This window comes from Seriola dumerili, unplaced genomic scaffold, assembly GCF_002260705.1.
Source record: "Seriola dumerili isolate Sdu_G_001 unplaced genomic scaffold, Sdu_1.0 BDQW01000044.1, whole genome shotgun sequence".
NCBI classification, from domain to species: Eukaryota; Metazoa; Chordata; class Actinopteri; order Carangiformes; family Carangidae; genus Seriola; species Seriola dumerili.
In genome coordinates, this window is record NW_019174299.1 from 2,559,532 (window position 1) to 2,701,932 (window position 142,401).

The window sequence follows — 142,401 nt, forward strand, 5'->3', positions numbered from 1 at the left end:
CCACACATCCATTAAAAACTGCTCATCCAACCTGCCAGCATTTTACAGAAAGTAAGAAGTTGTCTCCTGAGACGGCAGGTTGAAAGATTTTGGCATTTCCAACAGAAGTATTGCAAATTCAAGGAGTTGTTCTTCTTTTTCAGTGAGTAATTTCTACATAGCAGTCACTGCGGGGGCGGCAGGGATGAGTGTGGTTAGAGTGGAATTGCACAATCTCGATCCTTTCTCCCCCCAGTAAACCATCAGCAGACACGACATGAGTCAAAGTTGCTGAAACTGTTTGGTAGAGACCAGACAAACACAAGACTGATTTCATGTTCAGCAGTGAGGTGCCTTCCCTGCGTAGACTAAATGCTCTGATGTCATTCACCCAGGTAGGACTCACATCAAAAGCTTTGATGTCTGAGTCTGGAGTAACTTCCTCTTTCTAAATTGTTTACTGTGGACATTTGAAGTGAAAAAACACCTAAAGGCTAATATCTGAATCATCACTCAACAAAATGTTCTCATTTCCCTTAACCAAGTTCTTTCATTTTCCATTTTTCTTTGCATCATTTCATAATCTCAGGCAGTCAGGTTTTTGAAAAGACAAAACCTGGGCTTGGTACATTTCAGAAATCTTAATGCTACACCCACAGTTTCTGATTCGATCCCAAATTTCTTTAACAGAAGCCGAGGAGGCTCCAGATGTTTTGTATGATAACTCATTTAACAACACAATGCAGCGCCTTCTTCTTATCACAGACACATGACATCATAGCCACTTGGGATGACTTTGGCTTTCAGTGTAATGACTGTGGAGAGATTATTACCTCCTCTTGGGTTGGACAGAGGCTCTTTCACTGCAGCCAGCACCTGCCCCTCTGTATGTTTATGCGCAGCAGTGGTGACTAACAAGCCCTGACTTACCTTCACCTCATCTTTATGACACCTGTACTCACGCAGACCTGGGGGATACACATGAAGATGACAACAATAACTCATGAGAAACAACAAATATAAAAAATAATGTGATGTGATAATGTGAAACACCAGTGATTATTTGCCATGCTCCTTTAACACTAGCCTATATGAATTCCATTGCATTGTAATAGAGCTACATTCATTTGCAGCCACTGATCCCAAGGGAGAATGAGCCAGGGTGAGTTGAAAAGTGTGGACTCTGGTTCATGCTGGGATTCGTTAGGAAAGAGGAAGTGAGGAGGTGGAACATCTGGACTTCATTTGTGTGCTCCGGAGTGGGGGAAAAGCTCCAGAAATAGGCCTAACAACTATTTTCCATATTAATTGCTGTCCGAATCATATTAATAAGTCCACACACTCCTTTAAGAGCATATGACGTTTTCATACCGCCTGTCTCTCTGTCTCTCTCTCGCTCTCCCTTGCGCGCGCGTGCCTGTGTGTGTGTGTGTGTCTGTGTGTGAGAGTGTGTGTGTGTGTGTGTGTCAGACCGCGTATTGTGTCAGTACGCGTATTGTGCTCCCACTGCTGTGTGCTCCCAGAGAGCAGAGGGACGATCAGACGGACTGGTGGATTAGAGCGACAAAGGGGAAAGTGTGGTCTCTGCTCTCATTCATTTCTCGTCATATACATTTTTGTTTTGTTTTGTTTTTTTTGGGGGGGGGGGTCGCCGCGCGCTCGGGGATCTTCCGTTGTGGCGCACAGACCGGGTATGGATTTACCACTGACTAGACAAGACACGCCGCCGCCGCCGCCGCCGCCGCCGAGCCCTGTACGAAAGTTTTGATTGTCATCGTTGCTTCTCGACCCGGGAGCAGCAGAGGAGGAGAGCGCTGAACTTTTGTCGCCAGCTTTTGTAGAGACTGGTGACCACATGTGAGGACGTTTGGAGACAAATATTTTCTGTCGGAGCGTCTTTTCGCTGCTCTCTACTACTACTGCTGCTGCTACTACTACTACTACTGTATCTCTCATGGGGTGAGTAGCCGTCTTAAAGTGTGGTTGGTGTGACAGTCTGCGCTGCAGCAGCCTAACAAAAGGATCCGATGTGTCTCTCGCGCTGCAGAGTTCAGTCTCAACAGTAAATGGGAGTTGGGTTATTGGGAAAGAGAATCTTTACTGGCATACTATACGAGGTTCCCCCTCCTGACCATCAACATCATCAACGACCAGATAGGCGTGTTGGAAAAGATATGAAAGTTGGGACTGACGCACAAAGTCTCGAAATGTGTCTTTGACTCACTCAACACCTTTTGACAGCAGCAGCGTGGCCAGTACAGGATGAAGCAACACGCCACTGCACTTTTACTAACCACCGAGCAGAGACACCGCTGCTGCACCCACGGAGAGGGTTTGGATGTTCCGTGTGACAGCTGCGTTTGTTATAACAATGCGTGGGTGTGTGTGTTTTAATGAATAATATTGTGCGGTGTTAAATATTAACACGTGGGCTCCACGGCTGTCGATCATACAGGGAGGGTGAATTATAGTCTGTGTAGCTGTTATTGTTGTTGTTGTTGTTGATGTTTGGGGCTGAGGTGAGTAGCGTGTGCTCCAGGCGCGTCCTCGCACACACACACACACACACACACGCACACACGCACACACGCACACACGCACACACACACACACACACACACACACACACACACACACAGGTCCTTGGAGCCGTTGCGCAGCCTGCTGTGCCCGCCCCCCCCCCTTCCCTCTTCGCGCTGTGACCCCTACGATGTTGTTGAGGCTTGTTCATCCGTCACTCTAAAGAAGCCATTGTATTGAAAGGATGTATTAATAAGACAAAAGCCCCCATTATCCCCAATGTACCGGAGTTAAGCTCATGTGGTTGGAGATGTGCTCTCTATAGGAAGGCAGCACAGAGCTTCAGCAACGACTTAACACAGTGTATTGTTGTCAGAGATTTAAAATGAGTGAAAGATAACAATATACATTTGAATACACTGTCACAGTGACATACATTAGTATTACAGGCTGGTGGATTTTAGTTGTGGCTACGTTGGTGTACAATTCCAAGTTGTTTTAAACATTTGCAGACTTGTGTCTGTGCCATCTCTTGGAAACCTAGTAGTTACATTTCCTTATCAGCACTCTAAGGCCATGCTATCTAAACAGCAGATTGATTGTGTCCAGTAGAGTTAACCCTGCAGAGAGGGATGCATAAGTGTCAGCAGCCCAGTCATGAGGCATCCTGTTGCGAGAGAATCCTCAAATCACAGTGAGATAAGATGATAAGGTGGAGGAACTAATGTTTATTGCCCAGATAAAAGCTCCCGTCCATCATCCTCTCTCTCCTGTGGTGGGTCATGCTCAGTCTGCACGGTGTGTTGCTCATTAGCTTGCACCACACCATGACAAGCTACGGCTTGCGAAGGGGAAATGCAAAGGCTTGGTGACATTATCTCGAAGCCCAGTTGAGGTTACCAAGCAGAAGCAAAACTCTCAAACGCACATGGATGCAAGCTTGTTGAATTAAGACTGGTAAACATCTTACTGTGATAACATCAGTAGTGGAGGGTGAAGAGGAAGCACGGGCAGTGGTTTTAAGACTATCGAGTGTCGAAGGCTCTGTCAGCAGGTTCATTGATGCTAGGTTTGTGTTAGAGCAGCTTGGTTTGTTTGGGGCATGCACGGTCCCTCACGCACTCAGGTGCTTCTCCCAGCATGCCTTGAACTGGGCAGGAGACAGGGCATGATACGGCCTGCCAACCGTCCGCGTTTAACACATGTGACCACATGGCTCATTACACCAGAACAACACTCACAACCCCACCAGGCCCGACCACTGCCAGGCTTCTTCACACAAGCATTCACATATTCACGATCCTTGGCTTTGGCGAGTGTAACCTCAGGGTGCTGTGAACAGCGACAGCTTATTGGCCAGACACTCCACAGATCAAGGCACACGCAGCCTTTCACAGACAAGGAGCACACATGGTGTTAGTCTTACCAGTCTATATAGAGGAACTTTATAATCTTTTATGGTAGAGAGCAGGGAGACTGGCTCAGTCCAGCAGCCCATGACATCATGAGTTGAGGATCTGTGTGTTGCTGACCCAGCTCACTGTGCACAGTGGCCCTGTTTTCCTCTACACCATGACTGCTGTAATCGGACCCTTCTCAATGGGGACTGCCCAGGATAGCGTGAGAAATGAAGACAAATAGATGAGTTGAATAAATAAATAGATGTATAAATGCATGGATGGATAAATAAATTAATGGTAATTCAGTGGTGGGAACTGGATTTGCAGGGCTTTTTTTTTTTGATGGAGCAGGTCACTAGGGGGTTGAAGGCGGAGATGGGTGGTGGGTGGGTGGTGTCGATCTCTGAAGGATGCTCAGGTTTCAGCTCAGGCCTGGGAGCGATCTGCTAATAGGAAGCAGCGAGAAGGCTTTTCCTTGGGGAGACTGGCTCCTCTTTTGTTGTGTATACTCACCACTTTATTCAGCCGCACTGGAAGGTGAACAACACAGAGAGATCAGAGGAGCGACCTGCCAGAGGCACCCTGGCCTCTACCTGGTTAATAAATGAAACCAGTCAGAGTTTGCATACATAACTTTCATAACTTCTGGGCTTTTCTCTGGGATATTAATAGTGTTCTGCGGACGGCCATCTGGGTTCTACAGGCTCGGAGTTCGAGCTGGTACTCCCCCTTTTGCCTGAAAAACACTTTCCTTGGGTGTGGCAGCTGGAGCAAAATAAACGCCTTCTGTTCGCAAGCTGCCCGAGCGCAAGTCACAACACACAGCTGACAGCATGTAGCTCTCTGATTCACAGCCAAGAGCTGGGAGTGTCTCAGATCAGAGAAATGAATATGGCGTCCTCTGCTTTTTACCCCATTTGTAAACACATTTGAAAAGAAGATGTCACAAGAGGCTGTGTTTGCTCTTTGCTGGCAGGTAGAGAAATATGCATGCACACTTATTCGTCCTATCTGTCTCTCCTTCTCAAAACAACCTCCCTGAGTTTCAAGAAGATGCTGTCAGTGCTGCTCTGATTATTATATAAACATTTACATAAGCTGATATTTGGTGGAGAAGAAAAAAGTGAGTGACTATTTTAGGAAGATGTTTTACCCAGTGAAAGAATCCATTAGCTTTAAAGTCTCCTGTTACATTCCTGTTCCACTTGAGGGACAAACTATAAGACCCCCCATGACCAGGCGCTAATGCTTGTAGCAGCATGCCAGGATTTCCTGATGCTTTCTATAGGGCGGGGATAAGGCTGTTCTCCTGTCACACTTCAAGCTCCGACCAGCCTTTGCTCCGAAATGCTGTCAGTTGGAAGTAATGCAGAAAATGGTTTTCAGAGCTCTGACTGGCATTTTTCATTATGCAACACTGCTCCACAGACATGAACATTACACATCCTTCAGGGACAAAGACAAGCAGATTGAGTACGGGGTTTCTGGTAACTGCCTCCCTCTAGGTTACACCGTTGTGATTTATGTACTGGATGGGAACAACCTCATACTGTCTGTATTTGCGGCAGCCTTAATCAGTGTGGTCATGTCGTGGTTTCCTGATTCCTGATCATTCTCAGCACTCGCTCTGGAGCGACGTTGGAGCAGGTACACATGAAGATGCTGTGGTTTTGGAGTTGGAGACCTCCACCTCCTCCTCCCCCTCTCCTTCCCTCTTGGAAGCCTTTGTTATCCAGTCAGCTTTATTTGTGCAGCTGGAAAACTCAACAGGATTACTTCAACACCCCACCTCCCCAGATCCAGAAGTAAGCTGGAGACAGTTTTCTTGGATTTTGGATTGCCCCCGTGCAGCCAGTGAGAGCCTGTCGAAGAAATTCATTTAGTTTGGAGCTGAAAGTTGGTCTCTCCTCCCGTAAAGCTCTTTCAGTTTTTCTAATGACTGAAAAACTGTGGCCTGTTTTGTTAGAAAGAGCTATTAAGATTGTTTATCTTGTAAAGGCCTCAGCTTCAGTCTCTCCAGGCTTAAAGACACGATGGAATTAACCTCCAGCCAAACACAAGCCGGGTCATGATAGAGGCCAGACTGCTCCATTGCAACAGACAGATTGAGTGGAAGTGGATGTTGTTTACTTTAAACTAATATGACGACTGTTCCAGCATGTCCATTTCAGATGAGCCTCACTTAGGTCAAAGTCAAGTAGCTGTTGTCTCGTGCTACAGCAATGCTCGCTTTCTGACCTGTTTGATATTTTTGCAGAAGATCCCCTGACAATCCACTCTACCCAAACCTTGCATAAGGTTCGGTAAAACTGAGTTATTTACTATAGGGCCATTTCTTTTTTTTCTTTTTTTTTTAAATGTACTTGTGTAATGTTGCCAGGAAAAAAAACAGACATAGTATCCTTCCAAAACTGTGTAACTTTAAATACCCTCGAGTCTCTTTCCAGGCACACATTCACTGGTCTTTAAATGCAGGTTGTAACTGTAAAATATATTTATATATTTTCAGTGTAAGATACAATGTCCTCATGTCAGAGAGGCTGATTGATGTTGACATTACAAGAGTTTTTCAAGAAATAAATTTGCTCCTCAACGCAAGAAATTCTTAAATTATATTAAATACTGAGGAGAAACTGTGGGCTGTGTGGACACAACAATATTCTCTCTCCAGGCAACCGTGTTTTTCTCCAATAACAGAGCTGTGTTTAATGGATCTGTGTTTGCCAGTGGAGTCTGGGGTTGTTTTGCTATGCTGGACCATGAGGAGAGATGGAGGGCCTCCATCAATTCATCATCTTATCAGTGGGCAATCAGGGCGGCTTTGTGCCCCTGTGTGTTAGCCTGTGTAGATGGTATCATTTTTCCCTCGTGCAGCGCTTTGCTTTGTTGTCAGCACCTTCTCCTTTGCTTTGTCTCTGATTCTGGCATGCTGACTTCCTGACTGTCTACGGGTAACGTTCGGTGCACTGAAAATCACTGCAACATCACCGTCACAGCAACCCTCCACGCTACCTATACAGCCAGCACAATGGATATATGTTGTCATGTCTCATGTTGCCATTGGCACGCCACGCAACAATCATAAACTCTCTCACGGCAAACGCGCAGTTTCCCAACGAGGCAATAGAACATGAGAAGGGGTGGAGTTCAAGGTCTAGCAACAGAGGAGAATAGGAGCAGGGATCCAGGACAAAGGAGGTCTAAAAGGAGGTTCAAAGCCATTCATTAGAGGAGACCTCATTGTAAAGACAAGAACATGGGAAGGTGTGAGAAGGGCCAGAGTGGCTGAAACCTGAATCAAGCACACTCAGCCTTCAGACCTGAGGCTTCTAATGCGGATCGGCCAGAGCTGACTCTTCTTGTGTCACTCCAGCTAGCATGTGCATCAGGAGTCTGCACCAAAGGCGCCATGTGGTTAACATTAACTTACCTTTGTACATGCAAATCAGAAAAATAAACGGCTGAGCATTTTTGTCTGTGGTTTACCGCAGTTCCATGTCAAGCTTGAACTTCACTTTCTCATGTTGAACGAATCTTAGGAAGCTTCGCACATCCTGTAGAAAAGCATGCATGTGTCTTCAACGGTTAATGATAAGGATGGTAATGGTGCTATCTTCTGTTTTCTGTTCTGAGCAAAACTACATGAAACATCACACACACATTTTTATCAGTGACGAGAGGATGTAGGACACATTCGCAGCTCTATGAGGGTGGTTTAGGGTAGTTTCTCAGCGAAGCGTTTCTTGGAGTCAGATCTGATTGCACAGTGTGTGCTGTAATGAAGTCTTTAATAGGGGGCTATAAGAACATGTCTGCTCCAGATGTGTGCTAAATAAATCCTGCTTGATGTGCATTTAAGCACCTCTTTGTGGCCTTGTCTTTTGATCTCTGTGGTGAAGTTTAAAATATATGAGGGGAGGAGGGGTGCGGAGGGTGGGTGGTTGGGGGTGTTATAGTGAGGATGATGTGGCTCTGCAAATCAGGGACCAGCATGAAAGGGAAATATGCAAAGTAGAGTGATATTAAAACATGAATAATTTGGAAGCCAGTTACTAAACTTGACAGGCACGGTACGAGGGTGAAGGTATTACAGTAATTGCCTCTCAGGCGCCACCCTTTGAGCGCCTGAGAGGCTGGTGGGGGGTGGGGGGGGTGGGGGTTGCCGGTCATTGGGTTATGGCTCCTGAGGCTGTATGATGCCCTTCTTTACGCAGCTCTTTGTCTCCAGCTCCAACTCGCTGCCACCCTAAAGAGCCCCAGAGCACGTGAACAGCACATGAACAGCACATGAACAGCTGCCATAAATAAAGCACTGCGATGTTGCAGAGACTAACTCACTGAGGGGAGGAAGAGAAAACAAGACGAGCCACCATGAAACACACAGTAAAGATTTAAAAAAATAATAATAATAAAAACCTTCCAGTTTTGGTCACTGACTGAACTGTGTTGACAGACTGAACCCCTCAGAAGAGGCTGTACCCAAACTGTCAAACTGTTTGACGAGCGAAAGGGTAATCCCTAATTATATGATGAAAGCCGGTGTATTGGGGACACCCCCCACTTCCCTAATATCTAGCAGCTTATACATGGTTTTAATGAAGCATAAATGTGTTAGCATAATAACAGACAAAGAGAGAGGACGGTTTGCTCTTGGAGCTAAAATTAAACCTCAAACACAGGTTGAAATCACAAAAAGGAACAGTTTAATCTGTTGGTAAAAAGGAACTGTTTTGTATTTTACCTTTCATCTAATGCCATGATGTATCATGACAACGATACTATATTTGAATAAATACTTCTGTATTTCTGTATTTTTAGTCACAAAAAAAGGATGTGATTTGTATACATCATATGTGGCATGGTTTGGCGGGCTACATACATTCCTTTGCCAATTGATTTTCTCTGTTAAACTTGTTGTTCCTCAAAATGAGTTCCTCTCCAAGCAAGAAACAGTGAGATACTCCAGGCCCCCTGTTTCGTATCTCTCAGTCTGTTCTGCCTCTCGACTGTGCATGTCACGGCGCGACACTGAAACAGGCTCTCTTCTCTCTCTCGTTTGCATTTCCCCCTGAAAACCTCTTATTTTTCATTTGTCTGGTGATTTCACGAGCCGCTGGTGTTTCAAAAACAACAGCTCCAGCCGACGCGTTGGTCCCAACCCACATGTCTGTCCCTTGAGCACAAGGCTACAATGTGTGAAATCACTGCCAGAAACGAATCAGCCTGTCTGTCTCAGAGCAATTTTAATGCTTTGACTGCGTTTCAGTAAACATCTGTAGATATCTGTGGATATCAGTAGATAAGAAAGAACTAAAGTGGCTGCATGTTTAGCACTTTTAGCTTCACTACTGACTGTTGATTGCTGAATAAAACGTGCAGTGGAATCTAGTCGTGTGAATAGTGACAGGAGGTTGCGTCATGAGGACTTGGAGGTGAATGCATTTTCTCTTTGGGTGACAGAACTATTACTTTGTACCGCAGTATAAAGGTGAGGTTGCTGGTGCTTAGTTTGACCTCAGAAGTGTATGTTTTTCATGTCAGCTGTGGAGTGTAGCAGAGATAAGAGCAATGGCTTAAGATAAGCTTGTGACAGACCATGTAAGACCTGTTGTGCTTTTATTCTCACCTTATAGAACAGACGCTGCTAAGTAAGAGAGTAAACTGGCTTTTCGGTGTCTGTGCAGTGACCAAGGTCATTTGAAGGACCAGGCTTAGTTTGGTCACAGCAGCAACATGAATCCTCCTCATCCCAGTTACAGTGATACTGGAAACATGAAAGCTTTTTTTTTTCGTGGAAACTGAGAGTGGTCAATCAATAGTGTTGCTATGCTCATGTGAAAAGATCTCACACACACACACACACACACACACACACACACACACACACACACACACACACACACACACGCAGAGAGAGAGAGCCCCGGGGCTCAGTGATGGATAGAGCAGCAGGGGGACACTGCAGCCACCTGCCAGCAGACACAGTCCATCCCTGTGTTTTCTGTGGTTACACAGCGGTATTGCATGGAGCTGCTTGATACAAAAAACAAAAAACAAAAAAAACAGGCAACTTTAACGGGCCCATATGTGCATGCATTGGCTTAGAGGGGCACTGAGCTCTCACTTTAAATGCACACACATATAGTGTGCCATGCTGCTGCAGATGAATTGAAACGGAAAAGAGATGCGAATGGCTGTGGGTGTTCTGTAGGCATCTTTCATTTTAGTAATTTCCGGCTGTGGTAGCAGCTCCTGTGGCAGCAGTGGTGAAATTTTGTGGTGGTAATAGCTGTGTTTTCTCCTGTGTGTCTGACATGTCAACACTTGACTGGGGAAACTTTGAGACTACACCGCTGCACTTTGCATATGGAATTTTCCTCCCAGCAGCGTCACAGCATGTCTGCTGTACCTCCCCTCTAACGCAGTGCATCATACCTTTTGGTTTATGCCATTTCAAATACGCAAGAAAAAAAAAAGCCCCTTGGTTAACATGAGATCCTGTTTTCGTGCAAAGACTCTGATGTTTTCCCTTGAAACATGACTTCTGCTGTTCAGCTGAAATCTCAATCGCAGCAGTTGCTCAGGCACGGTCATTATTTCCCTGAAATGCATGTATTTCTCTCTCAAACGAGGACTGATCATTTGGTGGCCAGGTCAGTTAGAAGATGCCGGACGCTGAGAGGAGAAGAGGGGTGTGGAGTCTCGGAGATCAGTTACTCCCTGATGCGAAACTGAACAGGAAAGAACAAATCACAGCAGCAGATGATTTTTGTGTATCCATGATGAATCTCCTTGTGACTGTTAGAGAGATTAAGTCTTTATTACAGAAGAAAAGCCCAGCGTCTTTTAGAGGGAGCAGGAAGCCATTAAATTTCCTTAAAATGGAAAATATACATGATTAATGTTTTTAATATTTTAGTCCCAGACCTTTCTGTTTTAGTGTCATAGGTGATTTTAGAGCTCATTCTGTGAAGAAACACTTGGTCATGCTGTGAAAAAAAAAAGATGCTGAATCTCTTGCTGTGTTGCCATTACAGTGACTTATAAGCAGGGAGTGTGAAGGGCAAATGGAGAAAGATGTGTTACAGGATGTTTCAGACCACAAACAGCTCAACAGAGGTGATTCTACGTAAGCAAACAGCAGACACACTTCACTGTAAAGAAGATAAGCTAAAAACATAGACGACCCAAGCACGAGGCCAGCCACTGCCCTTTATCTAGACCAAAAATATCTGTGCATCATTGTTCGTGTGAGTGAGACCGTGTGCGTGTGTGTGTGTGTACATTAAAAATCTGGGCGTGCATGCTTCGTCAGGGTTTTATTTTAGGAGTTATCTTTTTGCACAGAGAAAGTGCAGCGGATGTACGTAGTGTGTGACAGGTAGCAGGTGGTGTAATGGGCCAGCGTTGCCTTGGTTTCTTGGTGAGCAGACGGTTTGCTAATTAGGGCTTATCAGGTGTTTCTGGGAAAAACACCAGAGGCTTTTGTGCAGCCGTCAGCCCCGTGATGGAAAGGGAAACTTCTGTCTTGTTAGGATTAGGAGGAAACAAGGGTCGTCTTTCAGCAATAAAGCATCAGTCCCTTCTGAATCATATTTTGGATGTCAAGAAAAATCTATTCTATGCTCTAGACTATGTGCAGCTTTTCGCAACTGTCAGTGGTTTACTGAAACACTGTATGCGTGGTTGCAGAAAGCTGTGAAAGTCCTAGTGTAATACACTGTGTCAACATTTAGTTACGTGACAATGCACTACAAGAGCATCTCTGAATCATTTCTCAAATGATGAGAAAGATGTAACATTTTTGGTGACGAAAAGGATCGTTTGAGATCTCTTAAGGGATATCCTGTCTCTTGTTTGGTTTCCTTTGTCTCTTCAACTTGTTTCTGTCTACAGTAATTTCTTTCATTATCTTGTCTAAGCTTCATGGTGAAATCCAGACAGGATATTGTGTTATTTGTCTTTCTGTAGCGTTGCTACACCTTCGCCCACATCACAGCACTTTGACATTTGCTTATGAATCCAGGAGAAATCAGGAAATGAGTGTACTATTTAAAATGATGTGTGTTCTCCAACATCCACATACTTATGTATATGCACAACTCAGTACAGTTTAAATGTAGTGAAGCTCAGACATGTTTAAATCATAAACAACCTGAGAACAAGTTATACATTTTACCTTGGAACTGTTTAATTTGCCGTTACATGTCGTCCCAGATGTCAAACAAAGGGCACGACTTTGACGATGGGTCCGGAGGGAGGGAGGCGTTAGATAGGAGGAAGTCTCCACTCCTGTCGAGCAACCGCCTTGGAAGCACCTGAATGGCGCACGGCAGGTGGAGGGGCAGGGCAGGGCTGCGACGAGACAGTGCTGTAGGCAAACCAGCCTGTCAGGTTTCCCACACACAGTGAAATCCCCTGATGACAGACACCAAGGACTCCGCGTTGTCAGGAGGACCTCGAGCTGTCTGCACAACAGATGGGAAAGAGAACTGTCCTAGGAAAACTGGGCAGAGCTGAGAGAGGGAGAAAAAGCGAGATTGAAACAAAGGAAAAGCAGCAACATTTTTTTTTTTTTTTCCTCCTAGCAGGCTGGAGGCGGTGGAGATACAGAGCTGGTCTATGTCTGCTGACTTTTCCATTAATAAAATCATTATAGGCTGCAATAATTTAACTAATTTAATTGCGCTGTTGCAGCTGGCACATGTGCTGAGCCTCAAGCCTCCTATTTGTGTCTATTAATGGAGCTAAAAGGGATGGGGGAGAGACTGCTGTCCTGATACAGCCACTCTGAATTGTAAATAAATTCCTGCTATGATACAGTTGCAGCAGCCAAATGGAAGTGTGCTGTCCCATTATTGAGGCTGAAGGGCAATGCTCTTCACATTGAAGGAGACTATTGTTCTTTGTTCCTGCTTGAGGAAACGGTGTGCTGGTTATTACTGGCAACCAATAGCAGCTGTGTGCAGAAAATGCCTCTTTGCAGGCAATGCTTTGCCACACCGCTCTGTGTCTGTCACACCTAGTCATGTGAGTGGAGAAAGCTTTCTGTGCACGTGTAGAGTAAGGCTCTGTGGTGCAACACAACACACGGATGAGTTTCGTGCATCTGTCTATGTGCTCATCATCAGTGACGTCTCAGATTCCTGCCTTTGTGTCCAGATGCCGTTCCACATGCATGCTCTCTGTCTGGCTTTGTCTCATTCCCTCTCCATCGTTCAGTCTCTCAGGTTCTGAGTTAAAGCCCAGCAGAACAGAGGAGAGGTTCAGGCCCTAGTTTCCACTAAAGCGTCCCAGTTGAGAGCTGCTGCAGCCATCCTGGCTAGTTGTGAAGACAAGCATCAGTGTTGAATTACCTCTGGAGCTGGCCTGCAGAGGGATCCTGTTACTTTTGACAGGTTTAAGACACCAGCACCACCTCTAATTAGATTTCCAGAGCCTCCAACTTTCCTTTGTTTTCAGCCCTGTAGCTGCATCCACTTTTATTTTGTTTTTGTCTGTGTTGAGGTTTTTCCTCTATGATAATTATTCTATTATATTTTAATTTAATTTCTTTTGGCTCATCATTATAAAACTTTACACCTCATTACGTTGAAGGTTTTCCTCATCGGTTTCACACTAGTAAATTTGTTTATGCATTGTCTTAGTAGCAACATATTCCCACAAAGCGCCATAATTATTATAGTAATTATGGCGCTTTATTCCTCATTATAACACACACAACTGTGCAGAATCTTTAGTTTATTGAATAATTAAAATGGCAATATGTCAAATCAAGCACCCACCTTTTCCTCTCAGGTATCTATTTGATTAGCGTTTCACAACTGGTTGGAAGGGGTGGGTCAGGATGAAGAGGCCTGGCTGATCCACAAGCTATGCTGAAGTTTCAAGAGGTAGCTCACTGGAGTGGAATGGTTCGCTCCCCACAACAATACCGTGTGTTGACAGCCGAGTGCGCGGACAGGGTTGGTGGAATGTCCCCTTCAGACTGCGAGCGCAGCCTTTTGTCTGAGCGCCAGCACCCACAGAGCCTCACAGAGCATTTATTCTTCCACCTGAAGATGAACTCTTCCTGCACAGGTTCACCGTCGGAAAAAAAAAAAAAAAAAGGGGGGGTGGGTGGGAGGGGGAAGATCTTTGAATGTTAATATTCCCCCACAGAGTCATTTTTTATGATAACGTACGACTCCCTTATGAGCCACTGGATTATGACTCTCCATCTGTTTTAGTCTGCAACAAGCTGCAACTGTTGCCTGCAAGGGAGTTCAGTTTGGGATGTACCAAATGGACACAGTGAGTGCAGTGTGTTCACTGTGTGATCAGTCGTTTGTGACATGTGGTTGTCGTTCTTTACCCTCATGTTGAATGTTTATCTGTTAGATCCCAGGTTCTTATTTTAAAGCTCTGACCTGTTGCTGCTCCTTCTTCAAGTGAATTTAAGAAAATGTTTAGTTTCCGCTCTGCAGACTGGACTACAGACAGGTTGTTGCCTAGATACTTTGTTTTGCTTTTGTTGGACTTTGACTCGGGCGAGTGCATTGCTTTTTTTAAAATGTGTGTTTGCATTGTCACAGTTTATTTCATTAGTGCAACAAAATTTCCCCTGTGAGTAATGCAGGCTTCTCTTTCTTTGTGTGTCTGCAGGTGACCCGCACAGGACTCCTGAGACGTGACTGTGGGACAGGCAGTCTCCCTCCCCAGCCCTCTTCCTGTCCTTAAAGGCAATGATTATCTCAGTCGACACTCTGCACGGCTCCACTGTGTGAATGAATCTTTGCCGTAAAGCCGCTGTGCTCTGCCACCCTGTCACCATGAAGAGCAAGTATTCCCAGTACTACAATAACAGTCTGATCCACTCCTACTATGCCTTTGCTAAGAACATGACCACCCAGGAGCTGGAGAAGCTCATTGAGAATAAAAAACACCTCACCACCCTGAACATTGTCATCGTGGTCCTCTGCACCATCATCATCCTGGAGAATCTGCTGGTCCTCATCGCTGTCTGCCGCAACAAGAAGTTCCACTCTGCCATGTTTTTCTTCATCGGCAACCTGGCGTTTTCTGACTTGCTGGCAGGTTCGGCCTACATAGCCAACATTTTTCTATCAGGGTCAAGGACTTTTGAGCTGGTGCCTGTGCAGTGGTTTATCCGGGAGGGCACGGCGTTTATCGCTCTGGCAGCTTCAGTCTTCAGTCTGCTGGCCATAGCTATAGAGCGCTATATTGCTATCACCAAAGTTAAAGTGTACGGCTCCAACAAAACGTGCCGCATGTTCCTCCTGATAGGAGCTTGTTGGGTCACCTCCATCCTGCTCGGAGGACTTCCCATCATCGGCTGGAACTGCATCAACAACCTCCCTGAATGCTCAGCCGTGTTGCCACTCTACTCTAAGATATACATCGTCTTTGTTGTAACCATTTTCAGCATCATACTACTCTCTATTGTCATCCTCTATGTGAGGATCTATTTGATTGTACGCTCCAGCCACCAGGAAGCAACCAACTCACCGGCCTATGCCCTTTTGAAAACAGTCACTATAGTGCTGGGTGTCTTCATCATGTGCTGGCTGCCTGCTTTTATCATCCTCCTCCTAGACTCATCCTGCGGCATACAATTCTGCCATATCCTCTCCAAAGCAGACATCTTTTTTGGCTTTGCCACTCTGAACTCAGCTCTTAACCCAGTGATCTACATGCTGCGCAGCAAGGACATGAGAAAGGAGTTCATGCGTGTGCTGTGCTGCTGGGGGGTGCTGCAAAGCGGGCGGCCCGCTGACCGTTGTCTGGTCCTTCTAAAGAGCTCCAGCTCCATGGAGCACTGCACGAACAAACTCGAACACCAGACCACACCCATCATGCAAGATTGTACCACCTGTGTCTAATGTGGTGCAAAACACATCAGAGTGCTTGTGAGTGAGTGTGTGTGTGTGTGTGTGTGTGTGTGTGTGTGTGTGTGTGTGTGTGTGTGTGTGCGTGCGTGCGTGCGTGTGTGTGAGTGTGTGTGTGTGTGTGAGTGTGAGTGTATATGAGATCAAGTATGAGAGGCTGTGATGAGACAGAGAGAAGCAAGCACACACCCTGGACTGAGATGCCTGGCGAGGCTGGGACACAGCTGTCTGCAGAGACATATTCTACGATGCAGACTTCTTTGTATTACAATCAAATTTGTGTGAAGAATCAAAATCAGCATTCAATCAATTCGCCCAAGCAGTGGGTGTAAGTCACAATGTTTCAAGAGGGAACCAATTTAAAGGGTGAGAACTTTCAGAAATGTGAAAATAGCTTTTTTTATGGGTACTCCCATCACTTAATATGGAGTTGCAAACCATTTTAATGTATAAATGTATACGCTTGTCATCTTGATTTTGTTTTTCTTTCTAAACATGTAAAACCCTATTAAAAGCCAAAAAATGGAAACATAGCATGCATAATATCATAGTTATGGTGAGTTGTTTTGGGCCTTTCAAGAACTGTGTCAATGCAAAGCTTGCAGAGTTGCACTTTGTAGATTACTTCAGTGATTGTTGTCCTTTGTAAGGTTGAACCACATTACTCTCCTTCACTGATATATGTATACATCAGGCCTACAGATTCATCGCTCGTTCCTTACTGAACCGAAGGCAGTGATCAGCTTCACTCCACACTGCACTCCACAGAAGCCATACTACCACGAGTTCTCCCTCAACAAAACCAGGGCTATATATTCCCTATATAACCTTGCTTAAACCATCTGATAAACTACAACAAATTTGCATAATCTGCTTACATTTACTGCATGAAATTCTAACTCGTTTGTAAGCACTAATGTGTATGATATATTCCAGCTCCAGCTTCCATCACTAACACCCCTTCCCTCATTCGCCGTCATAATCTGTCCCTCTTGCTTTTACTGTTGTCTTTTGTATCTTAACAGTTTCTGTGGAGGAAGGCCTAATCAGAAAGCACATTTCCTGAAGTGAGTTGGCACTGATGAATTTTACTCATTGACAGCTGTCCAGCAGCTTTGACTAATGGGACCAATGTCCTGACAGTGTTGTAGCAACATAGCAGCAATGTGCTGTCTCTGTTTGTGCCTTCCTCTTGGGGAATTAGGCTGAATGTATGTATGAAGTGTTTGGGGCAGGCGCTCCATTGTTGACAGTATTATTGATCATTATTTTGAATTACCAAGTCACTGACGATCGGAGAGTGGGATACACAGGGTAGGTCACCCTCACTGTGAAGTCTTAAATAGCACCATGAACAAGAACTTGTTGTGAACATCCTGGTTTAATTTGCGAGCCATAATGCCATATGCAATTTAAGATATAATCTCATTTTTCAAAGACCCCACGCCTCCCCTACAAAATAAGAGAAATTCTTTTTTTCAAATGCACAGGGGGAATCTGCCTCCCAGGGAGGTTAGCTTCATCCTCATTCTATGACATCCTACGACACGCAACTTCCTTCAGCCATAGGAAGTCCTGTTTTTCATTGTCCGGTTCCTGTTGTTCAAACTTACACTAATGTTCATCCTGTAGACACACATTTAAGAATTCTTCTCTCCCTCTGTGTTTTTTCTTGACCTTTACATTTAGATGGCCAAGTAGAAATGGTGAAAAGCACTTTGGCAGCTTCAGTGATGTTTGCTTTCCCCCAGTTTGTTTCAGATGGAGAGGTGTTTAAATCTATGTACCTATCACTTTGTCGTGTTGCCTGATTCTATGATTTTTTTATGATAAATATATGAAAAACTATGTATGTTTGTAAGTATGTATGTATGTATCTTTGTACAGTATGTATGATTTGTGTTGTATGAAATGTCTCGTGTGCAATAGCCTTGTGTGTCCAGTAGCACGCTGCCTGTGTTAAACCGGTACAATCTGAAACACTAATGTAGGTACATAAACATTTTGTAATTGCATTCCCTTTTTATAAAATAAATGAAATAATGAAAGAATCCATTTTGTGGGCTTGAGTTTGATTCTGATTTAATTGCAGCTGTGGCTTGTCTGCAGGTCCTGAGATGTCGCCCTATTGTGCCTACAAGAAGCACTCAAACTGCAGCATTTAATCCAAACATGCTCTGACAAGGTCAGAAAAACACTAGCCTCATCATGAAAGTACAAAATTGTACATGCAGATGCTGCTCAGCCATTAATCATTGCTCTCTTACCTAATAAAATTGTTCAATAGCTTAAAGGCTAAAGCAAGACCGGGCTATGATGGGAAGCTGAGCAGAGGGTAGGGAGGGTGAAAATGGGGTTTGGTGAAAAAGAATGTCTGTTTGTAAGATAGTTTGTCTGAGAGAAGCATAAAGAATGGCCCTGGGAGAGGTTTTCGGGTGAGGGGGAGACTTGGGGTGAGGGGAGAGGGGAGAGGCTGACTTATAGCGTCCTTGAGAGTTGGGCCTGTTTCCTGTCAGACATCCAGGATTCCTGGGTGGGAACATTGGCTGAATCAGCCCCAGGAGGCTGTGCTGCTGGGAAGTCTGCCAAGTCTTTCCAGTGCCCTGCAGGATATGACATCAGATTCAGAAACCTGAAGGTGAAGTTGTATACACAATAATATTTAAGTCAGCACAAGACCGATGTGTGTTTATCCCTGTCACATAGGACAGTCTGTAATACTTCATAAATAAAAAACTACTACACACGGCCAAAAAAAAAAGAACACACTTTATCATCACCAATAAATTATGTAAATATACTACATGCACACACACCCCTCTTAAACTGCCGTGGAATGGAAAACTGATCACTGTTCAATTAAATAAAAGGTAAAAAAGAAAAAAGAAAAAAAGAAAAAAAATTAAAAAGGTATTATTATTACTCATGAGGAAACTTACAGTAAATGTGGCCAGGCTGGTACATGTACAATATGACAGGGAGATGATTTGCCAACTTGAAAAAGCCTTTGCCTGTTTTCAGACTATCAATGCCACCTTGTGGTAAAATAGGCATATAGCAGCCATTTAGCCATTGAGATGTTTTCTCCATATACTTTTTTTTTTTACTTTAACTACATAGAAGTTTATATAGTATTATTATATCTGACTTCATTATGTTATTAATACTGAAGCATTAGTGTGTAAACAGCATGGTTACTGTTGTAGTTTCTGTAAGTGGAGCTACTTTGAAAAACTTAATACACAGTTTTATTTACAGGGACACCAGATAAATCCAGCCAAAAAAGTTGGAAACCATTGGTTTAATGTTTAACAATGTTTTGTGTTTTGAAATAGTTGTATTATCCATTATGTAAAATCTTCATTACAAAAGTAACTAGTAACTAAAGCTGTGAAATAAATATGCTGTAGTAGAAAGTACAATATTTCCCTCTGAAATGTAGTTGAGTGGAAGTTAAAAAGGAAATACTCAAGTAAAGTACAAATATCCCAAAAAGTACAGTACTTAAGTAAATGTACTTAGTGTTTTCACCACTGATCTATATTAGGGCTTTAACTAAATGATTATTTTCATTATCCATTGACTAAGTGCAAAAGTGTGTGCACCTGCATTTATTTACTTCCTCTATTTCTATATTTTCTATGAGTTATACTTGTTTACAAACAGGGAGAATGTCCAAATCCACAATGTAAAATGTTATCTTTATTGTTTTTTTAGTTACATGGATTATGCAGTAGAACGTGTTTATTTATTTATGTATCAATTTACGTATTCATTAATTCCTTCATGTTTTCATCTATCATTCATTCATTTTTGCTTTAAGGGGATACATGTGTTGGTCGGTTGTGAAATATTTTCCTGAATTTGACCAGCAGAGGTCTCCATCGAGCTTTGATTTGAAAAGCTTCAAGTGATGAGCCATTTTTCAATACAATTGTGTTGAAAGCTTCACTGATTCATAAAGCTTCACTTCGCCATCACTACAATAACACAACAACTCTTGTTGTACTGTTATTCAATGCAAGCGCATCTATTTAATGATGCCATTCAAAAGTACAGATAAATATCATCTCAAATGTGGAAATGTATTGTTAATATTGCACATTAGTAAACAACATTCAGATCGCTTCCGCTTGGTCAGTTGTCTACAACATCTGGTTTACAGCAGGGGTGGGTCAAGTTAATTGTTCATTTCAGGAAAATTATACTTAAAAAACATAACTACGTGACAATCCCGGTCCAGTCTTATAAATGACATGATATAGTAAATTTATTTCGTATGACAAATCATCCATTCAGCAGAGACATCACGTCCCACTGTGAAAGCGTTTCACCCATAGAAAACTGCAGTGGTACAGTCCACAACACCCGGGTTTCCGCGCGAAAAGACGGCCCGCGCGCCCGAATTGCTTATAGCATCCATTGCAAGGTCTAGCACACACCAGGCAGTCACGGTGGAGCCGCGCTGTGGTTAACACCGGCGGGTTTTTACACGGTTTTAACGGAATTTTTAAACGCAGTTTTATCTTTCTTGTCTTACACGTTTAGCTAGCTGTTTACCATGCCAGCCAGGACTTCCCTGTCTCTGCCAAATGATGTCAGGAAAAGGTAACGTTAGTAACCTGAATGCTAATAACAGTTGATGTCCCTGTGATGTAGCGTGTCTGCAGCTTATTGTCTCAGTTCAGAAGCAGCAGCGGCAACATTAACAGCAGTGAAACCCGAAAAACGCTGTTCTGTACTTGCCCTGGTTGTCATGAGCGGGGCCACCACTACATTTTGCCTGTGCTAGCAGCTGCAGCTAGCATTAGCTCGTTGCCATTGAACAGCCAAGGCTGATGCTGCATACAGAGTTAGCCCCTTGACAACGGTTAGCCAGTTAGCATTAGCCTTTCAATGGACGGAGCAGCGTGTGAGATTTGGCGCCACTCAGGAAGTTTTGTTACCTGTGTTGCTGCTTGCTGGCTCTCAGACTGGTTATAACGCAACGTCCCTGTCAATGAATGTGCTCGTCGATGATTTGTCCTCTGTTGCACGTCAGTTAACTAACCGTAGCGTTGTTTTGACACATTCTTTGTTCACAGGCTGCAGGTGCTGGATGAGGATGGAATTTCAGACGAGGTGGGTTTTTGTCGTTTACTGCTCCTGAAAGCCTGATGTCATCGCCATAGGTGTTACTCCAGCTGCTCACTAATTGTTGTTAGCTTGGCACTCCAAAGACCATTGAACACGATGGTAGAGTTACGGTATAGTGCCACCTTAAAGAGAAGCGCCACCCTCAATTAGATTTCACTTATCTGAATAGATCAATTATACTGTGCGAGGAGGAATGAGTCTGTCAATACACTTGATAGAAAAGAGATTCACTGTACAGGTGATGCCATATAGCAACAAGTGTCGATGCTGATCCATGGATTCCCTGCATGTTTTAAAACCAATTTGGATTTAATATCTCAAACGCAATCGCTGCCCAAAATGTTGGAAAGATATCATTAGTTCAAGTCTTGATACTGTCATGTTAAGGTAAGGGTCAGCTGCAACTTGAAATGACTACCTCTGATTTCATACTTTATTGTCAGAAATATAGATTATGTGTATCATCAAGGATTTATGAAAAATTTCTTTGAACAAGTATTAACATATTTAACTATCTTCTGGTTGCAAGTAGCTTTTCTGATGCTGTTGCCAGATGCATTTAAGGGCAATAGTCAGTACAACACTAAAAAATCAAGCTATATATTGTACAGTAATAATGTTAAATATATGTCATGCATTTTCTGTACTTGCTTCCTTTTTATAAAGTTTATTTATTCAAATACTGTTTCAGGATCATGTCAAAGAGAAGCTCAAGTTAGTGCAGGACTTTCTGCATGTTGACGTTCAGGACCAGCTGACCAACCTGGAGGAAAAGATGAAAAGTGAAGAGATCTCAATGGTTAGTCAGTCTTTCAGATTTCTGAAGTATTACTAATCCCAGAAGTTTACTGCTCATGATTTCTCCTGTGATGTGATGTATGCCATGTGCTCTCCTCAGGAGGTCTACATCACTAAAGTGAAGGCCTTGCTGGGAAAAGAGCTTAACCTTGAAAACGGCTCACATGTTGATGGCGTGGAGCAGAATGGAAAGACAAATGGCTTCACAAACGGCTCCCACAAAGATGAGAACGGTGAAGATGTAACCATGGATGTACAGGAGGCAGAGGAGGCTGTCAAGTCACCAACTGCTACTAAGGGGAAGGGTGGACGCAGGAGCAAGGCAAATTCTGACACCAAAAGTAAGTTTGAGATTTCTCATTAATATTTATCATTGAACAGCTGTACTCAAAGATGTAGATGAAACACATATAAATGCTTTAAAATAATGGTGTAGGAAAATTTAATCTTGTTTTTTCTTTTGTAGAGTCTCCAGTCAGTACCAGGGTTACAAGAAACGGTGGGAAACAGTCAACCATCTTGTCAATGTTCTCTAAAGTGTGCGTATATTAATTTTTTTTTTAAATTTGTACCTGTATCTTTCTCATCCACATTTTTAGCAATTAAAAGTTTTTAAGTTACAAGTGTGTATATTCTGTTTAAAGTTAAATCTGTCTTGCAGTCAAAAGCGTAAGTCGGAAGACCTGAATGGAGAAGCTACTAATGGGCAAACTGAACCGAAGAAGGAGAAAGATGATGTTGAGGAGGTGACGCGTTTTTTCACGTACCAGTACCAGCTTTAAACATCAAGAGTTGTTGTAATTCTCAATGTCTGGTATATAACACTGCACATACTTTCAAATCTGTTGTAGTCTCGGGAGGAGAAGCGTCTCAAAGTGGACTCCAATGAAAAGTAAGCCTTCTGCCCTCTGAACATTAATGATTTTGATAGTGGTCATACAAAAGACTGTACTAATACTTTATTTTATGCAGTGCTGCTCCAGAAGAATCGAAGAGTGAGGTTATTAAACCGGTTTCTGCTGCAAAGGTAATGAATTAGGTTATTTAGCACAGTGTCATGGCTGTAAACATTTTTTGTAAGCGTGACAAAGCCTGTATAACATTTGTCTTTTATTTTTCTTTTTTTTTTCTTTTTTTTCCTTTAAAGACACCACCACCCAAATGTCCAGACTGCAGACAATACTTGGATGATTCAGATCTAAAATTTTTCCAAGGGGATCCTGATAATGCGGTGAGAATCATCAAGTTCACGCTCATTCAAGCAGAGCTTTTTTGAAATGTCATTACTTGTATTGACTAGATGCATGTGAATCATGAAACAATTATTTGTGTATTCAGCTGGATGAACCAGAAATGTTAACAGATGAGCGTCTCTCCTTGTTTGACTCAAATGAGGATGGATTTGAGAGCTATGAGGATCTGCCACAGCACAAGATTACAAACTTCAGGTAAGGGATTGTTGGCCTAGTTTAGAGGAACAAATGTGTCCTTTCTAATTGCATTTTGTTACATGCTTGCCTGAGGTTTTTGTCAGTTATAGTATTAACACTTGTCTTCCAGTGTGTATGACAAGCGTGGTCACCTCTGTCCATTTGACTCTGGACTGATTGAGAAGAATGTAGAGCTCTACTTCAGCTGTGTTGTCAAACCTATCTATGATGACAACCCTTGCATGGATGGTATGAAAAACACTTAAAGAATCAAAACTTGTTGTTTGTTTTTTATAAATAATTTCTGCCTGATCATAATAAATTTTCTTTAACCTCTACAGCAGCGCACATTTACCTCTGTTTGTTTTTGTTTTTTTTTTAATCCAGGTGGTGTTCCTGCAAAGAAGCTTGGACCCATCAATGCCTGGTGGATCACTGGTTTTGATGGTGGAGAAAAAGCTCTAATTGGTTTCACTACAGGTAGTGAAGTTTTTATTTTTTTATTTTCTGCTCTTCATTTAAATGCACCTTTCCCTCTTAGCACGATGTTCTAATCGCTGATATCAATGTCTTCATTATCCAGCGTTCGCTGATTACATCCTAATGCAGCCGAGTGAGGAGTATGCGGCCATCTTTGCACTGATGCAAGAGAAGATCTATATGAGCAAAATAGTGGTGGAATTCCTCCAGAAAAATCCTGATGCTACTTATGAGGACCTTCTCAACAAGATTGAGGTGAGGACTTATGTAAATAGAACGAGCACAGCGTTTTTGTTTTTTGATAACAGCTCATTGCTACGATGCCTTTAATCTGCGCCATCCAGATGTGTTCATATTATTTAAGAAATTGGATTTGGCTGCACTTCTTAAACAAAAATTTATAGACATTTGATTTTGGACATTTCACATTAGGGATTAACATACTGATAGTCGTTTTCAGAATATTATGTAGAGAAGTGAAACGCAGCACTGAAACAATCAGTTTTGTGATGTATAAAATCATTTATAAAAGGTTGTTTTTGGTCAATTTCTCATGTAAATATCAAACATTTCCTGGTTACAGGTTTATACATATAAGTGTAGACTGATATTGTGTGATTGGTATTTCATCACTTTTGACATTTAATTATTAAATCAGAAAAATCAGTTTGCAAGAGAATGTAGCTTTTGTCACTGCAACACAATGCCTGGATATTGACCAGCTGCTCTTCCTCCTGCCCACAGACCACTGTGCCTCCTGCAGAGCTAAACTTCAACTGCTTCACTGAAGACACCTTGCTGCGCCACGCCCAGTTTGTGGTGGAGCAGGTGGAGAGCTATGATGAGGCCGGCGACTCTGATGAGCAGCCCATCATTGTTACACCCTGCATGAGAGACCTGATCAAGCTTGCAGGAGTCACTCTAGGGAAGAGGTACGGCGAAAAGATGATTAGATTATGTTTTGGTTCCCTTTTTACTGTGCAGCAGTGTCATCTGGAACTAGTCAAAGTTTTACACTCCTATTTAAACATAACATTAACTGACTTAACTAATTAACAAATAAAAGTCGTCTTGGTTTGAAAGTGAATGAGCAGACTCTTGCCCTCCAGGAAATATTGTGCTAAATACTTGAAATTTTCAGTTTGTATCATTCATACAACAGAAATCCATAGCAAGCTATCGCAGTTCAAAATGAAAACCAAGCTGAGCTGTGTCCATGCTGTATTTTTAACTTCAGTGAGAACTCTTCATTCTCAGCTTCACCAAGATTTCTAGCATCAGTTCCTTTGCAACTCAAATTCTTCAGGGTTTTGATGTTATCCCTTTTTTATTTTATTTTTTTTATTTTTTGCTTATATTCCTGTCTTTATGCTCCTCGCTCCTTGTTCTCCCTAATGTCTAACATTCCTTTGACATTTCCTAATGCAGCATGCTGCTGTACTGGTAGGTAGGCCTCGTTGTGAATGCATCCTTAGCTTGTATGGTGGTGTGTTAGTGTGAAGCATTTAGAAGCTATATGGACAAAAAGAGCATTATACCAGAGTTCACGCTAGAATTTTATTTCCAGTTTTATTCATTTTGTCTTTTATATTTTGGCTTTACATTGTGGTTTATTTTAGTTTTTATATGGCACATTTGAATTCTGGCCATTTAACACCTGGGTGTGTGGACCAGGGTCCATAAGTTATCTTGACTCAGTCACAAGTCTTTGTTCTACAAATTGAATGTCTGGTAGGATGCTAAAAAGAAATTAATAGAAAAGTTCTTTTGAAGTATTTGTATGAATATTGTCCTGTGTTTATATAAAAAAAAACCTAACTAACCCCAATCTAAGAAACTTGATTAACAATTACTGTTCAATATACAAAACTGCTTTCCTAAAGGTCAGTAATTTAAACTCTATTCTAGTACTTGTGACATTTATACAACATTTATAAGTCTGGTGGGTGGCGTTAGCCCCAAAGGTAATTGGTAGACAAGGAAGTAGTCTTTCAGTTTACTCTTTATCTTCATGCAGAAGTGTCGTCTCAAAGAAAAAAATGAAAGGTTTGAAGTTTAAGTGTCTCTTAAGAGGTTTCCTCCCCATGCCCTCAGCTTCCAATTCTGGAGGTGGGATATCCCCATGGACATGATGATTTGTGTGAACCATCAGGGTTAGAACAAAAACTATGCATCATTTATCTTGGTAAAACTCAAATACTTATGACAAATGCGGTGAAGATGTTAATGCTATTTGATAATCCTCTGATTGAAGTACATTCTTAACCTTGAGCTCAATGTATTAAGTTCTGGGCAAATTGGAGTAATACGAATTATAAAACAAAGCTAAGTAGCACCTGGGCCTCAGATTTTCCTCAGTGTCATTTAGTGATGCAAACACCCAACATTGTTTCTTTTCTCCTTCAAATAATTGACACTGAGAATTGTCTTAAGTGAAGTATAACATCAAAGCTTATTCATAACTTAAGAGGACAGGGAAAAACAACTGGGTTGCAGTTGGATGAGATCAAAGCACATTCACTAAACTGAACTAAACTCCTTTAGCTGTATCTTGTTGACTGACTGACTTATTTTCTGCAGGCCAGAATGTTTGGAAAGATCTTTATTGGCCAATTGCATCTAACGGGAACTCTGCATTGTACATCTTGTCTGTTTGGTTTTGTTTGCTTGTTTCTTTTGTTGCATGGCCTGATGCTGTGGTGTGTTGAAGGCCAGGGGCTTCATAATGCCATCGCTCCACATACCATCAGGTGTTTGTGCCAAACCAAATGGACCCCTCTTCTGAACACAATCTTTATTCTACTGACAGGAGAGCTGCGAGAAGACAGGCCATTCGTCACCCAACAAAGATTGAGAAGGACAGTAAGGGACCGACTAAAGCGACCACTACCAAGCTGGTCTACCAGATCTTTGATACCTTCTTCTCTGATCAGATAGAGCAGAATGATAAAGAGAATGCAGTCAAAAGACAGCGCTGTGGCGTCTGTGAGGTGAGTGACTCAGTGAAGCCCTGCTGTTAAAATGGTGCTCTATTTCAACAACTTATTCATCAGTGTCTGATGTGCATTTGGTTTTATTTTTCTTTTAATTCTGACCAAAATATGGTTTTTGTCCATCTTCAGGTTTGCCAATCTCCTGATTGTGGCAAGTGTACTGCTTGCAAGGACATGATCAAATTTGGAGGAAGTGGCAAAAGCAAGCAAGCCTGTAAGCAGAGAAGGTGAGTGTCTTTCCGCAGTTAGCTGCAGTCTTTAATCTGTAGCCCATGAATGCCTCTCTGAATGTCCGTTCCCAACAGATCTGTTTAGTTGCTTGATGTGTTACTTGTAGCTGAATCTTTCAAACAAGAACAAATATTTTAGCACTTAATACACTTAACATGTGTACTGTTGCAATGACATAGTACAATTACGTCTGTAGTCCTTAATTTGTCTTTCCTCTGTATATCATTCATCTGTTTAGATGCCCAAACCTTGCAGTAAAGGAGGCTGAAGATGATGAGAACATTGAAGAGGAAGATGTTCCAGTGGAGAAGGCCAAAAAGCTTGCTCATGCTAAGAGGAAGAAGCAGACCCAGTGCAAACTGACATGGATCGGAGAACCTGTTCAGGTATTTGTCTACCTCTTGGTTGTTAGAACAGTTTTTCTGTCAAGCGTGAGACTCCAGCAGTGAGTGTATAAAGTATATCTGTCTCCTACCTCCTTCAGACTGAAGGAAAGAAGCAGTACTACAGGAAGGTCTCTCTGAATGATGAAGTGCTAGAGGTGGGAGACTGTGTCTCAGTTTCATCAGAAGATCCATCCACTCCTCTGTATCTGGCAAGGTGTGACATTTTTAGAAAGACACTCCTTGATAACATTTAGTTTGTGGCTGTGTATAAACCTGATGATGTACTCCTTCTCAGGATCACATCACTGTGGGAGGACATCAATGGAAAGATGTTCCATGCCCATTGGTTCCTTCGTGGGATTCACACAGTGCTGGGAGAATCCTCTGATCCACTGGAGCTCGTCATTGTGGATGAGTGTGAAGACATGCTGCTCAATTATGTCCAAGGCAAAGTGAACGTCACATACAAGCCCCCATCTAACAACTGGTTTATGGAGGTACGTTCACTTGACAGCAGGTTCATTTGCATTTCAGTATTAACTTTTCTTGATGCCATGGTTACTTTTTGTATTTTAGGGTGGCATGGATGTTGACATCAAGGTGATTGAAGATGACGGGAAGAGTTTTTTCTATCAGTTCTGGTACGACACAGAGTTTGCCCGCTTTGAGATGCCTCCCACGACCACTCCATCAGAGGACTGCAAGTTCAAGTGAGCACCATCCACACATGTATTTGTTTTGAACGTATGATCTTTTCTTTGTTTCTTTCTGTTATATTAACCTTGTGGATATGCTCTTTTTTTTTTTTTCTTTTCTTTCAGGTTCTGTGGCAGCTGTAATAGGACTAAAGAAAGGGAGGAACAGGAAATTCCTCGTGCATTTGAGCCCATGGAGAATGAAGACAACGACTCCAAGGCTCTGTATGCTCTGGCCTGCTTTAAAGGGGAGCAGTTCAGGGTGGGAGATGGCGTCTATTTGCTTCCTGAGGCTTTTAATTTCAGGTGTGAAGTAATTCAAAATTTGAACTTGTACATTGATGAAAATGTATACGAGACTGACTGCCTCTGTTCTCGGCTCTCAGTGTGAAGCCAGCTAGTCCGGTGAAGCGCTCCCATAGGAAAGAGGATGTGGATGAGGAGTTGTATCCAGAGTATTACAGGAAGTCCTCGGACTACATTAAGGGGTCCAACCTGGACGCTCCTGAGCCGTTCCGCATCGGGCGTATCAAGGAGATCTTCTGTCACAGACGCAGCAATGGGAAACCTGACGTGTCAGAGGTCAAATTACGACTTTACAAGTTCTACAGGTAAAAGGAATTTAAGTTAAATTGGTTGTTTTTCAGTGTGTAGTTTGTAACAACAAATGATTGCTCAGACTTTAGTGACCTTTGTCCTATCTCCCAGGCCTGAGAACACTCACAAAGGCGTCAAAGCAAGTTACCACACAGATATCAATCAGCTGTACTGGAGTGATGAGGAAGTGAGTGTCAGCATGACTGAGGTGCTTGGCCGCTGTCAAGTTGAATATGGAGAAGACCTGAATGAGTCAGTCCAGGACTATTCCAGTGGTGGACCTGACCGCTTCTATTTCCTGGAGGTACAGTTTGATAAATTACTCTGCAGTAATGTCAGAAATGGCTATTGTTTATTTGATCAGCAAAATAGCAAATATTAAACCAGCTACCCCACTGCTAAAATGTTAGCATTATATAAAACAGATCATAACACTGCATAAGCAAAGCCACTGTAAATGCTGCAAACTTGTCTAATGTGAAAAATGTGATTCTATGGTGATAATGTGCAAAGCAAGAGTATCAAAAGATTAAATGTTGAGCTGAATTGGAAAGACTGTAGAAAATTAGGAAATACAATGTCAATACTTGCATACAACATGTGAATCTTCAATGCAGTGTTTACATTCATTCTTATTCACATTCCTCTCACACAGGCCTATAATGCAAAATCAAAAAGCTTTGAGGACCCTCCAAATCACGCCCGCTCGGCTGCTCACAAAGGCAAAGGAAAGGGCAAAGGGAAAGGGAAAGGTAAAAAATCAGACATAAAAACAGATTTTTTTTTTATTATTTTTTATTTATTCATTTTTTTTTATTATTATTTTTTTATGTAAATTTTTTTGGCTCACTGAAATCCTAATCCAATGATCCTGTTATCCTCTACAAGGTAAGGGCAAAGGAAAGGCATCAGCTGCACAGGAGCCACAGGACACGCAGAATGAACCACAGGCACCTAAAGTGTCTAAGTATCGCACGCTGGATGTTTTCTCTGGCTGTGGTGGACTTTCTGAAGGCTTCCACCAGGCTGGTAAATGATTATTTTTTTATTTACTTCTTGCCATTCCTGAAATATGATCTCTGATCTGCAAATATTGCACAGAACATTTTTCAATACAGTGATGAAAGCATGAATGCTGGTTACTTTTAGGTATCTCTGAGACTCTGTGGGCCATTGAGATGTGGGAGCCTGCAGCACAGGCCTTTAGGCTCAATAACCCCGGCACCACAGTGTTCACTGAGGACTGCAACGTCTTGCTGAAGTTGGTGATGTCTGGAGAGAAGACGAACTCTCTTGGCCAGAAGCTGCCTCAGAAGGGTGATGTGGAGATGCTGTGTGGTGGACCTCCTTGTCAAGGGTTCAGTGGGATGAACCGCTTCAACTCTCGCACTTATTCCAAATTCAAGAACTCACTTGTGGTCTCCTATCTCAGGTCAGTGTCTGTTTCATCTTGACTCTTCGATTAAATGAAGTTTTCCTCCTTTTTTATAGACCACACATTCCTTCATTACACATTTTAAGATATTATTATTTTCCTTTGCAGTTACTGTGACTACTACAGACCAAAGTTTTTCCTGCTTGAGAATGTGAGGAACTTCGTGTCATTCAAAAACTCCATGGTCCTAAAGCTGACTCTACGCTGTCTTGTGCGCATGGGCTACCAGTGTACTTTTGGTGTCCTTCAGGTGGGTTTAACTACACTGACTATTGTATTTGTACTCAGGGCTGAAAATTGCACCTACTTGGGTGGGATCTGGGGAAATGGCATTAATCTCTGCATGTGTGAAGCTCTCCTGGTAAAGAAGGCAGCAAGTTCCTGGCAACTTTGTGTATCGGAGGATACGCATGGTTATAAAGTGTGTGTACTCTGCCCAGATCTACTAGTAGCTGTGGACACTGGTAGGGTCAGCAGCATCAAACTGAACTTTAGAAATCCAAGAATCTCACTGTCATGGTATGCACAAGGAAAAATACAGTCATCAAGTTAGCTTCACTAGACACGTAACATTCTCGGTGCTCCCCTCCTCAACAGGCTGGTCAGTACGGTGTTGCCCAGACCCGTCGCAGGGCCATCATCCTGGCTGCAGCCCCTGGAGAAAAGCTGCCTCGCTATCCTGAGCCTCTGCATGTGTTTGCTCCCAGAGCTTGCTCTCTGAGCGTGGCAGTGGATGAGAGGAAATATGTCAGTAATGTCACACGGTAATGTGAACTTCTTCTGTTGTCCCGTTTTTGATTTGTAATTCTACATCACAAGCGTACAAACCCCCAGTGGGATTCTCATCATACTAAATGTGCTCTCTTACAACAGAGGCAATGGAGGGATCTACAGAACCATCACTGTCCGAGACACCATGTCTGACCTGCCAGAGATTCGCAATGGTGCAGCTGCGTTGGAGATTTCCTACAACGGGGAGCCCCAGTCTTGGTTCCAGAGGCATATCAGAGGCACACAGTATCAGCCTATCCTCAGAGATCATATCTGCAAGGTGAGCTGTCCCTCACTTCCTGGTCGTAACATTAACATGATGTAGCTGTGCTGTATTGATGTAGTATCACTTCTCTTTTTTCTAAAAATAAAAAAAAAAAAAAAAAGCTTTAACAAAAATGCATGGTCTTTGTGTTCTCAGGACATGAGTGCTCTGGTTGAGGGTCGGATGCGTCACATCCCCTTGGCTCCAGGCTCCGACTGGAGGGATCTGCCTAACATTGAGGTTCGGCTGAAAGATGGCACCATGACCAAGAAACTGCGTTACACACACTCCGATAAAAAGAATGGACGCAGCAGCACTGGTGCACTCAGAGGCGTTTGCACTTGTGCAGGAGGTATGCAGGTCTAGTTTTCTACTTGAGTAATGGAAATTACAAACCTTACATTTCTAGTCTGGAGGCTGTGGTATCTTGAGGTGCTGATGTGAAGAAGTGATCACCGCTGACACGTCTTTACTTGCAATCAAAAAGAAGTTTATTTACAAGAAAGAAACAGTGTCAAAAATGCCGAATCCTGGAGCATCTCTGCCAATGTGAGATCTCCTCCTTTACCTTCTCACAAACCCCTCTATTTATCTGTCGTATCCCATCTTTGGAATGTACCCTTCTTCCAATGGGAAGAAGTCTTCACCCTAATGTTAATTCAAATCTAATATACGGGTATCTGGTCTCTGGTCTTTTGACCTTTAAGGTCAGCACAAAACCCCCACATCGTGGATGCCTTATATCGTAGGAAACAGGAAACAAATAGTTAAACAAATTTGTCCCCTAATGCACTTTCCTTAAACTTGACTTATACTAAGTAGTTCAAAATAACCTTTGACAAAGCTTTAGTTGTCACCCTTCCTTAACTTCTCTAACATCTCTAATGTTTATACATTGTATAGGGAAGCCATGCGACCCTGCAGACAGGCAGTTTAACACCCTGATCCCCTGGTGTCTGCCCCACACTGGCAACCGTCACAATCACTGGGCTGGACTGTACGGCAGATTGGAGTGGGACGGCTTCTTCAGCACGACTGTTACTAACCCTGAGCCAATGGGCAAACAGGTACATCTACTTTTTATCGAATGAGTTTAAATAAAACCAAAACCAAACCAATGTTTCAAAACTGGCACAAAAGTGCTAAGAGCCCAAAATGATCTTGCATAGAGATAAAGCTCCATTGGTTAAAAATATTCAGCTAACCCAGATTTGAAATTCATGTTATCGGATCAAATCAACTGATTTCTGGTTTGGATAGAAAAATATATACTAATAGGACTGCAATTGAATTGATGCCTTGAAGGCATGTAACAGACTTCCTGACTCTTGGATCTTGCATTTTAATTCCAGGGCCGTGTTCTGCATCCTGAGCAGCACAGGGTGGTTAGTGTGAGGGAGTGTGCACGCTCTCAGGGATTCCCCGACACCTACCGTTTCTTTGGAAACATCCTGGACAAACACAGACAGGTAAAACCTTGACTTCATTTAAAACTTAATTGAAAATCAAGAGGAGTTGGGAGGGGTTTGTTTTCTTTGGTTCCAAGTTACAGCGGGTCCTGCATTACAAAACCTATAATCTGACAGTATCAATGTTTTGTTGGCTGGAAAATAATGACCAAATATTACTGCTGACATTGGGGAAGGTGTTGATATGTTGTGTTTTTCTTTACTCTTTTGGTTCACTCCCACAATTCTTGTAGAATTGTTTTTAGCAGCAGGAGAGCCACTATCAATACCCAAATTAAATGACAGACTATATAATAACTATCAAAATGTGACATGGCAATGCTGTGTTTATAGCTGATTTCTGGCCAGAAAAATATTGCAGGATTAAACACTTTATAATATATTCCAAAATGGTTTCTCTATAAAATTGAAAAGGACATTGAAGTTGAAATGACACTTAGCATTTGTAAACTATCAACTTTGTGCTGTCACGTCATGTAATTGTTGCTGCCTCTCAGGTTGGAAATGCGGTGCCCCCTCCACTCTCCAGGGCCATCGGCCTGGAGATTAAGAAGTGTGTCATGGAGAGAATGAAGGAAGAACAAGCATCAGGTAACTAATTTGTCTCAATTTTATCTTTTTGTTTTCCCGATGGACTTTCATCATTTGAATATGCAGGAATCCTTGTACAAATGTTTTTTTTCCCTCCACAGAGAACATCAAACAGGAGAAGATGGAGGTCTGATGAGTCCCTCGTTACCTTCCCAGCAAGAATCGGTTCCACAAATCCCGATGTTGTCGGGAAATTTCTTTTAAATAAGCTGGCTTTCAACTGTCACTAAGTGGCCACCATGGACATTCTGTGCAGTACCGTTCCATGTTTTAAATGTGCTTTTAATCATGTTGTTGGGAAATGTTCACTTAATGTGGGATAAATTGTATGTAGTTTTTTATATGTAATATTTCAAATAAAGCTCTTATGAAATCGATTTTAACTTATGAATTTAATTATAATGAAACTAGGCAGTCAAGGAAGTGATGTTAATGAGGCTGGTATCCATCTCAGCCATATTCAGGCTAAATTGATGTAATCACACTAGTGTATCAGAATGCAGCTAAACATCTCACTAACCACTTTTTGTGGGACAACTGCAAATTTATAGGTAACCCAAAGTGGACTTTGTATACTAAGTCTTTCAATGTCTACTATGGCAGCTTAAATGGCTCCTATATTGTACCACTGTTTCATGTCTTCTGAATTAATGTAAACTATGATTTGAGAATATAAAGCCATACATCTTATCACTTCAGTTTGAATGTTCAGAAAAATCTACCAATGAATAGTGATAAATCAGGTTAAATTATTTATGTGCCAGGGGTTCAAAAATGCAAACTAGCACCTCAAAGTAGTTTGATCAGAATTAAATGCTCCTCTTGCATTTGTCTGAGGGGTGATGTTTGTAGCCTGAGGTGGGAGATGAGTTATATGGCTCTCTGTTACATGTGTGCAGATTACGCAGAAAGTTTAAACATTAAAAAAGCAGTATTTCTTTTTCTGTAACTTGAAAGTCACTGCCCTTCCAGAAGGAGGTGGGTGTTATCTTCTCTGCTACATTTGAATTCAGCAGCCCACTACTTCACCCTCCCCTATTGTTGCCACCATGTCCTCATGGACTTCCTTGGGTGATAAGCCCTTGAGACCGAGGTGGCGGATGAATGCATGAAGGCCGATAGTGTCCATTCTCAGATAGTGCCGACTTGTACTTTTCATTTACCCAGAACAGGAATACCACAAAAGTTACTGACTTCAAACTTTCTTCATAATCACTCATAGTTGGACTACATATGTATGTAACAAGAGCAGTATAACTCATCTACCTGAAGCTACTAACCTATCAATCAGCCATTGTGTGTAGCTCTGCTTCTGATCTGAAAGGAGTTTATACGTCTAGCTTTAAGGCATTGACTAACTTCAATAGACATTAAGAACTGAAGTTTAAGTCGGAGTAAAAGTTGTGTGAAAGTATGAAATCTCTGCCAACTACAAGGAAAATAACGGAAATTGTGATAACAATTATTCTCTTTATTAGGTAACAGCCATATTTTACCACAACAATAAAATCTGGCATCTTGGAATATATTCTGATGGATTCCTCAGTTGTTTGACGGTCTGCAAAGAGTTAAATAAGGTTAGCAGCAAGAAAAAATAACATGCTTTAACACTTTCTTGACAAAACTGAATAAACTTACTTGGCCCATTCAACATTGAGAATAAGATGATCATATCCGAATCCTGACACTCCTGCAATAGCTCTGGCTGCATCCTCCCGACGATGGAAGCTGATAAAGGCAAAGCCCTGGAGGAAAACAAAGTGAGTAGTTGATGGATGAGACAGCTGGACCCATGATGTGTTGTGTCAATGTCAATTGTAGGAAAAAAAAAAAAAAGCTACAGTCAATATATTGTCTACATCTAGTTACACTTCTGTAGGAATAGCAAATGATGCTGAAACACCTGCTTTAATAATTCATCTCTTCTTGGCTTCTTTCTTTCTTTTTTGAGTTTTTTTTTTTATGCCTTTAACATTGAATGTGTATCTCTTTTATATTGTGAAGATGTGCACTGACCTTTGACTGCCCGGTGTTCTTGTCCTTGGCCAGATAGATCCTCGAGATGGAACCAAATGGTCTGAAGAGCTCCTGCAAGTCTGTCTCACGGGTGTCCTCGGACAGGTTGGTCACACGGATGGTGGCATTGTCATCAGCTGTCAGGTGATATACAGTTGTTCATACTTTCTGCTGTACAATGATTCAAGAACAGAGTGGATGCGTACAGCCAGCAGGTAACACAACATACACCCACCTCTGCGGTTAGGCTGCATGGACTCCCCTCTTCGCGTGCCTCCATCCCTCAGGCTCGGAGGCACATACTTCCCAGTCTTGCTCTGCGCAGGCTGTGCAGGCTCTGGTTCCGCTGGTTAAAGAGAGAAAAAGCAAGCATCATTCGTCATGACAATTTAAAGAACAACAAGCTGCCAAGCATAACAGCAGACCACAGACACAAATCAGAAATTAATAATGTGAATGGTGAGCTGACGGTACCAGAGCCAGCAGGCTTGTCCTTGTCGCCGGTTGAAAGCCCAAGCTGCTCAGCCAGCTCCTTCTGCATGGGGCCCAGGGTGTCTTTGTAGGGACAGCGGGTGGTCCAATGGTCTCCTTTGCAAATACGGCAAGACACAATCTTCTGTCCTTTCAATTTATTCATGGGATCCTCATCCTGGTCTTGGGCGTTCAAGTCCTGCAAGAGGTAAGATAAGGCACTCAGTCACAAGGTAAACCCAGTAAATTACAGACAAATACCACAGTTAAAGACATAATGTGGACTGACAGCCTAGACATCACTGAACAGCAACAAAAAAAATTGTGGAAGCTCACTGGATCCTTACCTCTTTGCTGGAAATGAAAGTCATGAAGACATCATCACTGACTGTGGTGGTGGCAACATTAGGGCCTGGTGCATCAAACTCAGAGTTACCAAATTTCTTCCAGTTCTGAAATGAGGAAAAAATAAAATACATGACACCCGTCTTTATCCAGAGTTTTGTTCTTTTTCAAGTAAATGCAACTTCAACTACATTCAGCTTCAAAGCAGACCTTTCTCCTGGCCACAGCTTTTGAGGCTTTTCGTGTCTCGATCTTGAAGGTCCGCACAATCTAGAAGATAAAAAGGCAGTAAATGCATAGTTAAGTTTTATTTCACAGAGGCAAAGTGTTTTGCTTAATGTAGGCACTTACAAACCACTGTGGCACCATATAACATGCAGAAATGCCATGACCCAATACAATCTATCCTATTTTGAACTAAACCACAAAAGTCTTAAGTTTCTGAAGATATATATTGGAGTGTAAATCAACAAAGAAAAAAAGTATGATGTTTAATGGAGGTTTAGTCCTGGAAGATCAGAACACCTCTCTACCTTAATGTTGGTCTCATTGCACAGGTATATGCTCCCTAACATTTAAGATGCACCCATGAAATGCAGCTAAATACAAACAAGCACTGTTTATAGATGTAAACAGATGCAACAAATGCCTTAATAAAAGTCAAACTACCTTGAACTTCTTTCCGTCGTCATCTATTTTATATTCCGTGACTGTTTTTATATTTCCTTTGATGGTTTCCTTGGGGGACGGTAGTGTGCCTGTTAAGAAGAACATCCAGTTAAGTCAGTCACATAAGACCTAAACAAAGATATCACAAAGGCAGAGACACTGCTATTCCTACCGTATTCCTCGAGGCTTTTGTTTTGCTGGTCTGCTATACAACAAACATCCACAGAAAATGTTCAACCAAAGATGATAATGGTGACAAAAGACATTTTCCAGTATTAAATTCGAATAGATATAAGTTCATTTGGCCATTATTCCCTAAATACTCTAGGCTGGACAGGCTGTGTCTCATCTTTTGAACACATCTCCAGCTCTGAAATGCAGCCAAGTGACAATGTGTACATGTGTGACGACAGAAATATTTCAATTTCCAATTACAAACTTAGCTATGCAGCATATAACGTTAAAATCTAACTAACGCCAGTGACATAGATAACGTGTTAGCGCTAGGCTTGCTAATGCGTAGCTGTCTCTAACTGACAGCCTACGTCACTATCCAAAGGACGATCACACATTTCGTCAAGAAATCGTCAATTAATGTCAGTTATTCAAACGTCTTTAAAAGACTGAGTGTCATATACATGCCAGGCAATGTATATATTGGCTCAAATTTTACGCCCGGCAACCACGTGGACGTGGAACCCGCCTAGCCGGCCTCCTCCTCCGGGCTCCAGACTACAAGAGATGTGCTAGCGTTGGCTAACTCGGCTAACTCGGCTAACTCGCTCTTTACCTTCATCTCCTTCCTCTTCGACCTGGTCTGCCCAGCTGGGCTTGGAGCTGTGGGAGAGAGGTTGATATGCAATATTAGATCGATAAAATACTTCCAGTGTGAGCAGATATTATTAAAAGTTTCTGATAACACTCACTCGTCGTATTCGATCGACGGCATCCTTTCGGCTAGCTTAGCTTCAGGACCGCAAAGAGCGGAGCATTACGAGCCGAGCCGAGCCAACACTACACCCGCTTCCGGGAGTTTAACTTCGCAATAAAAGTACCACGTTTGTTTATCGTTTAGCTTCACAATAAGAGTCCTGCATTCTGTTACTAAAGGTTCAAAGAATATTTCATGGGTGGGACTGATAGCAATGTGAAAACATAAATAATATATTCGCTTAATATTGAGATTAAAATATCATCAATCACATAATCAGAGAGTTTCAACGTTGGACTCCTGGCAAAGCAGCACCCCAGGTTTAGGTCATATCATTCAGATGTGCATGATTTGATTGATTACAAAGTTAGAACTTTGTACCTAAAGTACAATATCAGCTAGACAAAATCTAATTTTATGACCATAATTGTTTTTAGTTTACACAGGGTTCATTAGAATTAAAGTTGTGTTATATCCATTGCTTTAATTTGTTTGTTTCTGTCAAGTAATTAATACACAGAAGACCTTGTATTATTCCATCATAGCAGTACCATAAGGCTGCAACCAACAACTATTTTTACTACCAATACTCTGACAATAATTCTCTTTAATAATTGATTGATTGTTTGAATAATTTTATCATCTTTTTTTGCTTTTCTTGTTAAATTAAGTATGTAAATATCTACAGGATCAGACAGGAAGTTGATCAAGAAGATGATAATAAAATGTGTTTAAAATTGAAATCAGACACATTATAGCAACAAAGACATTTTTATTAGACATTATGTTTCGTAGTTAATAATACAATATACTTTAACTTTTGACAATATCAAAAACAACTCAAGAATTTAGAGCAGAAAGAATATCTGTGTATATCTGTGTATATCTGTGTAGATTAAAAATTTTTCAACATGCAATAAGGATGTGCTTGACAGAAAAGGTTTCATACAGTAGCTCTACTTCATCACTACACCACCGTTTTCCTCTGGGCTCTTCCCACAACAAGCTACTCTTATACTGTCAAACAAAGCCATGTAAAGGATTGGGTGGATACACATGTTCAGACTTGCCAGTCCCTTGGACACCTGGTACATGTTGTAGGTCCAACAGGCAGAGTTTGTTGGATCTTTGATTCTCAGATACAGGTGATAGGTCTGAAAGATGTGGTAAGGCACAAAGGAAACAGCATATAACACAAGAACTGATGTGACCAGCAGAGCTACCTTGCGTTTCTCCAGCGTGGTTATACTGACATTTCTCCACACCACCCAAATTACCATACAGTAAGAAGTGAAAGTCACCAGAAAGGGAACAAAACATCCAAACACAGACAGAAACACTTTGTAAATGAAGTGAGGGTTTTCTGTCTCATCAGAGAAGGACACACACATAGTGTTATTAGCAGGATTATTTGGCTTAATGGTGGCAAATTTCAACACAGGGCAGGAAATGACTCCCACGATGATCCAGATGATGACACTGATGATTTTGGCATGGGCAGGCTCTATGTAGGATCGGGTAAAGAATGGACACATGAGGGCCACACATCGGTTTACACTTATCGCCATGATGAAGAAGATGCTCACATACAGGTTGCAGGTGAAAAGAAACTTCTCGATTTTACATGCAGTGACACCAAAAGTCCAATCTTTCTCCATTTTGTAGTAGACAACAAGCAGAGGCAGGGTCAGGACATACAGCAGGTCACTGATGGCCAGGTTACAAGACAGCACAACACCAGTGTGCCAGTTTCTTCTCTCTCTGACCACCAGTAGCCACAGGGCAAACAGGTTTCCTGCCAGGGCCACGATGAACTCAATCCCAAACAGTGGGGGCAGCAGGGCTATTTGAAACTTCTCACAGTGGGAGAAATTGTTCACCATCTTGCTTTCAGTAGACATTTAGTTATCAAGCTGCTTTCATACAGTTTGTGCTGTGCAGTATCTGTAAATGGAAGTATGTGAGTTCATTGCACTTCATCTAGATCACATCACTTCATATTAGATTTCTATGGTTACTTTTAAACATAGCCTGTACACTTATATAATGTTAACTTGTTAGAAAATGTTACATAAAAAAAAAAAAAACCAAACGTTATTACATAACTAGAAAATGTTGCCTCCACTTACCGAATAGCAGATTTTGCAGTGCACTGTAGTGTGAGAAAGAAACTTCAAGTGTTCATTTCCGGTGTGTTATCTGTTCTAAAAGCCTGCTCAAGATTCTCACCTATCAATGTGACCTCAGCTGATATATGCGAATGAGATGTGAAGCGCACAAACTCCTTAGTTCCCCTTACCCACTGCAGAAATTTCGCAATTTGAAGAAGCAAACTCTGATGACACTAATGTCGTGCATTTGCAAAACAACGTGTGCATAAATAGCCTACACTTTCAGCGGTTATCATAGGCCAGGCTGCGTGAGACATGGTCAAGTGTGTTAATATGTGAGAGGTGTTATAAGACCTCTCACATATTCCGACCTTCTGGCTGTAGCCAGAAGGTCGGAAACAGCCGCCACTGTAATGGTTTGAGGTTCTACACCAGGCTATATTTAGGCGGGCATCTCAAACCTCCACTTCCTCATAAGTATTGCGTACAGAAGTGAATATGCAGAATACTGAAATACAAAAATTGCACACGTTACTATCACACTTTTGACCGTATAGGAACTTTGTGTGTGTGTGTGTGTGTGTGTGTGTGTGGGCATATCTTTATATCGGTGTTTCTGTCTTGGGTTTTCTGACAAACCACAGTCTAATCTTTGTAATCTCTTATCTCCATCAATCATGTCCGCTCGCAGCAAAAAAGAAAAAAAAAGTTATTTTTCTGTAAATAACGGAAATATATTTGATAATATAATAATATATAGATATTCACGTAAACACAAATCCTTTGGTTTAATAACAGTACAAGTGATAAAGACTTACATTTTGTGCTTTGTCTGTAGCTTTTAAATCTGGTCAAACTGCTCAGATCCGTTCCTCTGGATGTTTAGTTGACAAAAGTCAACTAACTTCAATAATTCAATAACATTACCCGTCATTTTATTTTTAACACTATTACCATTGAAATTCTAGCCTTTCCTGTACCGTTTTAGTTCTTATCTAATTATTTAATACTGGAACCTGTGTTTTTATTGCTACTTAAAACTTAATCCTTCCGTGAAGACACTGCTGAAGAACAGATAAGGAACATTTGCAAGTTACAATCATACTTACCAGGTTCTTACTTTCCCCATGTACATCATCTTGAACAATCGACCATCTATAATGAAGGCACCTGTTGACATCACAATAAAAGACACATTAAAGACAAAGATGTGGGTTTGTTGATAAGAACATGTGTACATTAAAATACAAACGGATAAAGAACCAACAAAAAAAAAAAAAGATGACCTATATGCAGAAATTTTTTTTTTTTTTTGATGATGTGGTTTTTGCTGAGGTCCATACCGCACAGGCATGTTCTCTGACATCTGGTTAATGATTCTTTGGCTGGGACATCCCTGTAGCACCACAACGCCTCATCTATGCTATGTTGTGACACATTTTACTTGGCTATATTGTGATTGATATTTCAATGAATTGTTCAATTCTATTTCGTGGTTCTGGTTAATTACAGATAAAGAAAGGAAAGTTATAAACGAAAGAACAAAAGACACCCTGAAATTAGCTCATCAATCCCATGAGTGAACTGGCTCCCTGAAAAAGAATAAAATCATGCATGAAGTTGACAAGAGAATCTTTTTTAACAATTTATTAAAACAAGTACATTTTCAACATTTAAATCATAGTGTGAAAATAAAGAACTTTCTTCTATACTGATTTTCAGCAACAAACAGTCTCAAAAACAACCATCACCGGTGGCTGACGCCTTCACAGGCTGAGGCACTGATGGCAAATGGATGCTTGCTGCCATTCTGGCGCTTCAGCGCAATAACACATTCAGTGTCCGAGTCCAGAGAGAAGGGCAAGTTCAACCTTTTCCCTTCCTCTGTTTGAATCCTTGCTTCGCTCCAGCACCTTTCTTGAAGCCCGGCTTGCCTTTCTGACCTTTAGATTTGAATGTTTTGTCCTTATTTTTCTTTCCACCAAATGTTTTTTTCCCTTCAAATTTCTTCTTCCCACCAAATTTATTTTCTCTATCGCCAGGTTTCTTGCCTCTGAATGTCTTTCCTCCAGGATTCATTTTCTTTCCAAATGCTTTCTCCCTGTCCCCGGATTTCTTCCATCCTTTTCCCATGTTGTCTCTGTGCTGTCCTCCTGGACCGTTTCTCTTTGGCGATTTAGCATCACTGTCTTTTCTCGATGATTTACCAGAGGACAGCTTCCTCTTCTTGGCAGGTCCGTGAGACTTTTCTGAGCTCCGCCTCTTCTTGGCACTAGGGAACATGTCTGTACAAAAAAAACAAACAAAAAAAAAACAGTCTTGGTCAACAAATACATTCAAAACAAGATCTGTGGGCTAATGTTTTATAGTTCGCTAGTTTTATTCACCTTCATCTGGCTCCAGTCCTACAGCCTGTCTGTAGTACTCCACCTCATCATCAGATTCAGCGGCAACTTCCTGATCGTCCTGCATGCCGGGATCCTCCACCTCACTGTCCTCTTCAGCTTCAGCATGTTTCCGCTTAATGCCCTCCAGGCTGTTTTTCCTGTTAGAAGAGGGGGGGGAGATGGTTTACACTTCGACCAAGTGAAACATTGATATGGCGGAGGAGTTCAATCATCTTTAAGGCCAGCTTACTTGTGCTCTTCTCGTTTCTCTTTTTTCTGAGCAACATTCTGCGCCTGCTTTTTCCGCCGATCCTCCTTCTCCTTTAACTGAGCCTCCTTCCTGTTCAGGATCTCCTGTATTTCCTCCTCTGTCTTTGAGACTGCAAATGTAGCATACAACAAAACTCCCATTAAAGAGCAGTTTGTGCCAGGTGTAGACAGAGCCAGGTAAGCTCAAGATGTATCAGTAAGCGTTTACTTTTAGAGAGAAATCATAAAAATCATACTCATTTTGTCATCATGTACACCTGAGCAGCAAGTTCAAAGATGACTGAACGCTGAATGACTCACCGAGAGCATGATAAAGGACGTTCCCTTCTCCCATGCCTTCCTGGATCTTCGTCAGCTGCAGAGTCATGCGAGGACCAATCTGAGGAGACCAAGATGCAAAATTCGGCTTCCATCCAAGCAGCATCGAAATATCGTTTTTAAAAGCAACGCTCCCTCTGCAATACTCACCTCGGTCAAACGAACCGCACTCTGTTGGGATGCCATGTTGCCTCTCCCAGAGTAGACCTGCGGCAGCTCGGTGATGTTGTGCTCCCCATCTTGCTCTGCTTCACTTTCTGAGAGGTTCGCCCCTCTGAGAGCGGTTAGAAGAGCACAAAGCGGTTAAGACACAACCCCACATCCACAGTTCTGCAGATGTTAGCACAGCTACGGACTGGACGTGTGGCGCCCTTCGTCCTCGGGACCACAAGAATTATACCTTCTCAAGAACCTTACTTCATCAGCAGCTCACTGATGTCCTCAAACTTGCTCATGTTGGGGAACTTCTCCTGCATCAGCTTCTTGACTCCACGGCTCATGCCGACGGGGACGACCTTCAGACTGCTGCAGGTTGGGAACAACATCATTTGGGTCACTTTGACATCTAATCAATAAATTGCAGAAATCTGGTTATCGTGTGGAGGCCCATCAGTGCGTTTACTTTGAACATACATCACTGAACAGTCAAGTTGTGATTTGTCATCATCTGAGCCCAACCAGCATTACACCCATGTAGAGTGGGGTGATTTGGCCTGAATATCCATTTCTTCAATCTTATAGTCAATCTACCACTCAAATAGTTTGGTTTAAAAACTAGGAAATACTGCAACAACAATTCTAATACTTGAAAACACTGAGAAAACAATGATACTTTAACATTTCTGACAAAAAAAAAATGTACTTACTAATGTCGAAATTCTATCTCCTGAGACGCTGGGTTGTAATTCAGCAGCACACACCTCTTGATGTTGTTGAGGCTTACCTGAGAAAATAAAAATCCACATTGATCACTAGAACTCAGACTTAATTTTCAAAATGCTGAATCGTTCGAGCCTTAAAAAGTCAGAAAGCGTTTACTTTTGACAAATCTTCAGGGGAAGTCAGAAGACTATACTTTCATCATGCCAACAAGGCTTTAAACCTCAAGTCTCTCAAATGACAGTGATGCAACAGTTAGGCTGGCAAAAACATACCTTCTGCACATTAATGGAAGGAAACATGTTTTGGAACATGGTGGCCATGAGTTTTATGTGCATGCCATCAGATCCAAAGTTATTGAGGATGAGTAGTGGATGATGTGTGAACTGCTGCTCGTGCATCCTGTGCTTCTTCAGAGATGAAACCACATCTTTGATGAGCGAGTACTGAGGAAAAAAAAAAAAGTTAAGAGTCCTTATAAAAGTGAAAAAAAGGTAAGAGTTAAAAACGACTTTGGCAATTTGGGCACATCAGTGCGTTTACTTTGAAAAACATCACTTGACAGTCAAATATTAAAATGTCATCATCTGGGCCCATCTGTCTATTGTACTCATGTTTTATTTCTGAGTTCTTTCAGTATTTACCTTGAGGACTCTGAAATGAAGCATGGGACCTTTGGGAAGTCGAGCAAGTCTCTGAAAGAACAAAAAAATGCGTTGTTATATGGGTAAAGGTACAAGCTTGAGGAGGAAAAAAAAGTCCTCCAACAACTGTTTCTTTATGCTCTGCTGTGATCTCACCATGTTGATACTGCTGGTGGTCTTGCTGAAGATCATGAAGTGTGTCACTCCCAGTGGTCCTGCAATGGCCACAAAGTCTTTCAGCACATTCTTTTTCTTAACCTGATAGGGGAAAAAAAGAGGAAAAAACAGTTCAGTCAGACACAGTAAGTGTGAAACAACATGAGGCAAAAACACTTTGATACGAGGACATCTCAGGTGAACCTTAATATTACAGTCGAAACATTAAGCATATATTGCACAACAATGCCACTCAAGTATACAAATCAATCTTTCTCCGTGAAATACAGCACTGTGACGTCTTCCACTTCTGCCACGACTTGAGGTTGTGTACTGCTTAAACAGGCGGACAGACGGACCTTCAGAGACTCTGCGGTGTAGGGCTCCATGACTCTCCGCACGTCCAGGATCAGCTGACCCACGTTTTTCCCGATCTGACCCCGATGAAAGACGAAGGAGTGGGGCACAGCTCCGTAGATCTGCTCGGCCACATGGTTGGCTGTTGCTCGGGATTTCTTCTGGTTCTTGGTCTGAAGGCAAGACATCCACATATTAATGAATTATCAATATAAATATGTGTGAAATCGGGCGAATTCCTGAGTGAGCTTATTTTGTAAAAAAAAAACAAAACAAAAAAACCCACAAAAAAACCGACATATGCTATACGTTAACTTAGCTAACAAAATAGTCAATTTTAAATGATCGCAACCAGCTTTACTAGTGTCATCACATATTTACCACCAAATACAACTTATTTAATGTTAGCTACATTTTCACCTAGGAACGACGATTAAATAGCCTGTTCAGTATTATAAGCTAAGGCTAATCTGTTAGCCCAGACCGTTACGTACCTTTGATTTCCCCATGATTCAGCGCGGGTGTAGAGAAGGTGAACAAATCAACATTAAATGTTACTACACTATATTATTCTGCAAAGAGAAATAACGTTCATAATGACGGCAAACGTGTGTCTACAACAGCTCAAGTACAGATCCAACCCGACACCCTGCACATGGTTCTTTCACTGTGTGTCACACTAATATGTCCGTGTTTCTCACATGTCTGGTAGTAGTTCCTAGCTCATCCGGATATACCTTCTTCTTCTTCTTCTTCTTCCTCTTCTTCCTCTTCAATGACGTTTAACGGCAGCTGGCACCCAACTAGTTACATTACTGCCATCTTTCAGAATCTGTGAGCTCCTACAATGTCCGGTCTACTAAATCTTTTCTGACAGTCCTGTTGAAGCATCTTCTCCCCTGTTTACTTGAAGCCCACTCCGTTATTCCTCATCTGTCCTCCTGTGATCTCCAATCTTTCAGTTTCCTCCATCATACCCTGCCTTTCTGATGTGTATCTATTGCCTTTGGTGAGGAGATGTTCTACAGTTTCTGGTGCCTGATATTTCTCACAGAGAGCGATTAGATCTTTCTCTATCACATGAAGTGTGCTTTGCAGGTTGCTGTGTCCTATTCTTAATCTTGATATTATGACCTCTTCTCTCTCCTTTTAATCAACTTTCCTCATTTCCCTGTCTAAACGGAGGGTCAACAGGAAGGGGCCAAACACAAGGTAACAACTTTCCCCGTTGTTTGGCACGGTTACACACACATTAAAATGTAGTCATACAAACTTCATTTAATTTAATTTATTTATGTATTTTACAAATCCCTGCTGTGTGATCAACCATTGTTTACACTCACAATAGTGGGAGATCCCAAAGTTTCCAATAACACTGAATGCGACATATAACAGTGGATTTTTATGTCATCTATGCCCTGTCAGTCTTAAGTCCACTGGTCTGCATTGATACCCCCAGCTGGTTGCATCTCTGCTGTAACTACCAGACTCCTGTCTCTTTGCATCTTATCACTTATTGTATTCTTTAAATCTTACCTCTGGTCATTTCTATTGAGTTGCATTGGTATTGCTTTCAAATAAATGAACTGTATGTTTATGAATGTTGTGATTATCATTTATTGGTAACTTGAGCTTCGTGCATAGCTGCTGTTGGACTTTTACTTGCAGTTTACCTTCACCTATCGCTGCAGTTTGGGGATTTTTGCAGCATGTCACGTGCCACATTTTGCTCGTTCAGCTCATCTGTTGTCCTCTGAATTAAAGTGTCAGGGTTGTGTTGTCTAGCATTCAAAACAAGTGTACTAGCTGATCACTTTCTATTTTACTTGTAATTACACCAGATACCATAGATCATGTGGTAATAAACAGGAATTTACAGGCATGTAAAATAAATTGTTAGCAGTTTTTCATTTAGCATATGTGGATTTGGTGCCAGCATAAACTATTGTTAAAATTAGATTAACTAAAAAAAACCAGAACAAACAACCAAAAAAACCCAGCATAGAAATATATGATTAAATAAGATATCTGATTAATGATATTCTTAATATAATGACTTCCACAAATACAAGAACAAATGCAGCATTTTCTTCCTAATTGGAATACTTTTATGCAAATTGTGCACTTTGATGATCACTTTTTTGTAAGTTTGTTAAACTGTAAAATAAACAGAAAACAAATCTTAGTGATGGAGAAACAATGGAAAAAATAACTATACATCTGAGGTGTCGTTACAACTCAGACCTGTTCAGTAAAGGCCACACTCGACATGGTTTCAATACAATCTGAGGGCTCACATTTTCAATGTAGCTCAGAAATTTAATGGAAAAACAGGATAAAACATGAATCCACACAAACAACAGGTCATAAATATTACTTAAATCATAAGTATACCCATGTTGTTTCAGTGTACGGCAGCATACTGTATACACTACAGTGCTACATCTTCTCCGAGGCAGCAGCGCTCTTCACTCCTGCAGCCATCACAGCGAAGAAAACATTAGGGAAGAAAGATCTGGCGTAGATGGCCACCTTGGGGAGCGAGGGAGCAATTACCACCTCTCTCCTCTTGTTGTTTAAAGTCTTGACGATCTCAGTGGTTGCCTCATCTGGAGAAACGCCGAGGGGCTTCTTAGTGTACAACACTGCGGAGACAGAGGTGAGGAGAGAAATAATAAGGCAAATAATACAGCTGTTATTTATTAACATTATCTCACCCTTAAACATAACCAGAGTTTCCACTTTATATATTCAGTATATATATGTATATATCTTTATGATGCCGTCTCATGAAGAATATTTATATGCCCTGCAAGGAAGATGACCTTCAGAATTTGGTGGCACCACAGTGTTAATTTGTATTTCTCATCTCTATATCCTCCTGGCCGACCATTTCAGTTTAATCAGTGATCACAAATTAAATCTGGGGCCTGATGGTCTGTGTGGTCACTATGTATTTATCCTCTCTGGACCATAAATATTCAAAGCAAAGTACTGAGAATGAGCGTCAAATCTGTCTGCTAATTTGTAATGAACCAAAGCATTCGAGGGAAAATTTGGTCCTGATAATGTTGCTGGACCAGAGGGCAAAATCAATCAATCAATCAGACTGGCCTGTAGCTGCAGAGACACTTCATGTTGCTAAATAACATGAGATTGTACTGCTGTCGGGTTTCCTCTGATTTCACTCACATGACCAGATGGATTTAGAGGAGGCTGCCTGTGTGTTGTCAGACGCAGAGCGACTGATGAAGGTGTGGTTGATGGTGCTGACGGATATTCCATATTCTTCCACCTCAGCTCTCAGGCAGTCAAAGAAGGCCTGAACCGCATGTTTGGAGGCTGCATCTGAAAAGGTAACACACCTCAATTCCCAACTCTGCACAGGTTTCAAATTTCAGATCTGACAAGCAAATGCAGCATCTTATACTACAGCCATCCACACCCCACCCCAACATTATTTGCCTGTATGAGCTCTGCTGATGTCCTGTTTGGGTGTACATTAGGATTTGTTTTCATTTTTTAAATTCATCACATATGCTACTCTAATCTTTATTGTATGTTTTTTGTATTACTGAATTTTCTAGTGTCCAAATAAACCCAATAACTCAAGTGTAACAGGCATGGATGGATTACTGAAGGGGCTTATAGGGCGCAGACCCAGAGACCTGAGAGGTCAAAGGGCCCCTTGTCTTCACTTGGGAATTATCTTAGGAAGACACTAAAAATCACCACAAAGAGAGACAAAACAACCACTAAGAGACACAAATCAAGCATCATACATAGGAGGGGTTGGGGGCCCCTGTACTTGTTTGTGCACAGGTGTCCATTATCTGTCCAGGAACAAGAGTAAGAGTCTACAGCAGTGCTTTGAGCTAAATGAACAAACTATGCATGTTTACCATCTTGTTTGGCATGTTAGCATGCTAACAAGCACTTGACACAAAAGTACAGATGAAAACGATGGGGATGTCATTAGTTTTGCAGACTTTTGGTCATAAATTAAAGTACTGGACAAATTATAATTAAAAAAAAATGTCCCCTGTGTTTCCCTTCATAAACCTTTAAACTCACATGTAGTGCGAAAAGGAATAGCTAGTTTCCCCTGAATGCTGTTGACCAGGAGCAGGTGACCAGTTCTCCTTGAGATCATGGAGGGCAGTACACCTGAGACAGAAAAGCAGCAAAAGAAATGTGACGGCACTATCATTCTTCTGCAGCTGGACGTCTAGTCCCATGTGTTTCCATCCTCTACCTTTAGCCAGTGTGACCGGTCCAAAGTAGTTGTTGTCCATCAGTAACTTGTCCATCTCCAGAGACAGACTCTGTGCAGGTGCTTTGACCTTCATGCTGCTGTTGAGGATGAGAACATCAAGGCAGCCGTAACAGTCCAGGATCTCTGCGATCACCTCAGGCATGCTTTCCATATCTCCGAAATCCAGCAGCACCAGCTTAGGAGGAAACGTCTGAGGAGGAGAAACAGTGATCGTAAGGAGGTCTACAGTGGTGGAAAGTACTTACGTTTACTTAAGTTTTCAGGTACTTTACTTGAGTATTTACTTTTTATGCTCCTTTGTATTTCTACTCCACTACATACTTACTACAGTGGGGTCTGAGGCGTTCGCCAAATCGTCAGCAAGTTCTTCAAGTTTTTCCCAGCTTTTCCCGCAGAGGATCAACCTCGCTCCTCCTTTGTGAAACACACCTGCGCATTCTTCATCAGCAAATCCAAAAGAAGTTTATAACAAGACAGAACAACTGTGAAATCAAATTAGGTTCAAAGATACAAGATGATTTTTTTTTTCATGAAACAGCAAAGTACGTTTATGTTACCTTTTCCAACCCCAGATAGAGCGTCAGTTATAACCACCACCTTGTTGCGTACTGATGTTTTTGACAACAGACCAATAATGAAATCATAGAGGTAGAAAAATCCAGCTGTCAGCACGACAACACAGGGCACCAGGAGCACAGTGGTGGTCCATGCTGGGTCCATCTCTTGGAAGATATGCTGAGAAAATATTATATTTCTATATTAAAAATGCAAAAGGGAATGTCTTTGTAAATGTTTACATTAAAACATGACAGGAAAAGTTCACTATTTTGGGAAATACACTTATTTGCTTTCCAATAATACTCTCATATCTGTCTATGAAGCTACAGCCAGCAGCCGCTCAGATTAGCTTAGCATAAAGATTGCAAACAGAGGGAAAAAGCTATCCTGGCTTCTACCAGCAATTCTAGAGCTCACTAGTTAACAGATTAAATATTATTTGTACAAAAATCAAAGTGTAAGGGGGTGGGTGGGGGGGTGGGGGGGTTGGGCCATTTCTTGGCCATTGTAGTTTTCACACTTAAGTTTTTGTACAAATTAAACAAGATAAGACATGATGTTAATTAGTGAGCTTGTGTTAGCTTCATATTTACCGTACAGATGTGACAGTGGTATCAATCTTCTTATCGAGTTTCGCTAAGAAAGCAAATAAGCTAATATTCCTTTAAAAAAAGGATAAACAAAAATCCTATAAACCACCAGTGTTGACATTACCATCATGAATGTTGTGGTTAGCTATAGGATTTTTGTTGTTAAAGCATGTTTAAGGATGTAAAAATACTCTTTAGATGGAAGATGATTTGATTTTTAAGCAGGTGAGATGGGATGGGATGTCAAAAACCATTTAAGGATCTAATGAACCATGTGATTTACAAGAAAAAGGAGCGTTTCATACCCAGAAGCTCTCCGGCTCTGTAACATTGGGATCCATCTCACCCTCTACAACCATTTTTAAATCTAGCTTTATTATACAACTCTGAAACAAAAACAGACAAGATATTTTTTAACGGTGTTCTTACATATGAAAGCAAAACGAAGAGTAAAGGGTAAATACCACATCATTAATGTCTCTCTGTGAGATTTGTGCCAACAAGATACAGTATACTTGGATATTTATATAGCCTACATATAAGATACACAGACAGTGTCTCATGAGGTACAAACACATTCACAAATGATAAAACTGAAACAAAGATTTGACTGAAAATCTGCCACTTAATTGGATCAAATATGATTGGTTCATCCTTCCTCCAGCACCCTCTTAGGCTAGTTTGGGTTATTTTGAGCTGCTCATTTTTGTAGTTTCTCCTGTAAAAACTGTGTCAGAAATCCAAGCATGTTCAGAAAAACACTATATGTATAAAGCATTTGGTTATTATAAGCTTTAAAATGTTAATTTTGAACTAGCTTTTAATCTCCAGATCTTAAATATTTTAGATAACTAAGACTTAGTAACTTTGTTTTGAAAAGTGCTGTATGAATTAACTATTACAAAGACACAAAACAACTCCAAAGAGATGCAAAACAACAACAACAAAAAAGATACAAGATGACAGCAAAGACATGCAAAACACCCACAGAAAGAAACACAAAATGACTACAAAAGACACAAAATAACTCAAAAGACAAGCAAAACAAATATTAAAAGACACAAAACAACCACAGAGAAAGTACAAAATGACAACAAAGAGACAAAATGACTAAAAGTATAATAACTACAGAGAGAGAGACACATAATACCTCAAAAGACGTGCAAAACAACTATCAAAATATGCAAAACGACCACAGAGAGACATGAAGTGCAGCCACGAGTATCTTTCTGTTTGGGGGGCTTTGCTCCTCTGTAGAAGGGGGGGGGGTCTTTTGTATTGTCTGTGCCCAGGGGCTCATTTCCTCATAATCTGTTCATGAACTCATTGCGTTTGAGTTACAGATTATCTTTCATAATCATTTGGCAGAGTCAAACTTTCCTTCACATAGAGCATTGTCTGTCAGAGCCTGCTGGACAGTGCTAGTTTTTGTCATCAGATTATAGATACCAGAGAGACAGAGGACAGTCACATGTTCTCGTTGTGTCCAGCAGGAAAATCTGAAGATGAACTTTGGGTTTAGGTTTACCATGCCAAGCACCAGCTGTTTGTCCAAGAGGAGCCTTCTAAATATAAACTGCCCTAGAAATAGATACTGTATCTCTCACAAAGGCTCAATGTCACAGAGTACTAGTCACATTATTCCACAACAAAGTCAAGACATCCATCAACACAAAGGAAATAACTTCACTTTTTATTTCATGCTGCAACTGTTCAGCACGGAATTAAAGATTAAATCAAAGTGTCAAAATCCTCCAGTTTGTTGCACAGTGTCTCTGCACTTTGCACAAGAACAGCAGTTCATTTCTGACTGACTGACCTCGATATTACAAGAAATGAAGTAGCAGCCAGCACTTACTGCTTCTGAGGCCTCTGCAGGTATCCTGGACTGGGGTTTAATTCCTCTCCTGAGGAGCTGTAGCTGCTCACCTCAGCAGCTCATTCACAGAGCTCCTCCGACATGAGAGCCAGCCGACCCGCCTGCCGCAGCAATACTCTGGGATTTGAGGTCTTTTAATAGCAGCACAGCTGAGTCAGTTATTTTCCATGCATGTTGTCAACATGATACGTTTAGAATGGAGGTGTTTGACTTGGCTGCCGTACAGCTTCCTTTAGGTCAAAGATATTGGCTAATAGATTATAGATAATAGAAACAAGCTTTACTGGAATCATGCACTGGCAAAGATGTTTGTATTAAGCGTTGAGTCTTGAGGGTGGGATGTGTGTGACCAAAATGCCCTTTAAAAGAATTCACTTTCAAAAATTGAAACAAAATGTGAATTTTTGCTTATTTTCCTGCTTAGTAAATTTAACATCTTTTTATTTTTGGTGGTGGCTGGTGCTCAACAACCAAACATTTTGTGTAATTTGGGCTTCAGGGAATAATAATGAGCATTTTTCACTTTTTTTCTGACATTTTATAGACAATCAATTGATTATTAACGAAAATAGCTGTCAGACTTATTAATGATGAAAATAATTGTCTGTCGCAGCCTCACAGTTCTCCTATGATGGATTAACACTTTGCCTGAGGTTTTCTGTGCGTTAATAACTTGACAAATAAGAAAAATATAAGCAGTTTGACAAAACACAAATATAAGACTGATGAGCTCAATATAAATTTAGAATTAATTTAGGTCTTAAAACCAGATTTCCACTCAACATGGAGGACGTAGAACCTGTAAGAGTTTATATTGTGTGTCAGTTGAACAAATTTCAAACAAATCTGCGTTTTTATCAAATCATTGTCGACCCAAATGATGTGGGGTGAACCTGGAGCATATGGGGGCTCCTGGGTCATTGATCCAGACTTGAGATGCTCCAGTTCCATCTTTGTCCCATAGTCTTTGTGCACAATACTAATACAAGGTAATTACAAATTGTGGCGTTGTAAATAACAGTAATATAAATGATTTTTTAATAAATAATAAAAAACCTGACTTGTTTTTGCATTTTTTTGTGCATCTTTAATTTCATGTTATTAAAGTTGTGTTCCCTTTATTTAAACTTACATTAAATACATTTAAAGTCGTTTCTTTTTAGTGTATGTTTAATATATCAACATAGTTATACAGTATACTGACAAAGTTCACTGTTGTAGGTGTGAGTGAATTAAAGATAATTTACTCTGCTTTCTGAAAATGGCAAAAAATTACGAAGAAGCAGGACACCTGATGAGACCCAGTCACTAGGGTTGTCCATGGGTGTGTGTGTGTGTTTGAGAGAGAGAGAGAGAGAGAGAGAGAGAGAGAGAGAGCGAGAGAGACAGACAGAGAAGAAATTAGAGGCTCGAAAAATCCTGTCTATAAAGTTATAAAAGTTGGAAAGGGTACCCGGATGTTGACATCATCACAATAAAAGCATAAAACGTGTCATGGCTGCAGGTCCTGTTATGCATCAAACCTTATGTAGGCTACTATGCACAAACTACAAAGCTACTATGCAGAAAATTTAGTCTGGTGGGTAATCGGTGTGTGTTTATGTGCAAATTCCTTTCTCTATTCTGCAAAGATTTTCAACAGGATCATCTTTTTAAGGCATTATACTTATTTATACTTTAATAACCTTTTTACTTGCAGTCTACTTTTTTTATGTAATATTTTTTTAACTCCTGTATCATTTCAGTTGGTATGAAGGTCTCAGCACTAGCTTACATCTGTTTATTTTATTTATGTATTTTTTAATTGCTTTTTATCATAGCTGTTTTTTGTTAGTATGATCTGTAACCTCTCTCGTGCAAAGTTGGATTACCAACATGGCAAAACAGGCAACTGCTCAGGTGCCCCAAAAGCCCCAGGTTTATTTCATATCTTTGGACCTTCACTGTTTTAGTTTATAATCTGGTCGTTTGTTGTGAAGCTATGTTTTATTAAACTGCTTTATTTTTTCTGTGTGTCAGTTAACACATAGCAAAATAATATTATAATATCGTAAGGGATGTTTAAGGCTGAAATTTACAATTACTTTCATTATCAGTGAATCTGGCAATATTTCTCTTTAATAATCAACAGATTGCTCAGTCAGAAAATAGAGAAAAGGCCCATCATGAAGCACAAATAATCATATTCAGATTGGTTGAGCTTTTATTTTGATGGTTCTAACCGGGTGTTGTGTGTTTATTGTGTGTACCTTAACTCCGGGAGAATTCTGTGGCTTTTTGCTGCACTGACAGCGGTCCTTCCAGGTTTATCGTTCCTTCTTCATACAAGCTAGACCTGCGATATTTTTACACAGCAACAGAACCGCTATAATGTCGGATTTCGAGGAATTTGAGAAGCAGCTGAGCGAGAATCGACAAGGTGAGTGTTAACGGTCTGTCTGTGTCCCAGTTTGGTCTGCAAGCTAGCAATGCAACGCTTGTGCGTAACGTCAGCTCCTCATATTATTTTATGAATGAATAACCGACCTGTCAGCAACTTTAACAAGCAGTTTTCTCCGCCATGACTCAGCTCGTTTACCTTTTTCATGTCAGCATAAAATCATTCTCTCCTCTTCATCCCCCAGCCTCCGTACAGTCGTTGCAAATTTAACACAATTCTGAATTGAGTCTGGGCACCGGTGTGAGAACACGGTTTACCTTCTGTCCAGTCTCCTGTGCGAGATGCACAACTCCATTTAATCTTGTAGTTTTTTCTAATCTCGTCCGCTTCTACAAGGATACACACGGGTGTAATTGATCTAATATGACATTTTCTGAATCACCATGATCTACTTTTTAATTCGGCATCAGTTACTAGAAAGGTTCTCAATCTTCAAGTCAGTCTTAAAACAGTTATCAGGTATCCATTTTTGTTTATCTGTCATATGCTCCGTGTTTTCTCGCTATTGTGACACATTGTTTTATTTCTTAGTCGATGATGATGATGATGATGATGATGATGATGATGATGATGATGATGATGATGATGATGATAAAGGTCATCGTCATTATCATTATTGTTATTGTTGTTGATTTATGATTATTGTTGTTTTATTGTTGGTGTCAGGGGGATAGCACAAATCAGTAGCAGGATGTATTTGTATTAATTTTGTTGCAACAATTAAACTACAGCTTCACATTTTTTCAAGCCTGTCTTAAAACAATAGCCAGGTGCCCATTAATTCCTTCTTTATTTTCAATGCAAGTGATGGGAGACAAATTGTACACATTTATTCCAAAGTTTATCCAAAGGCTGATATGAAAACAAAGTGTCACAATGCTTCACAGTTATGACAAAACACTGAACAGATGACAGTTAAATACAGCTCATTTAGATCTTAGTTGATGAATTAATGGATGTCATTTGACTGAAAACCAATATTGTGGTGATTGACAGTTAGTCATTTTAACCTTTTTAAGCAAAAATGCCAAACATTCCCTAATTTCAGCCTGTCCAGTGTGAGGATATCCTGCTGTTCTTTGTTTTATGTGATGAGAAACAGAATATTTTAAAATGTGATAGGAATTAGTGAAAAATGAGCAGCACAGACTTCTTCAAATGTCTTGTTTTGTCCAACTAACAGTTCAAAAATATTCAACTTAGAATATAAAAACAGAGATAAGCAGCAAATCCTTAGACTGGAGAAACTGGACCCAGCTGTTTGTCATTTTTGCTTGAATTATTATCAAACAACTAATCAATTATCAAGGTAGTTGCTAATTAATCAACTAATCGTTTCAACCCTATTTTGAGTAATTATAACGGTCTGTTGGTCAGACAAAAAAAAGCTAGATGCCGTCACCTTGGCCTTTAGGAAACTATGATGAGCATTTTTAAGACCAAACAACTTATCGTTCAATTGAGAAAATAATCATTGGTTGCAGCTAGAGCTGAAATAATTAGTTGATTCATCAATTAGGTGATTAACAACAATAATTCAGTAAGAATGTTGATAATCAAATAATCATTTAAGTCAATTAAAAAAAACTAAAATGCAGTGGTTCCACATTTTAAATGAATGATTTTCTTAGATTCCTGTAATAATAAACTAAATGTCTTTGGGTTTGGGGCTGTTGATCAGATAAAATAAGAAATCTGGAAAAAGAACAAAACTGTGATTTCTCAGTATCTTCTGCCATGTTATAGAGGAAATGATGAATTGATTAATCACGAAAATAATCAATCAATAATCAAGCTTAGCTTGTTAGTTGCAGCACTAATATGAAGTTTTAGAGTCTGAGGCGTCCCCTCCTTGGTCCACCTTAAATCAAAATGAGAGGATGATCTTAGTGAGAGGATCCTGGATGAAACCTGGAAATCATCCACTGAGATGATCCATACAACGTTCATATCCAGTTTAGTTTACATCTAGAAGTAGGCTTGTCCAACGTTATCCAGAATTTGATCCAACCTGTCAACGGTGTGACCATGCCGTAGTAACCTTATTCATTCCCTTTGAGTCTTCAAATGATGATTCAGTTTTGGGCCGGGGTCCTTAAAGCATTATTGTAACAAAGTCACAGACCCGGTTTTTGCTGCCGTTCATATTGATTTCAGTTGGAAATATAAACCCACCCCTCCATATAGCTACTGGGTTGATGAGGCAATGGTTCACCTGAAGTTGTAAAAGCTCAGTTATACCACTCACAGCTCAGGTGATGAATCCCACCAAGTATGGAAACCATTCTGTGACAATGTCTGCAGTACAAGAAATATAACCTAATGCCTGTAACTGATAAAACACAACCATGTATAATCACTGTATTTATTTCTTACTTATCTAATTAAATTTGTGTGTGTGTGTTTGTTTTGTTTTTGCTTTGTATTTTAATGGCCTGCATGTTTGTTTTGTTTTTGATCCCCCAGGGTGTGTGGTGGGTGGGATGTGGGCTTTGGAATAACATAGTAAGAGTTAGAAAAACCAATAAAAGCATCAGATTTTTAATTATTTATACGAAAAATGTTAATTGCCCATATTAAGTATCTGTATTCCAGTAATACAACATGGACTGGCATTTACCAGATAAATATACAGTAATTATTGGCAGACATATAGTAAATAATTCTCGTTGCTGTTTTTTTGCGATCACAGAGCGAGAAAGAGAGAGACACAAAAAGAGGAGTCGCAGTGGATCTGCAGGCCGAGGAGACAAACATCGCAGCTGGAGCAAAGACAGAGGGAGCCGCAGCCGAGAGAAACGTAGCCGGAGCAGAGACAGGAAGAGCCGGGACCGCCGGAGCTCCTCCCGGGATCACAAGAAGCACAGGTCAGTGGCTGAAAGCTGCCTCCTGCAGTCCAGCAGCAGAGTCCCAGTCAGCAGTCTGCTGCAGAGCAACGAGTTACAGCCACACCAGGCAGGATTTTAATGTGGAAATACACCTGTGTCATCATGAATCACACAGCGCGTCCATCCGTAATAGACGTTTTCCCTGCAGACTTGTCACAGTAGCAAAAACACTAGTACCATTAAACCTGTAATAACTAGTTTTGGTCACTTGGAGGCGGTGGAAACAATACAACGATGAACTATTATCACCTTTTAAATTCAGATAGTAAACTTTTTGCTTCATTTACACATCCAGCAGGTACAGAGCAACGTGATCATTCATTTGGAGTCATGCTTGTGTCCACTTGATGAATGTGAGTCCAATATTCCCTCTCTTTTAGCTCTGTTTTTGGTCTCCACCAGCTCCTGAGGGAAATATCTGGCTCTTTAGCTGCTAAATGCTCCACTATGTTCACCAGCTGCTCTCGAACAATCTGTCTGCTGTTTGGTGCTGAGCAGGATGTGGACAGTAATGTAGTGTGAATGTAAGCCCAATGTGACGTCTTCAAATGTCTTATTCTGTCCAACCAATTTCCAAAACTCAGAAATAATGAACTCACATTAAACGTAAAGTAAAGAAAAGCAGCAGATCTTCACATTGAGAAGCTGGAACCAGCTAACAGCATAACAACCAGAATAAATGGCTCATTTATTTCAGGTGTTTTTAATTGACTTTACATGGTGGGTCTTTGATGCATCTTAGTTGTCCTGTAGTTTCATATGGAAATTGTCCAATGAAAATAATAAATTGGCTGAATGTATGAGATTTTCCTCTCCTGCTTGAGCTTTTATTTTGTCCGTTTTATTTACCTAGTCACTCTCCGAGGCGAACAAGAAAGAAAAGGACCTGCAAATACTGGGATGTGCCTCCTCCTGGCTTTGAACACATCACACCAATGCAATATAAAGCTATGCAAGGTACCTCTCATGTTCCCTGTGCTTCTTCAGTCTCTGAGTCAGACTTCTTCAGAGCTACACCTACTGATTTTTCATTCAGGAGTTTGCATGTGTTAATGTTGTTGAGCTTGTGTGAAGACCTACACAAGGCTGTAGTTGCTTCTGGAAAGGGTCGAACCAGGTCAGAACTAAGACCAGGTTAGAGCGACCCAATGGTGGAGTGGATAGGGCACATAGTACCACATGGGGCGTAAAATTCGACTCCCTGGCTGAACCCTTTGCTGCATGTCATTCCCCTGCTCTCTATCCCTGTGTTTCCTGTCTCTCTTCACCGTCCGATCTAATAAAGGCATAAAAATGAAAAAGAAACTGAGACCAGGTCAATTCAAGAACTACTCCAGGTCAAGAACAACACTGGCAATCAACTGACCAGTTGCAACCATAACCATTAAAAAAAAAATTTTGGAGCAAAAACAAATGTCAAAATGGCGTGTGAAATATTAATTTGTCTACCATCAAAGATTTTAGCATTTATACTGTGGTATCTATTTAAATGTCCCAGCTAACCCGAGGTTACTGCATGAGGTGAAAGGGTCAGGTGAATGCTGATGTTGTAAAAACAACAGGAAGTTAGTTTTTTGTAGTTTGGACCTCTGACTTTGCTGGCTCATCAACACGCTCAGCAGTTGCAGCTGCAGCAGTGGCTCATGATATTAATATTCTTAGATTCATTGTGACTTACACTTTCTGAAGAAAGTACGTTTTTATGTTTTCTTCCATATCAAATGAATCCAGTGATAACTGCCTGTAGATCCGCAGGTACACTGCAAACAGGTGCTGCTAGTAGCTGATTCTGCATACTTTTAATGATGCCAATTTGTAAAAAAATGTAAGCAAAAAAAAAAACGGGGCTAAAGTCGCAGCGAAACAGTAACTCAGTGACTCTGGCAACATTATATCTGCTTTGTGTTTACATTCCCCAAAGCTCCCAAGTAACGGGAACCGTTTTCATCATCAGCCCCAAATAGAATTAAGAAAAAGAATAACAATAGAAGAATAAGAATGGAACTATTTCTACATTTTTTGATGTTATTGCGGCTGGCGGTGTCACATTGACATGGTTCTTACCTTCCTGAAACAATGAGACTTTCCTCTGTCCATTCATATACAGATATCTGCCATCTGCTGAAAACCTGTGGACATATGGGGATTGTGGGGGGCACAGTTTTGTCTGGAGGGAGGTCCGCAGTGTGAGACTTTTAAAAACCCCTGTATTAGACCATTGTGAGAAAATCAATGAGGTCCCCAATATGACAACATTTCATTTTTATGTAATTTTTGAGCCACTGTGACATTGATTTATCAGGTGTTTAATCTTCTGGATTAGCCACAAACAAACTGTCCTGTCTGGTTATTTTTATCCATGAACATCGCAATTGATTTTCCAGGATAATTAAACAATAAAATTAAAATCTTATCCATGCTACCCAACACTCATTTCCAGGATCTCTGAATATTGCATGTACTGTATGTGTAAGGAAGATGAAATGCACAGGTTTCTGGTCTTTCTCCTGGGGAGAAAACCTCAAGTAAATAAAAAATTTTTTTTTTTTAATATTTTAGTTAAGTTTGAAAAAAGTAGAGCCAGCATTCAGAAATAGTCAAATCCTGGACAAAACAGAGACCAACAAGTCAAGTCCTAAAACCGCTGTTGAGTTGTGGGCTTCAGGTTCCTGTCATCAGATTTTACTCTTTCATTATTAATTCAATTTTTACAGAAATTTCAGGGATCACATTAATGCTCACTTCATATGAATCACCTAGAAATGAGTCATTCCAAAAATATGTTATGAAATAAAGGGGCAAATGTTGCAGAGGCTAGTAGCTCTGTAGCTGAAGGTGAAGCTCTGTCTTTTATGTTCCCCTCAGCGGCCGGGCAAATACCAACAATAGCTCTGCTGGCAACATCCACCACGACTGGAGTGGCTGCAGCACCGACACAAGTGCCCATAGTTGGCAGTCAGATGACAAGACAAGCCAGACGCCTCTATGTTGGAAATATTCCCTTTGGAGTGACTGAGGTAAAGTCTCCAGTTACTCGTTTCTTTGTCCTCCAGTTTATTCCAATAAATGTGACATCTTTACCCGACACAGACATGTCCAGTGCGTCCAGTCCATGCTTTGTGTTTTCTTTCTCCACAGGAGTCCATGGCCGAGTTTTTTAATGCTCAGATGCGGCTTGCAGGCCTTTCACAAGCTCCAAGTAACCCTGTACTTGCTGTGCAGATTAATCAGGATAAAAACTTTGCTTTCCTAGAGGTATGTGTTTCTGATCCCGGTTCAGCCACTCCATGAGATTTTTGCTTCTGCAAATAAAAAGATGAGGCCGGCAGTTTTGTATATTTTGATTATTGTGGGAAAATCCCATGAAAAACAACATTGAATTTATCCTCCTAACAAATATTTTCTCTGTATCCAGAACCTGATTTAGCTCTCTAGTCTGTGCCATCGCGCTCCACTGTTGCCTTTCCATTTATTTTCTGTATGAGTAAAGATGTTTGTGTGCTGCGTTTGTGTTGCTTGGTAGATTTTTAGCCACGCTAGCAGCACGTTGCTGCCTTACTGAGCTTCTAGCAGCGCTGTAGACCCTTTGTCTTCTTTTGAGACAGTCTTGACCTCCCCAAGGTGAAAAAATAAAACATTGTCAGAGTCAATTTCAGTCTGCTGCCCGGACAGATCTGGGGCTACTGCAGTTATTTTTATAAAAAAACAAACATGACAGATGAGACGGAGCTGTGGGATTAAACGAGTAGCCCTAACCATGATGAAAACAGAAAAAGGCTTCAAGCAAACTCGTCTTGAAATTCTTGCTTTTTATCAAAGAGCAATAGGAGGACAGTACAAATGAACATTGAGGTTAACAGCAAAAGATGCAGATGTTTGTGTTGTTGTAATTAGCCAGGATTTAAAATGATGAGGGTAATAGAGTTTAATCATATAGCTCTTATCAAAACCAGAGATTACAAGGAACAAATGAAAGGAAAACATAAAACCCACATGTTGAATATTGTCTACATACACAAAACCAACCTGCAGACACACACACATACAGACAAGGTAAATTCATGATATGAACGTGTGACAGTAACAGGCCACTGTAAGATTTGCTGCATACCTGTTGATGCTGCAAAGTCATTTTCCTCCTTCATCATCATGTTGCTGTGAGCAAACATTGCAGCAGAAGTCTCAAAGTGTTTTTTTTTCTTTTCTAGTTTCGGTCTGTAGATGAGACGACGCAGGCCATGGCCTTCGATGGAATCATTTTCCAGGGTCAGTCGCTGAAGATTAGAAGACCTCATGACTACCGACCTCTGCCCGGTATCTCAGAGCAGCCAGCTTTCCACGTCCCAGGTTCATTACTGATGGTTCTTTTTTTAGCCTTAAAACAACAAGCTCTACTATGTAATTCATTCATTTTGATTTGAGAAACTTTGATTGAACCATTTTATTTTTCATTTTTGTGTAGGTGTCGTCTCCACCGTCGTTCCGGATTCCCCCCATAAACTGTTCATAGGAGGCCTGCCAAACTATCTTAATGATGACCAGGTATTTAACTGAGAACAGACTGAACAGGTGCACTCATGTTTCCTCAAGTTTTTTCTCTCACTTGCTGAGGTTTTTGTTACACTGAAACACAGAAGTCAAAAATAGCTTGAAGTGAATGACCCCACAGTATTGCAAAAAAAGATAAAACACAATTAAAGTTGACAGAAACACAGTATAGGGGAAAGATAAACAGGTTAATATTTAATGACCTGATATTTTAAAGTACTCACAATGAACAACTTCTACACATAATTGGCTTTTTTTTCAAAAGAAATGTCTGTAGCACAAGCTTTTATTTTTTTATGCTATACTTATGCTCTCGTTAATTCTATATGAATATTATAAGAAGACTTTTTGTGACTTGGCTAAGTAAACTGCTTATACCTTTCTCATGTTAAGCGTACTCATTTAGGAAAGGTAAGCAATGTCCAGTATATTTACATAAGAGACATGCAGTAATTTCTGTGTGGTATTTAGGCCTGAATGTTGGATTGTCAAAGGAAAAGTCCACCTGCTAAAAACATTACTGGTGATGTGTTTGTGTTCTAGATTTTTTAACGTGACTTTGGGCAGGAAACGTTAACCATGGATGGTGAAATGGTTTTGGTGTCAGTGCCTCAGATGTACAGAGTAAAAGCATTTTTATGGACACACAGTTGTTCACGTTTCTCAGTCACTGAAGGTGAAATAAATCATAGTGCAGGATGCTAACTAGACCAGGATCCTTCCATTACAACAGAGGTTTTATTTTGAATAGTGTTTGTGGCTGTGTTTAAAACTTAACGAACTATACTGTTAAGTAGCTGTAGGTTCAGCTGATTAAGCAGAAAAATGTTGATAATCTATCACTGAGATGAAACAAAAATCTGATTAATTGTTTTATCGTTTTTATTAATTTCTTATCATAACAAACTCGGTACCTTCAGTCTTGAAGTTTTGGTTGGACAAAATAAGATAATAACATGATCTTGGGTGTAATGAAATTGTGATGGATGTTTTTCAACACGTTGGGACCCAACTATCAATTTATCAAAAGAAGTAATCATTAACTGCAGCCCTGAAGTAATTGTGTGAGCCGCTTATAAAGTTTCTAAATTTCTAAGCAGATCAATCAATACAGAAAATAATAATTGCTCGCAGCTGGAGCCAGACCAGTAAATCGCAGATCGATATCATCTTATTGCAGATATATTAATATTGCTGTGTACACCAGCGATCGCTGATAGTGATCAGTACTTGTATGTTAAATTAGGTTTGAGATAATTTTAATCTCTAGTCTCTGTTACATAATTTCTCCACCAGAGGGAACTGATAAGTTGATTTTTTTTAAATGTAAAGTGTTTCACTCAGCATGTATCTTAACTGTTTAAAGAACAAATCTAAGAGATAGATAACAAGTTTGTTGTTTATTAAAAAAGAATTAATATTGATTTTTGAAATTCTCAAATATCAATGTCAGTATCAACCGTAAGAAAATCCTTCACTGCTTGTGCTGTACCTGCAGTCCCACTTTTATCAAGTTTAACAAGGCTCCATCTCTGGTGGTCTCCGGTGGTCGCCCGTTAAGTTGGGCAGGCTGAGAGAAAGTGGATACAACAAAAAGTAACTTCACACCGTTGATGCGTTGTACATTGTAAATGAATATTAATTAAATAGATTAGAGAATTTAAGGGTGGACTTTTTCTTTGAGAATATAAAAGCTTAAAGTAAATGTTTGCTGATAAATAGGACAGCATACGGTCTCTATTTTAATACTTGTGTAGAGGAAGCAGTTTGACAGTAGCGCTCCATCTTTGCTCCCAGGTGAGCACATGATGTGAATCACACGGTGAATTTAATTCTAACTGTCCATTCTGTCTCATTAACTCTTAATTAGTTTACAGAGCACATGTAGCCTGATGTATATTATTCACTGACTTTTTTATATATATACATATATATATATATATATATATATATGTATATATATATGTATATATATACTTGCAGTCACTGCCACTGCGTTGATACTCACAGCTCTTTCATTTTTGTTCCCCCACTTTGTCCCCAGCTAGGGGCCTGTAAGATCGTTAAGTCTGCGCTCATAATTTGTTCAGTAGTACTCATCTACTGCTGCCATGCCAACATGTAACACAAGGCAAGTAAGACATTCTGGTCCTCACACGGATACACTCCGAGCCAGCAGGCTCCCTTACTGGCTGCTTTCTCTCTCCCATCATGCTTTTGGAGCGCGTTTAGGACCCGGGAATTATGGGTTAAGGACTGATCATTAAGCTTTGGAGATGTAGTTATTGTTGTTGGGGGTGTTTTTTTGGGGTGGAGTGGGGGTGTGTTCATGTTTTAATGTAAAGGTAAGACTGTATAAACATATTGTCCGACTGTTCTGGTGCAGGCACCACCAGAGAGTCACTTAAACCACTTTAAATAAAATCATTTTTTTATTTCTTCTTCAACATAAATCATTTATTACTGAGCTTGTCCTGAAAAATAAGTCTGTGAATCGCTGGATACGAGACTATCATCACTTTTTCCTTATCATTTTCTTATGTGTAACTCAACAACACTCCAAATTACAGCTGAAATGATTAGTCAATTAATTGATTAGTTAATCAATGGAAAATAGAGATGTTCCGATACAAATTTTTTCTTCACAATATCGATTCCGATACCTGAACTTGTGTATCGGCCGATACTGAGTACTTATCCAATAGCAATGTGTTGAAAAAAAGATTAACAGCTGTAGCCTACTAACCCTGTATGTGATATGATTGCTGTCATTGTTGTATGTCATGGCTCAGGGTGAACCCTTTGTAAAACATGAACAGATACATGAATGACATAGAATCTTTCTTTTATTATCTCATTTGACTGTCAGCCATAAAGAAATGAATCTAGGTATAAACAACAATTCCTGCACTAGTTGTACTAACTCTAGTGTCTCCCATTGAAATTAAAGCCTTGCAGACTGTACACGTTGCCTTTTTACTGCTGGGACGTACCAGTGCCATGTTACCAAATTGCTGACATTTTTCTAACGGCTACTGTTACACTATTTACCGGAAATCAATTCTTCTTTGGCGCTCTAAAACAATCAAAGGAAGTTGTGCTGTGCAGCCACTGGCAACTACTGTTTTAGAGCGGCGAAGAAGAATTGATTTCAGGGAAAACTCGTTTGACCATATTTTAGGCAGTATCAGAGGTATTTCAGATACTAGTAATGGTATCGGAACAACTCTAATGGAAAATTGATACATTTTGATAATGGATTAATTGTTTTTAAGTCATTTTTAAGCAACTTTCCCCAAATTTACTGATTCCAGCCTCTCAAATATGAATTTTTGATTGTTTCTTTAGTCTTTTACAACAGTAAACTTACCATGTTTGTGTTTCAGACCACTGATTGGACAAAATAAACAGATTGTGAGGGGGCCTTAATTACTATTACTCGAATAATCAAAAAAATAAAAATAACTGATAGTGAAGATAATCGTGATTTGCAGCTGTATTCCAGATGATCTCAGTAAATTTTCTCTGACAGGTCAGGAGGTTATTATGTAATACTCAGACCTCGAAAGACAATTTTGTCTTCTCTAGCAATGCATCGCCCATAAAATGTGAAATGCACATGTGTACAAACTACCATAGCAAATTGTATTTAATCATGGTGTTAAATACAGTAAACATTTTCAGTCCATTCCCTGTGATCTGATTTTGAGTATCAAATGGACATTTAGAATTCACTCTGTAGAATGACACATTATGTTCACTGTGAACTGTCAGTCTCATATCTTGTTGTCTGACTCTGTTGTGCAGGTGAAGGAGCTCTTGACATCGTTCGGGCCGCTCAAAGCGTTCAATCTAGTGAAGGACAGTGCCACGTCACTGTCAAAAGGTTACGCCTTTTGTGAATATGTCGACATCAGCGCCACTGATCAGGTAACGATGGTGTGTGACTTCTCTGTGTTAAGATCATTAGCCGTGTGTTTGATCTGCTGCTCAGAGCTCTTTGTGTGGTCTTCACCAGGCTGTCGCTGGGCTCAATGGAATGCAACTGGGAGACAAAAAGCTGATCGTCCAGAGGGCGAGCGTGGGAGCTAAAAACGCCAATCCTGTGAGTAGGACTCTGTTTACCCTTTACCCTCTTTAAAGGCCACAGCTGGAAAAGCGTAGCTGTTATCAAAAACAATGACAATGGTTCTGTTCCATTCAATTGTCCCAGGAAACTATGATAGTGTAACGACACTAACAAATGAAAGCATTAATCCGTGTGTGTGTGTTCTTAATGATATCATTAAATTGTTTTTTAAATAATACAGAATTATATTATTGTATTTCATGTTTAGTGAGTTTTATTTGCATAAAGCAAAGCTTTACTGTGTAAAACAGCAAAAAAAATACACACACACACACACACACACACACACACACACACACACACACATACATATACATGTACAGGATGTATATATATATATATATATATGTGTGTGTGTATGTGTATGTATGTATGTCTCTGCTTTGCTTCATGTACATTGTACCTTGAAGTATTATGGAAAATATTGCATATGGCAGGAAATATCGCGATATTCGGCCAAGTCTAACTGTCACAGGATTAATTAACTAATCACCACACCCTCCGATTCATACTCACTGCCACCCAGCCCTTTAGCACTTTCTGCTGCTGCACCAACATGACCCAAATGTACTGGTTTGTCTTGTCAGTACAGGATTAAAACAGGGCCATGTATTATAAAAGAATTGAGAATAACAACAAAAAAAGAGCATATACACAAATTGTCTGATCTGTTGTTCACACTTATGTTGAAAAATCAGACTTCATTTATGGTGAAAAGATCCTGGGTCTCCTGAGAAAACGCTTTCTGGGAACACCTGTGCTTTTCCAACTATGATGTGTCAAAATGTCCTCTGTTAAAAAGGCCTGTTAGAATAAAACTGTACGCACACATAAGCCCGACTGTTATTGGAATTTCCAGCCTCCACACAGTCTCACAATGGCAGGTTGTGGGTGTGAAAGGTCAACAGAAAAATAACTTCCAACATTTAATTCACTCCAAAGATTTCACTAAAGACACTAAAGATTCAGGGACATGAAGCAGCAGGTTTTATGGGAAATAAATCTAGTATGAGATCAAGGTTGTGAGTCTGGAGTGTGATCTTGTTTATTTACAGTACTGAGTCTTAGCTGAATATGTACATACTCACTCTTCCTCCACCTGTAGACCTCCATCATAGAGACCCCAGTGACGCTGCAGGTCCCTGGGCTTCAGAGGCTGCAGAACTCTGGCATGCCCACGGAGGTGCTGTGCCTTCTCAACATGGTGATGCCTGAGGAGCTGGTGGACGACGAAGACTACGAGGAGATCCTGGAAGACATCCGTGAGGAGTGCTGCAAGTACGGCAGTGTCCGCTCCATCGAGATCCCCCGGCCCGTCGACGGTGTGGAAGTCCCCGGCTGTGGAAAGGTGAGCCCTGTGTTTGTAAAGTGCCCTTTTATTTACATTTTATATTCTATATTTTAAGTTTAGACTTATTATTAACTCCAGGAAACTTGGGTTATCGAACCAAATTAAAGGCTAATTAAGAATTAAAAGCTCAGTTTGCGTTAGAAGAAATTATGTTTTTCTCTTCACTGTAACTGGTCTTTGCTTATAATTTCCAAACAGTTAAAACATGGTGGCTCTTGTGGAAGTGCTGTCAAGGTTCTGCTAAATAAGCCACCTGAATAAAGCTACTAAATGAAGAAGCAGCAGTTGCAGCATCAAGCTTGCTGTGATAACGAAGACTTGAATCTTTAAGGAAAATCATAGCTTACCACATGCAGCATGGCTTTGTGAGACTAAACATTAATTCTTTGCTAACCTCATGTTACCATTTGAACGTAATAATATTTACAGGTTTATATGGGACCCTTTTTTTCTAAACGCTTTAATTTCAACTTTTTAGCTGCACTTTGCACGAGGATTTAAGGATTTAATGTATAATGTAATATAATCATAAGTTATAATGATTTCACAGTATGAACTTGAATCTAATATAAACTGAATCTGTGTGTAACATCTTACCTGTCTGGTGCTCAGAAAAGTGCTGAACTTGAATTACCATGAGATCCAGACCGAGATTTTAATAATTAATGAAGTCACCACTTTCACACAGCACCATCTCTCAGTTTGGAGGTGCACAGATCGATCCTGCTGCTGTGTGGTGGCTGGAGGGTTTAAATAAACTCCTTCAAACAAACACAACATCAGTAATGACATTTCTATAAAACCACAGGTTACATTCAATGACAAATGAGCAACAATACTGGTAAAACTCACTACTCTAACCCATTACAGACTCTGCTTTAATTGCATTAAAACTTGTTTTGTGATGTTGGTGAGGTCTGCGTAGCTACAACAGTAAAGTGGTGGCATTAAAGAGGTTAGGAGAAGACGTCTCGCTTTCACTACATTCAGTAACACACAACGATTTTGCAAGAAGTCCCTGAAAATACCAGAATCTCACTTCCTCGCATTCGTTTCTGGTTTGCGCCAACGTTTTACAACATTTACATATAATCATCATTCCAGACTTTTTTCTAAAGTTTTCATGGCCATACAAGATGTTTGTCACAAAGTTTACACATGTGTGGAAGCTCAGAATGAGTTCTCATGCCTACGTGCGTACATCTGAGGTCCTTTTCTGATCTTCATACCTACTCTTTCTGATTTCAGATCTTTGTGGAGTATGTGTCTGCTGCAGACTGTCAGAAAGCCATGCAAGCCCTCACCGGCCGCAAGTTTGCCAACAGAGTGGTGGTCACAAAATACTACGATCCGGACATGTATCACAGACACGAGTTTTAAAGCACAGATGAGTCTGATGGAGAATCTCACTCCTCTTTTCTGTTTGTAAGCTTGGGTTCAGTCAGTTCCTTTACTCCTCTGAATGTTGTGAACGTGTCCTTAGAGACTGGACTGGGAAAAGACATTTTATTACATCTTCTACTCTACAAACTGAACTGCAGTGTGTGTTTCTTCAGTACTGAATATCTAACTCCCAGCTTTAGCCTAATACCCCTACAGTGAACTGAACTCATTCTGAATTTAAAAAAAAAAATGACTGTAGTATACATTACATTTGCAGTAGAATGAATGTGACATGTATCTTACCTAAACCTAAACTAATACTGCCTGACAATGCCAGAGTAGCTGTCTATCAAGTATGCACTATATGAGAAAAACAACAGTCAAATGTTTAGATTTCCCTCCTGAGCACAAATATTTATTTCTGTTTTAGACCCAGACTTGAGAAGCCATTATAATGTTAATTGTGTGGCTATGAGAAAAAAAAAAGTTTTTAATTTATTTATTTATTTTTCCAGAGTAATATTTTTCCTCTATACATATATTAATGTTCCTTAAACATATACAATGCTATTAACTGTTCTGCTTATATAGACCAAAGGTTGACTTGTTTTGTCATGTGAGAAGATACGTTTTGTCGGAGCAGCCTCAAAGGTCATTTTGTAAATATGAAATAATCATGTCTAAACAAATAAAATTGGCCATGCACACTGGAAGCTACTTGAATTAGAAAATAATCTGAGTAAAAAATGAATCATCATTGAAAAGATTTCATCAAAAACTGTTGACTGTTTTAAACCCCTCCCTCGAACAGTGATTATCCAATAGCAACTTCCTAACGGTAACTGTAAATGTAAACATTATTTTCAAGGTTAATAAGTATATAATTTATACTATGCATTAGTGATGGTATCACAGTTTAGGCTAACGTTAGCAACAAAACACATTGGGGAGTCTTAATCCTAAAAGTAAAAACATTTGAAAACAGTTTAAAATACAAACGTGCAATTCAAATGTCGGATAAACAGCCAAACTGAATTAAAGTCTGATCTTACATTTTCATTAAAATACCAGAAATAACTAAGCTCACTTAAAATAACTCAGCTGGAGACATTAAAATATCAGCTGGAGATGCAGTTGTCTTTTTTAACAGGTCCAATGGAGTAGTGTGAATGTTAGCTTAACTGGTTAACAAGCTACAGCTTATAAAGATGGTCAGTGACAGTTGTCCTTTCAGCCAGAGAAAACAACAGTTGCTTGCTGAAAAACGAGAAATTATTTTTGTCTGTGTCTATCTTAAATCAAAGAACCATTGTGTAAAAAAGTACATGGGATTTAAATGGTAAATCTTCCATGATAGCATTTTCAGGTGCTTATGTGCTGTGTGAGAATGGAAAATGGAAATGAAAAGCAAGAGTTAACTTAACCAACCTTAGTCACTGTTGCGTTAACAGTGACTAAGGTTGCCGGAGCTTATGTGAGAACGGAAAGTAAAACCCACATAGCAACAGTAACGAAGGGGGTGGGGCTTTATAAACAGTCAATTGTATTCTTGAACCAGCAATAGTCAACAATTAATTGTCAAAATCAGAATAACAAAATCAAACCTGTCTTCATGGTCTTATTTAAAAAAAATAAAGCAGATATGCACATGTTAAGAAATGCACCTTTAAGTTTTGTAGATAGCATACTGAATGAATTTTTTAAGCTTTATTCTTTGTGTGCTGTTTTGCATCTGTTGATGAAAATGTATTAAATTAGAGCATTCATTTATTATGAAATATAATTTATTTGCATAATAAAATGCAGGCACAAATACAGTATCCAAACAGATACGTCAGAAATTGGGATGATGACCTGGTTTGCACATACAGAAAACTATCTGTTCTGTTTCGAAGTAAACTAATTGTGTTTTAATGTAATTAGCGGAACATACCAAATGATAATAAACTACTGTATTTTATACATTTTTGGATGGCCCGAAATTTTAAATCATTTTTAGTTTGTACAATCCCTGCCACTGCCATTGCCTTGAATAAATGCTTGCATCCACTGTTAGTCTGTCTGTGTGGGATTCTTCTTTTTTTCTGTATCACCTATGACATAAACACACTTCTTCAGTTGTGTTTAGGTCATAGGTGATACAGAAAAAAGTGATAATCTAGATATTTATAGCAGTTTTGGTTTGTTTCTTGGTGGTGGGCAGAATCACAAAAAACTGTCCTCCAGTGATAACAGTGAAGAACTGCACCTCTTCATAAAATTCACAGAGTGTAAATATTGTGATCACCATTCTTGATATTAACATAAACTACTTGCTATTAGTGTAATTGTTACAAACAAAAACAGTGACATTGCTATTGTCAATATAGTCGTGTTTTCTGGTGTGATGAACCTGAGCATCAATATAAGCGTCAAAGCAGACATAGTAAATATTTACAATATTCCAGTGGCTGTGCTGCATCTGCAAAGACGTACATTTCTTCTGTAACATACAAGTATAAACATAATGCGGCATATGGTAGCTGTCTTTAAATTTCACTATAGTAGGAGCTGTTTTAGAGCTGTCCTTATGTTTTTTGTTTAAGATTTCACTATGATAATACCTGTTTGAAACGTATCTATTATTTTGTTTATGAGCATCATGATGATGATGCATACAGTTCAGTTCAGATCAAAAACAGTATTGTGGTTATAATCTTTTAATTTTTTTTTTGGCAAAATTACGTGAAAATTGAATACAGTAAACCGTAAAATCCTTGAATTAATCAACTGTTCATTGGAAAAAAATGTCTGGATTCCCTGAATATGACAGGAATTCTTTGTCTTTGTTTTACTTTACTACATCATCATGCTTTTTATTTAAGTATTATCATTTTATTTTCTCATCTGTATAATTGCAATATATGTTTCGTTGAATTGAAACAGGAAAGAAAAACAGTCAATAATGATTTTATTTTGTAGGATTATTTGACCGGATGTATGAAGATTCTACGTTAGATTATGACGACAGCAGTTAACGCCTCTGAGCTTTAAATATTTTGTATTTTTAGTTAATATTTTTTTTATCTGTATACGTAATGTATATGTCTCAATAAAGTCCTTTCTTTCAAAAACAGGAAAGAAAAAGAAAATCCATTAATTGTGGTTTTATTTTGTAGGCTGTGACCGGATGTTGTGTCGTAACTCTACGTCAGAACACATGACCATGACAACAGCAGTCAACAGATCAGTATATGACAGATGTTCGTGCAGGACGAGCCGCTTCATTCAATGTGGAGGAAACGCGGAGGGGAGCGGTCTGTGTCTGGATTATTCGCCGCGGAGGAGAGCTAAATGTACTGAAACATGTCTGGGGAGAAGGTCACGAATCCCTGTAACAAATTTCAAGCCAACATCTTTAATAAAAGTAAGTGCCAAAACTGCTTCAAGTCCCGGGAGCTGCATCTGTTGAACGACCATGACAAGGAGCAGGTAACGTTACACTACTCTTGGATTCAGTTAATGTCACTGTTGACTAATCAATGATTTTCAAGAGTTACGTCTTGAAAAAAGCCTTTACGTTTTTCTAACTTGTACATGTAAAACAAACTTCAACCTTCAATCTCAGTCTGAAAACATGCAAATATATAACTTGAAAATGTTTAATTTAAGGTTTAATTACCTTCTATCTTTACTGTGGTCTAATTGCTATTTTCATTATTAATTCATCTGCCGATTATTTTTTTGTTTAACCGATTAATCTTTTTTGTCTTTAAAACGACAGTAAATAGTGAAAAATGCCTGTTATAATTTCTTCACGTCTGACTTTATCTGACCAACAGTCCGAGATCCAAAGATTTTCACTTTACTTTCATATGTGACTAAGAAAAACACCAGTCTAGTAATTGAGAAGCATAAAACAAAAAATATATTCACATTTCTGCTTTGGAAAATGTCCAAAATGATTACTCAATTATCAAAATAATGCAGATTCATTTTCTACTAATCACTTAGGCCCAATTGACTAATTGTCCGAGCTCTAATTCTCAGCATCCTTGGAACTGAGCTGACTGCTAGTTTTCTTTGATTAACAGTTAATTTATTTCCTCAGTTCAAACGATTTTGTCTTGCAAGATAAGCATGGAGATTCATCATTTTTAACAGTGAATCTATTAATTACACGTTTTTCAAAAAAAATGTAAAAATTAAGACAAATATCCCAAATCCCAAAGCAGAGCCTCCTTTCAATTCCTTATACTAGCTGTCCAAAAATCCTTGTTTTGATTGAACTGACAGATTCCTGATATGAAACAAAGTGAAGCAGCAATAGTAGTAGTAGTATTTTATTTGTCCCTGTGGGGAAATTGGTTTGCAGCTTTATCACAGGCATTTAGATAACATACAATAAGAAAAAGTATTTGAGACAATGGAATCAGAAAAAGTTTAATGCTTGTGCACGTATTCGCCAACCATCAGCAGCATAGACAGCTTATTTTTGCATAGAAAGCATGTGTACACTGGTTCACCGCATCTGAAAAAAACAGTTCCTGCAGGTCTGTCAAATCCAGGTGATGTTAGGAGACAATCATGACGGCTTCCTACATGCCTCACATTGTTCAAATATGTTATCGCTCTCTGTGCCCCTGCCTGGTTTCACTGTGCCCTGTAATTTCAGCAGTGTTGCTCAACCTGCAAACACTACACATGGTATTACTCTGACACAGTCGGCTGCACTCATGGAGAAAAGCTGTTTTGTGGTTCATAGTTTCATTGTTTTTCACATGGTGTCAAATGTTGCATACTGTGTCTGAATTTTCTTTATCCGTCTAAGTTTTCACAAACGATAGAAAGAGAAATTCACATCTTTTCCCTCTTGTCAAGTCAAAGTTAAAGGCTGAGCATCAAAACAATCTGCTCCATTGGGGAACGACAGGGAGCACAAAGTCATGTTTATTTTCTTTGTTTGAGCCGCAGGAATTTTGGGACATATTCACAAAGAAAATCTCAAGGTAGTGTTTCAAAAGATGAAGATTTTGTGCATCTGAACTTGGGTTGGTTTTTCGATCAAGAGGAAATCATGTTCCAGCTTCTCAAATGTGAGAATTTGGTTTTTGGACTCTTGGTCGTACAAAACACAGGATTTGGATATGTCATATTGGGTTTAAGGAAATTTTTATTGTGAGAAATTGTAGCCTAATTATTATTATTATTATTTGTCTTTTACAAATTTCTTACATTAAATGAAACAAACAAAGATAATCATAGACTCACAGATGATGAAAATAATTATTTTGTTTCAGCCCTAGTCTGGTCCCACATCACCACACCAAACACTTTATTTTGCCTGCATATTGAATTTATTTTGGTGGCTCACAGAAACAGGTTTATCCTCAAAAAGAAATGTTTCCTATACTGCGTGTGTGGCTTTAGAAGTGTGGCTTGACTGAAAAGAGCTGTACCCAGTGATGCTTTTATGTGCTGTAGCATAAATTTGAAAAGTGGCTTTCTTAATCAGAATTTAGTGCTTAAATACAGAGCTGTTTTTAAATACAGAGTGTTAAGTGTTGGATGTCAGAGCTCAACCGCCTGCCGCAAAAATTTAACTGTGGAATCCCAGCTTGTGTAATTGAGTTTCAGTGTACAATTGATACAGTATGTATTGAAAAGGATGGTTTATATTAGTTGGGCTTCAACTGCCAATTGCTTTCATTGTTGATTGATCTGAACTTCTGTTAAATGTCATAAAATAGTTGAAAATTCCTGAGAGCCAAAGGTGACATCTACAGACCCTTTTAGATTTGTGTGTTTTTTTCTTTTTTAAGAATTGTGAAAAAGACACAAACTAAGCAAAACATTTCACATTTGAAAAATCAACTTTTGAGTCAGTGGACAAACTATGTCAAGGTGACACTGTATATATCTGTTATGATGCTATATCTGCAGGTATCTGCCTGGACATTTTATCAGTCCAGCTGTAAATGCTTTGTCCCACCGACTGTAAACAACCCAAAGATACTTCATTTGGAGCTGCTAGTCAGTTGACAGAAGATTAATGTCCAACTATTCTGATTATTGGTTAATCGCTTCAGTTATTTTTCAAGCAAAAACTACCACATATTCTCAGATTTGATCCTCTCCCATCTGAGAATTTCTCAATTTTATGTCATTATAAACTGAAGATCTTTGGGTTTCGAACTGTTGATGGGACAAAACAAGACATCTGAAGACTTCACATTGGAATATGAGAAACTATGTACATTATTGTCTTACATTTCATAGATAAATCAATTATTTCATCGAAAAAATAACAACCAGATTCGTTGGTAGTGAAAGTAATTGTTAGTTGCAGGCTTCGTTTCATTTACTATCACTTAAAAAAAAAAGAAAAGCAGCAAATCCTGACATTTGTAAAGCAGGAATTAGGGGATGTGCAGCATTTTTAACAATAAACTATTCATTTATTATATGAATACATACTGTAGTTTCTGTCGCTTGACTAACCAATGACACAGTGAGATGATTACAACCTTTGGCTGAATGCTTACTTTCCGGTTTCCTCTTTCTCCCGCGACATACAGGCCAAACCCATCTACGGAGGCTGGATGTGTTTGGCTCCTGAGGGGACAGACTTTGACAACCCAATGCAGAGGTCACGGGTAGGGCATAATGAAACTGAAATGAAATGCACAGAAATTTCCCACTTCTGCATTGTGACTTATGTCTTAAGAAAAACAAAATTGTCCTGATTTTGTTTCCTCTCTCTGTTTGACAGAAATGGCAGCGGCGCTTCTTCATCCTGTATGAACATGGCAGCCTGAGTTTCGCCCTGGACGAACTGGTGAGAAAGTGCTCAGAAACAGTGAATCAATACAAAAACATACAAAAGATAGCAGTGTACAGTAAGCCCTGCTCTGTATACAGTATACATCTGCGTTTACAGCATGTTGGGATCAAGCTGGCATCTTTAGGCCAGATGTTGTGAGCAGAACCGCAGCAGATGATTTGGGCTTAGCCTGTCCTCTAATGCACACATCCCCCCTCTCTCTGTGATCCCCTCAAATCTCATTCCTTCATCTCTTTCATTCCACACTCAACACCACTAACCACTCTATGTGTAACTGTCATTTCATGTGCGTTCTGGTAATCAGTCCTAGCAACACAATTTCAGTAACAAGCTCTCCAACCCCTACAAGTGTAACTTAGATGCTCTGATTCTCCTCCAGCCAAGCACTTTGCCACAGGGGATGGTGAACATGAATCAGTGCACGGACATCACAGACGCTGAGCCCCGGACGGGCCAGAGAAACGCGCTCTGCATCGTCACGCCGGAGCAGGAAATATTCATCCGTGGGGACAATAAAGAGATCATTAATGGGTCGGTATGAAACTGAAGAGAAAGTACAGGAGCCTTTAGCAGTAAGATTTCTCACATCCAGCCTGTATAATGCCTCGTCTCTGCTGTTTCTATGTGTCTTTACCAGGTGGAGTGAACAGCTTGCAGTGTATCTGCAGACTAACAAGCAAAATCAGAAGAAAAAACGCAAAGTGGATCCTGTTACCACCCAGGTAGCAAAGCAAATGTCCCATCAGTGATTCAGTACACTCTGTAGCTCACACTGTGTTTGTCCTGCCAGCTGTGGGGACAAATGATGCTGGAACACTTTGATTCAGTGCAAGATTAACAGATTAACAGCTTCAGGAGCTGCTAATATTAATATTACCATGAAATTCAATTTAGTTAGTCATGGTCCCCAAAGGATGAATCCTGTAGTTTTTGATCCCCCTTCATTTTTCATCTTCGGGTCAGTATGAGACTAAAACCACGACTGACCCTCACGGTGAATAGAGAATAGAAAAAAATTGAAGAAAAAATAAATAAATAAATAAAAGAAGTGTTGAATTGTCTTTTTGTTTTTTCTAATGAAAAATTAGGAACCCAGTCCAGCAAAGATGGCTGCAACTGATCCGGCAGAGTCCGGCTGTGGTCGGTGGCAGGAAGACCAGCAGGGCAGGGGACAGGATGTGACCCCCATCTGGACCGTCACAGACACAGATCCCCCAGGCCCAGAGCAGACCCCTGCAGGTGCAGCAGAAGCAAAACACACACACACACACACACACACACACACACACACACACCCTGGCTTTCGTGTCCATCAGCCAATCACATCCACTTCCTGTCCTCTTGCTCTGTCCTAACGTCGTGCAGATGTTCACACACTTACAGCTTTTTTTTTTTTTTTTTTTTTTTTTTTAAACAGTTCATTTAACCCTTGTTTAACCAGACACAGTGACTGAGTCCTGGTTTGTGTTCATGGGAACCGGCTGGAGGAGTTTTTGCTTTAACAGGAAGTGTCACAGACTGACAGACAGAAACACACAAACACACTGTGATGTGCAGAGAAACGTGTGTCTCTAACCTTCAGGCATCATAAAAGCCAAACACGATCCATAAAAGACCTCTTAAACAGGTCCTGGTAGGCTTGATGATTAGCACAGGACAAGTATTCGTCCTTACTGGAGCGTTGCGCTGGGACAGAGTGGACAGTACCTAGCTGGCGTCAGACTTATTGCAGGGTCTGGAGAGGTCCTGTAATAAAGGCCTGGATTAACTCCTGCTGACCGTGCCTATGGGCTGCTTCATTAGAGGGTCCCTCAGACCCTCTAAATGAATGATCCTCTGTCAGGACTCTTGTCTGTAGCAGGGTTTCCTCTTGTCATTGAATTCCTGGACAGTCATTGGATTCTTTAAGGTGTTTTCCAGACAGGGACAATCATTTTGATCAGTTCTTTTAGAAAGTCAACCAGTATCTGTGAAGTGGGTCACGTGTATTTTCTAGATTATCTCTGCAGCATTGCAGTAGAGTAAGGCTGCAACTATTCATTATTTTCATTATTGGTTAATCTGGTGATTATTTCTTTGATTAATCAATGATTTGTTGAGTCTGTGAAACCTCAAAAAATTTCATTGTGATGAAGCTGTCATCTTCAAATGTTTTGTTTGTCCAAAAACCCCAAAAGTCCCCCAGTTCTGTTTAAAATGATACATGACAAAGAAAAGCAGCAAATCTTTGCTTCTACAAGGCTGAAATCTACAAATATTTGTCAAAAGTTTTTTTTATTGTGGGTCTAAATGAAGATCTCCTTTTAGTTCTCTCCTGAGGATCCATTCTTAGTTAGAGCTCAGTTACCAATTACACAGAAAATCCTCAATACAAAGGTTATTCATACATTAGATTTACTTTTTAGTCATGTGTTTCCTTTTTCTATATTTGTCACCATAAAGCATCTTTTCTTTCTCAGTCCAGTTCATCCATCTTTTCTGTTGATTCTCAGTCATAATTTAGTCAGTGTAGTCAGTCTGTTTTCTTTGTGTTGGTGTGAATGATTAATTAGCTGTCATTTGGAACCGAAAATAGACTGTGGCTCTGTCAATGCTACCATGGCAACTTTAGAATAATAACGTTGTATATGTGATTTCCATCTTCAAACCAGAGGCGTTTCTAGAATTTAAAAAAGTTTGGGACTAAACCAAAGTCATCCGGGCCTTTTCATTGGTTTATTGATTTGTTTATTATCACCTAATTTGTTGTTGCTGTCTGTCATGTGGGGAAACAGAACTTCTGTAACAAAACATATTCATTTGTAACATAACAATATTTCACATATCATTCAGTTCTTTACTCTAACTTGACTTCTAGAAAAAGCCAAAAACACACTTGTTTGATTACTCCCCCTCTCGCTGATGCTCCAAGTGAGGTTCTCAAATCCCAGTTTTTGAAGACCCAAAGTGATTTGGGCCTGAAGCCCAGAATGATTGGCCTCACTGACGCCGTAGTTTCAAACCACTTAGTATTTACTTTTTTTAGTAAGAAAAGCTGATTGACATGCTTTATTGAATTCTTGGGTAATTTCTTAAACTGAGGAAAATATATCATTATGTAAAATGTTAAGAGGGAAAGCTGTGGAGGTTTTGTGCCACTGTCAGTGTCAACCCTGACGTCGTCCTGTGGGATTAAAAAAAGAATGATTTCATCCAGTTGCTTGGTTGCTGGATGTTTAGAGACTCAGTGCTATGTGGCAGTAAGCTACACACACACACACCAATAGTCCGACAGGCTCTGATGACAGCTGTGGTTAACCATCCAACCCACCCAGGGTGATAACCTGTCAAAGCAATTAACAATTCAAGTATAAAGGGAATACATAAAAAAATCTCATCACAAAATATGAAAAATGTATATACAGTATAACCCAGTAAAGTCACTTCAGCAAATCTTCACAGGTGCATTGTATCTTTCGTATGCAAACATAGGTGTGTGATGGTCGAGGATATGAGAGGATTATAAGAAGCTATATCTTAAATATATTTCAATTTTAATGTACAAAATATGTTTTATTTCATATTCTTGATTGAGCCCTCTTGGTGTTAGAGTTTGAAGGGTAAAGATTAAATCCCTGGAGCTCTTTAGAGGAATGAATTCATATCCTCTACTCTTCTTGGAGATCAACCCATGTATCTCAGTGAGGACACTGGATGATTTGCCTTGAATACAGCTTCTTAGTGAACTTAAACCAAACTGTGTTAGATTGTCTTTCCTGCATTATGTCTAACTCCAGTCTGAAACCTTTTTGTGTTGCTCTCTATATCCAGGCAACACGTCTGCCTACCTGTGCCCGGTCTCCAGGGACTCTCAGATCTTGGATGGCGCTGGCAGTTTCGGGAGCCCAATTTTGGACTCGGCAGCCAATGGAAACACTGGAACTGAGTCTAACAACATCCAAACATCAGCAAACAACAAGAACCAGAGCCAGGACAGAAGGTTAGAAATGAATCAGGGGAAGATTAGTAATTTCCAGCCAATTTTGATGATAATGTGTAAGAGTAACTCTTCTGTAGATTGTGTTTGGCTGCAATCTGGAGTTTATTTTCTGTATGTATGTTTGCATGTAATCTGTGGGTAATGCTAACCATTTAAAGTGCCTTGGCAAAGGAAAAGGGGGTAAATGTGCAAGCAATTAGCACAGAGGACATCCAATGCCTCTCAGCTTCCCCCCAGTATAAAGCCGAACAGCTATCACACAACGCTAAACACCAGATCAAAGGCTCACGCTCTACCCCTCCATTAGAGATCTGACTGCCGCATTTTTATATTTAGCTTAAAGAAACCCTCCCAGTTTGTGCCCCAGCAGCATGTAAACCAGTCACGTGAGGAGAATACATCTCAGTTCTTCACTCATTGCCTTATTGGGAAACAAAAAAACAAAATACTTATCCCCCCCTCCAAATAAGGCCAGAAATTCCAAAACACTGGTGTAATTAGATATCTGCAGCCTTGTTTCTCAGGACCTTAATGCTGACTGTCTGCCTGCCTGTCAGAGAAAGTAGACTTCAGCTCAGAGCTCAGTTTGAGGGCACGGGCCTGTCTCAGAGGGAAGTGAAACATCCTGCTCAAGAAGAATTTACAGAGATTACTCATGTATGTAGAAGTAAACCTGCGTTACCTTTTAGGAACAGTAAAACAGACGCTGTTGGTTTTGAGCAGATTTTTTTTTCCATTCTGGTCTAAAAAACACAACAACAAAGAGTTATGTGATGTTTAAAACAGAGTCAGTCTTTGATAATGTACTGTTGAAATATATATATATATATATATATAGTATGTTTTGGTGATTTTTTTTTTGTCAGCTTCTTATGTAGAACATCAACCTGCCTGAACTGTCTTTTTGCTAAATCTGACACGTTTACCTCGTGTGTGTCGTCCCTGATAAATACAATATATGATTGAAGGAGCTATTTGTATGTTTTGCTATTGCTACATAGCCAACATTAGCACTAACAGCTGTTTACTTACCAGTCTTACTGAGAGCTTGAGTCAAGAGGTTATGATACGTCCTCTGAGCGATCACGACAGGAACAGACTGCGGCACGAAGAACAGGAGATGGATCATTGTTTTGTTATTGATCCTACTGTTGCTGGCTTACAGTAGTATTTGTTGATCAATCTGCCCCAACATGTGTAATATTTACCACATAAATAATTACTAAAATTGTCATTGATTCATTTTCTCTTGATTGGCCAGTAAATTCTAATTGTTCACACTTCACATGCGGCAAATGGCTGTTCCATTTTTTAATGCTCGTATAGAGTAAAAAAAAAAAACGTCCAACAAAGCTTGAACTTTGGTTAAATAAAAAAACTTTAAAAACCATTTCTAACCCCACAAACAAATGAACAAGTTTACAAAGTCCATTCAGTTAAAATAATGTAAATGCAATGTGTCTCTGTCATCCATGAAATCAGCTTCCTAACAGAACATATCACACTCATGTCCTAAAAGATACTGACTGATCGTGAGCCCAGCTTTTAACTAGCAGCATTTGTTGCCATCATCATACAGTTGTCTGTACATTATATCAGGTTACTTGTCCATCATCTCTCAGCAGCAACAACAACAATGATGAAAAGATCTTGGCTGCACAGGTGCAGTTTGGAGTGATTATGGAGCTGTCATCCTGGTGGAAATGATGTCAGAACCCACCTGTGTGTTAGCGGGGTTGGGGAAGCCACACGAACATACAGTGCGTTTGTCTCGGGTGAAATCTTTTCACTAATTAATGGTTCATGTTTTCCAGCCATGGCAGCACAGCAGAGAGGATTCTGGGATTGGAGGCCGCTGAGAAAGAGCAGGGAGGAGGGACAGCCGTTTCCAGGAAGGGCAGGAGTGAGGTTCGCACCAGCAAGCAAGAGGTAACCACACTAAATACATGTTTCACACTATGATACACCTTCTGCACTACGCAGGCTGGTCTGTTCATCTATTTTCGGTCGCGGACGCTGCTAGTATGCTTCATCAGACCTGCTTGTTGGTTGGTCAGATAACTTCAGAGACCCCCCCTTGACGAGGAGTAGATTATGTTTTTATGTTTATCCCGTTTGTTTAATCTGTCCAAAAACTGATGTGTAAAAAAGACATGTTGCGATTTGACAAGGGTTATGTGCCGGTCTATGTTGTGACTGGGAGCAGTAACTCTGTGTAAAATGAAGGACTAACCAAATGAAATAAGACTTAAACAAAAAAAAGATTAACTGACATAACTGATGATAAATCACCATAACGTGATGGCAGGCTTGCCCATAGGTAGTTGCTCAGGCTCAAGGAGACAGAAACACACTCATTTTAAACCAGTAAACGTATATCCCTTGTGAAATGACTATTATTGTTGCAACATCAATTTTAAATAGTGTGTTCATTTAGCTTATAGCAGGAGCATGATTAAGACAATAGGATTTCAGGTACTTTAACATCAACATTAAACAATTAAAAACCCATTTCCTGACTGCGGTCGTTTGCTGCCGTATGATAGTAATAATCATGAATAGGTAATGTGGGTTTGTCATGACTGGACTGGGCCTGCCACTGGGCTGGGCTGTAGGCTGGACTGGTTTGGACATGACTCACACAACCAGGTGTTATACAGAGAAAGACGTCACTTCAACGATGAAGCTCTGACCTGATGTAATATCTGGAAAGGGTAAACTCGTCTCAAATTCCCCTCTGACACTGTTTGCATCAATCAGCCACCGTGTAAACACAAGGGATCCTGTTTCATTCAAGGTTTTTTGCATCTTCATAGTCCACATTCAGTCCACGCTGCGCGCTAAAAAGCAGGTGATGAGAGTTTGTCGAGAAACGCGTGGACAAGTCGATCCTGCCTTGTCAAGGCATGTGTTTCTTCCAGCATGTGTGTGAGTGGGTACATGTGTCAGCAGGTGGGAGAGAGTTGGTGATTCACTCTGAGCTGCACTTTGTTTGTGAACAGAACTGGTTTTGATGCCCTGAAGGCGTTCAGTCCGCCTGCTCTTGTGTGTCGTAATCTGGGAGACAGCATTCCTCTTACAGACTTTTTTCCAGGGATTCCTATGACCTGAAACAAGAGACAGTGTCATGTTGGGAGCTGTGAGTCTTAAGGGCTCTTTATGAGAACTTCTGCAGTATCATGACGGTCTGTGTTTACTGAACTTGATAAACTCAGAAAGCAGTGCCTCCATTTGCGGCTCCTTTCCAAGTGCACATCTGTTTGTGAATGACCCTGTGTCTTGTCAGGCCTTAGCGATTAAAGAGGTGAGTAAACCTTAACAATTGTGTGTCTGTGTGTGATAGTATCAACAAAACACAAACATGAAGCATAAACAGTCCACAGGAAGTTACATAAAGATAGATTACAAGTTAAACCAGGCTCAGATCAGTAACTCAGGTTTGTTTTTTCAAGTAAACCTCACAATGGCGTTACTATGGAAATGGATACCTCCAGACTCGCCTGGTCTTGAGGGGTGTTTTGTAAATGTGGTTCTGAAAAGCAGAGTTTATTTTCAAACCTGTTTAATGTCTTGTTTTTATCATCTTAGAAATATTTTCAAAATAAGATGTTTTATCTTTCAAAGACACAGAGGCCATTTTACACTGCGACTCAACTACCGCAACAGCCTCTTCACCTGACTTTTAATAAGATCCAAGAGAAGTGTTTAAGGCTCTCAGTGATAGATCTGACCTGTTAGTTGCATATGAGCCAGTTTTGTAGCCTGAGCCCCTCGGGCAGAGGTCTTTTATCTGTTCTTGAGGCACAACTGAAAACTAAAGGTGTCAGAGCGTTCTCAGTCAGAGCCCTGAAACTGTGGAACGAGCCGCCTGAGGAAATCAGGTCAGCAGCATCAGTGACCTCCTTTAAATCTCTTCTGGAAAATATATGTTCATCTTAGAGCTTTTCCTGATTTTACCTGATTTTTGGTTTAATGTAGAAAATGTAAAGCAGATATTAGACATATAATAAGGGAGTGACTGTTACCTGACAGATACTGATATTGATTTTTGAGGGTAAAAATCACATATTACAGCTGATAGTAACATAAAAAAACAGTCATGATAAATATTGATCATTGATCACGAGTCTATTTGCAGTGAATGTTAAATTTCTCTAAATTTAACATTTAGCAGCTGAGCCAGAGATTCCCCTCAGGAGCTGGTGGAGACCAAAAACAGAGCTAAAAGTGAGGGAATACTGGACTTACATTCATCATCATCATCATCATCATCATCATCATCATCATCATCATCATCATCAACATCAGTTCAACATATCAACATAACACTTGATGATCTGTCAAGTCTGCTGCCCCCAAGTGGCCAAAAAAACAGTTTTTCCACTGACAACGCAACGCAACACAACACAACACAACGCAACACAACGGCGTGTTTAACAGATGAACACGTGATGTGTGTCCACATATTTCTGACCAAGATCAAAATGAGTCCAAGTGAGCGTGTGAAGGGTACAAGCAGGACACGACTATTGGCGTGAAGATAAGTTATGCTAAATCAAGAGCACTAGTTGTTCATTCTTGAGCAAAAAATATTGATTTGTGCGCTCACATGAGTGTCAAGTCATGTCTGTGCTTGCAGGTCTATTTTCTTCACTGTGAATTGATGTGATCGGTGCTCGTTGCCTTGGGTCTGTGTTATAAAGTCATGAAATAAATCAGGCTTGACCTTGTCTGCCCACATTAGCTGTCTTAATGAAGCAGATTAACCCTGATTCAGTTTGTGAGGCTTGTTCAGTTTTCAGAGTTTTCAGAGTAAAGTTTCCTGAGCCACCTTTATGAAATACGCCATCAGTCGCTGAGGCTGATGTGGAAAACACTGTGATCACAGTAGTGCAACACAGATGGTCATCAGTGTGGCTGCTGTTAATCTTTGATTAAACACACAGGCTCATTCCAGAGGATTTGCCATTTAAATACACCAGCAGCACTTTTTATCCCATGTGATGATTTATGTCTTTGGGTGCGTTTGTTTTGGTAGCAAGGAGAAGGTCAGAGGAGCCCGTCCGGAGTTCATTCAGGCCTCAGAGCTGAGATGCCCAAGACAGCCCCCACCCCCTCCACTCCCCCTCCAGCTCTGGGAGTCTTCTTCATCGAACAGAGGACGGGCTCTGTCTGCAGCAGTCAGTAATTGTTTGGGAGGAAAAAGAGACCAGTTCAACTGCAGCCGGAGCACTGTGTTCCTGCGTGTGTTGTGTCCTTGGATAGTTTTCAATGTAAATGCCAGAGAAAGAGAAAACACAAAGAATGTTCTGTAACCATTAAAGTGGTCATTTTTTCCCATTAAAGTGGTTATATAAGAGGGAAGAATGAATCTTTTGAATAGCAGAGGCTCAAGTAAACAAAAAACCTTGTTCCATTTAATGCTGTGTAATCCAGACTTGACAGAGACCCTGATACGTGCTGTTAAGGCGTCTCTATTAGCCAGCATGAAACCTGATCATAAGAAGCATGCAGGAATCTCACTCTCAGCTCTTTGGACTTGTAGCATCATTTTGAAATGTAAGACAAAGAGGCTTCGGAGTATCAGGGATTATGTTTCCTCTAAAACCTTTTCATGCATTCCACATCCAAATCCAGTCACCCATGTGCAGTTCACTGGTGATGTGAGTAAGAGTTTAACAGGCGGTGGAGAAAAGCCTGCTGGGCTCCCTGCAGAGCTCTACAGCAGGCCTAATCCTTACAGCTGACATCCCTGCCAAGGACCCAGACTATCGGTTACTCCGGTTGAAGGAATGCAGGCTGCAAAGCTGCCACCGTCCCAATTGAGAAAACACGTCACGTATCCGCATCAGTGAAAACCTGTGTCTGATAAAAAAAACAAAAAAAAAAACAAAAACATGAATGCTGGTGATGAAAGGAGTTCTTGTTATTTCAGTGTTTTCGCAATCATTTTGATTTTTGACTTTTTGCCCTCCACAGTCATGTGGAGACATAGCCCAGCTCGGCGCGCCCCCTCCTCAGAGACGATCCAAATCCCTGGACCGCAGGACGTCAGACACCGTCATGACAGTAAGTCATTAAATTAAAAACTAAACGCTAATTATTTATGTCTGAAAATCAGGCATCACTACACACTTGTGTTTCAGCTGGCAGTGTAGATGAAATGTATGGAAGCCCCAATTACCCCCCCTAGAGGGCAAAACGCTCCTTAATCCCTATGTGACCTTGAGTACTGATCATATTCTTTGTGTTATTTACCTGTTCCTTGATCAGATTTGTCCTGATTTAAGTCATAAGTTTGTTAATCTTATGATGCATTTTAAGGTTCTGGTACACTGATTGTGTTGACAAAATATTAAAACACTGATGCAAGGTTGAGCTTCTTTTGTTAACCCCTGTGCTTCATGGCTTTACTCCATCCAAATGTAGAGAGAAAATCTGTAAAAGAAAATGTAAATGAATGCATACAGGCCTCAAACTGTTTGTGTAATCTTCTTGTCTTATCAGACATGTTCAAAATCACGGTTAGAGGCAATTCTTAGGAAATAAGGAAAAGAGGAAAAAAAGGAAAAAGAGACATAATAAAACATGAAAACAATACCAGCAGATTTACCATTGTAAATCAGGGTTTACTGGTATTTTTATTCTTGTGATCCTGCTTTTTTTTTTAAATAATTTGTAGGAATATAAAAAATTTGATTTATTTACAATAAAAACCACAAAGATTAAATGAAAGTTACAAATAAAATTTGTGCAGCAGAAATATGTTTTTCTTCTTTGTCATGCTGTAAATCATCTCATGACCTCCTGTGTTTTTGTTGTGACCTCCAGGTTGAGAAACACTAACATAAGATAACTTTCATTCCTTTATAATAACTTGAACAAAACTTTATTCAGTGCTCACAGGTCTGATCACTGATGAGAATATGTTGTATTAACAACAAAAATGTTCATATTTTATCTTCTTTACAGCCAGATTTATTAAACTTCAAAAAAGGCTGGATGGTGAAACTGGATGAAAATGACCAGGTAAACTATTTTTAGAGTCCTAAACTAAATGATGTTAACAACCTCTCACCTTCTGTACATTTCATTTTATCTTTGCTTCCCTCTAGTGGAAGAAATACTGGTTTGTGCTGTCGACTGACAGTCTGAGATACTTCAAGGACTCAGTAACTGAGGAGGTACTTTCATATGTATTGGTTTTAAATTGTAAAAAGATTCAGTTTTTGTGTTTCATTCAACACAGATATTTTCTGATTCTTCCTCACAGGCTTCAGATCTTAAAGGAGAAATTGACCTAACGAAGTGTTATAATGTGTCTGAGTACCAGGTGCAGAGGAACTACGGATTTCAGATCCATGTAAGATGTTATAGCAACAATTCCTACGCTAAAGAGCCAAAATTTTATCTCCTGATAATTAACTTTGTATTTGTCACAGACTCCGAAGGCCGTCTACACACTGTCGGCCATGACTGCAGGGATACGCAAGAACTGGATCCAGTCTCTGATGAAAAATGTGCATCCAGCTAATGCTCCAGATGTAGCCAGGTAAAGTCAAATTACAATAGTCCTGTGGGATAAAATGGGAAATTAAATTAAATTAATTAATTAAAATAATGGAAAATGTTGATCACAATTTTTCAGAGCTCAAAGTGACGTCTTATAGAATCATTTGTCTTGTACCAACCGGCGGTTCAAGCACCAAAGGTTTATCAGTTTACACTGATTGAACGGAGGAAAGCAGTGAATCCTCAGTTTGTTGAAATGTTTGTTTGAAAAGTTTTTCCTTAAAAGAAAGATTTACACGGTTGATGTATGCAGTTTACCTGGCCACCACGTCCCCTGCAGCCCACCTGAAGCCCTCCCCAAACCAGATGTGACTCAGGACTCTTCCTCCATTGACATCCCAACAGAGAGAGACCCTCATCCCAAACCCAGGAGTGTGATGGAAAGACGGCGAGAAGGGCGCTACAGAACATTTGACTGGGCTGAGTTTAGACCTCAGAAAAAGTCGACACTGGAGACCGACCCTCAGAGGACTAAATCTCCATGCTCGCTGGAGATGGGAGACCTGGAGAGAAGGAGGAGGCGGGAGGAGAGGAGGAGGAGGTATGAGAACATGCTGGGCTTCTCTCTGAGCTGGGAAGAGAATGGAGATAAGAGAGAGAGTGGCGGTGTCAGAGCACTGAGTCCAAAATCTCAAGAAAAAGTGGAAGAGGAGATGGAAGAATGCTGGAAGCAGGTGGAGAAGACTATGTTCAGACCGGAGAGGACAGTCCCACTGTTTTCTGAAGCCAAAGACACTGTGGAGATGGAGAAGCTTGTGGACATCTACAGGAAGGGGGTGAGTACTTCACATGTGGGGTCAACTCATACCAATCTATGTAAAGAATTCAAAATCCATGTCCGCAGTTTGTAGCACAGGCTTTATGTTATAAATGTATAACCTACAAACCAAATATACAAACCATTTTCTCTCCTAATGTAGAACATCCTAATATACAACTGCTTTCACAGGCTGATGTGTACCAACATTACTGAGTGAACTATCTTCAAGTGTAAAACTGCACTGCCCCTTTAACTGGTTATCTTTATGTTGTTGAAGGTTGAGGATCTGAAGATTCAGCTGGCAGAGTCCGAGCGGCGCAGACTAGAGCTGGAAGCTCAGCTGAGTCCAGTGGGATATCATCATCATCATCATCATCAGCAGCAGCAGCAGCAGCAGCAGCAGGTTACAAGGGTAAAGCTAAATACTAAATCTGGAGCCTCTTAGCTGATATCTTGTTTCTGTGTGGAGCTAATCGTCCTCCTTTCTCCCTTTTCTCCCATTCCGTTTTCTTTTCTAAGCCTGACCCTCCGCCAGGTCCCCCAAACGAAAATCCATCAAACGGCCAAACACAGAGTCTGAGAGCTGTATATGAAGAGACCAGAGAGCTCTTACAGCGGCAGAACATTATCAGACAGGACATGCAGGAGCAGCTCGGCCTCGAACCCCCTTCATCAACACCTCAGATGCCCAGCATCTGGCTGCATGATACAGAGGGCAATTTCCAAGAATTGGGAGATTTCACACCTTTACTTTCACCTGCATCAGACAGGCAACACGCACTGTCTCAGAATGATGGAGGAATTACAGGACTAAACTTTGATAGCACAACAACCAACCACCAGAAGCAGCTAAACAGAGAAGACAGTCAGCTGTTCCCCACCACAGAAACACAAATAAATGACAGTGAATATGACCCAGATTCATTCATTTTGGAGAAGCCTGCAGAGGGAGATGAGAGCCCACTCAACTGTCTCATAGAGCAGTACATACCTCCAGACCAGGCGATGGTGAGGAGGCTTTCCCAAGAGGTGGAGCTGCTCACCAGCCAGAACGAGGCCCTCAACCAGCGCAACCAGGAGATGCTAAACCAACTGACGGAGGCAGACCGCGAGATCGAGAGGCTGAAAGCAGAGCTCAGCAGCAGGTACACCGAACCCCATCACCTCCCAGAAGTGGAGCAACAGGGAAAGATGAGGGCAGGAGATCTGGAGAGGGAGCTGAGTGTGAGGAACCAGGAGCTCCTGGAGGCCCAGACGCTGATCACATCTCTGGAGGAAAATCTGAGGGAGGCGGAGGCGCTGCTGCAGCTGAACGTCCCGGCAGAGAAGGAAGAGACAGAAGAGGAGAAAAATGAACAGAAAGCAGAGGGGTATCTGCTGCTGTGCTTTCAGGCTACTGAAGCTAAGCTGACAGAGCTGGAGAGGCAGCTCGACCAATCAGAAGCAACCTGCAGGGAGCTGCAGGTGCAAAACGCAGAGCTGAAGGTGGCTGAGAAACTTTACCTTCAGAGAGCTGCAGAGGCCGAGGCTGACATCGTGAGGCTGAGCCAGGAGTTAGAGAAGGAGAGGTTGAAGGGAGAAAAGAGTTGTGTTTCTGGTGAAGAAAGGATCCAGCAAGTGATAGAGGGGATGGTCATGAGGTTGGAAGCTTTGGGGAAATTATTGGAGGCGATTGACAAGTTGGATTTTGGAAAAGAAAGTGAGGGTGAGGAGGAGACGCCTGCAGTGGTGAGTCAGCTGAGGTGGGAGGAAAGGTTGTGGAGTTTGCTTCTCAACAAACTGCGAGCCAGCCCTTCCCAATCAGATGAGGAGAAATCTGTAGAAGTGCTTCTCAGTCAGGTGACAGAGCACATGATTTTAGAGAGAGAAATGCTGCTTGTAGGTGTAGGTCTACTTCCCGAGACAGGTTCACGCACAGATGAGGGGAGGGAAGGTTTGAAGGATCTGGATATTATTTGGGATACAGCAAGTGTGACAGAAACAGAGAGCACAAAGATCGATGAAAGCAAGTTGTCTGATTTTAACCAGCTCTGTGGCGTTGAACATTTTAGAGTGATCACACAGATGAAAATCTCTTTGCTAAACCACGTCGCCTCCTCCGTCAGCACCTATGCCCCTGAAAAACTCCAGCTGATTGCAGACAGACTTAACGCCTTTCACATTTCAGCGCATCCTTGGTTTGGTTTCTTTCACTCTGCAGCCACTGAAGCTCTGTACTGCTGTCACTTAAACCAGGTTCAGTCAAAATGTGAGAAAGAGCTTGAAGAAACCAAACAGAAACTGCTCACTTCTTCGCTTAACTGCAGCAACTGTGTCAAACTGATGGAAGAAAACAAAGAGCTAAAAGAAAGACTGTTGAACCTAGAAGAAGAACAAGGATCCTCATGGAGAGATAAGATGAGTGTGTGTTGTCAGACAGATGAGATTTACCCACAGGAGACAGAGATAGAGACAGAGATAACAAAGGAAAGTACTGAAGGTGAAACGAGGAAAGAAAATGTTAAACAGAAATCCGAAACACCAGAAGAAGAGACGGTTGAGTCCTCGCTCAGCTGTATGGAAACCGCACCATTGGGAAGCCAGGAGGTGTCGGATGAAAACTTAGAAGAAAGTGATGAATCCCAGCGGGAAACAGATCCAAACCTGGAGATGGAGCAAGTTTTGTCACTGAGAAGAAGAGTGGAGGAGCTGGAGGAGCTGCTGTCTGTCACTGTGGAAGAGATGAAAGAGGAGTTTGACGGGAAAATGAGTTCTGTTCAGATGCAACAGGAGATGGAGATGGAGAAGCTGAAGGTAGGCAGTGCTAAATTTTCATAGCCAGTATTTTAAGATTTAAGTCTATTTACAGGTGTTGGAGTTCTAGTGCACATGTGTAAAAGTAGTATAAAGCCATGTGTGGCTCTGCTTTATCCAGGCTCCATGAGCATAACATAGCCAAGTCTCATGAGGCGTCTACTTTAGTTTTACTGTCCAACAGTGTTATTGGAGTGCCACGTTCAGTCAGTGGAGTACGCTTTTTAGAACAATGCTTTTGACCGGTGGAATTAAAGGATGGAAATAGGTCACAAAGAAACATTTAGTGTGATACACAGAGGTTGTAAGTTCAGTATGTGACCCCTGTGAGCGTCTGTCGTCCGCCCAGGCCACATGTCAGCGTGCGTTTGCCTCCATGGAGGACTCTCATGTGAAGGTGGTTGAGGAGCTGCAGCGCCGACACCAACAGGAGGTGGAGCGCCTCCTGGAGGAGAGAGACCAACTGCTGGAGGAGGAGAGCGCTGCTACTGCAACAGGTGAGAAGAGACTCTCATCGCTCCTATACCTGCAATATATTTTGTAGTGGAAGTGAAGAAAGATGTGTAAAAACACATCCCCAAATATTCTGTGGTAAATTACATATGACAAAGAAAAGCTGCAAATCTTCTCTTTTGAGACACTGAAATCTGCAAATATTTGGCATTTTTTCACAATTTTTGCATAAAAAATGGTTCAACCTATTAATAGATAAAAAAAAAAAAATTGTCAGTTCTATTCCTGTTGATCAACTAATTCATTAATTGATTGTCTCAGCTCTAATTCTATATAAACACAAAACATGATAAACAGGAAAAGAAATTCATATTTGTTTATGCATTATGTACATATAAAACATTAAACATTTCTTTACTTGGTGAAATAACAAAGTTTATTTTCTCACCTTTATCACAAGTCCAGTGTGTGGTTAAGAGCACCGCCGAAACTTCAATACTTTTTCTAAATAATAGTTTTAACAAGGACAAACAGAAGGAAAAAAAAGTATTTAAAGGGGAAAAATTACAAAAATGACATTGCTGTGGGGTCTGCAGTGTAAAAATAAAACAAAATTGAAAATAAATAAATAATTAAATAAAGATAGAAATAAAAAATAAATAACTACATACATAAATAATTAAATTTTAAAAATTGATTAAAATAATTAAAACTGCATATGTGGAATGGTGCCTCTTTTCACCTTAGAAGGGGAAAAAAAATCTAATTTCTAAACAGATAATAAGATAAACATATGGAGTACCTTAAGAACAAAGGCAAATTAATGTAATCCCAATAGTTTATTTAAAATCTGATAATTTATCCTGTAATAATCTTAATACGAACCTTAGTTTTCAAAGTCAAAAACATCGAGGATCACATTAATCCAAACCTCAACCGAAGGAATTTCTGTTTCATACAGTTTTTTAGTGCATTATTTCTTAGCTGTAATTTAAGAAATCCTGAACATATATTTATTTTCAAACCCGTTAGTAGATAGTATATCCTGCATTAATCTGGAGGGCCTGAATCTTCTCTCCTGTTCCTTGTTTCTCAGCAATCGAAGCCATCAAGAACGCCCACCGTCTGGAGCTGGAGCGGGAGGTGCAGAGGAGATGTCAGTCAGAAAACAACAACGGAAACACGATCCTGGAGGACATACACAGACAACACAGGTAAAGACTTCCACCAGTCCAGGGACCATTACAGTTTGTAACTGAGGGGGTTTTGGACAACACGTTCTTAAGGGAACTTAACTTAAAAAAAAGAGTTTGTGTTTAACATCTGTGTTTGTTGTGTGCTTTGTGAAGTGAGGAGCTGGCCTCCTACCAGCGGGAGCTCGAGGTTTTGTCCCAGCAGTTCTCTCTCAAGTGTCTGGAGAACGGGCATCTGGTCCAGGCTGTGGATGCAGAGAGGAAGGCCTTGTGTCAGTGCCAGCAGGAAAACCAGGACCTGAGGACCAGAAACCAGGTGATACACTCCCTTCAATCCACCCATCGTGTGTTCTTGTGCGCGGTTAATATCCACAGGAGATCCAGGGTACAAAACCAACAAATAGATCTTCGCTTAGTTTAGTCATCAATATTCTGCTCCATATGTCAAGATATCTGCGGCTCGTTCGAAAATCTAAAAGCCTCATATATGTAGAATTTTTATATATTATTGCAGTTTCTTTCAAATTATTCTGACGATTTTTGTTTTTAGAAAAACAAGACAATTTATTTGAGCTTTTACTTTAGTTTATTTGTCTTTTTATTCAGTTTAAATTATATCCTCTTTTCAGAATGTATTTTATCTCATATCACTGGAATTGTTTTTTTTTTTATCTTTAATCTGTTAACTTTTAGTGATATTTGTGTGACAAGAAACAAAGTGTGAGTGAGTGTTGTGTTGTTTTTGACTTGTGCAGGAGCTGAGCGGTCACCTCGCAGCAGAGATCACCAGACTGTGTTCGCTGGCCAAACAGGACGACCTGCCGCTCAGTCAGGGGATGGACATCTACGAGATGGAGGTGAGTCGGGAGAGAAAGGTAACGGTTAAAGCGTAAAGGAGGGACCACTACAACATTTGGAGCGTGACAGCTTTCTCACTGGGAGAAAGAGTCATTGATGTTTTCTATAAGCTGAATATCTAATATCGATGAGTTCAGTTTTGACAGAGCTCTAAGTCTCTTAAGGTGATTTCTACAGGACACAGCAACTGGTTCAGACTAAACCACACACAAGTGGGTTTAAGTGACCATGTGATTTTGACCCAGATTTTGACCACAGCTGATCTAATGACAGAGTAACAGCCCCACTCATTACAACTTCAAAGGTATTTACACCAGGTGTTGACTGGACCACTAGATGTCACCCATGACACGGGTACTGTAACTTATCCCTGTAAAAATGCTCATGGGTGCCATTTGAGTGTGAACAAGATGTTTGATTCTGCACTTCAGCTTTTTTCCAAAGATATGAAGAGATGATGATGAGTTGAAGTTTTTATTGCAGATCACTCTGCGAGTCAAGGAGTCTGAGGTGCAGAGTCTGAAGCAGGAGATCACGTCTCTGAAGGATGAGCTGCAGTCAGCACAAAGGGTGAGAATCAACAGTCTGATTGTGTTAAATCAAACTGTTAAATGTGTGAACAAAGGGACTCAACCAATTTTCGTTTCACACTAACAAGTGCAGACAAAGATACTTAGACACTGATTGTAAATAAAATCAATGTCAGATTTATTCTTGCTGTTTGTTTGAAGCCTGATAACTCCCAAAAAGTGGTGTAATAAATATCCAATCAAATGTTCAAATGAAAAATGTTTTTTATTCCTAAATTTTTGAATTCTTAAGAGAAGGAATTTTTCTTTTATCTTTCACTTGCGTCCAAAATTTTACTTTTAGCAGTTTGGTAAACACTAAAGGTCCAGATCTGTGTCACGTTTCAGGACAAGAGGAACGCAACAAAGAGGTACAAGGACATGTACACTGAGCTGAGCATCGTGAGAGCACAAACAGAGAGAGAGATGGACGACCTGAGAGAAAATCTGAGGCTGGCTCATCAGGCTCTGGACCAGACTTCACCCTGAATTCTTCACTTTGGACAATAGCAACATTACAATTGTCTTCTCTGTCACAAAAAGTACTTTACCCTCAGTATTACTCTCATGAAATGTATTTAAAACAAAAGAACTGATGTATTTAATAAGTCCAGGGACTCTTATCCACAGTCTCACCTTTTTACTTTTGGTTTTGATTTCAGTTTTGGAGATAAACCTGTCAGGACCAAGTATTTTAGATTAATTCCTATGATTGTGATGATTATGTCAAACTTATATTTAATTTTTTTTCTTTTGTCTTTACATGTATTGACCAAATATCACCATAAAAAATTCATGGTTACTTTGTTGTGTTGTATATACAGTATTTTTTCTGTACAGCCTTGTTGTTCTCCTTTGATGTGACTTGCACAGTTTATCAGACATGTGAGTTGTTGTCCAGCCTCTCATCACTGCTGTATGTGACCTGATTTTTTTAAGTAATTAAATATTTTTAAATGAAGCAGATTTATAAACATTTCCGGCAGGTAATTTTACAGGCAGATAAATCTGTCAGACACAAATTGTAATTTATATTTGTACACTGAAGTGTTATTAATATAAATAGATTTTTTTTATTAAATGGAACTGGCATATTAAACCGACGCTGTGTCTACTTTGTTGTTGTCTGTCATCGTGCCACAGGTCTCTGCAGGGTTCAAATTTGGAGCCTCGTTTTATTTTTTGTTTTCATGTCTGGCAAAAATGAGACAAACATCAGCAGCGGTTTTAACAGGAAAGATAAAAAATCATGGCTGCTACAGTCATATTATCTGGATACCTTGAAAGGTGCATTGAACAAATACTGAGGCTTGGACAGTATTGAGCCCTCTTTCCGGAGGAGGAAGACTGTCAAGGTATCCTAAAAAATAAAGATAACGTCCGAGCTAATATTTCAAAATAAAAGCCCACATTGACGTGTTGCATGTATTGGCGTGTGATGATGGCAGCAGATTTTGAGTATTAGGGTTGTCAAGGTTCAAAGTTTTTTAATGTCACGTGTTCCAGTGCATTTCATGTTATGATTTTTTTGTGTTCAATTCTAGTCTATTCTGTCACCTAATCAGTTTTTAACCCTGTGAATGCTTTTTGGCTGAAGGATTGATTTTACATACTAATCTCTAACAAATTTGCAACCCCAGGGGGGTCTGAGCCCATTAGGCACTAGGACTTTTTTTCCGGTTGGAGATCCAGCTATGGTTCTTTGAAAATTTGAGGGAAAATTGTTGCAGTTTATGGAGCTAAAGATCCACATCTTTCACCATTCCAGCTTTAGGAGTTAATTATATTATATTATATTTTATATATAATATAATAAATAAAAAACAACCTTAACCCCACTGCTGTGTAACTATGGGACAGAACATGTGCTGGATTTTACCATTTAACCCAGAATGCTGTTGTTCATTTGACCAAACCTTACTACGGTTGTGTACTTTATAATAATTTTCCCATAATAATGCAAACACACATAATTCAAAAAGAGGCCACTGTAAATGTGCATTTAATTACATTTTATAAATAGACTTATTATGTGTGAATACAACTGTACCACTCCACACACACTCGCCTGATGTGTGTGTGGAGTGATACACCGCATGCTGAAAAACTCCCAGGTGGGGAGGCACTGCTTGGTGTAATTGTGTTTGTCAAACACAATGAAGCCTTGAAACAAACATCGACAGCCCCCAGTGAAGAGTCTGTTTCAATGGTGTGGCCTGAAAATGAAGGCCTGGCACATCGTTATGTCAAAATGTGCAGGAACAGTTGATTGGTCTCTGCATTTTGTAAATACTCAACTATGTTGGTACCCACCTGTTAATTACACATATTCACTTAATGTTTCAATATAACTGACATTTAATAATTCAAAATATGACCAAATTCAAATATGTAAAAGGCAACAAATTAAATTTGTATTCAAACTTGTATGTTGACCAATTAGCCTATTATAATGAGGTTTGCTTTCAAAGGGACATGAGATGACAGCCAGAGACATTTCAGCTTTTTATTTTTATTTTATCATGGTAAAACCAATGATAATGAACACCCACATGCCAGGTTTTTAAATTCACGAGAACTATTTTGAATTTGTTTGCTGACATAACTTAGATGAAGGACATAAGTTTACAAAGAGATGGAAACAGACAGAGCGAGGACAGAAAAGCAGAGGGAAGCCAAGGAGACATATAACAGAAAGGATACTGGAGTAAAGACTGGACATTGTTTAGAAAAGTGATAAATTATAATAGGCATATATAAACATATTATCTACAAGCCAGTAAGTAAAAAAAAAAAAAATAGACACATGAAAAAATGCTGCTGGGGGGAGGAGACATCTGGACTTGCATCTTGCTTGCTGCCAGTGTGACCAGACTCCAGATAAGTGGCAGAAAATGGATGCTGCTTCGATGGAAAAATACACACACACACACACACACACACACACCACACTACACACACACACACACACACACACACACACACACACACACACACACACACATATTTGTTCTTCTATTTTGTGAAGACACTCATTGACATAAGGCATTCCCCCTTACCCAACATTCACCTCAACCCTATCTAAACCTAATTCTAATCCTAACCCTAAAACCAAGTCTTAAGCCTCACTTGAAGGCGTGTCAGAAAGTGAGGACCGACTTCATTATTATTATTATTATTATTATCATTACCAATGGCTTACATTCTAGAATTAGAATCTCCATACCAGCAGAGAAGAAGAAGACGAGCTTTTACCTTGAAGGCACAAATTCCCTTCCGGTGCTATCCATGTTGTTTCAGTGTGACTTGACTCTGGAGGAAGAAGGTGTCCATGATGACAACTTTGAAATACCAACAGTAGCCAGGGGGGTTGTAATTACCTGCGTGCGTTAGCGAACATGTTTATCGCTGGTCGTCGCGTCGAGTGTCGTCTCCGTTTGGATATAGCTTAGCCGGACTGGGGCTAGCTAACCAGCTAGCATGAACTCGGGCCGTCGCTGCTTTTGTTTACATCCAGTTCTGATGATGATGATGGGCCCGGAGAGGTGTGTTAGCTAACCCTGTTACCAGAGCTGTTTCAGGGGGAAAGTGACATCCTAAAGCCCGGGGGTCGACCATCCAACAGCTGCCACCTAAGGGGTAAACTCACCAGCAGGTTTAACTTTTAAATATACTTACTGTAAGTTACATTTACAGAACAGCGTGTTATTATTTGTATTACCTTTTACATTACTCACGAACGGTTATCGGAACGGGCCTACCTGTTTGAAGAAGACCTAATCGATTAGTTGATTGACTGAAAATTAATCGTCAGGTATTATGATAATAAATTAATCTTAAGGTAATTTTTTCTGCCAAAATTGCCAGTTTGTTTGTGAGAATTAGCAGATTTTGTTTGTGTTAATTTAAAATAAATTATGTTCTTGTAGATTCTACATTGTGCTGCACACAAATAAAGGTATTTGAAGATGTATTAGAGGATTTTGATTTTGACAATAAATCAGCAAATGTTTGGCATTTCTGCTCGAAAAAATTATTAATTATATATATGGTTTTCTGTCAATCTGGCAGCTCTTAATCAAATCAATTAGGGGTTAAGTGTTCATATTATCATTTTTTGTGAAAACATATGAATACAGGCACATTTAGCATTTTCATATTAAAGATTTCTGTCAAAGTCTTGAGATATTACTTAATTTTTGGTGTTATGTGTGGTTTACATTTTCCTTCAATAACCACCGTATATATATTTCAGGGTTGCAACAATTAGTCCTTAAATTAACAAGGTTGATTAACAAGCAGATATTTCAGTTAATCTAATAATAATTTTTGTAATTTTTTTAAGCAAAAATGCCAAAAATGTTTCCAGCTTTTCAAATATGAGGATTTGATGCTTTTCTTTGTCATAAACTTGTTATTTATGATGTTTGGACTTGAACATTTGAAGGGAATCGCTGAGCTCAGTTAGAAGTAATGATTGGAATAATTTAATATTGTGTATCTGTCAAACAAATACAATCCAATATTTGCATTGTGTTTATTTTTTCCTTTATATTACAGCTACACAACATACTGGTGCTACAGTAACATTTCATGAAAATACAGTAAAAGTAGTAAAACCTTATGCCAAATAGGCATATTTATGTTTTCCTATTGGGCTGCAACTAACTAATTATTTTCATCATTGATGAATCTGTCATTTATGTTCTTGATTTATCAACTAGTTGTTTGGTTTGTAAAATGTCATGTATGTCAAGTATTTCCTAAAGCCCAACATGACGTCTTCTGGAGACCAAAGCTCAAAGCCATTCAGTTTACTGTCACAGAGGACCACAGAAACCAGAACATTTGATATTCACACATTCAATTCACATTTGAGAAGCAGAAACCAGGATATTTTGTATTTTTTGCTTAAAAAATGATTCCATTATCAAATTAGCTACCATATAAATTTTCTATGCATTGACTTATTGACTAAGTTTTGTGGCTTTTCCCATTCAAGTGAATGAAGAAGTAGCTTCAGACTTATGTACCCCACTGCATGAAATAGAATAGTGGCAGATTTTCACATTTAAGAAGCTGAAATCCGAATATTTGTCTACTTTTGTTTGAGAAGCGACTAATAGATGATCAAAATCACTGCTGATAAATTTTCTTGAATGATTAATGATTGCAACTCTAGCAAAGATTATGTTTCAGCTGCAGCTTCTCCTTTAATGCCTTTTGAGGGACGGTTTAGAAACGGCATGAAATGAAATAAATATATTTTTGTTTTGCAGTGATGGAGGTGTCCTCACAGGATCCATCCCTCATGGCTATGGACCTGTCAAAGAGCTACAATCCCCTGACCCGCAGCCACACTGAAGCCATGGACCTGGCAAAGAAGCCAGAGTGGTACCACCGACGCCCGCCGAGCTGCAGCACAGACATCGCCTCCTCATACAGATCCAGAGCCTCGTCATCCTACAACTCTCTCTCCACGCAGCCAGGAGCACTTGTCCACTGCAGAGACATGGAGCAGGGCCCTGAGACTTTAGGTAACTACATGAATTCAACACTAGCTCCGGGGCTGGATCTGTACCACGACGGAGTTCACAGCAACCTGTGGCATCCGGGTTTCTACGGGCCCGACCAAAGCGGCGGGCCGGTTCCTGAAAGCAGCGGCGGAGAGGAGAGCGACAGCGGTTCTGATGTTATTTTCCTTGTTTCCTCAGCGAAGGAACCGCTCATATGCAGTTCTTTCATCCAAGACAGCGTGAGGCACATCGTGGAGCCTCTGTCCCCGGCTGTGTCCTCGCTGGATGAGGGGAGAAGTTGCTATCACCTACCTCAGCCGCTGAGCTCGCCCAGCCCTGACAGCTCGTACTCAGACGACTCCTCAGACAGCTCAGTGGACATTCCCGTTCATCACACCAGGCCTGTAGTCCTCCTGTCAGACCTCAGTGCTGTTTACGGCAACCCGGCTGAATCTCCCGTCGACATTTCCAGCGATGACAGCGACGTTATCGAAGTTTCAGTCACTAATGAAAAGAAGAAAAGCCACACCTGTCCTTACAAGAAGAATGTTCCTTGTAAGAAGAGTCTGTTGAGAGAAACTCCCCCTCAGAGTGAGGCGGAAAAGGATCCACCTAAAGAAGTGCGACGTAGTCCCAGAATCAGAAAACCTGTCTCTGAAATGCCTCAGTTTACCTGCAGTGTGTCTCGCCACAGTTTGAGGAGACAGGTCAAAAATGATGCGGTGGGTATCTATAATGAAAGTTGTGATTCTGATGACATGATGGAGTACGCGGTGAGGTTGTCCAGCCCAGAGGCAGACGAGCCGGTCTCACAGCAGAATGTGTCCGAGAGAGTGAGCAGTATTTCAGAGGAGTCTGATGTGGACGATCGGACAGAGAAGAAATCAGTGCAGAGTGAGCAGCAGCCTCATAACAGAGCTTCGTACGCAAAGAACATCAAACGAAAGAAGCCGCTCACCATTCAAAAAACGAAAAAGTTAAGACGAACCAAACAAAAGCAAACGCACAGAATCCCCCCACAGCAGCACCAAAAGGCTTCATCGTGCAGGAGTGTATCAGTAAACAAAAAAACGGTCACCAGACGGAAGAGTAAAAAGCGAACTCAGACGGGACCTTCTGCTCTGTTTTCTCCCAGAGAGCCAGAAATCAAGCTTAAATATGCAAAGATCAAAGGGGATAAAAAAGACAAGAAGTCTGACAGTTTTTGCCCCTTTGTTCACGTGGAGCAGAGGATGTGCACCGTTGTCAATTACAAAGAAGAGGAGGTGACAGTGCGGAGCAGCAGAGGAGGACAGCAGCAACCAGCTGCCAGGTCTCTGTCTGGATTTGTTCCCAGTACGTCCTGCTTCCAGCTGGGTCGGCTCAGCTCGGAGAGCAGGTGTCAGGCTATGCTGCTGTGCTGCCTGTGCGGTCAGACGGCCAACATCACAGGCCTCGGGGACCTTCATGGCCCTTACTACCCTGGCAGCCCGTCTGTGGACTGCCAGAACTGCAAGACTGAGCAGAAAGAGGAAGAGAACTTACACGGACTCGCTAATAGCCATTCCGTGAATTCCTCAGATGGTGGTTGTGATGGTCGTGACTGCTTCGCTGTCAAAAGTTTGCATGACGGAGACAGCAACTCTCTCCCAAAGGTGCCTCTTCATCTGGATGAGTGCTGGATCCACGAGGACTGCGGCATCTGGTCCACCGGTGTCTTCCTAGTCAGAGGGAAGCTGTACGGGTTGGAGGAGGCGGCTCGGCTCGCACAGGAAACAGTGAGTGACACAAACCAGTGACTTTTTTGGGGCTTTTGTGATTGATTAATCGGCAGATTATCTTTGCCAATAATCGTTATGTCAATATAATGGTAAAAAGGTGACGTCTTCAAATGTTTTGTTATGTCCAACCAACTGTTTGAAACTAAAACATATTCAGTTTACTGTCATGTATGACGAGGAGAAGTATGAAATCTTCACATTGAAACAGCTGGAATCAGCAAATGTTTGAGATTTCTGCTTTAAAAAAAAGACTAAAGCGATTAGTTGCTTATCAAAAAAGTTTTCTGTCAATCAAGTTATTGATCAATCGGCTAATTATTCTGGCTCTAGTCTTTTTATTCAGAATTAGGACCTGGTGATTGTTAAATGTTACTGTTATCAACTTTTTGTGAAGTCATAATAATTACAGGAACATTTGGTGTTTTGTTGATGTCAAAGTAGATTCTGAGTAAAACATTACTATTTATACGTTCTCATGAAATCAAACTCAATGTTGGTGTTATTTATGGTTGTCAATAGCCATTCAATGTATTTAAGAGTTGCAGTGTTTAATTGATTAATTAATTGGTTCATAATTTATTATTTGATTGACAGAAAATTAATCAGCAACTGTTTTGGTAATCGAATAACATTTAATGAATGAATTGAGAAAATAATCTGCAGATTAGTTGGTAGTGAAAGTAATCTTTAGTTGTTGTTCTACTGTATTTACAGTCAGTAATTATCTGTCTGCTGATGTAAATGAGAACAGCCTCACTGAGCAATGTATCAGAGCTGTGTTAAGTTACTGATAATAACCCAACAGCTGCTGCTTCACATTAAAAACCTTTAACTTTTCGAAAATGCATCCATGAATGAAGCAGGACAGAAGTGCAATTTAAAAAGCAGCTATAATCAGTATATTTATAATAACAGTATATCGATGAACAATGTGAAAGCAGTTGCTTGTAGTGATGAACCTACAGAGAATGTATCACCTGAATAAGAAAACTCTTAGTCATAGTGTGATATTAGTAAGACTAATGTTTGCTGTAATCATTCCCCCTGTCTAAACTGGCCATGAAAAGACCCCTGCCAGTGCTCTTTAGTGATGGAGGAAAGTTCAGCCAAAGGTAATAAGAGGCTTCAGTGGATTAGAGCTGCAACTAGCAATTATTTTCACTACTGACTAATCTGGAAGTTATTTATTTATTTATTTGTTTGTTTGTTAATTGTTAAGTCTATAAATTGTTGACAACCACAATTTCTCAGATCATCATCAGACGTCTTGTTTTCAGTACAAAACCCAAAAATGACTGTTAAAGTTCATCTGTTTTAACTTTAGAAGATACCGTCATGATTTGACTCTTTATTTTTACACAAGATGATCCCTGATCACTGGCATTGGAATTACATGAGGAGGAGATCTTTTCCCAGCCAGACAGACTTTAACAAATGTGAACCAATCCTCCAAACTAATTATTATTTTCATCAGTGATTCATCTTATTATCTTTATTCTTATTCAATTAATTGAGTAATTGTTTGGTTTATCAATCATCAGAAAAAGATTTTTGCTTTTTTTTGCTTAGTAGAAAAAAACATTTGATTATCAATATACACTCACTTTCCAATTTATTAGGTACATCAAACTAAAGCTAGTGCAGTCCAACACATCCTCCAGAGTGATCATACAGCTGAATCAGCACCTCTGAACTTTATAACCTTCATGACGGAGGATTTATTGCTGGACTGTTGTATTAGGTTTTATCCCTGTGTTCCTAATAAACTGGTAACTCAGTGTATATCATGAAAAATACTTTCACAGACCCAGCACTGTTAAAAATAAAACCATAAAGAAGAGATGCCATGTTTGTCTCTTTTCTCACGTGTGTGTTTCTCTTCCTCAGGTGTGTTCAGCATGCCAACAAACAGGTGCAATAATGGGCTGCTTCCAGAAGGGCTGTCCCAGAAACTACCACTACAGATGTGCCATCCAGTCAGGTACTGTCAGATTGTGTGTCATGGTTAATATAGGGATGAAATGGAAACTGTTGTTATCTTACTCACAGTATTTGCCCCTCATGTAAATAAATAGAGACGTTCTTCTGTTGTCATGATTCTTTAATGTCTTGGCTCTGTGCTCCTAAAACCTTTGCCTGTCTGTGTCAACTCTGACTGTGAACGTGTTAAAAGTGACAGATCTTTCAGGGGTGAGAGCTTGAGTCACTTGTGCTTTTTCTTATGTGTGTGGGAAGGCTGTCATTCTCGCTCAGCCTGAAATGACGAATCTTTGAGATTATTTTTTTGTGTACGTGTTTTCACGTTAATTGAAGGCTGTCATTCTCACTCAGCATGAAACGATGAACTTAAAGTCTTTGAAGCTCATTCTGTGTGTGTGTGTGTGTGTGTGTGTGTTTTTTAGGCTGCGTCCTCAATGAAGAGAACTTCTCAATGAGATGTACAGAGCACAAGGTAAACAGAAAAAATCAAAGAGTTTGATCCTGCCATTGAAAAGTCTGTTCGTCGGTTTAAAAGACTTTAATCAAAGTGTGAGGAGCTGCATGGCCTCTGGGGGTCGCTAGTGTAGCTTTTAGGCTGTTGTACTTTTCCACATACTCCATCCTACACAAACTAACTGTGTGAGGGATGGAGATGATGGGCCCCACAGCATCAAATCCTTGTCACTGTAGAAACAAACAGATGACAGTGAGAGGAGCAGCAGCACATATAAAAAATAAATGATGATAAATGTGGTTTTTAACACAAAAGTGTCAAATGAGAAAAGGACAAAGGGAACAATATGTTTTACAAGTCGATATTGGCCTGAACACAAATGAGGTGGCAGAAGCTGTTTTTTTTTTCCTGCACCGCTAAGTGTGTGTGTGTGTGTGTGTGTGTGTGTGTGTGTGTGTGTGTGTGTTTTCAGGCTAAATTAATATCTGTAAATCTGAATAATACACTGACCTAAGATAAAACCCAGTAAATCAGAATCAGGTTTACTGCCAAGTAAGTTTTCATATACAACAATTTGGTGTTTGGTGTTTTGGTGCATAACAATAAACATAGTAAGAAGAAAAATATAAAGAAAGTTAAAACAAAGCAAGTACTGCATGTCAGTTAGCTCAAATATAAATAAAAAAAATCAAATATTTACAATAAAAATGTGTAAATATATTAAAAAATATATGAATATAATACAATAATACAAATAAATATGTGCAATGTGAGACCTCAATCTGACCTCTTGACCTGTGTTTTATAAAAGATTACAGTATATGATGCCATAGAAATGTGTAATTTGTGTAAAAACAGCCTTTTAAATTTGCACTAACTACAAAACTACAGAAGCTCACTGAAAAACTTATCTCGTAAAGTTGCATTTGAAAAGCCTGATCGTATCTCATGTGAAGTGTTTACTACATGTGGTGTGGACCACTGACAGTGCAAAATGTAACAACAGTTTAAGTTTAGTTTAATATTAAACAGAAGACCAGTTTACTTAATTCTGCATTTATCTGAAAAACGTCAAAGCATACCCACTTTGAAAAAAATATTTTGGTGACTTTCTTTATTGTTTATTATTGATTACTGATTGTTTATTATCGATTACTGATGTGTGTTTGCATCCAACAGAACAAACCATTCACAAGTGTAACCAGACAACACAAGAGATGATGCAGAGGACGTGGGGGCACTGGAGGTGGGTATTTGTCTTGACGACAGGTGATTGTAATTGTCAATCAATCAGTCGATTAATCGATTAGGAAAATATTCCTCAGCAGCTATTTTGATAATTGATTAATTGTTTCATTTTCAAGTATATAATGTATAAAATAAATACTTGAATTCATGGTGGGGCCACACCAGTTTTGAGCCTCTGCTCTAGGATATTTTGATGCACATTTTCACTCTTTTCTGACTCTCTATAGACCAAAATAAATGATCGATTGAGAAAATAATGAGTAGATTAATTGACTGTAAAAAGTTGCAGCTCTAATTGTTTGTATTTAGAGCACTTCTGAAGGATAAGAATAAAATCAGTTTATGTTCATGTTTTATGTCATTTGTGTTTGTCCCAGAACGATCCACAGATCTCCTCAGGGTGCGACGTGAGCTGCCTGACTTCACCTCTGCTGTTTTATAACACTAATTAATGTGTGTGCTCGAGCAGAAGGACAAACCTTCTGGTAAGATTTCACTTGTCATGACAGACAGATCAAACCAGGGGCCACTGTAGGACTTTTATAAGACGTGTCTTTGTTTTGTTCTATTTCTGTTCTTTTGTAGGTTTGCCTTTAACACAGGCAGTTACACCAATTGGACTGAGCCAAGATGGGGTGTGTGTGTGTGTGTGTGTGTGTGTGTGTGTGTGTGTGTGTGTGTGTGTGTGCGTGTGTGTTAGTGTGTGCGTGCGTGTGTGTTAGTGTGTGCGTGCGTGTGTGTGTGTGGAACTTTGTATTTATTCCTCCTCTTGAAGATCCACACTTGGACTAGCCGCGTCACAAATACAGTTCATTATTTGAACATAAATAAATATATTAGAGTTTAAATTAGCTTTATTAATATGTTGTATAGAGTAAAATATCTTTATATAAGGCCACTTTTCTTTCTACTGTTTTTCTACTACTTTTCTATTACTGTTTCTGTTGTGCTTCAGTCATAACATAATTTATTTTCATCAAGATGCATGCACAGTTGATGTTTGCTATGATGCACTTTATCCTATAATTTTCAGCCGTTTATGTCTGTTTGTAGACTTTGTCCTTCCTTTTCTAATACAGTTATTTAAATTTAATATAAAGCTGCACTAAGCAAGATTTATATATAAAAAATATTGAATTTCTGTCTAAATCACAAAGTAGGGCCCGCAGAAGAAAATTTCCCATCCACACTAAGTGAGACCACAAACTGTACATTCACCATATTCCAGTGAAATTGTTTCTGGTGTCAGGTTTAGATGTTTCTCTGCTAACAGGATGTGGAAATTTAAAACTGACAAACAGCAACAACACAGCAAAAGATGCAAGTATCAGTGTTCTGTGTTTTGTGGCAGCGCTGGTAAATTTTTCTCTTATGTCATGTTAGAGGGATTTCAGAAAATGTTCTGTTAAAAGGTCACTTCAACCAAATCACAAAAATCACTCACCCCAAGTCTAATTCAGATAGTTTTAGCTTTTAGAGCTGAGGAAAAAAATTACTTAAATGAATATTTGTTTAAGTAGTTTTTTCCAGCAAGAATGCCCAACAAAAATACTGATTCCAGCTTGTCAAATGTGAGGATTTGCTCCTTTTCCCTCCTTTTTTAGTTTTGTTCTGTTGGTCGGACAAAACAAACAAGATGAATATGTCGCTTTTGGGCTCTGGAGAAATTTTGATAGGCATTTTTCACCATTTACCGATATTTTACAGACAAAACAATAAATTACAGTAAAAATAATCCACATCTTAATCGATAATTGAAACAATTCTTAGTTTCAGTCTTGTTGGTTTTATTTGCAGAGATTTTGAGATCTTCTCCCCTCCAGCCACAATTTAAAAACTTTTTTCTCAGGTTTCTGGTTTTTTGACAGAGAAACACAAAGTACAATGTTGCTATGGTTTCAGTGACTTATGCTGCAGGCTACGACTTGAGCCCCATTGTTTTAGCCTGTATTTGGCCACAATTTTTTTAGCAAATTAGCATCATTAAAAATATGATGAATCAGCTATTAGCAGTTCCTGTTTGCAATCTACCCATGGATGTGCAGGAAACTGTCACTGAATTACTTTGTTAACAAAGAAAACGTAAAAATGTTCTGATTCTCAGGCAAGTTCTGCAGTTATAACGAGTGACTTTTTTCTAAGACACTCTTTTCACCTTCTACATGCAATTGACTTCGGAGACAATGAAATCCTCGGGAAGCATAAGTCAAGCGGGATCTAAAAATATGTGTATTATATCTATGTGTTCAGATTTTACTGGGTTTTACTCCCAACTGTTTTAATTGCCTGAAAATTATCAACAAGTCTGTGGGTGATCCTCAGCAAATAAAACTAAGAATAATTACATAACTTGATGAAGTCAAACTGGAGCTGAAGTTGGAAAATATGTTTTTGTGATTTGCATGAATTGGCCCTTTAATATATTTGTTACCTCTCGTTGCCATGTGGAGCTGAAGTCACCTAGTGTAGCTTTAATTATCCATTTTTGTATGATGTCTTGTATTTCATTTTTCATGAATCATTACTGGACTGACATGACAGATGAGAAACAGGCATTCATTGTTTAAAAAGAAAGATTTTAAGTAAATTGTCAGAGTTTGGTTTCATGTCTGCACTTACTATTATTTGAGGAAATAAAAAGATAATTGTTATTTAATAAAGGTCAATAAAACTGAACTGTCTTTTCTTGAAAAAGAGATTTAGAAATGACAGGAAACATTTCCAGTGAACATTTATCAGTGTTTGCTTTGCGAAGCTCTCAAAAAGATTTACAATTGTTATTTGTGCAGAAATTTTTATCCACAGTCGCTACCGCTCCTACACAGGAACAAAATGTTTTTCGCTGCAAGGAAGGTAGTGTGTCTGTTTGCCGTTTTGGCAAATCACCAAATATCTGAAGGCATTTATTCTCAAACTTGAAATCTTTCTGTTCCTGAACTCGTGGGAATATCTGATAGGTTTATCTGGTAATAATATTTGTTTCCAGTGGATTTTTTTTTTTTTCTTTTCAAGAAACATCTTTAAACTTATATTTGAATCAAACTAAATCTGACAACTTGTGCTGTTTTTCTTTTCTTTTCAAGGTTTTAAGATGTTACACTGACGGAAATTTCTCCTCAGTCTGTTTTTGGTGATAGATGAGCAGGTTTGTGAGCTTATGATTGTGATATTAGAAAATATGTTGTAAGACATAAAATACTGGGAGCTGTGTTTTTCTGCTACATTTATCTGCCTGTCTCTTATTAGCTTTAAATATGGATATATTGTATATTTTCTATTTTAGGGTAACCAAACCTGTTTTAGGTATAAAAATATGTGATATGAATAATTGTAATAGATTATGAGGAATTAAGGTTTGCATGAAAAAATCAGGGATATAATACATTTTATTAGAGCTCTGATGATGTCAAATCTAACAACTGATTACACGAGTAATCCAATTGATCAGTGACATCTGTGAGCTTTTTTTGGTTTAACTGACTTTTAATTAAGCCATTTCTTCCTCTGTGGTGGTTTTAATGGCAGATGTTTGGAGAGTTAGCTCCAGCAGATGTTTGAACCAACTCCGGTTAGTGGATAGAAATACGCATTTATTCACATTTTGGACCAAATTTTTTATTTATTTATTTTCATTTTATTTAGTGTTTTTGATATTCAGTGACAGTTTCCACTACATCTGAAGTGCAACTTTTAATCCGGGCGACTTCTTGCTGTAATTCTTGGTGTTCGTCTAATGGTTTGGTGTTTTTGAGACCAGGGTCTGTAGTACTCGGCTACACCAGTAGAACCTGCCTTTTACTGTTTAATAAAGGCCGCACAAATTTTAAAACGAATGCACTTCGTCGCCGTTCGAGGAAGATATAAGTCACTGTGGTTTTCTTTGCTCACGGTGGCGGTTGTGCTGATGCAGTAAAAAGTTATGGAAATTCCATGTTGTTGTTGTTGAAGGCTGCAGCCTGTTTAATGAAGGAAAAGGGTTTAATAGTTTGGATTTTGTTGGGCCAGTCATTGAATAGCAAGTTGCGAGTTAATCAAACCAGTAAGGTTATGATCCAGACAAATAAATAATGAGCTGAAACTCACTTTAAAGCTCCGTTCACATTGTCACATTGATAGTCATGTAATGTATTGTTATCATAAAAATGATTATAGCAGCTTTAAGTAGAATATGACACAACCAGTTGGCTCATTTTGCTCAGAAGGATCAGAGGATGTGTTGACTGACGGTGAGTGTGCAAGCCTCACCTAACCAGTGGCCTGTTGCTGGGTCTGGTACGGTAAAAAGCCAAATTTATCCTGTTTTTGTTTTTTATTTTCAAAGAAACCAAACAGCTGAACCTGTGGGCAGCGTGCTGCTGCATCACTAACGCACAGCACTTAATATCTGAGTATTTTCACACTGAGCGCTGCTTTTGAGTCACAGCCTCACTTTGATGGAGACCGTCTCCGTTCCAACACGTCGTAGTGATAAAGTCTATCTCTGGAAACATTTTACAGCTCCACTGCACCATTACCAGACTGACATGCTGACCTGTGGTGGTGTGAGGAATGTGTTTCTCACCTCTCTGTACCACCTTGTTGAACTCAGAATAGACTCGCAGCTCTCACCTGCTGAAATAACCTGGCAACCAGAGATGTTGTGAGCGTATTGATACTGCCACCCTCTTCTTCAATGCAGTGTTCATGCAGGAGAGGCTGCTGCAGCTAAGTTAGATTCTTAAATAAAAGATTGAGATAAGTATTTAATTAAAAGGAGCAACAGTTTATATATATATTGAAGGTAATGGAATCAACATTTTTCTGATAGTCCGTGTCGAGGAATCATGTTGATCATAAAATTGATGAAAACCGGGATCAGGCGTTCACTTAATATTCTTGTGATTTGCTGAGTCATCTCAGAGGAGGCTACAGCCATGTTAGACAGAGCAGTGCTTTGGGCTAATGCTATCATGCTCCCACACAATGGTCAAGTCAAGTCATGTATGTGGCCCCAGGTATTGTCGTGTTTTATTTATTTTTCTATACATTGTTGTATATTAATTTCTGTGACACAGGGCTGCTCTAATGAGTAAGACTCAACATGTTGGTTTAGTTGTTAGCCATGTTAGGAGCATGGTTGTACAGATGGCGGTCGGTCCACCACTGCAGCCCAGACTGACATACAGTATGATGTCCAGTATTTGGCATGCTAAATTAAGTCAAATCAATTTATTTATCTATTAAAAAACAACCAACCTTCACTGAAGTGCTTTACAGAGAGATTAAGTAATGGGATTGTTTGATGATTACAATCAAATAAAAACACAGACATGATTAAGAGGATATAAGTGAATTAATAAAAGCATAGGATGTCTGGATAAAAAGCATAAACACAACAGCACAACAACAGAGAGCAGTGATTGGTCAGCAGATCTGCGGTGGAACAAACTACGATGGTGCCTCAGTCCAGCAAGCTGCTAGCTTGGCTGTAGACTCTCTGTTCTGTTGATACGCTGAATGACATTTTATTTTTGTAGCTGAAATGGACACACGCTCCTTTAACGCCATTCCAGCCTGTAGCTGCACCTGAAGCCTTCTCCAGTTCACTGTTTACTTCTCCTCTTTTATAGCTCTTTTCCCTTTTTATTATTCTTCCCTCGCCATTTTACTTATCTTCCTTCTGTTCAGTTCTTTACCTCCCCCAACCCTCGCTCAGGCTGCAGGCTTATCTCTGTGTTTAGGACTGACAGGCTCTTCCGATCACAATCCTCCTCACTATCTCTGTAGCACAGCTCTGCTGCTTCTGCAGGAGGTTCAGGGCAAAACGCTGCTGCTGCTGCTGAAACTGACACGAGGTCAAACATGCAAAAAACTTGCAGTTTTCCTCTCTGAGCTGTGTCTTGTTGCGTCATATTGAAAAACATCAGCAAGAACATACACTGCAGAAAGAACCGTCAGCGAGCGGGGAACATTTAGTACATGCTGTAGATCAAATTGTGTAAGATGTTTGTAAGCTTGTGTGGATCATCATGATTTAGTGGCTCATGTTGTGTCAGTATAAATCATCTAAGCACAAAATCAGATCGCAGTCTGTCTGTTGAAGCTCAAAGTACTGCAAGTTAGATATTTTAAAACCCAAATACTCTCCTCTGAGCCACTGTTTCTCTAGGGAACATGCATGTTTTGTTCTTTTCCATCTTTACATTCTTCAGCCAGCCTCGGATGCTCTCACTAACATGTCCACAAGGGACTTAACTTAAAAAAGGATTCTATTCATGTGTGATTGCATGTTTGGTGAAAGCTGTAGCTGTGAAATCAGGATACAAATATCAGTTTTGTAAACTTGTTTAAAGTGACTCTATGCATCTTTTAAATGAAAAGAAAAGTTAAATTCATATGTAAATTAAACAAACTCAGTCAGTTCATTACACTCAGGGATTAAGCTGATACTGTCTTGGTGTGGCTGCTGCTGAGGCTGATGGGAATGTTGTTAGTTTTGCAGGGGGGGGGGGGGGGGGGCATAATATAAATGTACCACATTTCATGGTAATCCATCCAGTTATTAAAATCCAACAAATATCAACCTCATGGTGGCGCTGGAAGGAAAGACATCCCTTTGGGAACCACAAATGTCTGTACCAAATTTAATGGAAATCCATCGAATAATTGTTTAGATATCTCAGTCTGGACCAAAATGGTGGACTTGACCGACCGACTAATTTTGCTGCTAGCCTGGCTAATGCATGATCTATGTGATGAAGTGCTTTTCAGCTCTGACTTCAAAAGGTATTCACACACCTGAATGTGTTTTACTAAAAGCAAAGCAAAACGAGAGGTCACCTAGTGTGTCCTCGTGTCTTATATCTTACACAGCACGTAGTTCTTTGATAAAAGTCTTCTAAGTACCAAACTCTCCCCTCTCCTTCTCTGCTGGTGGTGAATATGTAAACATGGTGGTGGGAGAGACACTGAGATCAGTCATTGCAGCGCTCAGCTGTAATTGCTATGCTGAACATGCAGGGTTACTGGATGATTTTCTCTCCAGCTCAGCTGCACTTTGCTGTTTTTTTTACTTCTTGGTTCCTCTTTATCCAGGCAGACTGAGCTTCTTTTTTTTTTTTGTTGGACTGACATTGTGAAGATTAATTTCGCCCTTCTCTTTCTTATCAGTCTGTAAAAACGCTTTGTAATGCACACATCTGCAGTCAATTTAAATTTTTGTTCTGCTGCATAAAAAGAAAGTTTTGGCTCATCTTCTCTTGATGTATGTATTTTTTTTTCAATGCAACATTAAATCAGATTCAGTCCTACCTGGGTGGGAGTGTGTTACATGGGAGTTATGTAATTCAGCTTCCAGCAAGGTTTTGGAGGCAGACGCTGCTCGTTATAGCCAGAAACATGCCTCAGTGGTTTTCCAGCTTTGTAGGGCATTGTGAGTTTATTGGGGCATAATCATGTGACCAACATACAGCTTGAAATCCATGAAAATGCATGCAATGGTTTGGATTTTCATCTGTTTTTATTGTGTTTGATAAAACCGTTCTTCATCTTGATACGAGTTGATCTCTTGACTTTAAATCTGAAGCTTGATCAAATGAAATGAGAAGCTGGCATCGAGTTATTTCACAGATCAGAGTCCAGCCCCATTTCTGATTATTTCCTTTTTTCGTTGTTGATGAACTGAGAGAAAGGTTTGAGGAGGGTGACGTCCCGGTGGAATAAATACACACAACATTATTTCCTGCAGTGTTTCATCTGCTGTCGGAGACTCTAAAACGCACAGTCCACACAGCACATTAAATAAAACACAAGGAGGGATTTCCATCTGTCTGTAGGAACACATTACATGATGCTAACATTATTTTCGACAATGAGAGACAGTTTTTTTTCCCATTCTGAAAAGAGTAGTACAACGTTTTGGAAATTACACTTATTCACTTTCTTTGCCGAGGCTTAGATGCAGTTTTGCCAGGTGCACAGTAATTATCATATTTGTACTATAATTTAGCTCTTCACATCTCACTAGACTCCAACGTCACAACCTTTCAGAAGCTCCTTCATCAAGTCAATTTGGTTTGGTTTTTAGTGCTAAGATATTTACCTGTAACCCATTACTTGCTTACACACCAGGATACACGGTGTGTCCTACAGCCTGCACAGTTTGAGCCCTTTGCAGTCAGTTCGTTAGTCCATAGATGGTAGGGCTGGAATATGACACAAAATGACCACAAACCATGCAGTTTTGTTGGTTGCGACTGTTTTGTATCTCTGGGATTGCTTCGTGCTTTTTTGAGGACATTTTGCATCTTTGTGGTCATTTTCATTCTCTTTGCAGTCATTTTGTGTCTTCTGACGACCGCTTGCGTCTCTTTGTGGACATTTTGCATCTGTTGTCCTTTTGCATAGTATTTGTTTTGCGTCTCTTTGTGGACATTTTGCATCTCTGGCAGTGTGTGGTTTTTGCATCATTGCATCTCTTTAGCTGTTTTGCACCTCTAGCCATTTTACGTCTGTTTAATCTCTTTGTGGTTGTTTTGTGTTTCTTTGTGGCCATTTTGTATCTCTTTGTGGTAACTTTGCTTCTCTGTTGTGCATCTCTTTGTAGTTGTTTGGTGTCTGTTTTAAATTTTTTTTCATCTCTTTGTACTAAACCACAAAGGGACTCTGCTGCCTGATACACGTGGTCGTGGTAGTGTTGCATCATTTTGCATGTGGTTGTTTTGTGTCGCTCTTTGTGATATTTTGCAGGTGAAGATCAGGGGCCCCCTGACCACCTGGGCCTGTGCCTGGTAAGCCTGTTCAGTATCCATTCACGGCACAGACGTTTAAACGCCCTTTGCTGCAATTCATAGAGTAAATTTTCGATATTTTGAATTTACCATAGTTTCTCTTGAAATATGATAAAACTTTATATTATTTGATTGACTTAGTTTTCAGCATCTCACATTGCTGGTTACATGACATTGATACCACTCTCAGATCTATACCTTACGCTACAGCTAGCAGCCCGTTAGCTTAACATTAGCTTATCAGAGAGAATTTTTTGTATTTTGTTTTATTTGTTACTGGACAAAGCCAAGCTAGTGTTGCCCTATTTTCAGTCTTTCTGCTAAGCTAAGCTTATGTAAGCGTAAGAGAGTGGTATCTTCTATTTTATCATCTAACTCTCTGCAAGAAAGCAGACAGGCCTATTCCCAAAATATCAAATTATTCCTTTCATTAAAAAAAACAAAAAAACAAAAACAAAGAACAGAGGCCACTTTTCCTTTTATTTTCCTCAGGGTATTTATTTCAACAAATTTTCACCACATTAATATTCATGCAATACTTCTGAAAAACACAAAAGGAGACTGAGATTTCTTAAACATTTTAATCCCCAAAATCCAAAAGACTTTTGTGTTTTCTACATTCGTCCGTCCCATTTCACATTAGCTTTCCAATGAATAATACGGCAAAAACTGGAATAAAAGGTTAAGGGGGCAGAAAAATGTTAGATATCCCCATTTACAGAATTCATATTTTATTCAGTCACTATTCAGTCGGCATAGCCTGTTAAATGTTTAGGACCTTTCCAGGATATTGCCTATTTTTCAGAAAGAAGTCCAAATTTATCACTTCTTAGATAATTAGGTAACTGCTCAATGAAAGGTAGCCTACAATTTCCATGTTCTTTATTAACCATGCAACTAGAAAAATTAGGATTATTTTTGGTATGCAAGTAGTTGACTGTACGTGATCACAAAGGAAATTTACTTTTTAGTTAATTCACCACCTTACAAATGGTTAGAAAAGTGTTTGATAACTGTGCTGCAGCAGTATTCAGTTATGGTCCCAGTTTAATGGGAGGACTGGTTAGAAAAATAAGAGGATACCTAATAATAACACTTGCTGCTGACCACGAGGTGTTTTCAGCCACTTGTATTGTTGATTGCTACTGTACAGTGGGTTCAAACATGAAGGGGGGACATTTTGGGAGAGAAAAACAGTCTACATACATCTACTTTTATGAGAGACCACAACAACAACAACATGATGACAAATAGTTTAAAGAAAAATGTAGCTGTGTGAAAGCCAAAATGGCCTGCTTCTACTGTTTTTCTTTTTTTTTGTTTTTTTAAGCAATTCAAATTTTCATTAATTTTAATTCTATTTCTCAGAGAGAAAATAAAAAAGCAGGGTTCAGATTTCTGCCACTCAATAAAACAAATCATAAATATATGCATCTGACATAAATAAATAATTTAAGTCCAAATAAAAATAAGAAAACACACACTTCACAAAAAACATATCTACCAAACATGAAAATGGTACACTACAATAAACACACAATAGTACCATCAGTCTTTTATGCACAAATCATCTAACTGAAAGCCAATCACATCCTTCTCTTCTTCTTCAGATTATTTTTGCAGTGATTGGGTTGTTCCAGAACATCTGAACATATTGCTTATGGATTATGTTGTTCGTTTTTGTTGCTCTCCCTTCAGTTTTTTTTTTTTCTTTACAGGTGTCTGCAGAAATTCGTGCCTTGTACTGGTTCAGTAACTGAAGTATAGACCACATACAGGAGGCTACAGCGTGTGATTGTCTCACTGGTCATTTCCTCAGAGTTCGTCTTCATCAGAAATGATTAAATCCGCAGTGAAGCTACAACTTATGTCAGACTGTTGATAGTTTCCCCGACGCCAAACACCTGTCGGCACACTTCCCTCATCTACCTTTCTCCTGTTTCTCATACTCGGAGAAATCTTCCTCCTCAGCTCACACCAGCCTCACGTGTGAGCAGGTAGCCTGTAAAACAGCATCAGCGGCCTCTACACACAGATCTCGATGGGTGTGGTCACCAGGATGCGTCCCCTTTCGTTGTTTTCTCTGTTGACCCGCTCGTAGCTGCCGGTGGAGGACGGCGAGCTGTTAGTGGACATGGAGGAGTAGTTGGTGTCCATCATGATGCTCCCTTTCGCCACCACACAGGCAGGTGACAGGCTCTGTTGCTTCAGTCTGTCCACCAACACGTCTTCTTCAGACGACGACGAGCTGATGTCCAGAGGAGGAGCGCTGTTCGCCAAACCTCCACTGCTGCTGTTCCCGTTCTCCGTGTCCAACATCCAGCACTGGTTGTAGTAGCTGAAGACTTCTTTGACGGAGCAGCGACGCTCCTGCTCGATGGAGAGGAGCCGGCGAAACATTCGTAGAGCTTCGTCGGTGAAGCGGCGCCACTGTGAAGGCACCGTGCCCGTCCGGCGACGCTGCCAGCGGACAAACTCCTCGTAGAAGGCGTCGTTCGGCATGGCCTTCTCCCAGGGGAAGTTTCCTGTCAGCATGCAAAAGAGCAACACACCAAACGCCCACACATCCGTGCTGTAGTCCACACAGAAGCCCTCGTGCCGCGAGGTGTCGCACAGCTCGGGCGCCGTGTACGGGATTGTACCGCTCACGCGCTTCACCGGAGAGCCGGCACGCCGTGTCATGCCAAAGTCCGACAGCTTGACCTTTCTGCACTCTTTGTCAAAGATGAGGATGTTCTCGGGCTTTATGTCCCTGTGGACCAGCTTCTTACAGTGCAGGTAATCCAGGGCGATGGCCACCTGGTGCACACAGCGCTTAGCCACCGTCTCAGGGAGTCCCACCTGAACAGAGAGCAGAACAGTGATGGTGGACACACAGGACGCCACTGAGTTAAAGAGCAGCTCCACACTAGATTTTGGAAGGTGGGATGCTGGGATGGAGTGTGGTCCTGTAGTGCCATGATACATTACAGGTTGTGGAAAAAGCCTGTCTGAGAAGTCACTCTTTAAAAAGGTGCCCTGTGGAGTCTTTGACCACCAGTAGCTACAGAGCAGTGTTTTATAAGTGGGTTTGTCTTATTATGGTAGCTGAACCTAGCTAGCAAACTAGCAACAGTAGCTAACTTGATAAAGAAATGACAACAAAGCACATTAAAAACACATAAGAGTGTCTGGTAAGACTCAACCTCAAGTCGCCCTATTTAGCATTTATAAGCAGTATATAAACATGTAATAAATGGTTTATAAGACTTTAATGTATTAGTAAGCAGATGAATGTTATTAAGGTGTTTTTAAACAACTTTAAAGAAATGACCCTGTTTACTGCTGCATTACAGTGTTCAAAACCATTTTCAATATGTATGCTGCTTATGAATGAAAATTTGGGGGAGTTAAAGTAAAGTGTTAGCGTGTATGAACTGATATTAGTTCGGATTATAGCTTCATGTAGCATATTTTGGATTTGTGTGGTCGATCAATAGCAAAAGTCACATGTGGAAGTATTTTGATTTTAGAAATGAATCCTCTGGTCACAAGGATTTGATTCAAATGAACTGAATTCAGTGTTGAGTTTTGCTCAAAATGAACAGATCCTTACACTCTCTCATTCCCAAAACACCTGATCAGTCATAACGTAAGGAGCCAGGTCAAAAAGCCTACTCAGTCCTTCACTGCTCTTTTATGTTAGTAATTCTTCACAGTAAAAGTTCAGTGGATTTTTGTGTTTTGGCACCAGGAGTGATGACTCTCCACAGAGCTGACAACTAAATGTCAGGCACAAAAAATAACACAGCAGTAAACAGCACTGGATGCCAATGTGTAATCCACAGGGACATGGCATATGCATCTGTCACTTCTCTGGAAATTAGTCGAAAAATACTTTCCAATATTTGGGGGATTCAGAGATAATCATTTTGTTAAAATGAACTCTAGCTATTCCAATGTAAAATAAAGGAAAGAGTATTTAATATTTACAGAAATATGTATGAAAATGTAATGTAACAGTAGCTCGCAGCTCATCTTTTTAATGTGTATATGTGTCTGGGTTGTGGGTGACAGACAAACCATCATTATTGCTTCACTTGTAAACTCATGTTTAACATTGTAATGTGTTTCACCTTGTAAGTGCTTGAAAATGTCCAGGAGATCCTCTCGAACTGGTGATTTAAAATTAAGGTTTTAATCCAAAAAACTTAAACTTAAGTAAAACAGATATAAAAGTTTATTACCAATGTTGGATTGAGTATTTAGGATTTCCTAACCTGAGATAAGATAGGATGAAGTAACATAAGATTCCTAAAGTTAGATAAAATTTGCTTCCATAATACCAAATTTATTTATTTACTTATTTTATTATACTCCTCCTATCTTGACTTACGACCTAAGATATGATATGGGCCCAGATGTTTATTAAATGATTTATTCCTTCTGATTGCAATAATAGAAATCATTGAGTTTGTCTTTCAAAGCACTTTGACATCAATGCTGTGGAGGCTGAAGCAATATGTTAATGCCATCTTTATCTGAAGCCTCTGCAAAATCACATAAACAGTGAAATCCTTTACACATATGACAGTGTTATATGCAGGTTTACAAGCGAGGTGCCACCGCAGTGTGTACTCCATCAGAACCGATGGCTGCATAGATTCAGAGTTGGTTCAAATTCTCCAGTTGGATGACATTTAACCGTTGCATAAGAGAATGTGCAACAAGATGCTGTAATTAGAAGAGCATGAGCTGACATTTCTGTTTGTTTCATGTATTCATTTGAGGGACGTCACAATCGGCTCCTTGTTCGTGGTTGGACAATGCGTCTCACGAACCACTTCTCTCCCAGTATAACCTCGGCCCTGATGGTGTCTTGTGTACTATATGCTTACAACCCAGACTCTTCTACAGATCTGTGTCTCAGCCCATCTCACCTGTGGAGGGATGATGTCAAACAAGTCTCCGGCCAGAGCGTACTCCTGAGCGAAGATGTAGTACTCGTCCGTTTCGAAGGCGATGCCATACATGTTGATGATGAACGGACAGGGTGACAGGTAGAGGGAGATGCTGTACTCTCGCAGGAAGCTCTTCAGCTTGGTGGTCTTCTTCCTCAAAAACTTCAGGGCCATTTTTGTGCCTGAAAAACGAGGACACAGAACAGTTACATAACTTCCAATCTCTTTCCTCACTTCTTGTTCTTTTCCACCCTATTAAAGTGTTTGGGGACTTATTTCACAGCCGCCTAACTGCATGCAAGAAACTTAATTAAAATCATTTCAAATTTCATGAATAATTAAGCTCTCCGACGTCACTGAATTAAATCCTGATGGTTTTTTCACCAGTAGATTTATATTGTGAGTATTTAAAATCTGCCAGACAAGTCATGTTCCCACAGAGTGACCAGGATGTTGATCTGCTTTCATGGCAGGGATTTTGCAGTAAAGTGATGTTTACAGCTGCAAGCATGTCCTCATATAGAGCCGGTAATAAGATTAGAAAGCCAAAGACAAGACATGAGTTTCATTCTACCCTGAAGTAAATCATTTCACTTTATATAATAATGAAGAGGATGCACAAAAACACTTTTAGTCATCTGGAGGGAACACAGAAAGGCAATTTGTGAGGACATGGTTCGGAGGCTCGACTCGCCTCGTCTCCCCCTCAGCGGCCACTTGGTGCCCAGAACAAGAGTGAAGAGAAATTACCAGGACTAATCTGAAAGCCGCAAGAAATACCCCAGACAATAAACCTGGAGAGCTGCCACGTCTGCCTCTCCCTGCACCAACAGTCAGTGTGTCAGCAGAGATGAGAGGGGACACTTCTCCAATACCACCGGATCAGCTCTGCAAAGTGCTGCGTGCATTTTTACAGCGCGCAGCCTCTTTAGGGAAAGGTCGAGAGGGGGCTCAGGGTTTGTTCTTAAAGACACAATACAAGAAGAGTTTCCCCTATGTTGACGGGTCATCCAAAAATATTCTTTCTTCTATCATGCTCTATGTTTTGCTACAATCACCAAAATACTTTCAGAGATGTATGATGTTATAATCTTGTATATGTTGGCATGAATTCAGTGAGTTAGCTGTGGCAAACTGGCACCATTAAAAGTAGCCGAATTTGGTATTAGCAGTTCCGGTTTGCAGTGTACCCATTGGACTGGTTACAACACCCACTAAATGAAGCTTCTCCTCAGGCCTCCTAGCAATTTTATTTCATAAGAGTAACTAATGAAACATGAAGTATTGGACTTTGACTCCATGCACAGGCAGCAACATTAATGTGTGAACTGCCAAAACGTGTGTAAACAAGTCTGACGACAAGAGTGAAGCTGGACCGCAGCACAGAGACTGAGTAAATAAATACATTCCTGGCCAGGCAGCTTGCTGTAAACACATCTGATTCACACAGAAGCCAACAAATAGCGGCTTGTGTCCCTTGCGCTACAGTAGTTTCATGTTTACATGGAATATTAGTTGCTTTGTTAAGTTAACCTGCTGGCTAAAATGCAGAAATAAACACCATCTGTTCAGGGAAACTCAGCTGATTTTTGTGAAGCTACAACTGTGAGTGTCCTGGGGCAGAAACTAAAACTAAATAAAAACTTTAAAAAACAGCATATTTTGTTCAGTCAACTATTTAAACACGGTAAACAAAATGGACAAAAAGATGGTTCACATTATGGTGAATATGGAGCCAAAACATTTCAAAACAATGATGACAGAGGTTTTATTCAGGCAGCTGTTTACAACCAAACGTGTAAGAAAAATACCCATTACAACTTCCCAGAGCCCAGGATGACATGACCTGAAGATGTTCAGGTTAGAATAACAGACAATGAAACCGCAGAAGAAGAAAAGAAAACCGGCTGAATCTCCAGATTTTTTTTATGTTTTCCTGTAATATTTTGTTTAGTGTGTTGTAGTATTTGAAATCAACACCACACCACCACAGCAAAACTGAATATGTTAAGACTTTGGACTTTAGTTTGAGCAAAACAAAGAAATTTGCAACCTGAGAAGATTTGGTAGATCAATGTAAAAATAATCTGAAGCTATTATGATAATCAATTAGTGCTTTCAGCTGTTTTTTTTTTAAGCAATATAATAAAAAAGTAAAACATTTTCTGGTTCCAGCTTCTTACTACAGGAAACCATGCAGAATCTATTTAGAGCAGAGCTGTTCAGCAGCTTACTGACATACTACTACTGTATTTTCATGACACGTTTCTGTAGCCTCTTTATTCTGTGCAGCTGTGATATGAAGGAAAAAATAAAACATATTGAACTGGATTTGATTGGCAGATAATCAATATTTAATGGTTTTGTTAAGCAGTAGGACATACCTACTTCTTTCCAAAAAGAAATATTAAGCGTGTCAATAAGGCGCCTCTGGCCATTACTTAACAGTTACAATCATTCTGATTTAGCCCAGAGTTCCCTGCTTCGCTAAAATGCATTTGCACACAATTATGATTCAAAAGGGTGGAAATGACTTTGCCTTCAGCCCATTTATTTCCACGGTTAACTTGACATTTACACAGAGCTGCATTAGAAATTTGAGGGCAGACGGTTAAAGCCACACTGGTCCTCTGATGCTTCTGAAAAGATGTCGGTGACACACTGGCAGATCATGAAACTGCAGGTACACGTGCTTTCTCATACATCCCTCAACTGCACATTTTAGTGGCCAGAAAAGGTCACAATCATAGAGTGCAGCCACTCTAAAAAGGCTTTGTGCTCCATAAAAGAGATTAAGAGGCTCTGAGCAGATGGTCAACATTTTGGCTTTTAATGTCAAAAGGTTGAACACATTGTGTGTTTGTTAAATAGTGAATTCAGGTCGCCTGGATCCCGATCTGTGATGCATCACCTCATAAAAAAGGCATTGCACAGTACCTCAGATTTGGCTTTCAGGATTCATTTCTAAAAGTAAACACTTCAGAGCTGAATACGAGCGCTTTACCTGTGCACCGATTATATGTTTGAGCAATGGAAAGAGAAAACAAACCACCATTATTTGTGATTCTCTCAGTAGATGCTGCTGTTGCTGTGAAATGGAAGTGTTTTAAAGCTGCACTCTGAATGACTGTTATGTAAAACGACTCCACCTCGTCACTCTGAATTTCAAAGCAGGGCCACAAAAGTGAACAACATTCCATTTTCTCCAAGTGCAACCTGAGTCTGGGGGAATTGTTTTCACCCGCAAGTGGTGTTTGAAACAAATTGTGTCCCGCTCCATCCAAAGAAAGATGGGCTCACCGTTGTTGGATCCTGTGCTTTCCTTTCCCCATCTTTTGGATTAAAATATCAAAACCCCAAGAAATCAGATCATTTACTTCAAGTAAAATAGAGATAACGGACATTACAAGTCAAAGTCTTGGATTCATAATGTAAAAATACACAAGTATTATTTTGAAATTTTAAGCAACGGGTCCATGACTTTAGACAGAAGCATGGCCAGATTAAACTCCTCGGGACCCTGGGGCAACAATTTGTTGTTGGGCCCCTGCTGACATCTACCACACATGGCAGGATCATTACTTGTCTGGGCACCCAGAAACCAACCAGTGCTCTGAAATGATTAGTGGATTTATTGATTGACAGAAAATTAATTTTAATTAACTGACTTTTTCCAGCCTGTGCATATTTGCTAGGTTCCTGATTTTCACTGATGTAAACCCCACGTTTTTCGGTCTTTGACAATTGATCAGATTATTCAATATTGGTCAAAATTGGAATATGTTAACTTGGGTTACTGCTAAATAAATAATCCACTGATTGAAAAAATAATCAGCAGATTAAGGGAAATACAATCGTTAGTTGCAGCACTAGTTATTACCTCTGATTTTGTGGATGACCAGGTCAACTTTCCCGTAGGTGCCCTTGCCCAGTTCCCGGACGACCTCATAGTATTTGTTGATGTCCAGCTTCTCCAGGTTCTCTGCAGCGATCAGCTGGAGCTCCTCCAGGATGTCGATGGAGGCACGGGAGCCATGGGTCGAGGAGTTCATTCTTGTGGCAGGACGGGATGGGCCGGGGTCGAGGGCTGGTCTGGAGACAGATGTTCCTGTAGAGCAGGAAGGAAAGCGAGGTTCACGATGTGGAACAGTATCCACCCATGTCCCCCTTCCCACTCCACCCCCACTCTATAGAAAGCACACCTATTGTTATTGTACATAAACATATAGGAATGGTAAATGGGAATGTTGTGAGTCCAGGCCAAGTGAGCTGTTATATAAGCTTTGTTTTGTATGTACAGGGCTCCAGGACAAAGACAGGGAAAAGGTGTGGCTCGTGTTGGTTTGTTTTCTGGGGCAACCAGTCTTCCCGGCAAGAACTGAAGTCTACAGCCACGCTAGTAGCTCTGTTAGGTTATACCTGGGCTTGAATTTTGATATTTATTTTAGTCTTAAACATATAATAATAATAATAATAATAATAATAACAAAATTAAAACAAATGAATACATGAACTGCTATAAAATAATGAGTTAATGTCACAAACAGATTTTAGCAATCAGGGTTTCCGCAGGTATTGAAAAGTATTAAAAAGCAGTGAATTTAGTTCCCTCAAAAAGACGACTTGGAAGGTTTTAAAAGATCTTGAATATTTTTTCTTGCTGTAGACAGTATCATTATTATAAGTTAGGTAACGTCCTGCACAAGCGGCTGCACAGCAACAGCCTGGACTCTGTGCGGCAACAGCTCAAAGACATGCAAATCAAAGAGAATGGAGACTATTAGTCTATTGATTGACATTCTCCGATTCCGTATCTCTGGGAAAATTGTGAGAAGCATTTTTTCACCATTTTTTGATGTTTTGTTGACTGTAAACAATTGAGCGATCAATCTAAAAACTGGTAAACAAGGAAAATAATTAGCTGCAGACCTAGAAGACTCAAACCTGCCCCTCCTGAAGTTGTGAGTGAGGCTACGTCAGTGACATATCATCAGAGCGTTTAACTGGATGTGAGGAGGAGGAAAGTATTGCTATTTGTGGATCTGATCGTCTGCAGCTGATTAACGATCCTCCCGATTAATGATCCTCCTTCTGACTTGATGTGTTTCTACTCTGTCGCGCCTGCTGCCTCCCATTCTCAGCAAATCTGTCTCACCTTCCTTCTCCCACTGCTACCAAAAAGAAGCCAAACAACACTTGTCCATCACTCATCACCCACGGCAGCTGACATCTCCGACTGTCTGGAGAGGCTTTGCAGCCCTGATGGCGCAGCAGAATTGTACCATCTCTCGTTAACAGGGATGAGAAAGTGTGGAATGAGACAGGATGCTAGCCACATCCTGTCTCATGCATCGGGTCCATCTGTGCCCGCCTCGGAGACGGCTCCTGTCTGCAGTGTGGGTGTGCATGATGGGAAAATGTGTACACAAAACTCAAGAAAGACGTGTGAAAACAGTGACACCAAACAAAATATACAGTATGTTTCACTAGAAAGAAGTGCAGTCACAGTAAATCTGCCCTTTGTGTTACTCATTAATCCCAAAAAAAAATTTAATTAATACAATAATTACATTTAAGATCTTTATGAAATCAGACCTTGCTTTTGATTCCTTTTGTGGCCATTCATTGTTTTTTCATTCACTAATTACCTGTATACAGATACTTAAGACTGATACTGATATTTATATTTGAATGTTTAAAAAAATCTAATTATCTAATCTAATTATGAGCACAATACATACTAGGCAGAACATCTCCAATAAGCAAGAACATCGGCTGATATACTGGCTGGGTGGTTTATCAATCTCTTTTGTAGTTTTCACAGGAAAGTGTCTGTTGATGTTTTCTAAACTTCTGTACTTGAGTTTTCTTTGTCATTATCGTTTAAAGCTATGATACCCATGATTTTCTTCAAATCAAACCGTTTATGGTTTGCACATAAAAAGCATTAAGACTGGGGAAACACGGGGTGGCTTTTATTGTGAAGCAGCTACAGGAAATGTTTGTCAGCGTTTTCAAAATATCTGTGAATAACTGGCGCTAGTAGATTTTGACATCTTAATGTTCTCGGTTTGTGATACTTTTTCGTGACTGATATATGACCAAAATTTTGCAGCTGAAAAAAATTTTACTTTGCTATTTTTTACTTTTTACTGGTTGGCGACATATGCAAAAGTGATGCCGTTATCAGATTACCTCAAAATTAGTTTTTTGCTCTGACAGATACACCAATATGACACATCTACAATAAGCTAAAATCAGCTGATATACAGTATCCTCAGTCTACAATTTTCAAGTAATGAGTTCGGCAGCGTTTTCTAAACCTCTGTACTTCTACTATTGAAATCTAACACATGATTATCATTTTAAAAGCTACAGTACTTGGGATTTCTTGAAATTAAATCATTACCTGTCTGCACTTTTATCTATAATGACCACTGAATGTGTTTACATTCACACTGTATGGATTAAGTTATTGCCAACTAAATATTTCTTTCTCCTGCTGCTTCACATTAAAAGCACAGAGACTGCCAACTTTGCAACAACAAAAATAAAAATGAGAAGAATAAACATCAAAAAGAGCATCCCTGGCCCTGATTATAGAAAAGTATACAGCCAAATAACAGGATTACTAAAGTTCGATTGATGCTGTATAACTGCCAATGTGCTCCTGCCTCTTTGCAGGCATTTTTACATGTTCGCTGACTACGATTACATCTTGTCATCTTGTGCAGTTGAGCACGCCTTTGAGTATGTTGGCTATACAACAAATTGTACTAAGTTGCGGTTAATCTAAACAGAAAATTTCTTACTGCTGCTTCACATTAAAAGCATTGAGGCTGGTGAAGCACAGGGTGGTTTTTATTGTGAAGCCGTTAGAGGAAACACATTGTCACTGAGGTTAGTGCTGACTGTGATCATTCATCAAAAATTCGATCCAGATACACTAGTCGCTCTTCTGACAAAGCAGCTGCTCGACAAGTTCTTGTAACCACCAATCAACCAAAGACTGAAACCTCTGGATCAAAACTTTCGGATCAATACATCGCTTTGGCCCTCATTAGGAAATTTGAACATACTGAAAATACATTTACAAATAGCTGAAACTCAAAGAAAACTGGGTTGTCATGCAGTGACAGTGGTGGATGAAAACGGCTCAGGACACAAACAGTATGTGCTGAGCAGAAAAGTACAAAAGCAGATAAAAATGAGGAGTCAGCTGAACCCAAAGGAGCCAAGTGGCTGTCTATCACCGGTCCACTCAGCATCCCCTTGACAAGGTCAATAAAACACACTGGATGAGAAAGCCAGTGAGAAAAAGTACCTGCTTCACAGATGAACAAACAGTCTCTTCTTTTTATATTTTTGTTTTGTGATTAGATTTTTAATAAACTGTTCTTTCCAGTTTTTCTGCACAGCCGCGCATCACAGTCACAGTCAAAAGTGTCCACATTACCAACACAATAAATGAAAATGGGTTTTGAAAAATGAAAACCAGACTGAGGCGTCTCGTCTCTGAATTCAGCATTTTCAAATAACACCGACAGGTTGGAGAGCTGCACTTTGTGACTTGTTTCTTTGTTCATGTGTCACATGTAGAGCTCATAACAATACTCTTCTTAAAAAAAAAAAAAAAGGAACAGATTGATTTAAACCTCATTTTCACACAACTTCCATGTCCCCATGCATCCAAATTTTTGTAGCACAAACTGTAACAAGGCATTGTGCTACATTTGAAGCTTTGAAAATCTTCTGATAAACAGTAAGTGTGATTCCATACACCTGTTTTGTGTATTTTAATTTGGGAAATGCTGGCAATTCAAGAAACAAGATTAAGTCAAAATATGGCTGGACCATGTCAGTACATTCAGCCTAGTGTCATCTGCTTTCAGCCCTTTATCCATTTGCTTCTCTCCTACTCTCTGTGCTCACATAAACAGAATTTTAATACAGTTGAATTCCCAATAAGCTGTTCTAATTTACATGTTTTTCTGTTTCTGCTGTCAGACAACAGAACAAGTATGAATTGGTGACTGAAACACAGCCTATTAAGACTACAAGGGTCTGAAAAGTCAGTAAATCTAGTGACAAAGTTGCAGTCAAATATTGCAAAAAAACCTTCTCACACTTGAAATGTGCTTCAATGTAAAAAAAATGCAATAAAGTGCAATGGAAACTTGGCACACTAGAATGGCGCCCAGTAGAACGCATACCTACGGCAAAGCCCGACATGTCTGTCAGATCTGCACCACATGCAGTAAGATCTCATAGATCTCAACACCAAGGGCGTAGGTTTGCATATGGACGGTAGGGACATGCCCCTACCAATATTTTGGGAGGACAGAATTGTCCCTACCACTATTTGAGTGAACTCGTTTACACTATGTTTGGAGTGAAGTCATATTAGATCATTCTGATGTGCCCTCAAAGAGGCTATGTCTCCATGACAACTGACTTAGGCACACTAGCATTTGATTGACTGAAAGGGCGAGGGCTGTCTGAAGGCTTACATCATGTGAGAATATCACACCGGTACCTAACGTCACAAGAAAAATGACAACTGATGTTATTCAACCATATTAGCTAGCGTTAACCAGCAAGCTACCACTGGTTTCTGTCTTCTGTAGGCAGGCAGTCAGGTTGCTAGCAGGAGTAAACATAAAATGGTGGCTATAGCAAAGTATGAGTTCAATTTCTGTTGAAAAATCCCATGGAAATGTCACCATGAATACTATGACATTTTTATTGCCTTACTATACTGTGACTTTTTATGACTTACTATACTATGACTTTATGCCTTACTATATTATGACTTTTTTATGGGGCGGCACGGTGATGCAGTAATACAGTAAGAAGGCTCTGAGTTCAAACCTCAGGCCTAGAGCCTTTCTGTGTGGACTTTGTATGTTCTCCCTCTGCCTGCGTGGGTTCTCTTCGGCTGCCTCCCGCCACCCAAAGACATACATTTGAGGTTAATGCCTTATCGCACTATGACATTTTTATGCCTTACTAAACTATTACTTTTTATTCCTTACTATCCTATGACCTTTTAATGCCTTACTATACTATCGTATGACTTTTTATGCCTCAGTATATTATAATGCAGTCATGAGGTGGCACAATAGTACAGTGGTTAGAACTGTAGTCCCTCACTGAGAAGGTTCTGGGTTCAAATCCCAAGTTTGCATATTCTCCCTGTGCCTGCATGGGTTCTCTATTTCTCATTAAGTTTTACATATCTATCTTTTATATTTACATATATAATGAACATATACTGACAAGCTTTGGGATGGATTTATATTTATGTAACATATGTCTATAATATAAACCTATAATATAAACAGACATATTGAAATACATGTTTCTATTAGCTAGACCCATATGTCAATATATGGTATTGTTTCAATTTCTAACAGTAATGTATGTCATTTTTATATATATAGAGGACATACTGTATATACATATATGATTTACTTCATATGTACATATATTTTATAAATTGAACAGCCATTAATATGTCTGATTTTTTTTAAGTTCCAAACATTATTTGCTGAGCAAATGACGAAAATATCAATCTCTCATGTCCTCTTTAACTGGATTCCACATCAAACTTTTCTCAGTTCTTCCCTGGCCCACGCCCCATCCCTTCACCAAGTTTGGTGCTGTACTTTTTGCATAATCCTGCTGACATCCTTGGCCAAGATAATTAATCATAAAGTGGGGGACTTGAACATCATGAAAAATATTTGATGAAAACAGGTGGGGAGACTGCAATGTTCCTAAAATGAATACATGAAACAAACATAAATGTCATATTTCCATCATTTAATATGCGTCTTTTAACCGTTTCCATCTCATTGCACCTTCATCCTCTGCAAAAGTTTAATGGCATCTGACTGGAGAAGTAGCGCCACCAGCTGTTTGTCTCAATATGCTCAACTCCTAATGTTTGTACAACAGCAGTAAATGGAAACTTACATGTATTCATATTTTCTCTTGTAAGACAGATTTTTGTTGAATGACTGCTGCACCATCTCAGTGGAACACTGTATTTACTTTTGCCTTGTTTTATTCTTGGCTTCACTTAACCATGAAAACCTTGACATGTATGCATGGAGTATGCATAGCGTCACACTTCTCTCAACCATGTCACCTCCTGAGCATAAGTATACGCTCATATGTGCTCTCACACTGTCACTGCCGTCATGTCAAAGAGCCTGGAGATGAAAGAAGTCACAACCAGCACTAATTAGAAGCATCTTATATTCGCTGAAGCTCCCAGCAACCCCAGTGCTCCTTCTCTGGGTATCGGTGCCATGGCTGTTCCCCAGAGGGCCTCAAGGAACGCCAAGCCCCGTTTGCCTCCCGGATAAGTGCGATGAGACCGCCCTGCTGTCTTTCTTCTCAGTGAAACGCTCATGTGTAATCAAAGCACAGCTGGAACGCAGCCAATCTGCCTTGCGCCATTGCTGCTCTTCTCCACTTCTGTACCTCCCTGCTAATGTTACCTACCTATTGCACCACACAGGAGTGGAGGTGAAGGTACAGTCTAACTGTGGGAATACCTGTTGATGGGAAGCAGCGCTAGCACAGAGGCAACAAGCTCACAAAGTGTTAATGACCATTTATCCATCCTCAGGCAGCAACAGCGGCAAGTTGTCATGCCTGCCATGACGACTGGCTAATTTACTTAATGTTGTCAACTGCTCCTTGTACTACACGCTTATTATGGATTGTCTAAACACTTTTTTGATTTTTACGCTGTAAAATGGTCCACTTAGTATGTATTATGTTATACGTATTTGAAAATGACTGCCTAATTTTGTCCTGTACTGGTCAGGCTATAACAGGTAGCACCGTTCTCTCTAAGTGTGGCTCCTTGTTTTAAGAAAAAAGGAACTTCCCATGTGGAGTACCATAAGGTTCGTTTCTTGTTCCCTTGCTCCTCAGTCTACTGTATGTTACACTCACTTAACCATTGTAACCTTGTATGCGTGTGATAGAAACCATTTCACGCTCAATTTCACACTCAGTTTCTCTTTCCCAACTATATAGCCTCGCGCATAAGCATACACTCACAGAGACTGGAAACCCTAGAGGGTAAAAAGTTAGTACTCCTCAAGTAGAGCTGTTCTGTGTACCTTTCCACATGGAGTACCACACTGCTCAACTCTGGGTCCGCTACTTCTCAAACATTATTTTTTTTTACTACAAAAGGGTCATCATCTGCTACTGATTTTCACCACTATGCTGATGACTCCAAATTCTATATATCTGATGATCCTGTCTGAGCCCTCTTCACTGGCCTTATAAAAGGCATCTCCTTCCTCCTGATGCATAGTCAAATCAGTCAAATCTGACACACACATTTTTAGATTCAGTGTGATTTACACTTCCAGATGATATCATTATCTCTGATGTCCATCATGAATGAACATCCATAAATCAGCTTAGAAATCATAAAAGGACACTCCTTATAACTGCAGAGCTTGCCTGAGAATCATTATATTTTTAAATGGTGGCCAGTTTGCCACTGTATAAACAAATAAAGGTTAAAAAAAACAAACACTGGGGCTCAAGGTGTGGCTCTCGGTGTTACTGAATCTAGTCCATTATAATTCCTGTTCCAAATCCGCAAAGCATTATGGGGACTGAAAGTCCAAAGTGAGACAAAAGTAATAGCAGTGTCACAATCCATTAATATTTCCCTTTTTCCATGTTGCATGATCAGTGTTGTTTTGACATTACTAAGGCTCAGAACGTCCCGTCAATGTGTTTTTTTTATAAACACTGGAATACTGACACTTTCCTTTACCCATACATACAGATATTTACCGTGTTGAAAACCTGTGAACATAAAGACATAAACTCAAACTGTTTTAAATTGAATGAAACACTTTTTCAAATATAAACTGTCCTATACATGTATAGTACAACTCACAAGCAAAGTTATGGGATTCAGTAGTAGCCCAACATATTCTGAAAAAGACAACAACAAAAAAATATATATATATAAATAAATAAATAGTTGGCAAGAAATTTATTTGTGACTGACTGGTCTTATTTTCGAGCCACAGAAAATGAACAGAACGAAAAAGGTCAGTACATTTCTATCTTCCCTTCACAGACAAGCCTGTGCAAGCTTTTATTTAAAGTACCGCAATGCAATGCTCTCAGGTATCTCCAGAAAGGCAGCAAATCAATTGCAGCTTGTGCAGAATAATGCTGCAAGAGTTTTAACTGGAACAAAGAACACAGATCAGACTGTTTCTGTTATAAAGCCCCTGCAGTTAACACCAGTTAGTTTTAGGACAGATTTTAAGATCATACAACATGTTCATCAGTCTATTCATGGCACCAGATCATCGCTGATATGCTGCCAATACGTGCTCCTGTTCCCTCAGATCCACAGACTCTCTGCTGTTCGCTGGACCAAACAATCAGACAAAGCAACAGAGAAGCTGCCAAAAACATCAGTGGACACCTGAACACGTATACCACATATTAACACTACAGGTGACTGGTAATAAACATGACAAACCCGACAAAAGTGCTGAGTAACGGTCTCTGTGTTGCTTGGCAAACATGAAACAACACACACACACACACACACACACACACACACACACACACACACACACACACACACACACACTTAGCGGTGCAGGAAAAATAAAACAGCTTCTGCCACCTCATTTGTGTTCAGGCCAACATCGACTTGTAAAACATCAGCACCCAATTAATCATTGGTAATGTTAAATCAATATGTCACCCAACTGAAAAATACTTAACAAGTGCTCCCATCTTAAGCCATATTTGGCTCCCAACAAAAGTCTTTAGAGCTCCGAAGGTTCCAGAAAGAGGAGAGAAGAAATACTAGGTAAACTTTTATCTTGTTAAATTAGACTTAAAGAATAATTTATCCGATAGAACATAAAAAAAGAGAGGAGCTATTTAAATTTTTAACTAGTTGTATTTTGTTTATACCTGTTACAATATTTGGACTGTAGAGCATGTTTTTAGGCATGCTAGCAGCATGGCTCCACCACTGGGTCCAGACTGAACTCTTAACAACTACTGAATGGATTGTCATGAAATTCAGTACAGACATCTACGATCTTCAGAGGATGAACGCTTATCCCCTGACTTCCTCTAGTGCCACCATGAGGTGAACATCTGTCTTTTTTTACTGACATGTTTTAAAAACTATTGGATGGACTGCCTTAAGATCTAGTACATGTATTCGGGCTACACTTTGGAGATCTTGGTGATCATAACGCAAAGTCCAGTATTTAACTTTACAACCAAATACCTGAAAACCTGTAGTCTCTCTGAATGATAGACACCTAGTAATTAACACAATGATGGGATAGACATGGCAATTTTTTGTGCAGTAGTATTTAAGAAAAATGTCTCACAATATTGACTTATCACTTAGCTTTGGCAAATAGCCTGTCCTTCTCACAACTGTTATTAAATATATAAACATATTTTTGAGATATCCTGCTAACACACAAACAAGCAAACTGAGTAGTGACAACATAAAGTCCTCAGTGAGGGTGATAATATTATCAGCGACAGTCACAATCCACGTTTTGACTTGTTCATTTGTTGTATCTTTATCAGAGGCAAAAACGTCACTGATACCCTTAGCCTTGACTTAGAAAGACTTTCTGTGTTAATGCAAACATAAAAAGGTCCAGAGCTAACAAGCCAAACAGCTTACTGGTAGAACAGACTAATGCCTGTGAAGCCATTCATGCATTGTTAAGTGTGGCTGGATGAGTATGAATGTAGCTCACGCCATCCTGCAACATCTGCATCCTCCGGCACAACGCTGTCTGAAACCAGCAGAGTAGGATGGACTGCATGCGAGTCCACAACATGACGAGAAGACGAAGGAAATCAGAGCTGTTCGACTTCCAAACTCTGACTGTGCATGTCTCACTCTGTTATTAGGTGGAGGATCGGCAGCTCGGTATTAAAATGAAGACCTGTCATCTCCTCCACTCACATCCCATCAGAGTCTGAGCTGCAGAAGAAATCCTAACACCGTGCTGCATCATTTCCAACAGAAAAGCAAAGATATTCTGTGGTATTTCCTTCTACAATAAATTGAAAATGAAATTAATCGGTAGTTAATGTTGCTCCAGTAAAAAATTAGAGGCAAGTCAAAGTCAGCGATTCAACAGAATTGCATTCTGAGTTGTGCCAGTCTGGCAGGTTGTTTAATTACCTGAACTGTTGACCTGCCAGGACAGTGGAGTTTGTGTTGTGCTTAAATAGAAACAAACAGCATTGTAAAACACAGTGGAATATTTTAGGCTTCACTAGAGCTGAAACGATTAGTCCTTCGACAGAAAAATAATCAGCAACTATTAAACGATTAACGTTTCACAGTGATGCCAAACATTCTGTAGTTTCAGCTTCTTGAATGTGAGGATTTTATGCTTTTCGTTGTCATATTCAATTGAAGCTGAATATCTTGGGTTTAGCACTGTTGGCTGGTCAGAATAAAGCTCGAACAAGATATAGTATTATATGACCTTTGTCTCTGGGAGCTTGTGAGTTTATGAGCATTATCTCAATATTTTTTAGACGAATGATTAATAGAGCAATACTCAGAAGAATAGCTGATAATGAAAATAACTGCAACCCTGGGCTTCACCTCTGCCCTTATCTTTGCGTATCTTTAATCATGCACAAACAAAATGCTGCTGAATTTTACAAGGACATTCACATATTTGAAAAACATAAACAGACACTGCTATAAAATGGCTCCAAGTTTCGCTCTAGTGGTAATGAACTGAAATGTCATTTGGTTTTGTCGGTCATCAGTTAGCAGTTGGTGTGTGCCAGCAGAGCCTGCTGAACTCAGTGAACTCTCGGCCTCCATCATCAGAGCGGGGGGGGGGGGGGGGTTTCACTGTAATCTATCTGCAGCACAAACGATCACAAGCTGAACCAAACCATCTTTACCGGTCCAATCAAATAAAAACCAGTCCAGCGGATGGAAAGTGAACAGGCTTCCTCGCCTGCACCGGTCTTTGTGGGCCTGTTAGCTCCATCCTTTGTCATTCTTACCTATTCACGTCAGAGCCAGTGAGCTAACATGTGCTGTGAAATGTTATTCTGACTGTGCCCATAGAGAAACACAGATTATTTCTGCCCCACAAGCAGCTCTTTCCTCCTAAAATGTTTGTAGAAGTAAAAGCTCAGGCCTTCACACTCCCACTGCATGTGCGTGTATGGACGTGTCTCCCTGTGCGGCGGCCCGAGTCTCGGTCCTCCGGCGGGGCCCAGTGGTCGGCTCCCACAGAGCTCATGGAGCTGTGGAGCACATCAAAGCGGGCTTGCTTTAACTGGCTCGGCCTACAGCATCTTCAAACACTGGGGCTTTGTGCCCGCACGCTCAGCGGCACATCACTGGGCCACTGCTGTAATGGCAACCCATTTCTGCTGCTGTGAACCCCACACTACAGTTGGTAATGTTACTCCCTTTTGTCCGCTTTAATCTCTGCCCCTCTTTCTTCTTCTGGCACTCTCTTTCCTCTGTCTGCTGTGTTTACATGAGCATCAGTGCAGCGAGAAAACCAGACAGACATCTTGGTTTGGTCAGCTGTAGGGCTGTGACTAATGATTATTTTTACCATCCATTAATCCACTGATGAATCAATTAATCTTACTCTCAAAAAAAAAAAAAAAAAAAAAAAAAAAAAAAAAAGCAAACACAAACTTCTCAGAACCAAAAGTGACGTCTTCAAATGTCTTGTTTTGTTCGCAAATGTGCCTCTTGAAACACTTAATTTTGAAGCAATAGCTCCTAATCTTCTGACAGAAACACACAAAACAGGCTTCTCAGTTCTGCCATGTGAAACTGTCGCTGCCACATTCATCAGATACATTAAGAATCTAATGTTAGTCTCATTAATTGTTAGAAAACACCGTCCCCGGCAGACTCATGGCTACTGATATCGTACTAGAAGACAAGGCTGTATGTCCCAAATAAACAGGACTGCAACTTATTGTTGTTGAAAATGCTGATTGTTTTGTTGATTAATCAACTAATTGTGTCAGAAAATAGTGAAAAAAACACCCATCAAAAATTCCCAGAGCTGAAGGCGACGCAAGATAAATGTCCAAAACCCAAAGATATTCAGTTTACAGTGAATTGTAACAATTAAAACCATCAAATCATCTCATTTAAGAAGCTCAAATCAGAAAATTTTCTGCTTTTTGACAGTAAAATGAAAGTCTTTGGGGTTTCAACTGTTCACTGGACAAAACAGGCAAAATGAAGACGCCACCATTTGTTGGTCGTCAAGTGACGTCTTCAAATGTCTCGTTTTGTCCAAACAAATTTCAAAAAGCTACAGATTTTCAGTTAATAGTGAACGTGACGATGAAAAACACAATCTTTTCATTTACAAAACTGAAACCAGATCATTTTTGGCAATTTTTCCACAATTTTTACCTTAAAAAAAATTACTAAAAACTACTAACAGATAATCAATACGGTTATTGATTATCTTTCTGTTAAGCAACTAATTGCTGCAGCCGTTTTTCAAAAAAAAAAGAAAAAAGAAATGCTCTTAATATTCTTTAGTTTCAGCTTCTCAAATGAGAGAATCTGCTATTGGTGGCTCCAAAACGGAAACATATTCAGTTTACACAAAATTCAGTCAATGCTTGAGAAATGACCGAAACAACAAACTGATTATACCAATTACCTTTCTGTCAATGACAAATCAATAAATCGACTAATCGCTTCAGCTCCAAACAGCTGATAGTAGGAGCTCTGCAGATCAATTTGAGACTCCAGATGCCTTTCTTGTGCCATTTCCCACATGATGTAGGTATTCACATTAATAAAAAAACATTAAGGCTGAATTCAAGTATCTATAACTGATCATCCTGTATCTGAGCTGAGGTCAGTGCCAGTAACAATGTTTACAGCCTCGGAGCCACAAACTGCAACACAAAGACATGAAGTGTGAATCAGCTCTGCAGACACAAAGCCTGCTTTACATCCATTACATCTGCTGCACATGTGAAGTCAGGCAGTGCAGGAGTGTGTGTGCACATGAGGGTGTTTGTGCAAAATGTGTTCAAATGCAGAAACGTGTGATCAATACAATTACAAATGCCAATAACAGAAATAGAGATTGACTGGTTATATATGTGTAGCTGGGACACAATAGCTTCAAAGCAGCTCTATTGTTCTGCTCAGTCAAGTCACATGGTGCAACTTTTTTTTTTTATTGTGTGGGAGAATTTAAAATGATTTACAGCTGCAATTAAAAAAAACAAACATGAGTTTGAATGAGGATAATTAACAGTGTAAAGCCTCATGGCTTTAAACACAACAGTAGACTAGCGTGATGCTTTGCAACACAGCATCACAAATACACAAGAAAATACACAATTCCAACACAATCTGAGGGGAAATGTATAAAAACACATCTGGACACATAAACCAGATTTTAATTAGCAGTTAATTGGTTTAGCTGGAAAAAAAACACCAGCCTGATCTTACCTTTGAAAATGCGCTGCATGCAATATCAGTCCATCCAGACAACACCTGAGTCTTGAACGAGCTGAGGAGACGTCGCAGATCTTTGAAGTGTGTTGTTTGTTTAATCCTCAGCGGTGCAGAGAAACACCGAGCCTGACACTGACACCTCGGCAGGGACCTCCGCCGTCCACACCGCCGCTGTCCGTCACAGACTGTCCGCCGCTCAGTCGCCTCGGAGCCGCTGTCTATTGTCTCCGCACTCCGCCGGCGGACCCGCCCACCGCCTCTAACGTCCAATCAGAGCGCAGAGCGGCGGTGCGCTCCTCTGCGACGATGATGCCTTCAGGAACTGTAGGTGTTCACACACTTCAGCTTGCTAATGTGAAATTAAAGGGCAGAACGGGGGAGCTGTACTTGGCTCATCAGACTGGTAGGTTGGTTTTAGGAATGGGAAACCTTGAGATGGCTATTGGTAATCGTATTGGATGATCGGTTAATTAGGTTTAGATTAGAGGTAAGAGAGTTGCAAGTTTTTTCCATAGACAACGTAACGACTCGCATTGTTCAATCATCAGTCCAAATTAGCCTACTTGTAAATGCAGTATCAGGCTCAGGTAGACTAGACTCCCAAGGTGCATTTCGGCAAGAACCATCCAATCACAGAGCTTATAACAACAGACAAGCGGTAAAGACTGAAAACCGAAAACACAACCTGCAGCTTCAGTTCACTTCTAAAACCTGGCTCCAATGTGGGCTGTGGTTGAAATGACAAATCTTTCAAAATAAAACAGATGTTGACTGAAGATGTTTCCTTACAACCCTCTGGAGTCTGTCTTTGATGAATACGATGAACATGTATTTATACTAACATAACTTTTACATAGTCATGTAGAGACAAAATGCTGATGTAGGGCTTCAAACTTAATCTAATACATATCTGTAGGCCATTATTTTTTTAAAAGAAGTTTTAAAAAGTCAATTATTAGTATTTTCTGTGAGATTTCTAATGAAAAAATTGGAATAAAAATCATACATATGTAAATAGACTGTAACTGTATAGATTTATTTCCTCCATTTTCTGCTGTTTGTGTTTGTATAAACATGAAACAATATTTTTACAACCTCAAACTGTTTTTTAGCAGCTTTACACAAAAGATGGCAGAGTTCGTGCAGAAAAAAAGGATTGTGGAATACGAACAGTTTAGAAGATCAACCCTGTCTCCAGAGGTTTAAAAGTCCTGTCTACAAACTCCATTAACTGCAAATCTCATAATTTAAACATTTTCCTCCATGATGCACTGTAGCCTCATTTGAAACAGGTTTGGTCGTTTTTTCGCATGATCCCCACATCCTTGAATGCAGCATGAGGGGAGGTGGAAAGCTAAGCACAGCATGTACCCGGTGAAACGTGCAGCAGTGAGTGCCTGAGATTTAAATCGATGGTTTACAATGAACGTGTGTTTACAGTTGCAGCAGCAGCTGCAGCAGCAGCAGTGAATGAAAAGGCGTGTGTGACATCTGGCGCATTGCTCACTTGAAGTTGCAGCAACCTTGTGATTTTTCTCCTGTGGTGAATAAAAAGTGGTTGTTAATAGTAGTTCAAAGAGACTGAAGCGTGCTTTTCAAACAGTGATGGATCCATGACACTGCAGTTCAGTGTATTGATCCATGTCTGCGATGGGAAGCCTAATGATCACTGGGATTAGACTGTAATTTATCTGGTGAAAGGCCTCAGGCCACTGTGTTAGTTTGCAGTGGTTGGACTCTCGAGTGTGAGTCATGAATTTATAATTGCTATTGTCTAATTTTGGTGGAGAAATTCTTTTACTTTCGCCTCCATGTGTCTGTGAAAATCATACAAAGCAAAACCAAAGAATCTTTAAAAGAAAAATCACATTTTCGCTTGAACGACTTACAACTAAAGCTCTAACTTGTGATGAGGGACCACAAATTGATTAATTCTGAGGTGGACACAAGCCAAAAAGGTCAGGATTTAAAGGACTTTATCTACATATAAATGACATGATTTTCACACTATGTACTATCTGAGTTTGTTCACACTGGGAATGTCTACTTATGAATGCCAGCAAGCAGACTAAAATGTTTTAGTGTAGCCTTGAATACAAACGCTGTAACTGTTGGAGTGACAATTACTGCTCAGGAAATAAAAACACAACTTAAAAATACCAAGGGAAATATTTTCTACTTGGTGTGTTGTGCTGTCTGTTAGATTTAAATTAGCAGTACTAATTGTGTATTAAAGTTGAGTTATTTCTTGAATAATAAGTAGCTCCTGCCAATTTTAGCTGTGTCTCACAACCTTTGGAGGTGGCATTTGTAGACCGGTTGTGTCAGAGCGGCGTGACTTGGCTGTCCCATTTCTAAGGCTCCTTCAAATGCTGCAGAGAAACGCATCCTTCTTTTCCTAGGCAACGAAGACTCCAGCAGGTGGATCCTTTGTTCCAGTGTAGCCGAGATAAGTGAAAGAAGGGAGTATCTCCGACACATTGTTTCAGTTTCTGCCCAAACGGCATTTCTTTCTGTGGCCACAGTGAAATGGATGACAGTCTCAAACAAGGGAACTTCCTTGAATGTATGCAGCTGCTGCAAAAGTTTGACCTTTTCCTGCAGAAATACAAAAGTCTTGCCAATACTACAAGATGCACATACAGACGTTGCTCACAGAGGTCACAGCGCAGATAATTCAAGAAATAAAGGAATAAAAGATGTATGCGGTAATGGTAAACAAAGCCATGGATGGGCACACAGAACAACTCGCTGTATGTGTGTGTGGTAGGAGGTTTCCATGTGTGGCTATGGTGCAAAGGTAATTACAAATGCAGTCGAGCAGGTTCTTGTGTCCAACGACATTGCTGACCTGAAAGTTGTGGCCCAAACATATGATGGTGCAGCAGTGATGAGTGGATCTGTTCGAGGGGTGCAAGCTCGTTTCAGAGAAAAATATCCAGAGACTGTCTATGTGCATTGCTATGCACATGACCTCAACTCGGTCCTTTGCCACACCTGCAATGCCATTCCTGAATGTGCTTGTGTCTGATCTGCTTGACCACCTCTATGCATTTTTTAGTGTCTAGTCAACCACAACCAGTTTGCTGCCATTCAGAAAGAGCTCCACATTGAGCAGGGAGAGCTTGTACAAATATCAAACACCACATGGTCAGTGTCAGTTGTGCTCTGTTGATGCACTGCTGAAGAATTTTGCTACAGTCATGAAATCCCTTTAGATGATCAAAACATCAACAGCACTAGGTCTTCATTCAAAATGATCCAAACTCCCTGTGGTCCACCTGCTGGTCTTGTTCAAAAAGTTGCTTGGCATCACTGAAGGGTTTCACAGAGTTCTCCAGAAAGAAAGTGCACAGGCGGCGCACTATAAAAGTGCTGTCCGGTCAGCCGGTGAACTGAACAGAAGACAAATATGCCATGACAAAGACAATATGTGAGGAGAGCAACATCCAGGAGCCCTCTCTCAGTGCGAGAAGGACACAGAAGAGGATGGAAGACTTTGTTGTGGAGGTGTCATGTGGGTCAGGCTCAGACCTGCTCAATGATTCAGAACATCTCAAGCAGAGGCATTTCTACCCCGACCAATGAGCTGGAGACTTGTTTTTCTAGTGTTGGGAGAGAGGTCATGATTGGCATCCAAGCATGTCACCCGGCTGCTGAAACCTTCGTCTGAAACATCCAACTAGTCCAAGAAGAGGTCTTGGTGGCGAAAAGCTTTTTGAGCAGGGTGGGGGCCAATGCCATCCCAGACATTCTGAGTGTGTTCAAGCTCCTTGATGCCATGATGCTTCTATCATTGAAGGCAATCTTACAGGTGGCCCTTACCATCCCAGTCAGTAGCTGCAGCTGTGAGAGATCATTTAGTGCTCTCTGCCGGCTCCATGCTTGGTTCAGATGCATCACAGGTCAGGAGAGGCTCAATGATCTGAGAGAGAGCTGGTTTGTGGCCTTGATGATGACAAAGTGATTGACTCATTCGCTCAACTGAAGTCAAGACGCCACACTCTGATGTTTCCTCCCCAATAAAAATAGAATATATTTGCACACAACACAACAACGACCAGGAGAGAAGAGGAGATACAGCTAGAAGAATGAAGATTTTGGGGATGGAAAAACACAGGGAAGATGGGCCAACAATAGACCGACAATGTTCATGGATAAAATACGAGAGAGGGAAAAAGAGAGAGAATTTGAAAGAGCAACAAGCACAACAGAGCAAAGGATGAGGCTGTAAAGATAGATGTTATCAGATGGAGAGAGCGCAGGATCCACTGTTTACTCTGCAGTAAGTAATAAATAGCATTAGAATGCTGATTGATGTACATCTGCTGCTGCAAGGAGTATCAGCCTGTAGCTGGCATCTATTCTAGTGCTGCTGACAGTGCTGCTGTGACTGTCAGTCCATATGGAATCATGAGCACTGATGACTATTTAACCCCTATGGGATGAAACACTGCATGATGGTTTACTTTTGTATAATCTTATATTGGTTGGTGTGTTGAAATGAATGGTTAAGTCTTCTTTAAGTATAAAATGAACTGATTAAAAAAAGATGTGTTCCTGATCTAATCATCACATCAAAAAATGGGAGATTTGGTTAGATTTTTGTTTGCGTATGCTGACTGCATCCTTTTTACAACCAGGACAGGAGAGAGGAAAAGAGAACAGGAGGAGAGAGCAGAGGAGATGAGGTCTAAACGTCTGTTAAACATCACAATGTCAGTTAGCCAATGTCGGGTTTTGACGTTAACCTAATTTTCATTTCCATCCAAAATTTCTAATGCCGGACAAAATTTCTGTCCGACATTAGAGCCATTAGAGTCCAACGACTTTCTGTTTTGTGTGTCACTCACAGTTGTATGCTTCCTCCAAACTGCAACCCCACTTTCCACCATGATCGTTCAGCTGGGTGGAGGTGAGAAAGGAGCCAGGGTTTGAACTCTCTCTCGCTCTTTTCTCATTCTTGTCACAACTATTTCCGTCACTTTTAATGTGAACTGAGTGCAACACTACGAGTCTCTCCCAGGAGAGACCGTCTGAAAATGTGCATCATTATCCCCATATTTAAACAATATCTCCCCTGTATATGGCAGCTGGCTCTTCACTCCACCTTCCAGTGTGGCTGTTCGATATGACAAAGTACTTCTGTCTGAACATAAAGAAAGCAGAAAGAACAGAACAGAGCAGAAAGAAGAGATGATGTGACACCTACATTATGAATTTATTGCTCATGACTCCTTTTGAAAGGCCGAGCTCCAACAACCAGGGGCTTTGACCACAGCTGCAGCTGGCTACAGATGTTACCTGGCTGCAGGCTGAAGCTGTTACTGTGGATATAGCTGTTGCTGTAGGGTTGTGCTGTTTCTATGGATATGTCTGCAGCTGGATACGAAATCAAGCCCATACCCTCACGTCCGAGATCACTTCCAGTGTAGCAGGTCCTGTTGCATGAGTTTCCCCTCTTTGTATGTGTTTTTGTATTTGTTCCTTAATGCTTCCGCTTTCACTCTTGTATGTGTTTAGTCTACCGTTGGCCATGGCCTTTCAAGTGCTCAATATATACTGAGAAAAAGACAGATGCAAAAGCAAGTTGAAAAGATGAGTGTTCCTTTGTAAGTTACAAGCAATTTTTAGAAAAAAAAGTACGTAAACTAAACAAGAAATGCAGTTGGGTTAAAGGTCAGGAAAAGTGCAGGAAATTATAATGAACAGATGTCAGCGACACAAACTCTGAGAATAATGTGTGTGTATATATGAATATTCTGCGAGTGTCCTCACCTGCCAGGGCTTGCTCCCACAGAAACATGACGTTAGAGGATCATTTTAATTCATCGCGTCCTGAGTCATCAGCTGTGTCGCCACAGCAGATTGCCATTCTGCAGGCGAAGGAATCAGCCTCAGGGGAGACAACTTAAGAGCCAGGATGCAGGAAAACTAGCAGCAGTGAGGAGGTAAAATACAAAGATTTTTTACTATATAATCACTGCTGAATTCATCCCAGAGTTGATTTTTTCACTTCAAACATCACCTCAAACATCTCCGCCTGACAGCTTCTAGAAACATCTTGAATCACACCTCACAGTTATATGTTCGTATCTGAGGAGACAAAGGGGTTCCCCTGTCAGTTTTGCAGTCGTGTCCTCTTGCTGCCCGGGATGAGAGCGCTTTTAAAATTGACCAGCTGACAACACCTTAAATCAGACTGGGAGTAAAAATCCCCAAAGAGGAGGAGGAGGAGAAGGAGGAGAGGGAGAGGGAGAGGTGACTCTGGCATTTGTGTATTTCTCCAGGGAGATGTGTGTCCTCAGTTAGTAATTACGGGAGAGTGCATGTCTGAGGACACAAAGAGAGACAAAGAGGGGACCTGGTCATAGAGTCCACCTGAATATTAAAACTGCAAGGATAATCATCAGACTTTCAGCTGATGTTCAGGGAAAAACTGTTCGACTATCACCCAGAGGAAGGAGAAGGGCAGTAGCTCAGCATTTTGGGGAATACATTTGTTTTCTTGGAGTTAGATGAGGAGATTAATA

General features: G+C 40.2%; 9 protein-coding genes and 1 long non-coding RNA gene across 12 annotated transcripts; 6 read left to right on the plus strand and 4 right to left on the minus strand.

Moving 5' to 3' along the window:
• Positions 1-1,474: 1,474 nt before the first annotated feature.
• s1pr2 (sphingosine-1-phosphate receptor 2) lies at positions 1,475-17,830 on the plus strand. The gene is made up of 2 exons (XM_022739740.1): positions 1,475-1,938; positions 14,544-17,830. The coding sequence occupies exon 2, from the start codon at positions 14,666-14,668 to the stop codon at positions 15,779-15,781; it is 1,116 nt and encodes a 371-aa protein (XP_022595461.1). The 5' UTR covers positions 1,475-1,938; positions 14,544-14,665; the 3' UTR covers positions 15,782-17,830.
• Positions 17,831-20,224: 2,394 nt separating this feature from the next.
• Positions 20,225-33,441, plus strand: dnmt1 (DNA methyltransferase 1). Its single transcript, XM_022739443.1, has 34 exons — positions 20,225-20,395; positions 20,872-20,908; positions 21,615-21,722; positions 21,822-22,062; positions 22,188-22,260; positions 22,383-22,467; positions 22,573-22,613; positions 22,694-22,748; positions 22,869-22,952; positions 23,060-23,169; positions 23,282-23,400; positions 23,539-23,631; positions 23,735-23,886; positions 24,376-24,563; positions 26,441-26,621; positions 26,754-26,851; positions 27,094-27,241; positions 27,340-27,455; positions 27,537-27,738; positions 27,818-27,951; positions 28,063-28,242; positions 28,323-28,547; positions 28,645-28,837; positions 29,189-29,285; positions 29,422-29,562; positions 29,683-29,965; positions 30,077-30,218; positions 30,566-30,732; positions 30,842-31,019; positions 31,161-31,356; positions 31,908-32,071; positions 32,357-32,473; positions 32,971-33,064; positions 33,166-33,441. Exons 1-34 carry the CDS (start codon positions 20,349-20,351, stop codon positions 33,195-33,197), a joined length of 4,521 nt encoding a protein of 1,506 aa, XP_022595164.1. The 5' UTR covers positions 20,225-20,348; the 3' UTR covers positions 33,198-33,441.
• Positions 33,442-34,514: 1,073 nt separating this feature from the next.
• Positions 34,515-37,589, minus strand: eif3g (eukaryotic translation initiation factor 3 subunit G). 2 transcript variants are annotated; one of them, XM_022739458.1, is made up of 11 exons: positions 37,492-37,589; positions 37,356-37,402; positions 36,738-36,770; positions 36,566-36,654; positions 36,107-36,166; positions 35,899-36,003; positions 35,555-35,750; positions 35,316-35,426; positions 35,081-35,217; positions 34,703-34,809; positions 34,515-34,622 (listed from the first exon to the last, which is right to left on the minus strand). In XM_022739458.1, the coding sequence occupies exons 1-11, from the start codon at positions 37,512-37,514 to the stop codon at positions 34,607-34,609; spliced, it is 924 nt and encodes a 307-aa protein (XP_022595179.1). In that variant the 5' UTR covers positions 37,515-37,589; the 3' UTR covers positions 34,515-34,606. The 2 variants fall into 2 exon arrangements, with proteins under 2 accessions (XP_022595179.1, XP_022595180.1); XM_022739459.1 differs by lacking the exon at positions 36,738-36,770.
• A 730-nt stretch (positions 37,590-38,319) lies between these two features.
• LOC111217712 (suppressor of SWI4 1 homolog) lies at positions 38,320-45,305 on the minus strand. Its single transcript, XM_022739696.1, has 14 exons — positions 45,113-45,305; positions 44,621-44,791; positions 44,262-44,363; positions 44,106-44,156; positions 43,737-43,907; positions 43,449-43,525; positions 43,000-43,107; positions 42,733-42,856; positions 42,565-42,643; positions 42,245-42,374; positions 41,995-42,152; positions 41,479-41,892; positions 40,717-40,777; positions 38,320-39,392 (listed from the first exon to the last, which is right to left on the minus strand). Exons 1-14 carry the CDS (start codon positions 45,125-45,127, stop codon positions 38,453-38,455), a joined length of 2,601 nt encoding a protein of 866 aa, XP_022595417.1. The 5' UTR covers positions 45,128-45,305; the 3' UTR covers positions 38,320-38,452.
• A 675-nt stretch (positions 45,306-45,980) lies between these two features.
• LOC111217604 (dehydrogenase/reductase SDR family member 7C-B-like) lies at positions 45,981-52,022 on the minus strand. 2 transcript variants are annotated; one of them, XM_022739551.1, is made up of 7 exons: positions 51,901-52,022; positions 49,452-49,629; positions 49,220-49,332; positions 48,874-49,084; positions 48,693-48,785; positions 47,811-47,966; positions 45,981-47,263 (listed from the first exon to the last, which is right to left on the minus strand). In XM_022739551.1, the coding sequence occupies exons 2-7, from the start codon at positions 49,612-49,614 to the stop codon at positions 47,058-47,060; spliced, it is 942 nt and encodes a 313-aa protein (XP_022595272.1). In that variant the 5' UTR covers positions 49,615-49,629; positions 51,901-52,022; the 3' UTR covers positions 45,981-47,057. The 2 variants fall into 2 exon arrangements, with proteins under 2 accessions (XP_022595272.1, XP_022595273.1); XM_022739552.1 differs by having other exon boundaries at positions 49,452-49,648.
• A 2,269-nt stretch (positions 52,023-54,291) lies between these two features.
• Positions 54,292-68,657, plus strand: LOC111217609 (splicing factor U2AF 65 kDa subunit-like). The gene is made up of 11 exons (XM_022739561.1): positions 54,292-54,340; positions 57,054-57,228; positions 58,103-58,206; positions 60,115-60,266; positions 60,388-60,504; positions 61,458-61,596; positions 61,712-61,791; positions 65,605-65,727; positions 65,816-65,902; positions 67,032-67,274; positions 68,526-68,657. The coding sequence occupies exons 1-11, from the start codon at positions 54,292-54,294 to the stop codon at positions 68,655-68,657; spliced, it is 1,401 nt and encodes a 466-aa protein (XP_022595282.1).
• Positions 68,658-72,005: 3,348 nt separating this feature from the next.
• Positions 72,006-94,740, plus strand: LOC111217713 (myosin phosphatase Rho-interacting protein-like). The gene is made up of 22 exons (XM_022739698.1): positions 72,006-72,131; positions 75,218-75,295; positions 75,412-75,477; positions 75,863-76,014; positions 76,121-76,205; positions 76,572-76,722; positions 79,294-79,462; positions 81,277-81,391; positions 85,442-85,531; positions 86,435-86,491; positions 86,578-86,646; positions 86,736-86,825; positions 86,905-87,014; positions 87,315-87,810; positions 88,072-88,206; positions 88,314-90,587; positions 90,937-91,084; positions 92,137-92,254; positions 92,390-92,549; positions 92,989-93,090; positions 93,575-93,661; positions 94,009-94,740. Exons 1-22 carry the CDS (start codon positions 72,006-72,008, stop codon positions 94,147-94,149), a joined length of 5,019 nt encoding a protein of 1,672 aa, XP_022595419.1. The 3' UTR covers positions 94,150-94,740.
• Positions 94,741-97,275: 2,535 nt separating this feature from the next.
• Positions 97,276-100,785, plus strand: LOC111217715 (transcription factor 20-like). Its single transcript, XM_022739700.1, has 4 exons — positions 97,276-97,299; positions 98,940-99,197; positions 99,375-100,723; positions 100,777-100,785. Exons 2-4 carry the CDS (start codon positions 98,942-98,944, stop codon positions 100,783-100,785), a joined length of 1,614 nt encoding a protein of 537 aa, XP_022595421.1. The 5' UTR covers positions 97,276-97,299; positions 98,940-98,941.
• Positions 100,786-100,847: 62 nt separating this feature from the next.
• LOC111217628 lies at positions 100,848-105,136 on the plus strand. Its single transcript, XR_002664962.1, has 5 exons — positions 100,848-100,933; positions 102,824-102,917; positions 103,339-103,388; positions 104,550-104,616; positions 104,996-105,136. It is a non-coding gene; the product is annotated as an uncharacterized LOC111217628 (long non-coding RNA).
• An 8,743-nt stretch (positions 105,137-113,879) lies between these two features.
• LOC111217567 (serine/threonine-protein kinase SBK1-like) lies at positions 113,880-135,937 on the minus strand. The gene is made up of 4 exons (XM_022739501.1): positions 135,863-135,937; positions 122,207-122,434; positions 118,306-118,508; positions 113,880-116,227 (listed from the first exon to the last, which is right to left on the minus strand). The coding sequence occupies exons 1-4, from the start codon at positions 135,879-135,881 to the stop codon at positions 115,412-115,414; spliced, it is 1,266 nt and encodes a 421-aa protein (XP_022595222.1). The 5' UTR covers positions 135,882-135,937; the 3' UTR covers positions 113,880-115,411.
• Between the last annotated feature and the right edge of the window lie 6,464 nt (positions 135,938-142,401).

Bases quoted from the DNA above. Each gene is read 5' to 3' on its own strand.
- LOC111217715 (XM_022739700.1), top strand. From the start codon at position 98,942: ATGGAGGTGTCCTCACAGGATCCATCCCTCATGGCTATGGACCTGTCA. The intron at 99,198-99,374 runs GTAACTACATGA...TTGTTTCCTCAG, and splicing joins GCAGGGCCCTGAGACTTTAG to CGAAGGAACCGCTCATATGC.
- dnmt1 (XM_022739443.1), top strand. From the start codon at position 20,349: ATGCCAGCCAGGACTTCCCTGTCTCTGCCAAATGATGTCAGGAAAAG. The intron at 23,632-23,734 runs GTAGTGAAGTTT...TTCATTATCCAG, and splicing joins TCTAATTGGTTTCACTACAG to CGTTCGCTGATTACATCCTA. The intron at 27,242-27,339 runs GTATTTGTCTAC...TACCTCCTTCAG, and splicing joins GGATCGGAGAACCTGTTCAG to ACTGAAGGAAAGAAGCAGTA.
- LOC111217567 (XM_022739501.1), bottom strand. The intron at 118,509-122,206 runs GTAATAACTAGT...CTCGTTTTTCAG, and splicing joins GGTCATCCACAAAATCAGAG to GCACAAAAATGGCCCTGAAG. The intron at 116,228-118,305 runs GTGAGATGGGCT...CTCTCTGTTCAG, and splicing joins TTGACATCATCCCTCCACAG to GTGGGACTCCCTGAGACGGT.
- s1pr2 (XM_022739740.1), top strand. From the start codon at position 14,666: ATGAATCTTTGCCGTAAAGCCGCTGTGCTCTGCCACCCTGTCACCATG.
- LOC111217713 (XM_022739698.1), top strand. From the start codon at position 72,006: ATGTCTGGGGAGAAGGTCACGAATCCCTGTAACAAATTTCAAGCCAAC. The intron at 87,811-88,071 runs GTGAGTACTTCA...ATGTTGTTGAAG, and splicing joins TGGACATCTACAGGAAGGGG to GTTGAGGATCTGAAGATTCA. The intron at 93,662-94,008 runs GTGAGAATCAAC...GTCACGTTTCAG, and splicing joins AGCTGCAGTCAGCACAAAGG to GACAAGAGGAACGCAACAAA.
- LOC111217609 (XM_022739561.1), top strand. From the start codon at position 54,292: ATGTCGGATTTCGAGGAATTTGAGAAGCAGCTGAGCGAGAATCGACAA. The intron at 54,341-57,053 runs GTGAGTGTTAAC...TTGCGATCACAG, and splicing joins GCTGAGCGAGAATCGACAAG to AGCGAGAAAGAGAGAGACAC. The intron at 57,229-58,102 runs GTCAGTGGCTGA...TTATTTACCTAG, and splicing joins CGGGATCACAAGAAGCACAG to TCACTCTCCGAGGCGAACAA.
- LOC111217712 (XM_022739696.1), bottom strand. The intron at 43,108-43,448 runs GTAAGTACATTT...CCCAACCTGCAG, and splicing joins GAGATAGAATTTCGACATTA to CAGTCTGAAGGTCGTCCCCG. The intron at 40,778-41,478 runs GTTGAACTTGCC...TGATGTCAACAG, and splicing joins CAAACAGAGGAAGGGAAAAG to GTGCCTTCATTATAGATGGT.
- eif3g (XM_022739458.1), bottom strand. From the start codon at position 37,514: ATGCCGTCGATCGAATACGACGA. The intron at 37,403-37,491 runs GTGAGTGTTATC...TCTCTCCCACAG, and splicing joins CCGTCGATCGAATACGACGA to CTCCAAGCCCAGCTGGGCAG. The intron at 36,167-36,565 runs GTAGTTTGACTT...TTTATCTTCTAG, and splicing joins ACGACGGAAAGAAGTTCAAG to ATTGTGCGGACCTTCAAGAT.
- LOC111217604 (XM_022739551.1), bottom strand. From the start codon at position 49,614: ATGGACCCAGCATGGACCACCACTGTGCTCCTGGTGCCCTGTGTTGTC. The intron at 49,085-49,219 runs GTAAGTATGTAG...TCTCCTCCTCAG, and splicing joins ACGCCTCAGACCCCACTGTA to ACGTTTCCTCCTAAGCTGGT. The intron at 47,967-48,692 runs GTGAGTTTAAAG...TTACCTTTTCAG, and splicing joins TATTCCTTTTCGCACTACAT to ATGCAGCCTCCAAACATGCG.